The sequence below is a fragment of the Periophthalmus magnuspinnatus genome, chromosome 9 (assembly GCF_009829125.3).
Source record: "Periophthalmus magnuspinnatus isolate fPerMag1 chromosome 9, fPerMag1.2.pri, whole genome shotgun sequence".
Classification (NCBI taxonomy): Eukaryota; Metazoa; Chordata; class Actinopteri; order Gobiiformes; family Gobiidae; genus Periophthalmus; species Periophthalmus magnuspinnatus.
In genome coordinates this window covers 26,075,606-26,195,635 of record NC_047134.1, presented here as the reverse complement: position 1 = coordinate 26,195,635, position 120,030 = coordinate 26,075,606, and the positions used below count along the sequence as shown (strand labels likewise).

Below are 120,030 nucleotides of genomic sequence, written 5' to 3'. Positions count from 1 at the left end.
AACTATTAAAGAACAATCCACAGGAGGTCTGTAATAGTCACATGATTTGAGTTCTGGGCTCATTGTCTGCTTTGGGCCGCACTTCTAACAATATTACTCTTATCTAGCTGCTTCAGGTTATATAAGCACACCTTGATCATAGCAGAGTAAAGTTAAGGCATCAGATTGCAACACTAAATAGACAAGATAAGATAGAAGCGGTAACTAAAGTACACAATCAACTGACTATAAACCTCAGCATCCCAGTGAAATGTGTTTTTCCACTGAGTACTAAACTGTGTCCTGTCACAAGGAAAAAGAGGCAAAGCTAATCTGTAGTTTTGTTCTTTCAGGAGGTAACAGCGTCACAAGAAAACAACTGAAGAAAAGAAGTATGCCAGTATGTTTGTGCATTTAATTAAATGATTCCACCCTATTTAAAAGTGAGTGGAGTCCCATCCAAAAGGATACTCCAGTAATTAGAATGGCTTTATCGCTGCCCAATGTGAGCTTGGCAAATACTGATGAGCACAGGACGAATGCATGAATGGGCTCGGACATGGACTCAATCTGCCTTTTGTCTGCCAGGCCCGAGAAGACCCTTTCCCAATAACAACATTCCTGCCCATCTGTGACCTGTGTTCCCACTAGAGATCGACTGATATGGGTTTTTTCATGGCCAATGCCGATAGCGATTATTGAGAATATATAGGAAATTATATATTCTGTTGATATTTTATGGGCAGATATGTAGAACCAATTTTGATTATTTTCCCCAAATTATGCCATTTAAATTTACATTTAAATTTATATTTAAATTTGCCATTTAATTTTAACCGCAAATCTATAAGAGAGCTGGGTAGCCACATTTTGTGCAGTTATCTCTTTGTAATAAAGTGTTAGTATAAAGCTTTGTGTGTATTTTTAGCAAAATATTGACCTCTGCTGCAGTTTTAAGGCCAGCGATACACAAAAAAGTCCAAATATCGGCCAAACGATAAATTGGCCAATCGATATATCAGTCCATCTCTAGTACCTCACAAAAATGGCCAATAGTTGACCAGTTTTAGTCATTCACAAAAAAGTTCTCACTATGCAAAAATGTCCTATTTCCCTGTTGATTTGTTCCACTTAATGCGATACCACTTGTTGCGTTGCCTGTACAGTTGGATTAAAATGTCATGTTCAATTTGTATTTTAAACTGTGTAAAGCTTTAGAGATGTGTTTTTTTATTGCAACTAATTTAATTTATTTGCAAAGTATTCTGTTCATGAAAGAAAGAAACTTAGAAAGAGCCCGAGAACTCCTTACAGAATCCATTACATTATTTTTATTAAATCTATCTAGAAAAAAGTTCTATTTTTCTCATAATCTGAAGATATTTTGTTGCTCAAAGTAAAATTTTTGTAGTTGTAAAGAAAAATGCCACTCATTGCCTTAGCAACTGTGTCCATGGCTTGTATTATTCTTTAATGCTACTTTTTGGCACAACTGCAAACTATTAAAAACACTTGCTCTTTCACAAATAATGCTGTTGTGTTTTCATTTAACTAAACACTGATGTCCTCACACAAAAACAGGAAATGGCTAAACTTGTTTGAGTCAAATATTAGTGGGTGTCAGAATGATGAGAAATTAGGATCAACAATTTTAAACTAAATATTACATCTTTTAAATTAGGTAAATTCCTCAAAATGCCGCTTACAACGAAGCTCAAACCTATGAAAAGCTTTTACTGTTAACACTTCTAATGTTATTCTGAATTAAAATTGGACACGATGTACCATTATCCAATCAGAAAGCAGAATGAGCATCACATGACTTGAGTTGGGTTGCCTTTCCCTGATCTGAATCGTCACTACCTAAAAACCGTAGCATCTGTAGCCATGAAACACTTAATGAGTCATAGAAGTTATTAATTCAACCCTCTACAGCTCAAATCTTCAGAAAAGTGCAAAACATCACAAAACATTCCCGATTAGCACAAAGAAACAAAACTCATGATGAATATTGACCCCCAAAAATGATTGTTCTATCCATCATGTACTGAACGATAAGTTGATATGTTTGTGTTTTGTTTCATTCACATATGTTTGAGTAACCCTTTATTATTAGTCTGTCTACATCTCCAAAGCTCAAAACGCTCTGTTCCACCTTGTGATGTCATGAAGTAGTAGGTAGTAGTAGGTAGTTTTCAGGTTAACAGCTACTTTTTACCTTTCAATTCCAGGGCTGAAATTATCCAAATGATTCTACTGAAGGTGTATGGAGTTTTAAAGCACAGTGGAGCACTTCCTGTATCATCACATGACATCACAAGGTGGAACAGAGTGTTTTTTATATCAGAGAAGTCCTCAGCCTAAAAATGCAGGATTTGTGTGTTAAACATGTGAATGAAACAAAACACAACTCCAGGTCTATGTGTGATGAGGAAACAACATTATAACATAGATCAGAGAATAGTGTAATATGGGCCCTTTAAATACAGTAAGAGAGCAGGTTAGAGTAAATCAAATTTGTCATATTTGAACTTTGGTATTGATTAATTGCCCCGGCTATTAACACAAATGGACAATGCCCCAGTAAACGCATTCATCAGGGGCATGAGAGGGTTTTGGCTTGACTGTGCCCTGGCAGCTAATATCTGTGCCAGAGTGACTGCATTCCTCACATGGATAGAAGCTCACTGAGGAAAAAATGTGTGGGTTCACAGATGAGTCAACAACAAGGGAGACTGTTGTCTTCTAAGTACGATATTAAATACATTATAACCAATTTACACATGTTTAAACTTACCTAGAGTTGTGTTTTGTTTCATTCACATGTTTAACACACAAATCCTGCATTTTTAGGTTGTGTTCTTCTCTCAAACTGAAGACACTCTGGTCCACCTTGTGATGTCATGTGGTAATACAGGAAGTGCTCCACCGTGTTTTTAAATTCCACACATCTTCACTACAATCATTTGGATGATTTCAGCTCTGAACTTGCCAATTTTGACTAAACTAAAGGTAAAATGTAGCTGTTAAATTGAACAGGACATCACAAGGTGGAACGGAGCGTTTTGAACTTTGGAGATGTAGATAGACTAATAATAAAGTGTTACTCAAACACGTGTGAATGAAACAAAACACAACTCCAGGTATATTTTTTAAGGAGGTAACAACAGTATACCACAAGTTAAAGCTCACACGAGTCCATTTTGTGTATATAAACTGCAACAATAACCTACAGTAGTACTTCTCAAACTGCTTCTGGAGACACATGGCCTTTCTGTGGGTTTCAAAATGCTAAAAATTCAAGACTGTTGCCAAAGCGATTAACAATTTAAAATCAAATATTATATATGGAAGGGAAAAAAGTCCTCATACTGTAGGATAAATCAGGAAGCTGAAAGCCAATAATGTGACATCTATTTTCATTATTCCTCATCAGTGGTGTAACAAGTATTTAAATCAGTTAGTTAAGTAAAGGTACAGAAACTGGAGCAAAAAATCTACTTAAGTATTAAAGTACCCGTTAAAAAATGTACTTAAAGACTAAAAAGTAAAACTGTTTCACACAGATTTTGAGATATAATGAAGCTTCAAATGTAGTGATTTTGATAAAGATTTGTGCTGAATTTTGTTCAACAGAAACAGTTAAACCTCTTTTTTTTCTAGCTGTTTTTATTTGTGTATTTGTGTTTGCTCAAATTATGAATGTGTTAAAAATAAACCCCTCAACCTTTTCAACAGGTCTCAAAATACAATAAAAAATACTTTAATTTTCAGTCCAGTTCAAAAAATGTAGTGGAGTAGAAAGTACAGATATCTGCGCTCCAATGTAGTGAAGTAAAAGTAAAAATTATCCACTGTAAAAAGTACTTAAGTAAAGTACAGACACCTAAAACACTACTTTCCTACTTTTACTTAGTTTTATTCCACCATTATTCCTCACACTAGTTCAGCCATGGTTTAGTCCCATTTTAGACCAGTTCTCAGCCTGATTTAGTCCTGTTTTAGTTTTGGTTTAGATCAGGTGGTAGTCAGACAGCCAAATCCTTTGTTATTTGGTGTGAAAAGTTTGAGAGCTACGGGACTGGTGTACCAATGGCTGACCTCTGCCGACTGTTACAAAGATCAGTTACTCAAACAGCCAATGTGCGTCACAAGATCTGTTTGTCCACGTTAGCTAGGTGACCTGAGCTGGGTTTTCTTATACAAATTACGCACAACTTTTGACTATGCCCCATTTTGAGTTGGTAGTCTTCAACATACAACTGTGTATTAAACTGTGGACTAATCTGGTGTTATTATTATTACAAAATCAGCTTCTCTTTTTTTCCTTGTCACGTTTATAGCTGTTATTTACGGCTCATCCAGATCTTTATCTTCCTGATTATTACTAGAGATCAGTGCTGGAATGTAACAGAGTAAGACTAATAAAGTATTGTACTTAAGTATAGATTTTAGGTACCTGTACTTTACTTAAGTACATTTTAAAGTGGTTACTTTTAACTTTTACTTCACTACATCTGAGAGCAGGTATCTGTACATTCTACTCCACTACATGTTTTTTTAACAGGACTGAAAAGTAAAAGTTTGAATCTGCAGAAAAGGCTGAAGAATTATTTTAATTTTCTTTTTTTTAATCAAGATCATAGTATGAGCAAACAAAAAAAAACTATTGATTCAATTGTTTCTGTTGAACGAAATTCAGCACAAATCTTTATCAAAATCACTACATTTGAAGCTTTATTTTATCTCAAAATCTGCATAGAATACTTTTTTTTTTTTTCTCCAGTATTGGTACTTTTAAGTAACAAAAGTACTTCTTCCACCACTGCTAGAGATGGATTTTGTTCTGAGAGGACAATCTTTGCACTTTCACATCTGGTGGGTGGGTTGAGTGTCATCTGTGGGAGCTGGAATCAGACGGCCAACCTGTGGGTCAGCGGATCTCACCGCTTTCCCAAAGATGTTTATGTCGAGAGCGGGAGTCGAACCAGCAACCTTTTGGATCACTGGACACTCTACCAACCTATTTCTTTATTCACAATCCTTATTATTACAATTAATTTACCTGTCCAGTCAGAACCCCACGCTGTGACAAAACCTCACAAAGACGAGTGGGTCTGAAGTCGTATCCTGTCTCCCTGATTCCAAAAGGAGTGATTGACAGGTGGATTAACCAATCAGAGAGACAGAAAAAGAAAACATCACAGGGGACTGAGAAACTGCATGGATTTCTGCAGAGTTAAAAAGTATAGGCAGACACTGGGGGTGAGGAGAGTTAAGTGTCTTGCCCACGGACAGGTAATGAATATTGATCATTTATATTGATTGATAACTGATTAATTTTCTTATTTTGTAGTACCTCGTATTTGAAAGCCATTTTAGCTCCATTTAAACATATAAGAACTTCAATACCCAAAAAATACCCAAATACTAATTAGTACTAAAAAAGCCTGAATATTTTAAGGGATGTAGAAGATAACTGTAAGCTTCTGAGAGACCTGGATGTGAATGATGTTACAGAGAGTTTATGGTCAAGTAATTTCCTTATTTATATGAAGAATAACATCTGCCTGATTATAGGTGCGAATTAGCTCCAGTGTGACAGGCTGGTTCAATGCATCTGTCCTCTTTGTGTTAATGTACGGCATGCACTGAAGTGATGGAATTTAATGAAGTACAAGTAGTACTTAAGTATACATTTGAGGTATCTGTACTTTACTTAGGTACATTTTACAGTGGATACTTTTTACTTTTACTTCACTACATTTGAGAGCAGTATCTGTACTTTCTACTCCACTATATTTTTAAACAGGACTGAAAAGTAAAAACATTTTTTTATTATTGTTTGAGACCTGCTGAAAAGTCTGAGGGTTTATTTTTAACATAAACAAAATACACAAATAAAAACAGCTAAAAAAAAAACAAACCTGACTGATTCAGCACACATCTTTATCAAAATCACTACATTTGAAGCCTTAGAAGATCTCAAAACCTACCTGGGTGAAGAACTTATACTTTTTACACTTTAAGTACATTTTTAAAAGGTACTTAAATATTTTTACTTAAGCTGATTTTTTCATGTGATACTTTTAATTTTACTTGAGTATTTTTTGCTCCGTATCTGTACTTTTACTTAAGTAACACATTTGAGTACTTCTTCCACCAGTGATGCACGGTCTCTGTCTCATTATATAAATACACTAAATTAATACTAGTACTGAACCTAGATACACAACTGAACAAGTATTGAAAAAAATACATTAACTTAGATGGATATTGTTTTAAAGTAGTATAAGACAACATAAAGAAACTACTATTATTATTTTATACTAAAAGTAATCAAATATGTGTGAACTGTGTATGAAGTCTCCGTAGTATCAAGTAGGCTACTGAGTCATTTCCTTGGTATTGAAATCACACATGTGAAATTTAGTTTGAGATAGATGATGCATAGGTTGGCTGATATATCACAGTGATATTTGGACCTTTTTAGCATATGGGCTATCGGCTTTAAATTTACAGCACAAACCGATATTTTGTTTCGGTCAATTTTCTGCCTGGAACAAACACACAAAGCTTTTAACATTTTAACACAAAGACATAACTGCACTAAACAGTGCTGACTACAGAAGTCCCTTAAAGGTTTGTGGTAAAAAAAAAAAAAAAAAAAAAGTGGGACAGTTTGTGGTTAACTTAAATTACATAATTAAAATATCAGCCCCAAAATATCGGCTGAGCTTATCGGCCAGGTTGCTATGTATTCTAAACAAGTGGCATCGGTATCAGTCATGAAAAAACCCATATCGGTCAAGCTCTAGTTTTCAGTATCGTAACACTTCACTTCATTTAGTACTGGGAGTCAGAAGTGAGCAGCCTGCAACCAACCAACAAAATCTATCTACATTTTTCTGAGATTTGATCACGTGCTCTACTGTCTGTTTATATTTAGTTTATGGGGGAACTAAAGCGATGTGTTGCCTCTGTCAGTTCTCAGCCAGTCCCTTCTAGATTCTGATTGAATCCAGAAGGTGAAAGTCCTTTGTCTTGACTTGAGACAATTCAACCACAGATGCTAACTTGTCTCATCATTCAGAACAAAATATATAACTTCTTTTACCTGAGATAAATTTGGAGATGAGTTTGGTGTTCTGGTGCTCAGTTCAGCCATGTTTGTTTTGACACGAACAGAACATGCGCCTCTCTGATTGACTCCTGCCAATCACTTCTATGAAATCGGGGATACAGCATACGGCTCCAGACCCACTTTTCTTTGTAAGGTTTTGTCACAGCGTGGGGTTCTAACTGGACAGGTAAAGGATTTTGAAAATAGATAATACAAATTTGAAATAAACCAGTTTGTCCACGGATCCAAAGGTTGACAGTTCGTATCCCGCTCTTGACGTAAACATCACTGGTTGTGCGGTCAGATCCACTGACCCACAGGTTGGCGACGCAATTCCATCTCCCACAGATGAATGCTGTCGTTGTGTCTTTGGGCATAATACTTAACCCAACCACCAGATGGCCCCAGTGAGTATATACACTGGTGTATGAATGTGTGTGTGGGTGAGTGGTTCCTTGCTGTAGGGTGCTTTGAGTACCTTGAAGGTGGAAAAGAGCTATATAAAAATTTATTCAAAAAGACTATTCAAAAGTCAAAAAATAAATGTGATATTAAGTTGATTTGATTCAAATTCACTTAATTGCACGGCTCGACTGACACTACAAAATGCCAAACAACTATTGCTACATTTGCTAAGTTCATTAAGTGGTAGCAATAATGGACTCAGACTTGAACTTCAACAGCCACATTAAATCAATAAAATCTGGAGCTTTTTACTATCTAAAAAGCATTGGAAAAAATCAAATGTTTACTGTCAAAACCAGACTTGGAGAGACTTATCCATGCATTTGTCTCCAGTAGGTTAGACTACTGTAACGTCCTGCTCACTGGCCTCTCCAAACGAGCGTTAAGACAGCTGCAGTACATCCAGGACACTGCTGCTCAGGTCCTGACTAGAACCAGGATGTACGAGCACATACGTCCTGTGCTCAGGTCTCCGCACTGGCTCCTGTGGCTCTGAAAATAGACTTTAAAGCAGCTCTGTTTATGTAAAATTCTCTCCATGTCTTTGTGGTGCCCAGAGTCAGGACTAAACGTGGATTAAACCAGGACAAACCAGGACTAAACATGGGGAATCAGCATTTCAGTTTTATGCAGCTAAAACCTGGAACAGTCTTGCTGAAGATGTGGGACAGACCTCTACTTTGACTATGTTTAAATCTAGACTCAAATGGTTCTGTTTAGCTGTGCATATGACTGAAAGGTTTTTTTTATTCTGCACTCTTCTCTTTTAATGTTCACTTAATGATGATTATTTATGTTTAGATTTGTTATTTTGTGATTTTAATGTCTTTCTTATTGTGTAAACCACTTTGAATTACTTTGTGTACCAAATGTGTTATACAGACAAACTTGCCTCATGTAGCATTCAGACAATGTCATTTCCCAACACATTGATTTGGCCTTTACTGGATTCTGCTTCAGTCCAAGATAAAGAGGAGCTTGGCAGGCTGCTGTTTGTCTGTTGGTTTGATATCATATATGCTCTGTGATGTGCAGCACAAAGTATACAGTTAGTTTTCTATAAAAGACTGATCTAAAATTGGAGGTGGAAGTGCGCATCTGTGTTTTTAAACTCCACACACCTTCATTAGAATCATTTGGATAATTTCAGCCCTGTACTTGCCAATCTCTCCTGAACTAAACGTAAAAGGAGCTGTTAACTTGAAAACTACCACTACATGACATCACAAGGTGGAATAGAGCATTTTGAGTCAGTTTTTGTGTAATATATACGACGTTTAAACCTCTCTATCTTCATGGAGTAGCAGTTTGCCCACAAGCCTTTGAACTGAAATGAACTCACTCACTGCATAAACCCATTTTATTTATCAAGATTTAATTAAGCAATAAAACACCAGTAATTAAATACATTCTAGATATGTTTAATGCAATACTGTGAAACATTACAGACAAAGCAATAACACCTCAGTGTAGACAAGCAGATGGAACATCACCAAGAAAGTTGCGTAATCACCAACTTCCAGTACTCTGTCTGCCTTTCCACAACTGCATTTACCACAGTAGTCAGGTCTTCTGTAAAGTACCAGATAGAGTAGTGCTGATAAAATACCCATAATTTTCAGACGTTCGTGGGATTTTCTTTGTTGAAGCCGAGTTGTGTTTGAAAGATCAAAGTGGAGTCTGGGCCAGTGTCAGTGTTGATAAGGCCGTCTTTAAAGAAGTGGAAGAACTTTGATAGGTACTTATCATGGCGGCCTCAGCGTGTTGATAGTAAAGTACTTTCTTAAGGGAAATGACAGATATGTAATGTTGATTTATTGCGCAAGAATAAATGTGGGCTTAAACGTGTACTGTGTAACTTTTAAGGTGAGGGTCTGTCACCTGCTTGTCTCCATGGAGATCGTATCGTATTTGTTCCGTAGTATGACAAGTTTATTTGTATAGTGCAATTCGTACGCAAAGTAATTCAAAGTACTTTACAGAATAAGAAAGACATTAAAATCACAATACAAGTCATATACACAGCTAAACAGAACAGTTTGAGCCTGTATTTAAACATTGTCAAAGTAGAGGCCTGTCTCACATCTTCAGGAAGACTGTTCAAGGTTTTAGCTGCATAAAACTGAAACGTTGATTCCCCATGTAGATCCCAGGAAAAACATCAGACATCTCAGGCCAGAAAAGTGCAAGACTAGGAACAGCAAACATACTGCGCAGAACCGTCAAGCTCCCAGGCCTCTGGTTGAGGACCCGAGCGTGGAAAAAGTGATGAGAGACCACCTGCGGAGGATGAGGACGAGACTTTTTACAGTATGGCATTAATTAAACCTATATCTATCTCCAAGGAGAGAAGCAGTGGAAGCTGCAGGGCCAGCATAAAGCTAAACAGTGGGTACACACAAGCCAAGGTACATGTCAGATCTGTGGAGATGCAAGCCCGCTCACAGTGAGAAAGCATGTTTTTCCAAGATATTTTTGAGCAAGAAAAACACCTATACTGAAATAAATGTGTTATATTTAATGCCACACTATGGAAAATTTCAGGCAATGCAATAACATCTCCATGGAGACAAGCGGAAAACCTCTCACCAGAAAACATACAGAGTGTGCACAGAGCTTATTTTTGCTGTTCCTTGGTTGGTTGGCAGGCCCATATGTTGTGCATGAAGCAGGCTTGTGGGTGGAGTGTCTTGGCAGGCAAACAGTAATAACAGTATGTGCTCAGACAAGATGTGAAATGTCTCCCTGGTGTTTTTCGATGAATAGTTACACAAAAAAAAAGCAATAAAAATGCAATAGAACATTAATTCAATTACAGTCACTTTAAAGGCCCTGTACCTGATTTTGTATCATGCCCCAGTACAGAGATAATGTATAAGCAGCTCTTGAGGTCAACATAAGTGTGCTGTTTGCTGTCTGCATCTTATTAGAAAGTATTTTACTGATACTTTGCAGCGACATCAAGCTGGGGATATTCTACATGTATGTCTATGGCGGAATGTTCAGCAGTTTCCAGTGGTCACACAAGGCACACATTAGCAAACACTGCCAAACAAAACACATTTTCATTTTGAGAGAGGCTTGTTTAACAGCACAGATCAGCTCACCTGTTGTAGTTCAGGTTAAGTCAGTTCTTTATGGTCAGATTGTGTTAAAACAAAACTCAGATTAAAGCCTCAGACAGAGCATGCCTAGAGTTAGCATCACACCCCCAGGGTATGTTGATGGCATCAGCTGCAAAGTATCAATTGTCCAATAATCTAACCAGCAAGTGCATAATAGCATGCTAGCTGTTGTTAGCTTTACTGTCACAGGAAAACTCTGCTCTGGTCACTGAGAGTTGTGGAAAGCGTTTATAAACTCATCACTGTGAATAATTACGATGCTCGGATCGTATGACCTAAGAGAGGAATAACTGGACAACTGCAAACTGTTAAAACTAGTTCTCCTTTTTACACTTGAAGAGTAAAAATCTGCCTTTTAAACATGAAAAAACATGTCTTGAGGTGGAATTTTTGTTCATTCACAGCTGGGCAGAGTTTTTGGTTTTCCTTCACAATTTACCACCATTTGACAGTTTTATTCCAACAATTCATCTGATGCCAGCATCCAAGGTCAGAAGGAAACAGAAAGTATAGATCCACTTAAGGGAAATGTGTTGATGACTAGAAGTGAGAAATCTCCAAAGTGGTCACCTGATAAAGAGTATAGCAATAAATCAGAATCAAAAGCAAACAAAGGTTTCTAAAATGAATTATTTACAATTAAAATATGTTGCTATCCATTAGTTTCAGAATGAAATTGGGACCATTGCCATAGCAACAAAAAATCTAATAAAAAAAGAATGAACTACAGTCCACAAAAGGCCTGTCCCAAGAGGAGGAATATCACACAATCACATGACATAAACAATTATTCAAAATTATTATCATTGTTATTATTATTATGTTTATGATTTGAAAGAGCTAAAAATTGCCACAAAATTCAGTCTTTGTGAAAGCTGTAGGTGCCCCGTCAGTCCCTGTCAGTCCCTGTCAGTCCCTGTCAGCTGAACACAAGCAGTTTCTGATTACATTGCACTCTACGAGAAAAATCCTTTCTGGGCAGGAGGGATTTACAATTTTTTGTTGTAGTACCAATGAATGGCCCCTAATCCAACTCGTGACAGCTCTACCCTATACCCTATCCAGTTATTTTAATAGATCCATGCTCTGTGCACAGCAGCACGCTGGATAGCTCAGTGCAATGGATCTAATAAAATAACTGGATAGGGTATAGAGTAGAGAATCACAAACTGCTCGTGTTCAGCTGACAGGGACAGACAGGGACTGACAGGGACAGACAGGGACTGACAGGGACAGACAGGGACTGACAGGGACAGACAGGGACAGACAGGGCACCTACAGCTTTCACAAAGGTTGAATTTTGTGGCGACATTTAGCCCTTTCCGATCATGAACATAATAATAATGATCATTTTTCCCTTTTTCATATCATACACTGTTTTATACTTTTTAATTGTTAGCTTCAGCTACGCTCTATGTCCGGTCACGTGGTACGACATGAACGAGCAAATGTGAGCAATGTGAACAAGCCCAAGTGTCATGAATGAGCCACAGGTTTAGAGCATGGTTCAGAAGCTCCTGGAAGCATAAACATTATCATTTATCATTTATCATTTGTAATTTATTTATTATTCCCTTGTCTCCTCCGTGGCCACTTCACTCGCTCTCATCATGCAGGGTCTCATGGGGGGTAGCTCAACTGCGAATGCTCCATGGGCAGGACGGATGTACCTAGTCGCTAAAGGCTAAACTCGTGACATGCTCCATTGAGCACGGCCCATTGACTTCAGTTTAGACCCCGGTGCTTGGTTTCAGAGCTAACAGTCACTTGTATTAAAATTGTAGAAATATTAAAGAAACAACCTATTCAAATTCAAATGAATTAAAGTAAAGACTACCCAATTATTTTTACATGTAAAATGCTTCAGATTGTGGTGTTTTTATAGATACTGTCTATGGTCTTATGTCTCCAAATTAGCTTTAGCGTTAGTATTGAGACACAAACATCTCTCTTTCTAAACACAGAATTGTCCTCCGGTGAAGTATTCATTTTATTTGTGTAGTATTTAACATGTTGTCAGTGACATCCACCTGCAGCTCCCAGTCCACTGCCTCATCTTTAAATATTTATACATTTTAGCACGACTCAGCAAAACCCTCATAGATGCACAATTGGACAGGACGTAAAGCAAGGCAAGTTTATTTGTATAGCACAATTTGTACACAAAGTAAATGCTTTGTGTGCAGAATAAAAATCTTTCAGTCATATGCACAGATAAACAGAACAGTTTTGAGCCTGGATTTAAATATTGTCAAAGTAGAGGCCTGTCTCACATCTTGAGGAAGACTGTTCCAGGTTTTAGCTGCATAAAACTGAAATGCTGATTTTCAATGTTTAGTCCTGACTCTGGGCACCAGCAGGAGGCCGGTCCCCGAAGTCCTCAGAGTGAGAGATGTTTCATATGGCTCCAACATGTGGGAGATGTACTTTGGTGCTGGGCCATGCAGAGACTTGTACACAAGCAGAGCTTACATTCTCTGACTTGAGCAGGACTTATGTGCTCGTACTTCCTGGTTCTAGTCAGGACCTGAGCAGCAGTGTTCTGGATGTACTGCAGATGTATTAAGGTTCGTTTGGAGAGGCCAGTGAGCAGACCGTTACAGTAGTCTAACCTACTGGATACAAATGCATGGATAAGTCTCTTCAAGTCAGATTTTGACAGTATACCGGTACCTTTGATTTTTGCAATGTTTTTTTTTTTTTTTTTTTTTTGATTTCTAGCCTGATTTGAAGGTTTTAGAGAGAGACTGGAGGTGACTGCTCACACTTACTCTACGGTCAAATATGATGACTTCAGTCTTGTCTGAGTTTAGCTGGAGAAAGTTGTTTTGCATCCACACATATTCACCTGCTGCACTGAGACATAGATCAGTGTGTCATCTGCATATTTGTGGTAGGACACATTATTGCGGCGTATTAACTGGCCTAACAGCAGCATGTAGAGATTGAACAACAGGGGTCCCAGGATTGACCCCTGGGGCACCCCACAGGTCAGGGACATTTTATTTGAGACATATTTTTCAATTTCAACAAAGTACTCACTGTCTTTTAGAAAGGAATTGAACCAGTTTAGTGCCGTACCAGAGATGCCAGTCTTCTAGTCTCTGTAAGAGGATCCTATGATCTACAGCGTCAAAGGCAGCACTCAGGCCTAACAGGATCAAGACTGAGACTTTGCCTGCATCAGTGTTCAGGCGGATGTCATTTGTCACCTTGAAAGAGCAGTCTCAGTGCTGTGGTGGGGTCTAAAACCTGACTGGAAAACATCAAAGGAGTTGTTCATTAGGAGAAAGTTAATAAGCTGTTGATAAACAACTTTTTCCAGGACTTTGCTAAAAATGGCAGATTTGAGATGGGTCGGTAATTGTTCAGTATTGTGGCATCACTGCTTTTCTTTAGGAGAGGCTTAATAACCACAGTTTTCAAAGCTCTTGGGAATATTTCAGATTGAAGTGACATGTTAACTATGCAAGCGAGTGGTGACAGCAAACTGTTGAGCACAGAATTTACAGACGGCAAATTTTGTGGGTAACACATCGAGGCAGCATGTAGATGAACTCAGACTGGTGACAATCTCTTGGACCGTTTTGTCAGTTGCAGGTGCAACATGAGTCTAAGTGTCTAGGTGGCTGAGGGGTACTATTTGTGTTGTGGAACTGATGGCATTTTTACTGCCTTGAACCTTGTCAATAAAGAACACTGCAAACTCATTGCACTTAGATGTGGAAATTAATTCTAACTTCTGTTAATCTGTTTGCTGTTGCAAACAGGACACAAGAGTTGTTACTGGAACATTAAGTAATATCTAAAAAATATCTTTCCCTTGTTCTACTCAAACTGTGGTTGTACATCTACTCAAACTGTGGTTGTACATCTTTTCTCTGTAGATCTTGAACCTCTGTAAATAATGAACCTGGAGTTTTGACATGCGCCATTCCCGCTTGGCCCTCCCTTTTCTGTGCCCTGACCAAATCATCATTCCTCCATGGTGCTTTCTACTTATTTCTGTGTCTCCTTTGAACAACTGCAGGACCAGCCGCTGGTTTGGGAATAACAGAACAGGTCAAAAAAGACACAGAAAATATCAGACAGAGCAACGTCCACCACACTGACATTTGAAATATTTACTCCTTTTGTGATGAGCAGGTCCAGAGTGTGTCCGCTGTTGTGGGTGAGCTCGCTGACATGCTGAGTCAAACCAAAGGTTTCAAGAACAGAACTGAGCTCTTTAGCGTTTCTGTCAAACACATTATCCACATGTACATTAAAATCACCTGTAATGACTAAACCATCAAAGTCTGTGCATACGACTGAAAGCATCTCAGTAAAATCATCAATAAAACTCAGACAGTTCAAGCTGTGTTTGTTTACGACTAAGTAGAGTATGAAGGGTGATTGTTTTAGCTTTATTTTAAAGGAAACATACTCAAAAGATGAAAACACCCTAAATGACAACCTGTGAGTGACAAAATTATCTCTAAACACACCTTCATAGTGGTTGCCGAGCGCTGTTGTGAACAGAGCCAATTGCAACAACAGCCGCTAACATCCTGGTATCGTCTAGGTCTATATAGTTCGCATTTCCCACACTTAAATCTGAAAGTAGATTTGATTATATCATCTACCTTAGTGGCCCTTTTGGCTTTCACACTTGTTTGGAACATTCTTTACAGAGAACACAAGCACTATAATTGTTTTGTTCAGGCTCAACCCACAAAATCTTTAGTCTGTTGCTCTGGATCAAATACAGGTGAAGCTTCTGCGGTATTGGACCAGCATGGATCTATCTTAGCTGCTTTATTTCATAGTGAAAGTATTAAAGTACCTGTTTAAAAATGTAAAAGTAAAAAGTAAAAGTATTTCATGCAGATTTTGAGATCTAATAAAGCTTCAGGTGTGGTTATTTTGATAAAGATTTATGCTGAATTTTGTTCAGCACAAACAACTGAATATTTTTATTTTATTATTATTTGCTGTTTTTATTGTGTATTTTTATTTGTGTATTTTTGTTTTGAAACTATTAAAGTGTTAAAATAAACTCCTCAGTCTTATTGCTTAACTTGTATGTCTGTCTGACTTTAAATAAATAATTTAAAAAACACCTTTATTTTGTAAAATTTGCACACTGTCTCTGCATTTGACCGAGAATTCTGTTATATCCTGTCATATGTTGTCAAAATGAAACAAACGCAATCGTCATCTAAGGTGCAAAGTGAAGGCAGTCTGTGGTCACATCCTAAGACTGTAACGGTTAAGGTGATTCAGCAAAACATTTATCACTTCAAAATGCAACCCTAACCCACACCCTGACCCCAAATGCACTGTGTTCAAATATAAAACAGTCTTATAAAAACTAATACAAAATACTGACTTCAGTGAAACGATCAACTTGTATTTTTGAACAATTTTCATAGTGAGTCCTGTTCATGAAACAATCCTTGGATGCCTTTAGAAATTGCAACCCCCTCCCCTCCAGTTTTAAAACTAAAACACAATAGAAAAACAGCTGTTGAGACCAAACTTTAGCAATTTTTCTCAATATAAATCAAACCTGCTAATACAGATTAATGTCTGGTTGGGTCTTGCGCCAATGTGGCGTTTATGTTTTAATTACCAACATTTCATAGTTACAGCTCTTATACCCGAGTTTGAGCACGTAATGAACCGTGAATGTAGTAGTTTACAAGGTGGAAGGTGTAAACTTGTGATAATAATAAACCATCCACCAGAAACACAAAAAGAGCGAGCGCCTGTGTTGCAGCTTTTATTTGTGGGTTTCAGAATGATTAGGCCTTCAGATGCAGTGGTGGAAGTCCTATGTTTTGTTACTTTAGTAAAGGTATCAAAGTACTTGTTTTAAAATGTGCTTAAAGAGAATTTTGAGCAGATTTTGAGGTCTAATAAAGCTTCAAATGTAGTGATTTTGATAAAGATTTGAGCTGAATTTTGATCAACAGAAACAACTGAATCAATCATTTTTTTCTAGCTGGTTTTACTTGTATATTTTTGTTTGCTGACACTACAAATGTGTTAAAAATAAACCCATCAGTCTTGTTATTAATGTGTCTCGGACCTACAATGTTGTATTTAAAAATGCTTAACTTGTATGTCTGTCTGGCTTTAAGTAAATAAATAAATAAAACAAAAAAAACTTTATTTTGTAAAATTTGCACACACTGTCTGTGCATTTGACAGAGAAAGGAAGAATGCCAATAATTCTATGTTGAGAAGCCACAAGCCATGTGTGAAATAGTCATAATGAAACAAATGCAATCATCAGCTATGGTGCAAATGTCAAAGTGAGGGCAGTCTGTGGTCACATCCTAAGACTGTAACGATGAAGCTGGTTCAGCAAACCATTTATTTATCACTTCAAAATGCAACTCTACCACTCTACCACTTTCTTCACATATAAAACAGTCTTACAAAAACTAATACAAAATATTGACTTCAGTTAAACAATCAACTTGTATTTCTGAACAATTTTTGTATTCCTGTTTATGAAACAATCCTTGGATGCCTTAGAAAAAAATAAAATTAAAAAAATTAGTGTGTGCAATAAAACTAAAACACGATAGAAAAACTGGTTTCTCAACAGCTGTTGAGACCAAAATTTTGTCATTTTTCTCAATATAAATCAAACCTGTTAATACAATTTTAACACTAGCCAATTTTGTCTGGTTGAGTGTTGCCCCAATGTCGCTTTTTACTTTAATTACCAACACTTCACAGATAGTTACAGCTCTTATACCTGAGTTTGAGCACATAATGAACAGTGCAGTATCATGAATAGTACTAGTTTACGAGGTGCAGTGAACCTGGAGGGTGTACACTTGTTAGTAAACCATTCATAGGAAACACAGACCTGCACCTGTGTTGCAAGTTTTATCTGTGGGTTTCAGATTGTTCAGGGCTTCAGATGCAGTGGTGGAATAAGTGCTACACTTTGTGACTTAAGTAAAAATAGCAGAGATATCACATGAAAAGATCGACTTAAGTAACAGTATCAAAGTACTTGTTTTAAAATGTGCTTAAAGAGAAAAAAGTATTTCACGCAGATTTTGAGATCTAATAAAGCTTCAAATGTAATGATTTTGATAAAGATTTGTGCTGAATTTTGTTCAACAGAAACAACTGAATCGATCATTTTTTTCTAGCTGGTTTTACTTGTATATTTTTGTATGCTCAAATAATGAACGTATTAAAAATAAACCCTCAGCCTTTTCAGCCTATTGGTGTCATCTACATGAAACATTGTGAAAAGTTTCATTGTATAAAAATGTGACCATTTACCATTGTACTGAGCTTTTCCACCTTCAAGGCACTCAAAACGCTTTACATCAAGAAACCACTCACCCATTCACACATATTCATAAACCAGTGAACGCAGGCACTGGGGGCGAGGTGGGTTAAGTGTTTTGCCCAAGGACACAACAAAAGCATTCATCTGTGGGAGCTGGATTCGCACTGCCAAAATATAGTTTTAGCTTCATGTAGATCAAATTTTGTGGAAAACTGCCTCAATATATCTAAAATTTAAAATCATTCTAAAAAAAAAAAACATTTTCAAAATCAGTCAATACATTTATGAATGAATCTTATCAGAAAAGTGTACTGAAAGACTGTGCTCCCATTCCCCTTAGAGAAGTGATCTGATTCAGAATGTCTGCCACATCATTGTCACTGCTCACTGACCCTTCTGACCTCAAGCGACCTTTGAACCCCAGACTGACCCCGTCCTCCTTCCTTGACCCCGACGACCTCACAGACTCGGCTCTCTCGCTGATGACCTCACTGATACTGGACTTTGACGACAACTGGCCGCTGCCATGGGAACTGTCGCTGTACCTATGGGAACTGTTGCTATGGTGGGATTTACTGTGCGGGGAGTGACTTCGTTGGGTCTGGTAGGTTTTTCGCAAGTCCTCGAAAGATTTTTGACTGTAAATACTTTGCTCTGAGCCAAATGTATGAATAAGCTTTGAGTTTCGGTCCATGTTTGCTTCTCCGCTCGCTCCAGGCACTTCAGGTGATCTTGGAGCCTGCGTAAAAGTCACATTCAGCGGTTTATCTCCACAAAAGGAAGCCAGGGAGGATGAAGATGATTTGGTTGGCATGACGACAGCCTGGACAGTGGGTAGAGGAGACACGGCCTGCAAAACCAATTAGAAACATGATCACTATTGTATACCAGGTGGCAGTGTTAAAATATCTAAACTTGTATGTAATACTAATATCCTGGTGATAAACATTTATACTCATGCTTGCTCCTGTTTTTAATGTTTTAAATGGACCTATGCAATTTTTTCTTTTGTTTGGTTTTGTTTTTGTTTGTATTGCTCTGTATTTGAAGAGGGCAATGATGAAAAGACAGTCTGAGTGCTCTCATTTGGGCTCTCCCTGTATAAGTAAAAATTAAAACAAAAAATGTCATTCTTCCAGACGGGGAAAAGAGCATAGACTGTATAAAGAAGTTGACTAAGACCACGAATATCATAGCAACCAAAGAGCCAATTCGGAACAAGGCTGTTGAAGGTAACACCCCTTCCTGCCTGGACCGCTGGTTTAGCAGGGAACGCCACCAGAAGCATCCCTGTGAAAAGAACGTGCCTGATTTGTCTGTTATTAATGTTCATATCTTGATTCACGGTCAAAATAGTGGCATAAAAACACCAGGTTCGTGTAGAGCGGCTTAATACGAACCTTACAAGACCAAAATGACAAGGCTCACTGCAGTAATTACAGCGGGAGGGGTGACAATTTTTTAGTGTAGAAGGAGCCGGAATCATGCCCATGATCACTTCCTATTTGGAAAGCACCAGCTGGCATGTTAGATATGTCCATTTATATGTATAGTCTATGGGCAAGAGCCAGCTTTCCCTGTAGATAACATTGTACTTTGTCATAAAATATCTCAAGTGTAAATGCACAAATGTTTTACCTGATGATTTCTATGAGTGACTGGACCCATTAACTTCTGTTAATCTGCATTTTAACAATAGTTATTCTGACTGCCCCCTTTCTGTATAAAATATTATTGGCATATGGAATGTTTTGATGTCATTGGAAACACAGCAATAATGGAAAAAACTGTCAAAAGGGTACAAAATTATACATAACAGCATTGTATTGCTCAATTACAATCAGATCATGATACCTGGAAATCAAACAAAGGCATTCTGGAGAAATCTCAGCAAATTTCTGATGAATTGCAAAAGTATGATCTGATTTTTGTTATCAGTAGATTTCAAAAATGGATCATTTACTTCAATATCGCCTCACCCATAAACGAAGCCGAATAGAAATATTGACATCTAAAGGATTACTCAAAACTGAAATCAAAAACAACATATACAACTGAACCAGCACCAAAACAAATCAAGGGGCAACTAATACAGAAACAGAAAGTTGAAGTCACCTGGCTGGGAATGACTGAGGCCTCAGAACACACTGTTCATTTTAGCATTTCACAGAAGCCAGTCAAGTTTACCATAATCAAATGGAAAAAGTGTTACCTAAGTACTCTCTGATTTACAGTGTAATTAATGGTTGTTTTACATTATACTTTATATGTATTACAGAGTCTGAGAACTGCAAGTAACAAAGTAGCAAAGATGGATGGAAAGATGCCAACAGTACTTCTCAAATGCAGGGTAAAAAAAAATTAACTGGACAAAAAGCTGTATGTAAGAGGTTTCGCTGCTCATACAAGCCGCTTCTTCAGTTCACTTCTTTTACTATGGATCAAACCTGGACGACCGAGGGATTGCACAGACTTCTCAAATGCAGATTAACCATTTAAACAAAGTCTAAGCACTGCAGTACAGTGACAAATGGGATGATAGTAGCTCGGGGTGGAATGAGACACAAGATTGGATCCACGAGATTTTAGCATAATTTGTAACTCGGTTCATGATTTCGGCCTCAACATTTATGATTTATGTTATGTCATATTTTTGCCATCATTGTAACACTGACCTACAACTCGTAACTTGCCAGCACTTAACCCTTTTTTAAAAACTGTAAAAACATGGGGGAAAAATCTTACAGCATAATTTTTCTCATGTGTGCGCAACCTTGTGGCAGTTTTTGTCCTAAGAGATCTTGTGGTGTGAGATCTTGGGGTGCAAGATCTTGGGGTACGAGATCTTGGGGTACGAGATCTTGGGGTACGAGATCTTGGGGTACGAGATCTTGTCCCATCCCTAGTAGAGCCAATCCAGAGAGACTCTACTAAGATCTGATTTTTGTTATCAGCAGATTTCAAAAACTGATCATTTACTTCAATATCACCCCATCCCTAAATGAAGCCGATATAAATATTGATACCTAAAGAATTAAAAATGAAACCAAAAACACAACAGCAAAGTAAACAACATATACAACTGAACCAGCATCAAAATAAATCAAGGGGCAACTAATACAGAAACAGAAAGCTGAAGTTCCCCGGTGGGAGTCACTGAGCCACCTTCCTTCTCAGAAAACCTTTTGGGTACAAGATCTTGTCCCCACAAGCAGAGCCTCTACTATTTTCTGATTTTTGTTATCAGATTTCAGATTCTAGTAGCATATTTATCTTATTTTATTTGCAGTTTTCAATGCAAATAGACACTTTTTCAGTCTTTATATGTTTACCTTGACTGTGGGATCCATCTCTGTTTGCATGACTCCAAACCGGTTTACTTGTTGATTCTGAGACGGCGGCGGTCCGATAGTCGAGGAGAGCTGTGGTTTTCCAATCGGCTGAAAATCAGATTTTTCAAGGCCAGCCATTGAGACAAGTTGGCCTAGGCTTGAACGAGACAAAAGAGACAAAAGTCAGTATCATGTTTTTGATCACCACTAGGTCTGTCACGATAACACATTTTTAAGCACGATATATCACTACAGCAATAAACGATAATACTGAAGCTACTTTATTCCACTTACACAAAAGCAATACAGTGAAGCATTTTAAAGACAGTATCATTTAAAGGCATCAAACAAATAGCAGATTGAGCCAATAATTAGCCATCAAAGTCAAATCTTTTCGTATTACAACTAAAATAGCAAACATCTCCACATTAGTGCAAAGAAATTGTACACATGATAAATATTGAGCCCCAAATATATTTTGTTCCAGCTTTCATGTATTGAAAGATAAGTCGATATAGTATTTATGGTGACAGGTCTAATCATCAATAATGTATTCTAAAAGTACTTATGTAACATCATTCTATAGGCTAATAATTAATACAGATGTGGGTCAGCTAAAATTAATATTATTAAAATATAGCAAATTCATGAGTCTAAACCATAGACTGTATAGACTGGACTAAGGGAGTGTGACATCACCCTTAGCGTTCGGTTCCAGTCAAATCAAGCTGATCGAGGCTAGCGTTTATAGCGGCAAATTTGGAGCCACATGCCGTATTTGGAACTCCAACTGCCAGTGTCATAGCAACCAAAGAGCCAATCAGGAGTGAGGCTGTTGAAGGTAACACCCCTTCCTGCCCACATCACTGGTTTAAAAGGGAGGGGGGCACTTAACAATGCTGTCAATCAAACCTGTTGCTAACACTAGCAGGAGTGGCCTCGGAGAAAGTTATTAACTGTTATTAATGTTCAAAAAAATTAAAATACCAACATCATGTAGAAGGGGTCAATACAAACATTTTAAGACCAAAATGATGAAGCTCACTGCAGCAGTTACAGAGAGATTGGCGACAGTTTTTCAACGTAAACTGAATTGGAGCCAGAGTCGATGAAGCTGGAAGTATTCCCATGATCACTTCCTATCTGGAACGCGATGGCTAGCGCATTAGCTATTTATATATACAGTCTATGGTCTAGTCACTAATAGCAAAATTAAGGAAATAACTTTTGTGAATTTACCTTTTTAATACTTTGTAGCAAATGTACTCAAAATCAATGAGAATATCTGGTGTTTGTCCTCATTTGGCAGTATGATGCCATTACATTCTAGCATCTGAAAATCACCAATTCACCCATGGCCTCAAATGGATGATAATGGTTGTATTGTTTTACATAATAGATCTTGCAATAGACACCTCGTCTTCAAGAATGAAGATGAGGTGTGAAAACTATTGAAGCTCACATCTCGTCTTCATTACAAGAATTAAGACCACATCCACTGCCACACCGCAATGTGTTACTGAGAAAGTCAAATTTGGATTGTTCATTATCTGATGTTTAAATAGGAATGCAGAAAAATGTATTTGAGGAGTTCTGCATGTTTATAAATTAAGAGACTTATAATTAGAGAGAAGAGGGTTGACATCAGGAAATATGGCAGTCCTCATAGTCAGTTTATTTGTGCTCCAAAAATGTGATCATTATCAGATTATTGAACTGTAATGCAAACTAAACAGTTATATCTGCTGTGAGTAATGAGATTTCTGAAAAAAGGTAAACAAGACCAAAATGAGTTACTTTAAAATACACTGTCTTCGATATTCTAGTTACTCTAAAAAATGTATTAACTGACACTGTCATAACACAACACAGATTTCTTTTGTGAATGTAAACATACACCAAAGAGATTTCATTTAAGTGCTATCTGATTAAACTAGTTATATGATTTTACTTTTTTTTTTTACTTTATATTTATGCTTTTAAGTTTCACAAATATACATAAAGGAAATCATAATCTATGGGGTTCTACAAAAAAACAAAACACCATGTTATATATTGGAGTGAGTTTTGTAAATAGATTTGTCCATTGCTTCTCAAATTTACCAGCTTTCAATCTCAAATAGCAAGTCATTTTTTCCATCGCATACATTTTCTCTATTATATCTATCCATTGGTTCAATTTCAAAGGGTCACTCCTCAGCCAATTCCTTGTTATAATCTTCCTATCAGCAAACATTGTCAATTTAAACAAACAGAAGTCCTCAGTTCAAATATCGTTTTCATCCAGCAAACCCATGTACATAACAAAAGTCAGGTATTTTATAACCAAACACCTCTTCCATTACTGTTACAATATTTTCCCAAAAAGATCTAGTTATCTGACTTCTACTGGTGTAAATGTACCCAGTGTGGTGTTTTATTTGTCTAAATGATGCATAGTACAGTGTGTTGTTTTTCTTGGGTGTACAGTGATATAAACCTGTGGCGATCAGAAAGGTCTTGTAATGATATGAAAAACATCCAATGACATTTAAATCTATGAACTGTCAACTAAATAAAATGATTGACAGTATTATTCTGCAAAACTGAAAGTATGCTTGAAAGGACACTTGTTCCGAGTTTAAAATGACTCACATCATGTCACATCACATCAAATGTGTGTTCAGGGGCCACGAAATACTGAAACAGAAAGCTTGGGCCGTTTTGTGACAGCCTGACTGTGCCAAATGTCTCTGAGTGAGGTAGAATTTACAGTAACTCACCCAGCGTCCTTAAGGAGGTCTAAAAAAGCATGGAACTTTTTAAATGAGTTTTCTATACTCTCCAGCACTGCCTCATCTTCCAGGGCACTGAAAGCTGCAGGAGCCGACACAGAGTTGGCGAGGGTCTCAGACAGGGAGAGGTTAGCAGTGCGGAGACGTGCGTTCTCCAGCTCAAACTGAAAGGACATAAGGTAAACCGTGTGAGAAGTCGTCAAACTCATAGCTCTTTTGCATGTGGCAGTGATTAGTGCCTATAGCCTATTGGGCCCTACAAGAAACACTGTATCATCCCCATAGAGAAATTTGGGAAGAAAAAAAAACTGTCCTCTGCATTTGACCTATCGTTCAATGCTGGTGTTGCGACCTGTCAGGAGTAGTGGGCTACCCACCCAGATAGAGGAGGAGAACATTATTTTTACAATGCCAAGTAGTGAAAAGGGGCATCGCACTAGAAAAACATGCAAACCCCACACAGACCGTACCAACCTGGAGCATGATTCAAATCTACAACTTTCTTACTCTGAGGTGATAGACAAGTGCTAGCTATCCAGTCACAGTCTATGTAGATCTGTACTATGAAGTGGACTTTTTAATTACAGGTCTTATATGACACAAAAATGAATCTTATGCGCTTTAAGCCATGTTAGAATGTTGTTACCCAATTAAAAACTAATCTGGAGCTGTGGTTTGTTTCATTTCATGTTTGAGTATTCCTTTATTATTAATAAATTAATCTGTCTACATCTCCAAAGCTCAAAATGCTCTTGTGGTGTCATATAGTGGTAGTTTTCAAGTGAACAGTTACCTTTTACCTTTAGTTCAGCATAGATTGGTAATTCCAGGGAAATTATCCAAATGATTCTAGTGAAGGTGTATGTAGTTTAAAAACACAGTGGAGCACCTGTATTACCACATGACATCACAAGGAGAAGAACTCAGCCTAAATATGCAGGGTTTGTGTGTTAAACATGTGTGAATGAAGCAAAACACAACTCCAGGTCTGTTTGTGATGAGTAAACAATATTATAATATTATATAGATCAGAAAATAGGGTAATATGGGCCCTTTAAATCCTGTGAAATATTATATGAAGTAAAACTGTTGAACGTTATTAAAATAATTATACAAATGACACTGTGACCTGGACTACTTCGAAAATTGAGAATCTATGGGAATTTCTCACACACAGCCTTTACAGTGAAGTGTAAAATACCATGTGGTAGTTCAAACGTTGAAGGCAGCACTGAGATACTTGCATGTGTATAGTACCTCCTTGAGTCTGCTCTCAGCTCTGAGTCTGGCCCTGCGCTCCTCCGACAGCATCAAACGGCATTCTCTTAGCTCCATCTGCAGGTAGACAGCTAAATTACAACATTAATTACAAAAATAACCAATGTGCTGTATTGTGAAGGGACTGACCTGTAAACGTCCAAACTGTCGCTCTGTGATCTTGTCTCGTTTTGCTGATGAAGATGGTTTCTCCTCTAACTCCACCACGACTTCATCCTCTTCATCATCATCTCCCTCTGAATCAGTTTCTACGGTAATCTTTACAGTCGCAGCACCCTAAGAGACACAGATTAAGGAAATTACTTTAGAAGAATGTGTTAGTTATTCAGCAACAGATTACATAAAAATAATAATGGCCAATTTAATGTAATGTTATGTATTTTAAAATGATTACAGGAAGAAAAGTGTGATGTGAAATGTGGCAGATTTTGTTTGTTTAGAATAGTGTGTAGTGTACATTGTGTGACTGTATTAAGATTGGGACTACATGATTTTAAGAGCAACGAAAACTACAAAAATCTTAGAAAATGTTTAACAGGAGTCATTAAACGGAAATTCTCAACTTTTGAAATAACATGCCAAAGGTTAAGGTTAAGATACACTTTATTGTCCTCGTAGGGAACTTCGCACTCTGCATTTGACCCATCAGTAGGTGACGCAGTGTATTGATGGGATAAGCCAAAGTGTCCGGAGGACACCCAATCAGACACAGAGAGAACATGCAAACTCCACACAGAAAGGCCTGGGTGACCTGGAATACTTTCTGTGAAGCGTGAGTGCTAGCTATTCAGCCACCGAATTTTAAGTTCTTATAAATGCTATGTCCATTTTTTATTTAGCCTTAATACTAAAGGTTTTGTATAAGTTTTGTATAGAAAAATTTAAGCAGCAGATGATACAATAAACTAACCTGAAAACTTTGATCCACCGCAGTAGCTCCAGGAGGTAAACCTCTGCAAGAGACAAACAAATGAATGTCTCACAGTCTCCTAACTGTTAAAGAGACGTGCCCATCAATAAAACCAAGAACTATTCATTCAGTGAGTGGTGGATGAAGTACTCAATTTTGTTACTTAAGCAGAAGTACAGATATAGAGGTAAAAAGTTACTCAAGTAAAAGTATAACATGAATAAATCTACTTAAGTAAAAGTATTTAAGTACCCATTTAAAATGTATTTTAAGAGTAAAAAGTAAAGGTATTTCACAAGTGTTGTTCATTTGTTGAAGCGTTAAATGTAGTGATATTGATTAAAAATGATTCATACTTTGGTCAACCATTGCAATACGAATCAAGTTATTAATTATTTATTTAAATTAATTTTGTGTATTTATTTTTGTTTCCTCAAAGCCGAAGCCTGAACTCAAAAACATTAGTCAGGATGTTACCATGAACATAATAAAAAAAATGAAAAGTGCTTTTTACTTTCCATTCTAGTTAAAAAAAAAAAAAAATGTAGAGGAGTAGAAAGTACAGATACCTGCTCTCAAATGAAGTGAAGTAAAAGTAAAAAGCATTGACTGTAAAATGTGCAGATACCAAAAGATTCTACTTAAGTACAGTACTTTACTACTTTTACTTCATTACCTTCCACCACTGTGATTCAGTGAATGTTTTGTGCTGACCTCTGACGTCCAGCGCGCGCCGCAGTTCTCCAGGGGATACAACGTGACCGAGAACATGGCTTTTGGTGCAACGCTCTAGAACTTCCAACTGTGAAGGAGTTTGATTTCCGTCCCACTGTAAAATGTAAAAAAAAAACAAAAAAAGAGAAAAAAAACAAAAAAAAACAAGTTACTTGTAGGAATGGGACGATAAACAATAATATCGTTTATCGTGATAAAAAGGGTCTACATTAACGATTCCTGGCACTTTTTGTATAGTCGTGATAATCGCCAACAAAGATAATTGCCATTGTGTCACTAGAATGTGCAGAAAAAAACTACTCCTTGATGATCTCCTCTGGATCACTGTAGTTTTCACCTATAACAAAGTACTACTTTAATAGTTGTTTACATATGGAAACTATTCATAATATTAAAATTGTAATTATTCATATCCAGAACATTTTTAAACTGTCAGTAAGAATAGTTATCGCGATATAATCATTAATCGCAATTATTTTGTCCCTGATTATCGTGACACCAAATTTCAATATTGTCCCATGTCTAGTTACTTGTCAGCTGCTTTCAAATTTTATCAATGAACACTATCTCAATTGAATTCATTAGTGCATGGTACTATTTGAGAAGAATTATTTCTGTATAGACAGATCAAAGTCTGTATGTATAAATGGACGTAGCTAACCTGCTAGCCCCTGTGTTCCAAATAGGAAATGATCATGGCCGTGCTTCAGGCGCCAAATCACTTCACACGGAAAAATTGCCACTCCTCTCTCTGTAACTGCTACAGTGAGTTTTGTCATTTTGGTCTTAAAATGTTCGTATTAACCCATGCTACACAATCTTGGTAATTTTTATTTTGCTATTGTTTCCGTAAATCAAGATATGAACATTAATAACAAATGAATCAGGCGCCTTCTTTCCCTGAGATAACTCTCACTAGCATTAGCAACAAGTTTAATTGACAGCATTGCTAAGCGCCCACTCCATGCTTAACCAGCGGTGAGTTGGGCAATACATTCAGAGCTTAGATGGCATTCGGAATTCCAGATATGGAACTCAGCTCAAAATTTGCCGCTCTAACTGCAAGCCTCGGTGAGCTTCATTTGACTGGAACCTAGCAACATCACAGTCCCTTAGTCCACTTCCTTATAAGTCTATAAGACAGATTCAAAATACACAATAATAACATACCATTTCTTAACGTAGATTTTCCTCTATATGAAGCAGGGAAGGCTCGTCTTTTAAGAGCTGCATTCCTCTGAGGCTCAGTGACTGCAGGTTTGATCCAGTTGTACTGAATTTAAAGAAGATAAATGGTGTTTCACATGATACACCAAATCACATGTGGAAATTATAAAAGAAAAAATATTACCTCTGGCGATTCTCCCTCCGCATTCATTAGCACTTTTTCCAAAATAGTTTTAATAAGAACTTTGTCTATAATGAAAACACATGTTAAATATCAGCTTAAGGTCTACTTTAATCACAAGACTATATGTGATATGTGTTATGCTACTCACCAATTAAAGGGTTACAACGAATATCAAGAACAGATAATGTGGTGTTAGTTTTCAAAGCTTCAAGAAGTCGTCGAGCACCTTCATTAGAAAGACCACACCTCTGCAGATCAACAGCTGAGAAGGCACAAGAAGCACATAACAAACATTTACTACTGTGTATAATTCCCTAACAGAATGGATGAGTTAAAAATCACAATCACAAATCAAAGAAATAGATTAAAATGTCCTTTACTCAAGTAAAAGTATCACATTAAAATATCTACTTCAGTAAAAGTATTTAAGTACCCATTTAAAAATGTACTTTAAGAGTAAAAAGTATTTCACACAAGTCTTGTTCATTTCTTAAAGTGTTAAATGTAGAGATATTGACTAAAATTATACATATTTCACTCAACAAAAACAATATGAATAATTTTCTTACATTTTTTCATAAACTTTATGCATTTCATTTTTGTTTGCTCAAACCCGAAGCTTGAACTCAAAAACTTCAGTCAGGATGTTACCACGAACATGGTAAAAATAAACCCTCTGGTGGACACTGCCTTATATCTGCCTGAAGGGAGGAGCTAACTACACTGAAACTAACACACTTGTTTGTTTACAGTTTTCGTTTGTGAGCTACGTCTATTGAACTGTGCCCGAGTCATATTTACTATGGTTCATACCTGGGCGACCGAGGGATTAAACAGACATATCTTTGTAGGAATAAGTCTATGGGATAACATTTGAGATGTAAATGGTTGAATAATTTCTATGACATATTATAGGTACTAAAACTAACTATTAAACTGTAAAATAATGCTGTTCATTTATTGTTGGCCACATTTTATTCATTATTTAGTAAAAAGGTTTACTGATATCATCCTACCTTTAGGGTTATTTTGTCAGAGGTAAAAGTAGTTTCGATATTATACATAGACTGTATATACAAGTTGACTTAGCTAACCTGACATATGCTCCTGCTGTTTTTATTTTGCTATTGTGTCCATAACTCAACATATGGACATTAATACAATCAGGCACCTTCTTTCCCCCGAGATCGCTCCTGCTAGAGTTAGCAACAGGTTTGATTGACAGCGTTAAATACCCACACCAGTGGTTTGGCAGAAGGCGGGCTCTTAGCAACAATGTCAATCAAACCTGAAGGGCATTACCTTCAAAAGCTTCGCTCCAGATTGGCTCTTTGGTTGCTATGATACTCACGGTCAGAATTACAAATATGAAACTCTGCTCCAACTTTGCTGCTAACCTTGATGACCTTCATTTGACTGGAGTCAAACGCTATGGGTGATGTCTCACTCCTTTATACAGTCTATGATATTATTATGTATCGTGGTATTTTCTTTACTAAAATGTTTTATTGTGACCCAAATATTGTCACAATCACACAATCATGCAGCTCCATGAAGGTCAGAAGAGAAAACATGCAAACAAACCTTTAACCCACAGATCCTCAGACAGTTCATTTGCCAGGGCAGCAGCTCCTCTGTCTCCAATCAAAGTATTACAGTTCAGAGTTACACGTCTGAGACCAGTCATCCTCTCAAAATGTGGCTGCCGATATCGCAGAAACTCGGCCCATGCGGTACCATGTCGCTGCATTCCTTGATGCTGGAAAAAAGGCCTTTTAAAAATCCTAGATAGATCTATGTAGTCTGGGTATATCAGTGTTATAATGTTTCCTCATCAAAAACATACCTGGAGTTGTGCTTTGTTTCATTTACACATGTTTAACGCACAAATCCTGCATATTTAGACTGAGATCTTTGTTCAAACAAAACACACGTGAGGTTGCATGTGATGTTATACAGTAATACAAGAAGTGATTCACTGTGTTGTTAAAACTCTGTACACTTTCACTAGAGTAATTTGGATAATTTCAGCCTTATAATTGCCAATCTCTACTATACTAAAGATAAAAGGTAGCTGTTAAGGTTTATGACATCACAAGGTGGAACAGAGCATTTTGAGCTTTGGCAGACTAATAATAAAATAAAACTCAGACATGTGTGAATGAAAAAAAAACACAACTCCAGGTATGTTTTTGAGGAGCTAACAGAATTATAAACATAGCTCAAAGCTCACAAGATACATTTTTGCACATTATAAGACCATTAAATATTAGATACAAGGGATATAAGAGAATAGACTTGAAACCTTGATGATGTTAGCCATGTGCTCTGCCCCTCTCCATGTCAGATTGCATCCTGTGAAATCCACTGTCCTGATGCTTGTAGAATATTTAACACTTTGGCAAATGACTGTAAAATTAGGAAATATTCATATTTTAAAAATTAAAACCAAATAATTATTTTTATGACCATAAACACATGCACATACTCTCAAGTCCTTCATCAGAAATGGGGCAGTTAGCCAAAGAAAGGTTCTCCAGGGAAACACTTTTTGCTAATCCCTGGAAACAAGAGAGAAAAAGTGTAAAATTGTATGTAATAGCATAACAGCATAAAAAAAAACAAAAAAACATTGTGAATTTATGAATTACCTTTGTCAACACAATAAGATCTCTATCTCTCAGGGGTAACCCGCGGAGCTGCAGAGTTTTGAGGTTGGGAGAGACAGTGAGAGTGTCCCTTAAGGCTTTGGACAACTTAAATGTCATGTCCTTTGAGCGAATGGCTGGAATCTTTTTCTTCAAACTAGACTTATAGAATCTCCTATCTGGGGATAAATATCATCGAGTTTGTATATTATACTGTTGATGCACAAACTAAGTATATATAAATGTGACAAAATAAAAAGACAATTCCAATTCTGTCAACTGGACAGATCTAAATCAAAACAAAGAAAAAAATAGGACTAGCCGATATGCCGGTAGGTGTGAGAAGACCCATTATGCAAAATATGACTCAGGCACAGTTCACATTTAATGTAGTTCAACAGACCTAACCAACAAACAGAAACTGTGAACAAACAGATGTGTTAGTTTAAGTGTAGTTAGCTCCTCCCTTCAGACAGGGCAGTATAAGGCAGTGTCCAGCAATCTGACCAGAAGAAGTGGCTTGGATGAGCAGTGAAACGTCTGACTCTCCATCTCAAAAACTTTTTATCCAGTTGACAAAATTGAATTTGAAACTGACTGAATTCTAATGTTTGTAATACCTGCATCTCCAGAGCCCTGACTTTGAAAGGTGCTGCTAATTCCAATATGATGTAGCTGTTTATTTATAGCGATAGAATCCAGAATTGGAGGCCAGTCTGAAAGTTTGATTCTGTCTCCATCAAAGTCCAGCATCCCTTTGTCCAGATTCATGGTTACAGCAGGAAGAGGAACTGATTCTTGTCGTGCACTGGCAAAGTCATAGTAGGCCAGAAAATCATGGGCTCCTCTTCGTCGAATCTGAGCGCTGTTGTGAACCATATTTGACCTAAGAGACACAAGGAGTAACATGTGAACAAACAAGGCAAAGCAAGTGTATTTATATAGCAGAATTGGTACACCGAGTAATTCAAAGTGCTTTACAGAATAAGAAAGACACTACAATTGCAATACAAACACATAAAAAGATAAATAATCAAAACATTAACATTACATGAGAAGAGTGCAGAGTAAAAACCTTTCAGTCATATGCACACCTAAACAGAATTTACACACTGTCAAAGTAGAAGCCTGTCTCACATCTTCAGGAAGACTGTTCCAGGTCTTAGCTGCATAAAACTGAAACTCTGATTCTCCATGTTTAGTCCTAACTCTGGGCACCAGCAGGAGGCCGGTCACCAAGGTCCTTAGAGTGCAAGATGGTTCATATGGTACTAACACGTTGGAGTACTCTGGTGCTAGGCCATGGAGAGACTGGTACAAGAACAGAGCTGCTTTAAAGTCTATTCTTGCAGCCACGGGAAGCCTATGCAGAGACCTAAGCACAAAACTTATGTGCTTTTTCTTCTTGGTTCTAGTCAGGACCCGAGCAGCAGGTTCTGGATGTACTGCAGATATCATCAATCATTTGGAGAGGCCAGTGAGCAGGACATTACAGTAGTCTAAACTACTAGACACAAATGCATGGATAAGTCTCTCCAAGTCTGTTTTGACAGTATACCTTTGATTTTTGCAATGTTTTTAGATAGTGAAAAGCTGCAGATAATACTGATTTGATGTGGCTGTTAAAGTTCAAGTCTGTGTCCATTACTGCGCCTAAATTTCTAGCCTGATTTTAAGGCTTTAGCGAGAGAGATACTGGAGGTGACTGCTGACATAACACCAGAGTTCATCCACAAAAGACAGATTTTGTTATGTAGGGGAATTCTGCTTTGAGATAGCTTTCTTTTGACATCTCTACGTTATTAAAATATCTCAGAAGCATCCCACATAGTAATAAAATGTAGAAAATTAGTAGACTTGTAAGTTACTAGAAATAATAATATGAATCTACAATACTCATAACAAACATAACACAATGTAATCATATCGGTTGTTTGATATGCATGGGAACTAATTTTACACTTACAATTAACCATTGCTTTGGGTGACCAGGCATCCCTATTAACCCTGGGGAGTCCCAGTTTTGAGCCCTGTTTACCCTGTCCCAGCAGATTTATCCAAAACCATTGATTCGTCCCAGTTTTACCCAAAAAATGTCCCAGGTGTCCCTATTTTTGACCAATTTGATACCTGCCAACAGTCAAGAGGGGAATATATTGTCATTAGTTTAGCCAAAATACAGACAAATGTGATTGAAAATTATCATAAGGCGACCAAAATGCACCAACATAAATCCCCCAGATTATACTGTTGTTATAAATGTGCTATATAAATAAACTTGATATACTGACTTACAAGTAAGTCGAGAATGGAAAATGTCACGCGCTCTTTTTACGATTTTATGTGTCCCAGTTTTTAACTTTTAAATATCCGGTCACCCTACCATTGCTGCAACATTTAGACATTTTTCCAAACATAATTTACTTAAAATAGGCATTATAGATTTCAGTATATTGCAGTAGACGTACAGTTGCGATATTTTTGGCGATTAGCCCATAACAAGCAGCGTCTGTTTGGTGTTTGTAGCGGATCAGGCTAACTACACTCCTAGCAACGGCAGTAATTTACAAACTACAGGACGTCAAGTTGTCAACGGGTTTATTGTTTTAAACATAATCATAAAAACATACCTTTGCATTACGTCAAAGGTCGAGATTTTCCGTCGTTTTTAATAAATCTGGATTACTTTCCCCCGTGTCCAGTTTGTTTACGCGCTCCAAAACCAAAACTGCCGCTGTTACGTCTGGAGTCACATGACAACGTGAGCGCCATCTCGCGGCCCGGGTGAAAAGTGGTCACATTCTGGACCAACATGTTGAGACATTATGTAATTTTGTACAAGAACACTTTTACTTGTCCATGAGCATAACGCTAGGACGGCTTTAGAATAATCAAAACAAATAAATAAAATTTGAATAGATAAAATATAATAATAATAATAATAATAATAATAATAATAATAATAATAATAATAATAATAATAATAATAATAATAATAATAATAATAATAATAATAATAATAATAACACAAACGTCAACTAAACATTTTATAAAAAATAATTGATAATTATAACTTTAAAACACAATCGTAAAAACAGCTGCTGGTACAGTGACAGTGCCTGCATATTTTAGTAGTGTGACAGCAGTGCTTTAGTTTAGTTTTTTTTTCTTCATCTTTTATTTAATTTTATTAGTATATATACTTTTGGTTTGTCTGATTTGGGTTTTTTTTCTTACAAAATTCTCTTCTTTCATAAAATAACGTGTCAAGCTCAAATGACAAAAGAAAGAAAGGAAATAAAGTAAAACGTAATTATCTGCCAAGTCATCAAACTGTTTGTCTTCCACTGTGGTGATGGACCCCATTCCTTAAGCTTACACAGCTCTTAGGGTGTCCTTGTTTTCACAGTGTCATTTATATACTGGCTTACATAGATAAACAGACATGTATGTGTACAATATACGCGTGTGTATGTAGTATGGAAGAAGCTTGAGTGTGTAAATGTGCATGTGTATATGCTACATGTGTGTATGTATGTATGTGGCTGATATAACGTTGACCATTGTATAAAAAAATTAATTGATTTGAATTGAATTGAGAAGAAGTAATTAAATACCAGCGCAAAAAATACTCAAGTAAAAGTAAACGTATCACACGAAAAAAACTACTAAGTAAAAGCATTAAAGTGCTCGTTTAATATGTACTTAAAGTAAATAATAAAAGTATTTCACGCAGATTTTGAGTGGCTATAATGAAGATTTGTGCTGAATTTTGTTCAACAGAAACACATGAGTAAATTTATGTATTTATTTATTATTTTTGCTAAAAATAAATAAATAAATAAATAAATAAATAAATAAATAAATAAAAAATACTTCCACTTTTCGGCCCAGTTCAAAAATGTAGTACAGATACTTGCTCTCAAATGTAGTGGAATAAAATGTATGTATTTAAATAAAGCACAGATACATAAAATTTGACTTAAGTACAGTACAGGACTTTACAGTGCTTTTACTTCATTAAATTCCACTACTGTATGACAATGTGTAGTGATAGGGATAAGACAATGCACAGTCTCCACCAGTCTTGGCATGTTCCATTCAGTGCCGTATCCACATACATATTAATATACTGAAATCACTCATTATTCAAGTGGCAAACATGTTAAAACCAGCCTAATCTTACCGACGTCCTATAAGCGTATGTATTCTCTAAACCGTGGAAATTGAGATAACATCGACACATCTAATGATTAAAATGATTAATGATTAAAAGTGACATCTTAATTTTCTCCATTCTGCAGATTAAAAAAATATCAAAACCCTCTTTTAAACTCAATTAAAGCGTAAAATAGCCTAAAGCAGGGGTCACCAACACTGTGCCCACGGGCGCCATGTCGCCCCCAAGCCCCACATGAGTCGCCCGCAGACCGGTTCTAAAAATAGCACAACTCACTAATGAGCGGCATCTAAAATTTAACTTTATTCTGTTGCTTTTTATTTTAATCACCCTTGCATTTATATAGATTTAAAAATGACAATATCTTAAACATATGTTCATTATACGTGAAGTTTAGATAAGTTAAGGTGAACTTTGACCTACTCACTTCAAAGGTCAGTATTGTGCGCGTGACAAAACCAGTGCTCCGCTCGTGAGCGCTGTGAGGATGCGCTGAAAGCAGTTTCTTACTCCAAAACATGGTAGAAAATAAAGAGATCACTTTCACAACGATTTAAGACTGTAAAAGAAATCTGCGTGTATCTCATCTGCGGAGCGACTGTGGTGACGGCAAAGCGGCACAATGTGGAGGGACACGTCACTACCTCTCACAAAACTCCACACTAACTCCCCACGGGGACGCACACTCCCCACGGGGGCGCGCACTATGGGCAGAACAAGCCCAGAGCTAAACGCAGCTTTGGGTAAACAACAGGCTTTTTTTACGACACCGGTGAAAAAGTCACACAACGCAACCGAGATTTATTTAAAAATATGTAAGCTTATTTTTCTTTAACATTACATAATTGATAACTTTATGAAACATGGTGCAATGTATATTATTTATGTTTTGTTAAAAAGGTTTGTCAATGGATAGTGAAAATGGGACACTTTTCCTATGAGATGTAGTGATGCAAGTGTCATCTGGAAATTTTACAATTACTAAGATTAGTAAAGTTAAAGTGCTGAATACTGATATCTGTTTCCCTCCTTGCTCATTGTTGACAATTATTTTGAGAAATTATTAACGTGATCAGTGTCTTGCAACGGGATCAGTGTGTTCACATAGATGATTATCATTTATCATTATTAATAATGTATAACTAAAGGCAAACTGAGCAAATGTGTTATTTCAGAAGAGCGGATCAAACTGGTCGCCCTTCGTACGACTCAGTGCCCATAAAGTAGCTCTCAGGTTAAAAAAGGTTGGTGACCCCTGGCCTAAAGCAACAAGATGAGTCAAATACCGTTGTCCAGTCGTATGCTCGGATCTGACCAACGCCCTGTCCCGTGTGATACAGCGTTCCCATTGGTCCGAACAGGTGTCAATCAAATCCCTCGCGCTCCAGTTCCAGTAAGCCCCGCCTTCTAGGGATTCATTGGGAATGGTGTAACCTCTTAGTGCACAGGCGAAGAGCTGAACAGGGGCTTTAGAAGACAACACGACTGAAAAACAGCAGCGAGGGATAAAAAAAAAACACGACAAGGAGGCGAACGACCTTTACTATCTCCCATCTAAAGAGGTAAGATCTGAATAATCCATATATTTTCCGCGTAAAATCCAGTGCGTCGTTAGAATAGCAACGTTTCCCAAATTGTCAATGGCTTGCGTGCGTGCGTGGGAGGCTGAGTGTTCCTAAATATATTGAATTTTCTGTCAGTTTGTGCTTAAAATTTATATTTTGAAATGCGATGAGTCATCTCCTTCGTCACTGGATTGATATAGTTAAATAATACGCCAGATATCGGTCTCGCTGTGTGTGTTGTTCTTTTGCTAATGCTAATCAAGTGTACACAGCTAGAAATCAGACATAACTGTTTGGCAATTAGGCTTCCGTACATCAGGCCATTGTGCCAAATGTGGCTATTTTTATTCATTTTGACCCATTCCCACACGCATTCATTCACCAGTGTACGCAGACACTGGAGGGGCAAGGTGGGTTTAGTGTCATGCCCAAGGACACAACAACAGGACTTATCTGTGGGAGCTGGAATCGCACCGCCAACCTGTGGGTCACTGGGTTTGACTGCTTTGCCAATTATGTTTATGTCTAGAACGGGATTTGAACCGCCAACCTTCAGATCAGTGGATAAAAAAACAAAAACTGTCCCATTTGATTGTCTATCTGGATATGCATCTCATTATCGTTATTTATAGTGAAACTAGCCATGATCATATGGATAGTTTATGTTGTATATCTATATAATGTGAAAATACCAGCACTGGTTTAAATATAAGGGCCATTAATTTGTCCAAAGCACATCCAAAATCGTTAGGGCGTGTGTGTGTTTTTAGGTGTGTACTTCTTAAGAACATGACATATTTAGTGGACTTGGCTTTTGTCATAGTATTCTGCTTTGTCTTTGAATTTGTCATACAGAACTGCATAAATTAAGGATTCAGAACCTTTTCAGGCTAGGACTATAGCTGTGAGGACTTTTTCTTTTCTAATGGAGAACATTTTGTTATTGTTCTGTTCTATGATGAGATTTGAGCTGTAGAAGGTAGAATAAATAACAAATTGTACTCAGAGTTTCATTCTGCTATGTATTAGGACTAGGACACACACAGTCACAAAATGACTCTACAACAGCCCCTGACCCCCAATATGGAAAAAAGTTTATTATGGCACCAGTAATAACAAGTGGCAAAACGTGTTCAGAATATCTCAGTTTTTTGTTCAACTTTGATACAGGAACATTTGATACAAGATCTCATTATTGTATAAGTCTAAGGACTGGCTGCACCTGAACTGAGATGGGAAAAGGAGCTTTTGGCTGTTTTGCTTCTTAAAAATGGAATATATTTCAAGGACAAGCAAACTGGATACTTTGGTGCCACTAATGTACTTTAATGATCTGGTGATGAACATTTATAATCACACCTGCTCCTGTTTTTAATGTTTTAAATGGACCTGTGTACTTATTTGTTTTTTTGCTTGTATATTTCTGTGTTTGAACAGGGCACCCATGAAAAGGGGACTCTGAAAGTTCTCACTGGGCTCCCTGTAAAAATAAAGATAAAAAATAAATGTAATTACAGAGATCGATCGATATGTTTTTTCATGGTCAATGCCGATACAGATTGTTTAGAATCCAGAGAAATCCACAGTCGATATTCTCTACAGATATTTGTGGGTTTATATGCAGGGCCAATTTAGATTATTTCCCCCTAAGTATTTAATAAAATTTTATTACATATTCACCCACAACCCTGTTTCATTACAAATTGGATAAGAGAGCAGTGTAGTCACATTTTGTACAGTGTCCTCTGGATAGTTAAACGTTCAAATGAAGCTCTATACATGTTTTTAGGCAGTTGGTGAGCCCAAATGAAATCTCACCCTCTGGTGAAGATAAGGCCGATATCCAATACGCTAGAAAGTGTAAATATCGGCCCAATATATCGACCAACGGTCATATCAGTCTATCTCTGGGTATTTGGATTTGAGTTTGATTTGACCTAATCTCATTGTTAGTTTTAATTAAAATATATTAAATGCAATGCCATACTTTAAAAACAGATGTTTTCAAATCGTCTTGTGACCTTCATCTTCTCGCAGTCCTCCATTTTGGGACTTGAGGCCACTGCCCTAAATTCATTTATCCTTACTAAGGTGTTTGTTTTTAGTGTTGTCACATGCTAAAATTTCAAACAATTTTTTTTTTTTTTTTTTTGCAAAATGCTTGATGATAATAATTAATAATTTGTTTTCCACACGAAATAAGTGCTGTTTCTGTAATATTATCATGTGGCCTTGTGCTAGTTCTGATGCAGATCAAGATTTTGGAAAGGTTCAACTTGGTATTAGTTATGTAATTTCTATTAGTTGATATCAGCTCAAATTATCGAGTTTTGTTCGATTTATATGAAAGTACTTAATTTTGTTACTTAAGAACCGTACTTTACTACTTGTACTTTGTTACCTTCCACCACTGTATCTGTGTATCGGCGTCCCTGTTTCTTTTACAATTATGAGTGTAACTGTTTGTCTTAGACACACTTGTTCCTTTTTTATAGCTGGCAATTCCAATCCCTTTTGTCCCTGAAGATATAAATCCAGATCAGAATAATTTTTCCACAAGCTGGTTGACGTATTGTTTACTTTGGCATATTAGGGAACTATTTTTGCCACTTCCTTTAACCAGTTCATTTGGATTCATACATGAAGAGAGGAAGGAAGGAAACACAAGCAACAGCCTATTTGAACTCTGAAATTCTTCTCTCTTAGAACTGAAGTCCACTCCTAGCTGAGGTCATTCTCTCACACACACACACACAAGCAGGAACACACACACGCACACACACGTGTATACGCACGTGCATACACACACAAGCAGGAACACACACACAAATTTGTTCACGTTTAACATAGTTTGGCTGCATCCGGTTGACTTTTGGGTCACACTAAAGGTCAAATCTAATAAGCTCCAAATGTAGCTCGTATTTTAAAATGTCACCCACACAGCGGTGGCATAGAGGAGCCAGTGTATGCTTGTTTTAGACTTCCTTCAATGTTGACGGATAAATGACAGTGTTACTATGGCTTAAACCGGAAACAAGTCGTCTCAAGAACTGGCCTTGACAATTCCCAAAGGCTGCCGTGAAAAGTACAAAAGTGTTTTATAAGGACTATGAAGGTACATCAAGCTAGTTATGGAAAAAGCATTGTATAAATAAGAAATATTGAAATTTGGTGTAAGGATTATCATGGACAAAGTAATTGCGATTAACGATTATATCATGATAGTTATTAAAGTTGCTGACAGTTTAAACATGTTCTGGATATGAATAATGTACATTTTAATACTAAGAAGAGGTTCTGGGTCTAATAATAATAATAATAATAATAATAAATACAATAATTAAAAAAAACAAAACAATGCTTTAATATTAAGTTCCATATTTAAATAGCTGTTCAACATGCAATGTATTTTTATTAATTTTTTTGTACTGTTCACTATGAACCAGATATTCTGTACTGTTAATAAAGATTGAATTGAATTGAACAATGATCTAGAAGAGACCATCTACAATGAGATTTGAGCTGTAGAAGTTTGAATTATGTTGCATTCCGTTATGTATTATTGTAGCTCATATTTTTAACAATATTGTACATTTAGAAAACTTTTTGGGGATATTTTTGGTTTATGTTTTGGTTTCAGTAGTATTGTTTATCTTCTATATTTACTTCATCAATATATCGCAGTTCAAAATGTATTATCAAGACATGCCTTGAATTGTGGTGTTATGGTTTAAGGCGTTGCACATATGCGGTTGTTGCCACCTCCGCATTGGTTTTCTTCCTAGCCATGACTCACTATGTTACATTCATAGAAAACTCAGAGAAACTCACTGAATTCAGATCAATTCGAAGTTCAAACTGCAACACCTTAATTGTAGTTCCTGGGTTCACATGCATTCTGATAAAGCCGTTTAAAGGCCCCATATTAGTCTATATTCTGATCTGTGTTATACATAATTGGCTAAAACCTCACACAGTAAATTTTATATACCGGTAATATAGGACCTTTTAAATTTGACTAGGCTAATTATCCTGTAATTGCACATGGTAGTTGCCAAAAAAAGTCTTGGGGCCTGAAAAATCTAACCAAAAAAAGACCCTACTGTCAAGCCAGAAGTAAGCCTATAATATATTATTATATGCGATAAATATTGATGATCTCATTTGTTTGAATTATATAGATGAAAACTTAATAATGTTTTATACAGTGTTTTTTGGGGTCAATCTTTGTCATGTGTACATTTTCTTTGCGCTACTGGGAAATTTAGGTTACTTTTTTGGCTATATGATAAGATTAAAGCCATAAAAGGTTGAATGAAAAACTTCTTTTTGACGCATTACAGATAACTTCTAAAGTGTTTCATTCTGCTGTTTATTTATTGCAGCTCATGATTTTTAACGGTATTGTAGATTTAGATCTTGGGTTGTTGTGTCAGTGGCATAAATTCATTTCAGTATTATCATTTATCGTCTATTGACCTTATTCGGCCTCGCCCACTTTTACCTCTAAACACTCCACGTTTGAGCAGTATATCGAAGTTCAAAATGTGTTATGGAGACGGGCCTAAGTGCAGACTCAAAAGTAGAAAGTAGTTCACCATTTTCAGCTGATTTTTTTCCACATGGTCGCCTGTGAAATCCATTAGGCCCTGTACCAAAGAATGCAACAGTTCATTTGGATTATGATATAAACTCCAATATTTTACCATTACCTAATACATTTTGCCATTACAGAGCATTTCACAACATTTCAAAAAACATTAGTAACAAATATAACAATTTACTCCCTTTATAGACTTATTTTGACCATGTTTTGATTAGCATTGCTCAACTATGTTCTCGTGCATTTTCCAGCCTTGTCTCATGCTCTGGACTTCCTCTGTTGAATGACCCCATTGAGATTTGGAGAAAGCTGAAGCAAAGTCCAGTGTGGAAAGTGCATCCCTCGTTACGAGTCACTACGGCCCATTTTAAAATAGGCCTGTGGCTCCTGTGAGTCCGAAACCATGCTTTAAGTTTGTCTAAATCCTTTCTTTGGTTAAAAATGCTGAGTTTGAATGTGTTTTGGTCAAGGAGTTAGGGCAAAGTTAAAAAATGTTGTGTAGATAAAGGAGTATTGCATAACTTCAGATGAGTCTTACTTTCACTATGAGAATGAGACATTTCTAGATTTTAGACCATGACGAGATGTGCCTTGAGTAGCGTTTCTATTTCTGTAAGGGACCAACCATTGATGCGTTTTCATTAAATTAATTTGGATCATTTGTGTTCATTTCTGAAGAAAGCAGCTGACAACTTTGGATAACACTATTTTAAAGGGCCCATATTACTATTTTCTGATCTAGGTTATAATGTTGTTTCCTCATCAAAAACATACCCAGAGATGTGTTTTGTTTCATTCACACAAACCATGTTTAACACACAAACCCTGCACATTGAGTTCTTCTCTCAAACAGAAAATGCTCTGTACCACCTTGTGATGTCATGTGGTAATACAGACACCTTCACTAGAATCAGTTCAGTCCTGGAACTGCCAATCTCTACTGAACTAATGGTAAAAGGTAACTGAAAACTTGAAAACTACCGCTTCATGACATCACAAGGTGGAATGAAATATTTTGAGCTTTGGAGATGTAGACTAGCTAACAATGCAGGATTTGACTCAAACATGTGTGAATAAAAAAAAAACAACTCCAGGTATGTTTTTGAGTAGGCAACAACATTATAACACAGCTTAACGCTCACAAGAGTCAATTTTGTCTTTTTAAACTGAATTCATTCAAGTGCAAAGCTAAACCTTGTTATCCAAATGTTTAATCCAACTTTATGAAATTTGTTCCATTTCCCAAACTTGTTATCTGCATTTCCCTGACACATTTGCAGTCCATATTAACTCTAAAGGTGTTCTCATTTCTAGTCCTGTCTATTTGCAGAAAGACAAAACCCATGGAGCTAAGTATTGAGCATACAGCAGTATTGATTTGTGTGTTCGCGTGCGCATTTAAAGCTATCAGTTTCTTGGTTATGCTTCCCAGAACTCAAGGCTGTTTTTCCCGCTCTCCATTAAGTGCACTGCGTTTTTTTTTCGTCTTTTTTTTTTTTTTCAGGGTTCACATGGTTAAAGGACACTAGCTTAAGTATAGTGCTCTAATTGAAAGTCTTGCCTGAGTTCCGGGCACACTAAAGTATATGTGTGCCTTCATTGCTGCTTTCATGCGGTGTTCAAACTATTTTGGCGCCCCCAGTGTGTAAAGGCCCGTTTCCACACAGCTGTATTTATGTTGCGCCATGCCTCGGAATTTCAATGGAAAGTGATGCAGCTCCAAGGTCAAGAGCACAAAGAAACCACTCTCTGTTCTGGCATAGTAAGCAGTCAAACTAGTCATGTGACCTTCGTGAACGAGCCGGCTCTTTTCAGCGGTTCCTTCGCGTGAACGATTGGAACTGGATCTTGTTTTTTTTTTTTAAAGAACCAAATCTATTTCTTTCCGATTTTTACAATGATTTACACTGAAGCAGTAGTGTATGAAGTGCTCACTTTTACTTGAGTAAGTTTTTACCTCTGTATCTGTACTTTTACTTGATCACATGACAAAATCTACTGAAGCAAACATATTTAAGTACCCTTGATTTACAGGCACAATAACAAAATAAAAATACCATGATCATGTAGAGCTTGTTAATACGAACATTCTAAGACCAAAATGAAAAGTCCGACAGCAGCAGTTACAGAGAGAGGGGCCACAGTTTTCCATTGTAAAGTGAAATAGAGCCAGAGTCGATAGAGCCCATGATCACTTCCTATTTGGAACATGTCGGCTAGCGTGTTAGCTGTGTGCAGTTATATGCAGTCTTTGGCATAGACCCAGGCACTTTTCCCCACCCTCTACTCTTATTGATCAGCTTCAGTAAGTATCTTAGTGAGTGACAGGTGCATCTTCAGAGCAATATAAAGATAATAAGTTTCCATGAATGAATGATAAAATCGAACAAATGATAAAATCGAAATCCACCCTTACCACCACTAGCCCTGTCACAATAACATTTGAAGTACAATACATTGCTGCAGAAAAATATCTCGATAACCAATCGAAACCAATTTCTACCACTGACTATATTGATAAAAATATGAGGAATTCATAAAGTGAACAATTAAACAGTACAGTAGTTGGTTCTAGTATCTGTAAAGTGTCATAGATGAGAATTATTTTTCAAACTACTGCTCAAATGGGCTTAATACTACTCCAAAAAAAAAAAAAAAAATCCCTGCTAGTGCAAAGAAAAGGTACAAACAATCTTCACTGAGCCAGAAAAAGTATTGTTTGTTCTATTAAATATTGAAAAAGAAGTTGATATAGTAATTATTGTGACAGGCCTGACCACCACTCCACGTTCATGTTTGTGGAGAGAGGTGCCCGAGACCGTAAGATGCCTCTTTTTCCAATGTTTGTTTTTAGCGATTTAACCACTTGTGTTTTGAATAAATGCAACATTCATAGCCAACATTTATTGCCATCTGTGGAACATTCCAAGCAAAGTAATAACGTTTCCATGGTAGCAAGATGGTGGCAAACCTGACTCCAGATATAAAGATAGTAGTAGTAGTTGTAGTTGTTTCTCATTAACACAATAGACCAGTGGTGTCCAAACTTTTTTCACCGAGGGCCGAATACTGAAACATATTTGAAGCAGAGGGCCACAAACCAGTGTCAATACAGCAAGTCAAAAGGTGCATTTAAAACAAGTTTGACAGAGCCATTGTACCGTAAATAAGACTTGGAAGATTATTTTTAGGTCTGTGTCACAGTGCAATGCGATGTTGTTCAGGTTATAGAGGTAAAATCTCTTCAGTTTGTAGTAAAAAATACTTCCTGATCAATTGGGCCAATTTAGGAGGAGGCGCGAGGGCCAAGAAAAATTGATCTGAGGGCCACGTTTGGCCCCGGGGCCGTAGTTTGGACAGCCCTGCAATAGACCATGGCGACCCCCCCATAGTGTAAAAAGAGCATGGACTAGATATTGGTATAACAAAATCTCACTTTGACCTCACTGCACTGTTCTAAAAGACTGCCTAAAGCTTCTATGTCATGTAAAAATGACTCTTGTGAGCTTTAAGTCATGTTATTGTGATGTTACCTCCTCATAAAATAGATGTCTGAGTAACCCTTTCAAGTCCATTGCTGAAATTGTCCAAATGATTCTAGTGAAGGTGTATGCAGTTAAAAAAGCACACAGTGTTCCTGTATTACCACATGACATCACAAGGTGGAACAGTGTTTTCTATTTTAAAGACTAACTCAACCACATGTTTGGGTGTTAAACATGTGAATGAAACAAATCACAACTCCCGGTATAACACAGATCAGAAAATAGCCCTTTAAATATGAAATACAGACAATAAGTGACATCCAACTCCACAAATTGTATGAAATGAAATTATCTATAAAGAAACTATTAAAATTGATGATGACATGACTAAGAGGGTTTGGGCTGAAGTCAAATGTCCTTGTGATGCCTAACCCAACTGAACAATAACACATAGAATTTCAAGAAAAGCTAGCAACAGCAAACACAGTCCTGCATCATTGGACTTATTGTTGACCTTATTCAGCCCCGACCACTTTTCCCTCTAAATGCCTCTTTGTGGTGACACTTCCAGTTAAGCTGTAAGCCCATTCATTTCAATGGAGAATTTGGGAAAAGTTTTTTGCTGCTAAAATCTGATATAAAGTAGTTTGATTAGTGTAAAATGTTCTGTGTTGATGTGAGCAACATGTCAAGACTGCACCGATTGTCTGGGAGGCTTTAAAACATCTCTGTAGTCGCCTATAGAACTTATTTACTATCAAGATCAACAGCCCCATGCAAAATAATACAACCCATATGTCATTGTTAATTTGAAAACTTCATGATATCACAAAGCGAAACAGAGCGTTTGAGCTTTGGAGATAGTAGTAAACAGACTAAAAATGAATAACCTGAATGATGATGGCGGCGCCCACGGTAACTTAAGGAATAAGGTGAATAGGGATTTAAAAAACTGAATGCATGGATCATTCCAGATTTAGTTTTCAAAAAAATCTGTTTTTCTTAAAGTCTTCTAATAGACCTTTTAAATTTCTCATCCAGGTTGTTCCATATACTAACCCCTCAAACAGAAACACAATAACTGTATAAATAACAGTTAAAACCTCTGATTCAGATGTAAGGCTTTAGAATCAATAGTTCTATGTAGTTGGTTTGATCCTTTCCTGATCCTGGCCTTGGCTAAGCCTCATTTCCCACTCAGGTTGCAACACTATGGGCATCCAGCCTGGAGTCTTCCAGCAGAAGCACAAGTAAACATTTATACAGTTAAACGGATCGAACGTGTATTGTCCTATGTAATACATCAAAATGAATAATTACTTCTGTCATTCAAACCAGTCTTTTATAGTCATTTAATAAGCTAATGGTTTCCACAGCAATGCCACATAAATCGAGAAGATCAGGTTCGCCGACTTAATACTCAACTCCAACCGGTTTGTTTGCTCAATTACATTTTGAGTATTGAGACATGACTCGTTAAGGAGGTGGGTGTGATGGCCCATTCCCATAAACGAACCTGGAGGGTGGTGTGGGGCAGTTTGTTTAGTCATAAGTGCCTTTATGAGCGTGGCACTTGTACGAACTTGTTGGACTCACCACAAGAAAAACAAATCCAAAACGGTTTATTTGCACAGAGATATGAAGGGTTTCTGCGTTTGTGCATGCAGATCATCAGTGTGGCAAAATCTAGTTCTTGTCACAACACTGAGTCTCTATTTCAACACAAAGGAAAAAGCTTAATACTACAGATTTCAAGACCATAATGACATGGGGAAATAATTTTTATTTTAACAATATAGTCATTTTGAACAAAAATATTCACATGAGAGTAAAAGACTAAGGACCAGCCGCACCAAAACTGAGATAGGAAAAAAGACTTTTGGCTGTTTTGCTTCCCAAAAATGGAATACATTTCAAGGTCAAGGTAAACTGGATACTTTGGTGCCACAATCGCTATTTCGTAATCTGGTAACAAACTTTTATACATGCCTGCATCTGTTTTTAATGTTTTAAATGTACTTGTATACTTATTTATTTTGTTTGATTATTGTTTGTATTGTATTTGAACAGGGCTGTCATGAAAAAGAGAGTCTCTGTGGTCCCTCATAGACTGTATATATAAATGGACATAGCTATTCTGCTAGCTGCCAAATAGGAAGTGAGCGTGAGTGCACCTCCAGCTCCGTCGACTCCGCTCTACGTGATCCTGGTGTTTTTGGTCCTGCTAGCATTAGCAACAGGTTTGATTGACAGCATTGCTAAGCTTCCGCTCCTGGCTAAACCAGAGGAGCGTGCGGGAAGGGGCGTTAGTTTTAGCAGCCTGGCGCTGGATTGGCACTTTGGTTTTGCTATGATACTCGCGGTCTGAATTCAGCTCCAAATTTGCCATATATATATATATATATATATATATATATATATATATATATATATATATATTTTTTTTTTTTTTTTCTCTCTTCTTTTTTGTAAACTCTGGTCTGTATTTTGAGCATAAATCCGATTGGTCACTGCATCATCCCTGCTCCAGCACACTTGTTTACAGAGGATTTCTTCACAGGACGCTGTGGCTTTTCTCTTTTCTAAAATTGGCTGTTGTTTGTGAGCACTTGATTGGCTCTTGCGTTGGCTGTAAATGAATGGAATGGTATCAGACTTTTTGTTTTTCAAGTCTAGATAATGAAACTCCAAGGCCTGCCACAACACGTCCTTAAGAACCTGTTTATCACCAGCAAAAAAAAGTATAGCATTGGGTCAGTGTTGCTGTTGCATTTTGAGCCTTTGTGCATCAGAACGGCTTTCTCTAGTGATAAACTTTCACAACACAATTTAGACAGGATATCGGACTAGGCCTATCACAAACTTGTATATCATATGTACTTTTTCTTTCCAGTACTGGGATATTTTTGGTTATCTTTGGCTATATGATCAGATTTAAGCTGTAAAAGGTTGAATTAATGACTTGACTCATTACAGATGCAAAGTACTTAAGTTTCATTCTGCTGTTTATTCATGGCAGCTCGTGATTTTTTTTTTTTTTTTTTTTTTTTTCTTACAATATTTACAATATATACATTTAGAATAGTTTTGTGGTTTACATTGTATTGTGTTTATTATGTCATTGGGGTAAATTAGTTGCTGTATTTTTATTTATCATCTATATTTACACTGAAAATATATAAAACTTTAAAGTCTGTTATCATGATATTCTAAAACCGATCTAACAAAAAATAATGTTTTGGCACTGAGACTCTGTGTCCTTTGTATACTATGGTGGTGAGAGGTTGTGCAATAAGCCTCAAGGTTTGCCAAGTAGCGCTACTAAAAAAACATTTTAGACAGGACTTTTGTTTGCAGAATGAAGGATGTGTTTGCCTTATATTCTATGCTTCTATGCACTTGCAGGACCCATTCATGTTTGTATCTGTTTAGAGCACGACTCCATTTCTGAAGGCACTGCTGCAGTTACTTTTATATTAACCATATCGATTCGCAAGGGAAATTACTTGTATATTTCTCTGCCATCTCTGCTTTTACTAATATTTTTTTCTCTTTTCCCACAGGGCGTCAGTTTGACCGGCCTCTTACAATGCCTCTTCTGATGTTGGAGTAAAAAAGAAGCATTGGAATCAACAAATTATGACGCTAAACGCAATGCAGCTCTTAAAGTTCACTTGGCTTCTCATTGTTTTCATGAGCCTTTCCTCTTGGGCAAAAGATGGTAAGAATCCGATTATATGTTTTCTGCTTTGGGAAAGTGGAAAACAAAAATATTTCTAACTTTACTTAACTTTTCAGTCATTCCCATACCCCAGCAAGTGAGTCTGTCTGAAAACTTGAAAACTCAGCAAGTCTCCATTTCCTGGGTTGGAGGTGAAGCAACGACCTTTGACCTCCTGATTCTACGAACTGAACTCAATGATACAGTTTTCTATGTGAGGGCATGTCTGGCTGTTGTCTCAGCTACTTTATGTCCCTGTCTCTTCCTTTACCTTCTGATTTGCTTCGTATCAACAGGAAACTGTCACTGTAGCTGCAGAGGCCAGTGGTCAATCCAAGTTCCTTTGGACATCGGCCGAGCCCCTGGAGTGCACCTCACTGTCCTTCAGGGTCCGGTCCAGAAGTGGTCAGCTGACCAGTGATTGGAGCAGTACACAGATACTTCAGGGTAAGACTTACACAAAACCAACAAATCAATTCCGGGTTTACGAAAGATTAACTTTTATAATATTAAATGCAGACAATCCCTCAGTTGTCCAAGTATGATCCATAGTAAAAGAAAAATTCAAATCTGTCAACTGGACAGAAAGTTGTAGGAGTGAAGATGTTTTGCTGCTCATCCAAGCCGCTTCTTCATTTCCGGGGGTCAATCAGGGCACTGCTTCCGGGTTTACGAAAGACAACTGAAGAAGCGGTTTGGATGAGCAGCAAAACGTCTTCCTTCCTAAAACTTTTGGTCCAGTTGACAGATTTGAATTTTTCTTTTACTATTTCAGGGGAAATGACAACATATTTTGTAATTTAAAAGAAAAACAGGAGATGCTCCAAGTTTAAGTTTGGTTTGTATGTATTAATGACACAAAAGGTTGATTATTGTTATTATTACCATGGGTATCTATAGTATCCATGTTGTGTATGTGTGCGTTTTAGTGATTCTGTTAGTCTGTCATTACTAAACACTAATGAAACAGTGTCTTTTATTTTCAGGAAATGATAGTCCCACCGATGAGAGAATGCAGGCTTATCCCCAGGACAAGACTGTGCCTGCAGGGTCCAACATTACCTTCTGTTGTATAATCGGAGAGGGCAAGTCATTTGACAGTTTCCACTTTATCTCAGAATCGATTAATGTGACTCGTCTGAGCAGACGTACCTATGCTGCCACTGTCTACAACCTAAAGCCCTCCCGCTCCTATGGACACAACGCCTACTGCAAAGGAAAGACTGAGGCTGAACTCTATGGGGCTGTGATCTTTGTTGGATGTAAGATGATGACATTTATTAAAACCTATATTTATAAAGATCAAACATCATAATTTGATTTATAATGTTTTATTTCTCAGATCCTCCCCTTTTCACTGACTTTATTTGTGAAACTCATGATTTGACTTCTGCTGTTTGTCACTGGACTGAGCCACGAAAAACACAGCTGCTTGGCAGACGGCAAACTCGCTACTCCATCAATGGGAGGTATGGAGCTTAACACTAGCGAGATATTAATATACATACATTGTAAACACTAGGAACTAAAATGAACAAACCAAAAACGTTTGGAATACTTTTTAAACATAAATATTTGTTATTGCAGAAACTGTTCAGTGGTCCACTTGGAGCAGAACCGAAAGCAGTGTAGCTTCCCACGTTGGGAGGAAAACTGGAAACTGTTGGGCTGGAACCCTCTGGGAGAATACAGTCTGACCGACATAGCTGATGTCCGCTCCAGAGGTACAGGTTCCATCTCTCACATCAATACTGTTTGTTTTAGAGACACTTTTAACTTCTATTATCTCTGCCCAGTTGTCCCACTGCCACCAGAAGAACTCAGCACTGTGGCCAATGCTCGTAATGCAACGGTGACATGGCAGTGGAAACTCAATCACTATGTTTCGCTCCCTCTTGTTTGTCAAGTGGAGCTCATGTCCAGCGATGACAAAACGAAGGTGAGGTGACAGGGCCTGTGAGCATGTTGACAGACGTTTCAATAACTAAGTCAACCCGTTTGTTTGTTAACCCGTTTGCAGCTGTTCTAGTGTCCATAATGAGTGACCTTTTACATTTATAACGCAGAGATAAATTACTTGCCCTTTATATTGTACAGACATTAAAGGTCCTATATTACACAAAGCCATGTTATAATGTTGTTATATCCTCAAAAACATACCTGGAGTTGTGCTTTGTTGCTCTGTGTATACAGTGGTAGTTTTCAAGTTAACACCTACCTTTTATCTTTAGTTTAGTAGAGACTGGCAATTTCAGGACTGAAATGATCCGAATGATTCTAGTGAAGATGTATGGAGTTTGAAAACACAGTGGAGCTCTTCCTGTATTCCCACATGACACCATAAGGTGGAACAGAGTGTTTTCAGTTTGAGGGAAGAACACAGCCTAACTATGCAGGGTTTGTGTGAAACATGTGGGAATGAAATAAAACACAACTCCAGATATGTTTGTGATGAGGAAACAGTGTTATAACGTAGATCAGAAAACAGTGTAATATGGGCCCTCTTAAAAGCCATCCACACATCCATACATAGTCACTATTGTGTCTCTTTAGCGTACCTTCTCTGGTGTTGGTTTGCGGTCTGCTACTCTCTTGGACTTGTATCCTTATGAAGAGTACAGCGTTAAAGTCCGCTGTGGAGCTCAGCAGAATTTCTGGAGGTGGGGAAACTGGAGCAAAACCATTTCCTTCCAAACTGATAGTGAAAGTAAGTGTGTGTTATAGCTTTTCCATTTTACTTCTTTTTTTTACACATAAAATTGGATTTGTTCTTGTAATATTATTCTCTTATAATTTTGTTTCTGTATAGTTCCAAGTGCTCCTGATGTGTGGATGTGGATGAACGGTGACACCACTGGACAGATATTATGGAAGGTAATTGTTCATAATATTTTTTCCTCGATAGACACATTGATATGACGTTAGAATGGGCAGCAGTAGCTCAGTTGGTGGAGTGTTTATCTCGACCTGTAACTTGGCCAGGTGGTGCCACTTGCTTGTATCCATAGAAAAAGCTCATTTTTATGCTACACTGTTGAACATCCCAGGCAAAACAATAATCAGAATTGGGTTTATTCATCCATAAGGGGAAATTATTTTCATTAGACATGAAGCTGACCAGCGGAATAATAGAGTTATCAAACAATAAAGTTTAAATACATTTTTACATATCAGTAGCTTAAAGAAATTAGTACAATAGGTTTTGATCAACTAAATCCCCAGTGAAAATAAAATAAGCCTGCATTTTAACTTAAATTATAAAAATATAGTACCTTCGTAGCATATTTACATTTCAGTAATCTCAGTTTTACAGCAGTGAAGTAAGAAGAGAATATTGCAAAAAGTTGTACAGAGACTTCTACAGCACAGATTCCACAGATTGATGGAATCGAATTTCCTGTGTATCTCAGTGAAACAGCATGGAAACATTTCCATGGAGATGAGCTCTTGGCAGATGCTCCACAAAGGTTACACAGTGTACCTTTTAAATAGTATTGAATTAACAAAAACGTACTAAACATACTTGTGTACAAACTGAGCTACTGTCGCCCCATTTAATAGTAGAGTGTTTGTCCACTGATCTGTGGTTCGAATCCCGCCCTTGACATAAACATCATTGGTTGAGCGGTCAAATCCACAGACCCACACAGATTAATACTGTTGTTGTGTCCTTGAGCAAGGCACTTAACCCACCTCTCCCCAGTGTCTGCGTACACTCATGTATGAATCTGTGTGAACGGGTGAGTGGTTCCTTGATGTAAAGCCTTTGTATGTGACCATTTACCATTTAAATATTTGAAAATCTTTATACACAATATATACACACAAAATAAGAAATGATTAACGAGATTTTAAACTGTGTCATATTTCTAAATTACTGTAATTTGTTTGCACAGCCATATGAACCAAGAAAGAGCCATGGTCCCATCGTCAGTTATGAGGTGACTCTGTGGAGCCCTGATGACATCACCCGGCACACACAAATCGTTTCCCCGGAGACGTTTGCGATGCCCGTCAACCTCTCGGGCATTAGCATCAACAACACCAAAGTGATCGCAAGTGTTGTCGCCAAGAATCCAGCTGGGCTCTCACCACCTGAAAGTTTAGGCCTGCCTCTCCATGTGAACGGTATGGAAAACAAGAATAAAGATTTAGGCAAAAAGCGAATGGTTTTGTTCATGTTGTATAATTTTATTGTTTCATAATTTCAAATGGAGGACAGGGGCTTATGGGAGATTCACTGTTTCTACAAGAAATATCCAAACGTATGGTCCACAAATGTTCACCTTATTATTTTATTTTGTTTTAATAATGATGACGATAATCATAATAATAATATTATCATTATTATCTTTTTTTTTTTTTTTTTTTACTTTTACTTTTACTAAAATTGATCGTTGACACATAGTCACACACCTATAGATTAGATTACAGATGACCATTTCCTCAGGTTTATCTCTCTTCAGTTTTAGAATTCAAGTAAATCTTTATTATATTTTAAGGAATTGGCTCCACAAGCTTGCCATAATAATCTTATGTCTTAAAATCCTTTAACTGACAACAATCACATCTAAATAAGCTTAATCGACTGTTGCTGACAGGCTCAACAAGCCTCGCTTCAGATTGGCTCTTTGATACTCTCGGTCAGAATTCCAAGTATGGAACTCTGCTCCAAATTCACCCCTATAACTGTAGCCTCCATGAGCTTCATTTGACTGGAACCGAACGCTATGGGTGACATCACACTCTCCCAGTCCATTTTATTTATACAGTCTATGCCATAAACCAGGTCAACCTGATCTGCAGTCAGTTAAACAGTTTAAAATGGAGCTGAAGAGATTCTGTGGTGGAATTTACTGTCGGGATTCTTCAAGTTTGCAATCTCACATGAACCCAACCAATTGATTTCTGCTAAATAACATTAAACATCTTTGTTGTTACAGATCTGGATTCAGAGGCTATCACCAAAGTAGATTTCAGAGAGGGGGCGTTTCCTCTGTCCTGGCAGAGCGATGCCAACAGTAGCTGTGGTTACATTGTGGAGTGGTATGAGGCCTCGTGCCAGCGTGACTGCCCTGTAGAGTGGATCAAAGTGGGAGAAGAAATCACCAATGTGTCCATCAAATCAGGTAAGATCTATGTAATGTCTCATAGAACATTATAGAATAGTTATTATATGATTTATGTTTTTAAAAGTCCCATATTACTCGAAAAGGACTTTAACATACTTGGAGTTGTGTTTTGTTTCATTCACACATATTTGAGTAACTGAGTTTATTATTAGTCTGTCTACATCTCCAAAGCTCAAAATGCTCTGTTCCATCTTGTGGTGTCATGAAGCCGTAGTTTTCAAGTTAACAGCTCCTTTTACCTTTAGTTCAGTGGAGGTTGACAATAGGGCTGAAATCATCCAAATGTTGTATGCAGTTTAAAAACATAGTGGAGCACTTCCTTTATTATCACATGACATCACAAGGTAGAACACAGTGTTTTCTATTTAAGAGAAGAACTCAGCCTAAATGTGCAGGGTTTGTGTGTTAAACATGTGTGAATGAAACAAAACACAACTCCAGGTCTGTTTATGATGAGGAAACAACATTATAACACAGATTAGAAAATACTGTAATAAGACAGTGGTTCTCAAACTTTTCACACCTCATAAGTACCACAAACAGAAATATTTGGCATTCCTAGTACCACCAGATCTAAACCAGGTCTAAGACGGTGCTCAGTAGGTCTCAGTTAAGGTTAAAGTAGGATTAAATTTTTGATACATTAGTTCTAAACAAAAAGGGTCAAATCTGGATTAAACTGACCAAATATTTGAAATGCAGACATTTCAAATATTTAAATTTGAATTTAGAGTAATAGCTCACGCACCTTCACAACCCCCCCCCCCATTTCAAAATGAATGCTATGTGATGAGATTACTGTAGCAAAGTCTTGTATATATCTATATTAATTTTGTAATATTTTGCTTTTACTCAGTTTATCACTGTATGTTATTGTATGTGATTTTTAATGGTGTCAATAACAAATTTTGAAGTACAGAGATATACAGCAATAAAAGATAACTACACTACTTTATGCCACTGATACAAAAATGACAATGCAAGATAATCCTTGTAAACCACTTTTAAATGGATAGTATCATGGCATGTGGCATACTCTGCAACATGTAAATAACAAAATGAAGCAATAATTGGCCACAATTGAAACACAAAGTAATTGAAAGTGCTTTACAGAATAAGAGACTTTAAAATCACAATACAAACAAATCAAAACATAAATAATCATCATAGCATTAACATTAAAAGAGAAGAATGCAGATTAAAATGGCACTAACATGCGGGAGACATTGGAAATATATTGTTCCAGCTTTCATATATTGAACGATAAGTCTGTATAGTAATTATCAGGCCTATAAACAATAATGTTCTGTCTGTGCTCTCAGATGCCTTCGAGCCAGGCGTGAGATACTACTTCTCCCTTTACAGCTGCTCATCAGAAGCCCCAGAGTTACTAAAGCGATGGGAAGGATACACACGGGAGCTGGGTAAGTTGATTACAGTATCAGAAAACCAACAAATAATTCTCCATGATTTTCTTCAATGCTAATTTTGATTGGTTCTTGTACAGCTCCTTCCAGTTCTGTGCAGCTGTCAACCGAACAACAGGACTCGGATATTCTAATCTCATGGAGCGAAATCCCGTCAACCCACCGAAGAGGTTTTCTCCTTGGATACAATGTTTATTTGAATAATGGCTCCCAACTCACAAAACTTGGTAAATGTCCATTTTAATCTCTTTCGTATTTGCAGAAAATCAATTGGCTTTTTGTTTCTAAACCTAAATTATTTCCAATTCTCTTCTTTCATCCTACAGCCTCATTATCAACCCAGGAAAACAGTTATACAGTAAAAGGCTTTCCTCTAGGCTCCTATAAGTTTACTGTGAAGGCATTTACTTCAGCGGGGGAGGACACTGGAGGGACGGCTTCAATCACACTAGAATCATCTGGTACATTAATATAATGGAAGTTAATGTTGGTACATATTATTCTATGGATTTTCTAACTTGTTTTGTTTGGATTTATATTATAGCTGATTGGCTGATTTTTGAAATTCTGGCAACCCTGGGAGTCACAGCGTTAGCCCTGATAATTGTAACGTTTGTCTGCTACAAGAAAAGGAAATGGTATTGTGTCTTTTTTTATATTGTTTGACTAGAAATGTTCTATTAAATTACTGATTGAAATTGTATTTTCTCAGGGTAAAAAGTGCATTTTATCCAGCTATACCAGAGCCCAAAGTGCCCAGTGATTGGTCCACGCCACACGTAAGTTTTGGGTTCTTTTTGTAGCTAATTTTGTAAACTAAAAATCTTTTAAGCAGTGGTTCTCAAAGTCTTCACACCAGGAACTACCACCAGGTCTAAACTAGGTCTAAAATGGAACTACACAATTATTATAGCCTATATACCTAAGATGTATACTTAAGCACAGTACTTTACTACTTTTACTTTGTCTTTATGCAGGGGTGCAATGTAACAAACAGATAAGTAGTATTGTTTTTTATGTGCCTTACAGGGGACACTGGATGTAAAACCTTCTCCACATAGTATGGTTCATATTGTGGAAAAACCTGAGTGGGACTCCAGTAAAGAGGTTCTTGTGGTTATACCCGAAGAAGACGAGGATGATGAAGGCCAGGGCATCCGAGATGAACCAGTCGACACAGATGAGCCGACATCATTACGCTATTACAACCAAGTGGTAGACGAACGACCTATAAGACCGCGTTACCCAGACTCCTCTGCTTCCTCTGCATCATCAATGGATTCTGGCCGCACGGACGTGACTTACACTGGTATTCAGACGTCTGGATCTTCTTTGGTCTTCCAGTCCGATTCACAAAGCTCCTCCGACCAGCCCCTAGTTGTCCCGGAGAGCTGTGGGGGGGCAGATGGAGGTTACAGGCCTCAAATGCAGCTTCCACCTGAAAATGACAATGCTAGCTTAGCTCAATCTCATTCATTACCAGAGTCACAAGCTTGCAGATCAGGTGGGTACAGACCTCAAAACAACTGGCAGCTGGACTCTCCCGATGAAGCGGATGAGCGTCGTAGTCTCGCCCCCTCTTTGGGATCTCCTACTTCTATTGCCTCCACTCAGTTCCTCCTTCCTGATCAATCTTCAGATGAACTAGCAGAGGAGAAGCACCAGTCCTCTGCAGCAACTTGGCTCACTAACTTGTTGTCTACCACAAAGCCATGATTTTGTAATTTTTTTCTCTCCCTCTCTGTCTCCCTCCCTGTTTTGGGCTAGAGGAGAACACAGGGTTTCTGACACCCACCTCCCTTTACCAACATGCAGTTCCAACAACAGGTCCCACTAATGTAGCTCATTAAGATTGCACTTCGAAGGATATAAACAAATGTGTTATTTCAGTGAAAACACTACAATGAGTTTTATGGCAGAAATTCAATTGTATTAAGGTCCCTGTTATATTTTTATGATGTATCTTCTGTGTTTTGTTGTCACTACATCTCTTACCACTTGTAAACTGACTGGAAATGAGAGAAACTGTATCCAAAATATGTAGGATTGACAAAAGGGAGTGCAAGTAGGGTAAATCCTTTGCCGTTTCACCTTTTATGTTTAATTCTGTGTATTTTTAAGATGACATAAGCTACTGAATGATACATTGGCTTGTAAAATGAGTCTTGGTTACTGCAGTCAAGTGGTGCTCAATTGTGTCTGGAATAGAGTGACGAACCCAGCGCCCAATGTTGAATAAGCTACAACTCAAATGTTTTGTTTTGTAATTTTGTCTTCCGTCATATTTTATTTTTTTATAATTATATTTTTGTGTTCTTTCAAATTCAGGCCAGTGTTCAATTCTGATATGCACTTTGTCTAGTATTACCCCACAATACACTGAAAATCTGTCTAATTTGCCTTATGCAATATGCTTCCAGTTACTTCCAGTTCTATGGCTTCCTCTTAAAAGCTTCTGAAAATAAAACGTTATATAGATTGTTAAAGTGATAAGAGAGAGAATAAGCATTATGAATGTTGTATATTTTACAGATGTTGACCATTTTGGTGTTAATCAAAATCTGTGCAATTACGTATCAGCCCCATAGACTATATATAAATGGACATGGCTAACGCGCTAGCCGCCGCATTCCAAATAGGAAGTGATCATAGAAAACTGTTGCCCCTCCCTCTGTAATTACTTCTGTCAGGCTCGTCATTTTGGTCTTAAAACATTCATATTAACCCGCTCTAAGTGATCTTGGTATTTTTATTTTGCTTTTGTGTCCCTAAATCAAGATATGAACATTAATAAGAGACAAATTAGCTGCCTTCTTTCCCCGAGGTCACTCCCGCTAGTGTTGGCAACAGGTTTGATTGACAGAATTGCTAACTACAGTAGGGGACATTACCTTCCACAGTTTTGCTCCAGATTGACTCTTTGGTTGCTGTGATACTCGTGGTCAGAAATCCAAATACGAACCTGGCCTCAAATTTGCCCCTATAACTGCTAGCCTCGCTGAGCTTCTTTTAATTGGAGCCAAACGTTATGGGTGACTTGGTTCACTTCTTTATACAGTCTATGGTCAGCCCCCTATTTACCTTCTTTAATATTTAGATTCCAGTTGCACCAATCATTTCTGTTATGTTCAGATATTTCAAACAATTTATATGAGTCATCACCAAGTTGTCATAGTGAACAGGTCTAACTGATTCAAATAATAATTTTCTATTGGTTTTGGGAAGACTCTTGCCAGCGAAGAAGCTTTAAACTACTGTGATGTTAAAGGTGACGACAGTAACACTATAGCTGCACTGGTAACTGACTGGCAGGGACACAGCGTTGACTACTGAAACAATGCATCTCCTTTTTGGTCAAATGGTTCCTATAACGCTGATCTTATGAAAAAGACAAATGCAATGTAAATTACTGGCTCGTTAATCATTTAAAGATGTACTATGTAACATTTCTGGTGGGATCAATTGCTCAAACATACCTGAAAGCATGCAGTTTTAACCATGAGTGGGGCTCGCCTCTCCACAGATCTGACTTCTAACTTGGCCCGGTAGCTCCACCTGCTTCTCTTCATGGAGGTAGATGTTTACTGGCATACTGTGGAACATTCTAACCAAAGTTGTAACATCCCATTGAAGAGAAGTAGGTGGCACATTATTTTCCATCAGAAAAGTTACATACAGGAGCTTTAAATGAGGAGTTTGAGTGATGGCAGTGGATTGGTTGGGTTTATGGGGATTAGTAGTTACAGATATGTTTTTCTTCAATCCCTTGTCTTGGAGATTTCTATATGAACGCTGTGTGTTACATTATGCTTTTATGTTGATTTGGATCAACCCTTTTTGTTTTTGCCAAGTCTTTGTCTATGAACTGTTCAGGCAATTTAAAGTTTACCCAATGCATTTAACTTGTAATCCACTATGTATAAATATCAGCACTAACATTGTAAAAATAAGTGGATCGAATTGTCACGTAGATCAAGATACTCTAAATGTAAATGGTCTTTATAAAAATTTGTGAGATGTACTAGAGTTATGATAAAGGATGGGACGATAATTTATGTAATCATGAGAATCGCCAACAAAGATGATCGCCATTATATCACCTAAATGTGCAGAAAAAAGCTATTTAACCACAGGGGAGTCAACAGGGCGCAGGGGCAAAGGGTCCATTATCCCAGGCCCCAGGGTCTTTGTGAGTCTTCTTGACCCGGGCCCCCAAATTTCTGTTGAGGGCCCTGCTTATCCATACTGTTCTCTTAGTAGATTGTGATTAGTGAAAACAAGTACAAAGTACAATTACATAAAAGTTGTTTAAACATGGAACTTATTAACATTAAAATATAATTATTCATGTGGATAACATTTTTAAACTGCCAGCAACTTTGATTGTTATTGTGATATAATCGTTAATCGCAATTATTTTCGCTATGATAATTGCAACACAAAATTTCAGTATCGTCCCATGCAGAGTTATGATATTGGAAAGTTAAAACTATGCTCTTGTCACAGCTGTATTACATTGCTGCATTATGTATTTGATAAGGCCAGAGTATCAATCAATCACAACACAAGTTAATAAAAATAATGTCTTTTTCTGTAAATGCAACCACCTTCTGAGCCACTTAGCATACTTAGCTTAGCATACTTTTCCTCTGACCTCTTTGGTATTTTTTGCTGATCTGCTGCATGCACTGTTAGGAAACATTAGAGGCTTTAACACTGCGTTTACCATATTGTTTATACTTCACAGCTTTAAGCACTAACTCTGGACAACTGTGCATGATGATGTGAATTGTATGTGACATGCCGGAAGAAAGCTTTAAATTGCTACCTGTTACTGCAATAAAGATATTTCTCTGAACATTATTCGGAGGCAATTCATTATTTTTAATATGGATTTTAACATTTTTATTATAAGAGAAAAAAATAAATATGGGTGACAGTAGCTCAGTTGGTAGAGTGTTTGTCCAATGATCCAAAGGCGGGCAGTTCAAATCCTGCTCTCAACATAAAAAAACAAATGGTAGAGCAGTCAGACCCACTGACCCACATGTTGGGTCAGCTCCCACAAATGAATGCTGCCATTGTGTCCTTATGCAAGACACTTAACCCACCTTTCCCCCATTGTCTGCGTGTGAATGGGTGAGTGTGTTCTTGATGTAAAGTGTTTGGGTGCCTTAAAGGTGGAAAATCGCTATATTAGTGGTTTTCAGATTCTAGTCCAGACCTGGGCAAACTAAGGCCCAAGGGCCACACACAGCCCTTTGGGCTTATTAATCCGGCCCGCCGAACGTGACCAAATTATATTTAAGGTAGGTATTTTAGGTAAGGGTAAACCTTATTCAAAGTTTTTCTGCTGTGTTTGTTTAACTGAAATTTAATAAATTAATTATTAATTTAATTAATATATTTGGAAAACAATGAGTCTTGCATATTCATCTTGCATATACATGTAATATATACATATATATATCCTAAAATTTTAGAACCCATTGTGGCCCGTGTGTCAAAAGGTTTGCCCACTCCTGGTCCAGAATGTGATGATGTCATACTCCCGGGGGGCAAGAGACAGTTGTCCCTATTGATTACATTGTACTTGACCATGAAATATCCAAAAGGCAAATGCACAAATGTTGAATATAATTATTTCTAACAGTGACTTAAGCCATGAACTCTCTATATTACAACAAAAAACAGCATTTGAACAATATTTTAGTTGCCCCCCATCTGTATCAAATACTACAGGACTATAGAATATTGAGATGTCATCTGAAACCCAGTGATAAAAATGTGGCCCTTTACCATTGACCATAGAGTGCCTGGTTTAGTCTAAGCTAAAGTCCTAATGGTATAAGTGGCCTTAGAAAACTGTTTCACACAACTATATCCAACAAGATGGTCTGCAGAGTAGCTTATTTGTTTAGAAACAAATTATGTTTTGCTCTGCTTTGGGTTATAGATTTATTCAAACTTCCTTATTCATGGTTTAGTCCAATTTTATACCTGCTTTAGACTCATTCTACACCATGTTTAGCCCAATCCTGGACCTGACGTTGATACTTGGCAGTGACCTCATGCTGGGATGTTCTGCATGTATTTTCTATGGAAGAATGTTCATTTATTACCATTGAGACACAATGTGCACAATGGCAAACGCAGCCAGAGAAGTTTTAAGATTTAAAATCCAAATTTAAATAACATTTTCAAGAGCCAGTGATCAAAACAAGTGTTCATGGTTCTGTTTAGGTCTCTTATTTTCAATGAAAAGGTAAGAGTGAAAAAATGTTGGCTAATACCATCTAGCTTAGCTTGTGATTTGTTTAAAAGCTCGGATAAACTCTCCTGTTGTAGTTCCAAGTCAGTTCTTTCTGATCAGATTGTGTTAAAACAAAGCTCAGATTAAAGTATAACGTGAGTAATAGAGTTTAAGACATATTAGAGCCTACAATTAGTATCACACCTGCAGGGAATGTTGATAACATCTGCTGCAAAGTATCAGCAGTCCAGGTTAACATTTGGCTTAGACTAAATAGATTTCACACATAGCCTAATATAAAAAATATGCTTACAGTGATTCATCTTTATCATGTTCTACCTTTTTAAGAGTCATGACGTAAGGTTTATTTTTATTTTGCTCATTAGCTAAAGAGGTTGCTGCAAGAGTTTCTAAGAATAGCTGTTCCCTGTTGACCTTGTGTAATATAACAACGCCCCTGGTCAGTGAACACCTCACGTTCCCCTGTGCGTCCTCACGTTCCCCTGTGCGTCTGTCTGCGCCACGGTCACCATAGCAACGAGCAGCATCGCGTGAGCTTCTGTGGCGGCAGCAACCCAGCAACAAATACAACAACAGGTTTTCTAATGCGAATTATTTTTCTAAGAAGATGACGGACATATTATGCAGGTGGCTGAACGAGGAACTGCGATTATCTCAAGTTGTTGGTAAGTAAAGTAAAGGGTAGTCGATGTGTTGGTGTTCAGTGCTATTTACCCATAGCCTTGCAAAGTAAGGCTAACTTTACTGTAACTAGCTAGCTTAACTAGTGAAAGAGACAACTGAAAGTGTTCTGAGTGTTGTAGTAGTAACGACAGATGCTTAGTCCGGGTTCAGAATGTTTACAGTTTCACATAAAGACAAATCACAAACTGCTGTGAATGTGAGGTGGTCCAACCAATTTCTTAACAAAAAAGTACAATAATACTATCTTACCTTGGCAAGACCAAAACAAACTCACAGGATCACAGGTACACAAATACAACAAATACAAAATAACTTATTTGGTGGAATTCGATAATATGTACTGAGTGAAAAATTATGATTTTTAAATTAACCTGTTACATTTATACAATCTTTTTCTTCTTGGACTATATATTTGCACCACAAATGTTGCATTTTGATACTGTTTCATATTTATAGTATTTTTTTGGGTATCTTCACAGAGCCAAAAACCTTCGCTAAGGCATTCTCCACTGGCTATCTATTTGGTGAAATCCTACATAAATATCAACTGCAAAGTGATTTTCATATGTTCATGAAAAAAGAGTGAGTTCTGTTCTCCCAAACCTTAAAAGACTTGTGCCAAATTCCGTCCCTTGCATATTATGACTATTATTACATTTTGTTTCAGGAGATCAATATCAACATTGAACAACTTCACTCGCCTTGAACCGTCTCTCCATGTGCTGGGAATATCATTCAGTACAACCACTGCCCGAGAACTGATGCAGGAGAAACAAGGGGTGGCTATACACCTTGTTCAACAGCTTTATATTTCTCTGCAAAGGAAGAAGAAAGCAGACATTAGTGGAGCAGAGCTGAAACCTGTGCAAGCTGCTGCTGCCACCGGTCTGCGCAAAAAAGATCATGACATCCACCATGACGTAAGAAAAAATATGTGTTGTATTGTGAGGTTGAGATTGTTGTAATTTTGGGTGACAGTAGCTCAGTGGGTAGTGTTCGAATCTCGCTGACATTAAAAAAGATCCACTGACCCACAGGCTGGTGGTGTGATTCCTGCTCCCACAGATGAATACTGTTGTTGTGTCCTTGGGCAAGACACTTAACCCACCCCGCCTCCAGTGTCTGTGTACACTGGTGTATGACTGTGTGTGTGAATGGTTGAGTGGTTTGTTGATGTAAAGCTCTTGGAGTGTGCTATACTGTATAAAAATGTGACCTTTGATCAGCTAGTTAAAAATATCTGAAATGTCATCATAACTAAATATATCTTTTTTTAACTAGCGTGATGTACAGGAGAACCTTCAAAAAAGCCCAAAACTTTATGAGGATAAATTCCATCACATGGGCAGATCTGTTCAGCAAAAGAAAGCATTAATAAGGGAAGAGGAGAAGTCAAAGAGGAATTCTGACTTGGTAATGATATAAACTGACTTTTTAAATCAGTACAATGTTATTTATGTTTTGTCTATGTTGAAGATTTCCATTGTTCAAGCACCAAAACCACCTCCACATTTGCCACTTAATCGTGAGAAGCAACAGCAACGGCAAAAGAAGCTAGCACAGGTCTGTCTCTCAAATCTAACTGTTTGCATTTGTTTGTGTCAGGTGAACACGTGTAATATAATATCTAGCAGGTTTCTACAAATGTTATTATACTTATTTTAAAGGACCCATATTTTCTGATCTATGATATAATGTTGTTTCTTCGTCACAAACATACCTTGAGTTGTGTTTTATTTCATTCACACATGTTTAACTCACAAACCCTGCATATTTAGAGTTCTTCTCTTAAACAAAAAACACTGTCCACCTTGTGATGCGGTAATACAGGAAGTGCGCCACTGTGTTTTTAAACTCCATACACCATCACTAGAATCATTTGGATGATTTCAGCCCTGGAATTGCCCATCTCTACTCAACAAAAGTTAAAAAGGTAGCTGTTAACTTAAAAAATTACCACTTCATAACGTCACAAGGTGGAACAGAGCATTTTGAGCTTTGGAGATGTAGACAGACTAATAATGCAGGGTGGCTTAAACATGTGTGAATGAAACAAAACAAAACTACAGGTATGTTTATGAGGAGTTAACAACATCATAGCATGGCTTAAACTTCACAAGAGTCAATTTTGCATAGTATAGGACCTTTAAACACTATATGGCTCATTGTTCTGTCTCTGCAGGATGTCCAGAATGAAATTGCTCAATTTGAAAATAACAGAGGAAAGCTGACTTCTTTTTTAAGGTTTGGCATTATCTTTGTGCTTTGTACTCTTTTATTTACAAATGCAAAAAAACATATTTATATATTGTTATGGAACATTGTGTTTGTGTGTTGTTATTTTGTAGACATTCAGATGAATGTGGTCCATTTACCAAGGGACCAAGAGTTGTGTCTAAACCGGTGCCAAACAGTGTGTACATAGAGCAGATTCGACAGAGATTAAAAGAAGCCACACATGATCACGAGCAAAGGGACAAAAGGGTTGACAGATTTCTTGTTGAGCAAGAAAAAGCACGTGAAGCTGAGCAGGTAATGACTTAAAGGGCCCATATTACACTATTTTCTGTTATAATGTTGTTTGCTCATCAAAAACATACCTGGAGTTGTATTTTATTTCATTCACACTCTAAATATTAAGGTATTTGTGTGTGAAAAATGTGACTACTTCTCTCAAACAGAAAACACTCTGTTATGTGGTAATACAGGAAGGGCTCCACTGTGTTTTTTTGTTTTTGTTTTTTTTGAAACTCCACAGACCTTCAGTAGAATCATTTGGATAATTATTTTTTTTGACTATCTAATAAACAAAAGATGAAAGGTAGTTGTTAACTTGAAAACTACCGCTTTGTGGCATCACAAGGTGGAAAAAAGCATTTTCAGCTTTGGAGATGTAGATAGACTAATAAATAATAAAGGGTTACTCAAACATGTGTGAATGAAACAAAACACAACTCCAGGTATGTTTTTGAGGAGGTAAGAACATTATAACATGGTTTAAAGCTCCCAAGCTCAATTGTGTGCATTATAAGACCTTTAAATGCAATATGCGAAACTGCGTTCTTTCTTATACTAAACCAATATATTATTTTCTAATACATTTTTAACTGTACAGTATGCAAAACATGAAGAGTATCTGCTGAAGCGGTTCACACGTCAAACAAAGCAGGAGCAGCGTCTCGCAGCACAACTCCACCAGATCAGAAAGCAGAAAGACGTCATCACCAATAATCGTTTGTTCAGAGAGGAGCAGATCCTGCAGAGGAGAGAGAAGGACTCCCAAGAAGCAGTGAAGAGGGAGGCGGTGAGCTAGACTGACAGTGAAGACGAGCACTCCTCTTTGTTTCAATCTGTCTTGTATCTGTCAGAATGTAATTGATGTGTAGGTGAACAGTAGATGTGTTTATCAGTCATAGCCAAGGACAGAGACAAAATCAGTGTTAACTCCTGTGTATAAGGTCCAGATTGTGGTATTGTTGGTGGAGTATAGGTTCCACTGTTTGCCGCCAACAACAAAAAGCCCTTTATTATTTATTCTGTAATTTGTACAATAAATAACATATTTCCGATCTTTCATCTTCTTTTCTCTATAAACTGAAATCAATGAAGTTATTTAATTCTCTCTGGGCATTCTCTCTCTATTTTATTCTCTCATTAAAATCTGTGCTAGGTATTAGCTGAACAGGAAAAGATGGCCCGTGCAGAGGAGATCAGAGGGGACCTTGACTTTTGTAAAAGGCTTGCTGCTGATCGAGCTCAGATCATGCACGAGAAGCATTCAGAGAGCTGCAAGGAAATAGTGGAACAGATAGTGGATTTGGCTACGAAGGTTGGAGAGTACCGACTCCTTTATGGGAAGTATGTAACAGTACACAGCATTGTCAAATGTAATTATCATCTATATTTATATATGTTCCCCTTGCAAGGACATTTAAACTGGGAAATGATTATGACTAGGGTGGTCTGCCTGGGTATGTCATTAAATAACTGGACATTTTTACTGAGATAGTGACACTCAAACCTTTGATCATGTGGCATAAATACAGTACAGGGTTTCCAAAGCCAAAATTTTGATTTAAATGTTTTGTTTTGGCTTTGTTTTTTTCTTCTAATGTCTTTGGCACATGTTCAGTTCAGTCCCGGGGAAACAAATAAAAGAATGGAAGGAAGTGCTGTTCAGTGGCCTGCCTCTGTATGGGCCTTCAGATGTGGGGGAGTGCTCCGACGACACAGACCCTGTAGAGCTTCAGAAGCAGGACATACTCAACAACCTGGACTATGATGAATACATTGTGAGTTGAGCATGACTGCAGTGAACTAAAGTGAATTAAGACTTTATTGTGCTTTCATTACAGCATGAGATATGAAGGTTTTGCTTATTAATGGTTTTGTCAGAACATGACAGATGGATGGGCGTGGCCTAAAGAAGCAGGGGGCACCAAGTCCCCTCTGACCAACAACCACATTCTTGGACATGTGGTCGCACGACTTAGGAACCTGGTCCATCCACCATGTGAAAAACCAACTGAATCCCTATTCCCATACTTTAGCCTCAAGGCCTGTGTTCTGGGCAAGTTGTGCTCTGGAAAGACCTCTTGTCTGGCCAAGATTGCTCAGGGTATGCAAAAACAGAAACATGCTTTATAATTTTTATACTTAAACTAATCACTTTTGCTTACAATGTCTCATTTTTACATCAGCCCATGGCGTCCATGTACTATCAGTTCAAAAACTGATTGACGAGGCATTAACTGCATATAAAACTAGAGAGACGGTATGTAAAATACAAAAGACATATGTAAATGCAATTAGCTAAAACTTGTATTAGATTTTGTTCTAGAAAAATTCCTCAACCAAATTGAAAACCAACCATTTCTGTTTGTTACAGGCCACAGAGCAGGAGCTGTCAGACAGTGAGAAAGAGCCCACAGGAGACAGTAAGAATGAGCACGATTTACAAATACAAAAGCCTTGAGGTAACGTGAATACATTATTTTTTGGATTACTTTTTTACTAGTTGAGGAATTGCCACACGACACAGGCAGAATCAAGGTGTGTATTAGTCATGAATTCATTTCTAATTACTGCCTGATTATACAGAATGCCTTTTGTTTGTTTACCAGCTTTTCACAAAGACTTTGTATGGACAAGAAGCAGAAAAAGCAATGATGGAAGGAAACAGTTTGCCCTTTGAGTTGCTGGTAAAGATTGTAATAGGAGCCATACAGTAAGTATTCTCTTTTTAAGTGTACAGAATAGAAAGATGTATTTCATTTTTAAATCTACAATTAACAAACTTGTGTTTATTTTTAAACAGAAATATTCCAGCCAATTCAGGTTGGATTTTGGACGGCTTTCCTTTAAACATTGAACAGGCGCATTTGCTAGAGAAGGCCCTCGGTGGGAGTGTCGAGGAGGAGCAGTACGTTGTTACAGACAGTCAGATGAACCTCGCTGTAGATCCAGACCCACCTAAACCCCCCCCACCACGACCTCCAGCTCTAGACCTGGCTCTGCTCCTAGATGTCTCAGATGAAAGCGCCGTCAGCTATGAAGTAAACCTAGCACGTATGGATATTTTCACAATCTGCTCACAATATCAAGTTTTTGTTTGTGAAGTATTGTCAAAAAACCCCATCACAATTAAAAAAAAACTATTGGGGGTTTTCAGATCCTAGAATGTTATGATGTCATACTCCCAGATGGGGGGGGGGCAAGAGACAGTTTTTCCTATTAATTATCTTGTACTTTGCCATGAAATATCCAAAAGGTAAATGTGCAAATGTTCAACCTGATAATTTCTATTAGTGACTAGATCCAAGGACTCACTGTATTACAAGAAAAATCTGAATCTCGCCAATATTCATTTTAGTTGCCCCCCATCTGTAGTAAGCATAATTGGCCTATAACTGTGTTAACCTTTCTGTCTGGCACAGATGCAGCTTCTACAGACTCCACCCCTGATTACTTATACACAGCACAGATGCCATACAGGTAGCAGTCAAAATAACACATTTTTATTTTGTTTTTCCTATGCATAGCCCATAATCTGTGCATCTTTTTCTCTCAAGGATTACAGATTTTAAGGAAACTTGGCCAAAACTTGAAGAATGGTTTGGGACAAAACAGAAGATTTTGATTCGTGTTGATGCTAATATTGATGAAGAGGAGCTTTTTAATCAAGTAGAGTCAGTTCTTCAGCAGGTGACAAGACCCCTCCCAGAAGGTAACTTTTGGCTTTGTTAGATCCATGCATGCATCGGTTCATAGTTGTTGTTGTTGTTTATATATATTTGAAAATCATCTACATAACCTACACATATATCAAGAATTCTAGATATTTTTCCATTTTCTACCTTCTTTTATTTATTGTTTTTCGCAGTTGTTGCCTTTACTCCTGATGAGGCTGTTGTGTCAGATGAAGAGACAGATGAAGAGACAAAGGGCTTTTCTAGAGCACATTCTTTGGACCAAACCTCAAATCAAGAATTAACTGTGAACCCGAAATCTACGGAGTCCAGTAAAAGTCTTGACACAGAAAAGGAAGGAAATGGAAATATTCAGATGAGCAAGGACAATTTGGAAGGTATTCAAGATTTTAGCTACAGTTTATGATGAAATGTGTTAATCCAATCCAGTTTATTTGTATACCACAATTTAAAAACAAGACCGTTCCCAAAGCGCTCCTATATAATAATAGCACATAATAATAGCAAAGTAAAACAAAAGTACAGAAAACATTTAGCACTAAAATAAAATGAATAAAAGACACAGAAGGCCACAAAACTCACACAATAGTAAAAGCCAGTGAATAAATGTGTGCAAAGTGTTCCAGAGCTTAGGACTGGCCACAGAGATGTCCCTGTCCCCTCTCATTTTAAGTCTTGTCTTAGGCACCACGAGCTGGACCTGGCCCTGTTACTGTATGTGTTAGGTTCATATACTGAGAGCAGCAGTCAACAAGGAGGTTTAGTGCATATGACCTGTTAAATAGTGCGCACAGGTTAATTAGATGGCAGAACATCTATTTGTGTTGCTGCTAAATTTACCACATTTGGCCCAAGTAACATTTTATTGGAAGAAGAAGAATGACAAATTTTGAACTAAAATACACAATGCACAAATATAGTATAGAATATTTTTTGTGTTGTAATATTGAATAGCCTATATTGACAAAAATATCAACCTGGGACTGTTGCCATAGTGAACCCATTCATTAAAGCTGTTTTGATTTGAAACTATAGAACTGTTGCCTGGTTACGAGACCTGTCTGTCTTCTGTGTCATGACACCGCTAATCCTGCAGAGGGCGCACTCAGCACGGTCTGTTTGGTTTGTTTTAGCTAGAGTCGCACTTTCTCTTTTATTTATATGGTTAGCTCGTACTTTAAACTGTAATAATACTAGAGACATGTTTTGCCACAAAGCTAAAGCCTAATTTGCCTCAAGTTACTACAGTGAGGTTGAAAAAGAGCGTCCCGTTACTCTGCGCGGGACGAGTATAAACTTTCCCCGAGTCACCCAGTAATGAAGATTAAAGCACGTACGTGTCTCTGGGCAAGTCTGTGGTTGGCCAGGATCGTTTGTTTTTTGCCAGAACTTAAAGCATTGTGCGGTGCAACGATTTTTAGCTGTGTTTTTCTGGAGGATTTTGTATTTTTGAAGTGAACGAATAGGTGGTTTTCAGATTATAAATGTGATGATGTCACTCCTTCTGATGGGTTTCCCTATAGATAACATTATGCTCATGAAATATCTAACAAGTAAATGCACAAATGTTGAAGCTGATCATTTCTATGAGTGACTGGACCCATTAACTCTTTTGTATAACGGCACAAATCTGCGTTTTAACAGTATTTATTCTAACTGCCCCCATCTGTATTAAATATTATTGTCCTATGGAATGTTGTGATATTATCTGAAAACCCAGCAATTAACACTTCAAAATGCCCATTAAAAAATAAGGTGATGGAAACGCAACTACGAAATTTTGAAATAATTGTAAGGAACAGTTTTGTGTGTTTGTTCATGATTGTGTTTTTTATTCATTCTTGTACTTGTTGGAGTAACTGTTAATCTGATAATCTTAATAATGTAAGTTTTTTTTCTGTTGCCATTTTTCAGTTTGTCAGTTAATTTGTAAACTCATATATTTTTATAGAGTCCTCAAGATTGGCCTCATGCACCAACGAAAGCAGCTCAACTTATTTTGATAAACCATTGCCACCTGTAAGTCAATGCTTGCAAACTATTTTAATACTTAAGTTTTTGTTGTCAAATGTCTGTTTTGGTACATCTTAAACAATAGGGAATCCCGGAGGCTCTCCTTCTCTATTGGAAGAATGTGTGTGAAATGTATGTGAACAACGTAAAGGCAGTGTTACAGGAGCTGTGCCTAGAAAAAACATTGATAAACCAGCATTTTTTCAACATCAAGTAAGATCTCGTCACATCTGATCTGGTAAATGTATAGTCTCTGTTTTTCGTTGAGATTATCGTCTTTGCAGAGAGGAGTTTAAACATTATTTGGGTCGACCTGACTTAAGACAAGAAGCTGTTTCTCAGTGGCAAAAGGATTTCAACAGAGTGGCTGAAGATATGAGAGATGATGAGGAGACCAAAGCAGAGCTGCATCTCAGGCTTCATGTAACTGGATTCAAAACAATAACGTTGCTTATCCATCTCACACTGGAAGAATTGAAATGATTCAGTTTTTTCTTATTATTTTTCAGGAACTTTGTGACCATTTGAGGAACATTTCTGAAAAACGGAAAGAAGAGAATGAGCAGGAGAGGGCTGCCATAACGGGGGATGGATGGTTGTCAGATCACACTGCTCTGGTGGTTAACTACCACTCCATACTTATGCAGGTTACACCACATAAGTTTTATTACTTTGTTTATCATGGCTCTTATCCATGACTTGAGGTTTTTGTTTTGCACATCCTGATTGTTTTACTGTTGTGTTTAAAAAATACATGTTATTTCAGGTGGAATTAGACCGGTTTCGGGACACATTTTGTCTTCTTAAAAGATATTATTTCATTGGAACAAACAAGCCAGTGCCGGAACTGACATCAAACCTAACCCCAATCTCTTTACTGGACACCTCCAGCATAAACACTTTGGAGACGCAATCCCAACATAGTGAACACGACCAGGTAGGATATCAAGTGCAAAAATAGCAGTCTTTCTTCATATAAGGCCAACAGTATTTTTTGTGAAGGAAATATTTTAAAGGTCCTATATTACACAAAGCTCTCTTGTGAGCTTTAAATCATGTTATAATGCTGTTACCTCATCAAAAACATACCTGGAGTTGTGTTTTGTTTCATTCACACATGCCTGAGTAACCCTGGTTTATTAGTCTGTCTACATCTCCAAAGCTCAAAATGCTCTTATAATATAAATCAGGAAACGGTGTAATATGATATACATATGTGTTTTCAAGCTCCAAAAGAAACTTGTAGATGTTTATGAAGAAGCCATCACAGTTGTTAACAGTCTGGTAAGTATTAGAGGAAAATCAGCATTCGCACATTGTTTGTCTGTTATTTAAAAATGTCTCTGCATGTTTATTATGTAATTGTAGTTGCCTGCCGCAGCCCAGCAGAGGGAGGTAGAGACAAAGCTGACTGACAAAGCACCTGAGAAGCCCCCAGGTGCAGACAAAAGCAGCAAAAAAGCTCAGTCTGCTAAGAAAAAGAAAGGTATGAAAGGCTTGTTGAGAGTCCCTTGAGGAACTTGTGGAATCAGCTAGAACAACATACAAGAATGAATGTATATTATGTTTAAGTAAATGTATATGTATAGATCATTTCAACATTAATTTGTCTCTTTCAATTTGTAAGGCGCTCTGTCTCCACTACCAGCACCAAGTCCTAAACCTCCTGAAGTCATACCCACAGACAACACAATGGCAGAATATGCTGCAGCTCTGAGTCACGAGGGTATGAACTGTTGCACTTGTATATTGTTCAAATTTAAAAGGAGATTCCTGGGTTAATGTTAGATTTGATGTTATTTGTGTGCATGGGTTCTCCAGAGGAATCTGCAAAGGTGCGGTTCGCCCAAGTGAAGGGCCATGGATTGAACTTGGTCAATTTTATTCAACAGAACGCAGAGGAGGATTTCTGCTGTATGGAAACGTGGCTAAACGAGCATTTTCAAAATGAAATGAAAAGGTCAGTTTTTATTACAACATTACGATAATTATTGTTGTTGTTTAAACAGAACGATTCATTGACATTTCTTTAAATGTGCTACAGCATTGAGCAGCTCGCAGAAGTGGTGTGTCACCACATAGAGTCTGGAGCTAAACTCCTAAATGAGCTGGTTTTGGTGAGTGAAATATAGATTCCAGGTTTATGTAGATTTTAGCCATGACATAAAATTATATTTGAAAATGTTTTTCTTCAACAGGATCATACTAATTTCTGTCTAAATGGAGACTACCGCATGGTGGCTTTGTCGCCTCTTCCTTCTCATCCACCATCTTTTGAAAAACCTTCACAGACCACCCTGTCTATTATTCAGCTTGAATCTCTCTGTCAGCAGTTCAGACTTGTGGCTCCTAATGGTAAGTATGGACAGTAGGTTACTGATAATGAAATGAAAATACTAAACTTGACAAGTTCTGAAAATCACAAACAGTTTATTCATCACTTGATCAAGTCAGTAGCACAATTTTTGTAGTTATTAAGGTGATAGGTGGGTTTGTATGAGCTGGTAGGTGGGATAATCCATTTTACAGAGATGATCTTGATAGGAGAGCCTCTCAGGACTGACTGCTCTTCTTGAGACATGGAGTCTTATGGATTAAAGGCAATCAGAAATATAAAAAATGTTCAAATAGTGACCCTAATTCTGTTATATTCCATGTGTTATAATGCATCCTTTTTTATTGTTGGCATTTAGGACTCCTGTCTTCTTTTGAGTTTTTGACTTTTCTCAAAGATGTAACGTCTGCACACAAGGGTAAAAACACCCTGCCTGAAACCTGGGTCATGATGACAGAAGGACAGGTAATGTAAACAATATTTAGTAAACAATAGGGACATAAAGTGCTATATAGGACTGTATACAGCAGTAATTATAATTATAAATGTCATATAAAACAATGAAGACATCAGTATGCAAAATGTAAATACACAATAACTATATAAGTTGAGAATAAGAAATAGAAAACTAAATATTATTTGAGCTGCATGTTACTTACTGCTCAAACAGATAGTAACACACAATTTCTTTTGCCCAGCTGATGGAGATAGTGATTTCTCTTAAAGATAAACATGACCTTGTGGACTGGCGGAGGTTCATGCTCGGCTGTGCCCTGCCGTGGCCGTCGCCCTCGGTAACACAACTGTTGGACGCCTTGAGAGAATTAAAGGCCACAGATACAGAAACCAAAGGGTATATCAGCGAGCAACAGTTTCTACAGGTTGGTATTTTGTAATTAAGTCGTATAAGAAACTACAAGTTACCACACCAATCTTTTCTGATATACTGTATGAAATTCTCCTGAAATGTTGTCAAATTATTTTATATGGAATAAAATTTCATTCTTTCTTTTAATTCGGTGTGATATAAAACAATGCATTTATCCATTTTGTTTTTCTCATTATCAGACCAAAATGTGGTTTCCTAAAGAGACTGTCCAGGAGACTCCAGACGACCCCTCTAAGCCACTACCTTATAACCGCTCCTTTAATCTGTTCAAGGTATGTGTTTGGTAACTGCAATTTCACAAATTTTCTGACATATGAAAATACATTTTGCATCAAGATGTGACTATGAAAGTAACAAATTAGCAGTAGCATCAAATTCTGGGCCCTAGGTAAAAATCATCTTATGAAAAAATGCATATTACAAAGTTTGTGAGGTGCCCTCCCTGCACTGAGCCCTGGGTAAACAGTACACTTTACCGCCCCAGTGTGACACCCCTGACATTTGCTCTAATGGAGGTTATTATGGGGAAGACAGTATGCATTTTCACACATTCAAATGTATTTTTTAATTCAAGAAAGGGTGTTATTTAAAGGTTGCAAAAAAACTTGATGTCTTAAACATGAGAAGTTTATTAACCATGTTCACCAAGTTAACAGACAGCACCATACAATATCATTGGATATTCAAGTTTGATTATGCTTTTAGACAAGGTTTTAATTTCATGAGTAGTGAGAACTTGGCTATAGTTAGGACAATACATTGTAGTTCAAATATGTTAAACTGATCAGTGTTTAAATAAATAAATAGACTCCACCATAGTCTAACCTAAGATGCTGTATGCTTGTAATAATGTCATAAACACCCAGAAGTCAAGTATATTTAACCTGTAATTAGCGCTTCTTATACTTCACACAATGACTCAACGCTGCTGACAAAGTGTATAAATGAAGGATCAATTATATAAATTGTCTTACATTCATTACTGTAGAATGAGTTTACTTTGCCTTTTACAGTTCTTCTTCCGGGTGTTTGCTGACCACTCCTCCAGTCCACCACGTCTTGACTACACTTCCATGCTCCTGTACTTTTCTGCTGATCCAAACCCCAAACAGGGCTTTGTCAGAGCACTCAGTGTGGTAGTAGGAGAGCATCTTAAACAGCCATCATCAACACAACTTGTCAAGGTACAAAAATATACGTAATTTTAAGTATAGCAATTGCTAAAAATAATTACAAATATAGTGAAATGGGAAAATAGCAACAACAAGTAATTGTAATTTAAATTCTAAAAGACATATGCGCTCCTTTTGCCCTTATAAAACTTGAGCCGCAAAACATAAATTAACGAAAGGCAAGTTTATTTGTAGAGTGCCTTGTAATTCATTTATTGACACTTTGCAGTGACATCATGCTGGGGGTGTACTGCATGTATTTCTGTGGTGGAATGTTCAGGAGTTACAATGGTGACACAATGCACACATTACATACACTGCCAAAAAGGTTTTGAGATTGTCTGAAAACTCAAGATAGAGTTTGATATTCAACAGGTAGCTGTTATCTTGAAAACCACCACTACATGACATCACAAAGTGGAACAGAGCATTTCGAGCTTTGAAGATGTAGACAGACTAATAATAAAGGGTTATGCAAACATATGAATGAAACAAAACACAACTGCAGGTATGTTTTTGAGGAGGTTATGACATTATAACATAGCTTGAAGCTCACAAGAGTCAATTTTGTGTTACCAGTATGTAGGACCTTTAAAGTCTAACAAAGTGTTAGACAGAGCAGTACATACAATTAGAATCACAACCCCAAGGAAAGTTGATGATATCAGCTGCAAAGTATCAATAGTAGCACTTCTGATTAGCCTTTGACTTAATAATTATAATATAATAATACACTAATTGTTCAGTTTTGATCCCAGTTGAGTTCATTTCTATTCACCGAACAGCCCTGTATATACTGTACTTCTATAAGAGTGTGAAAGCTTGTATGATAATCTGTGTATGAATTTCCTCTGTTTCAGTCCATGCCCAGTTTAGATGAAGTTCCAGAGTTCAGTCCCACAGATCTGGGGACAGATTACAGCCTCTCTGAAAGGCCTTCATCAAACACACTATTGGGAAACCAGAAAGTGTCTATACAAGCTCTTCTCACAGTCATGGGCCACAGCACCATCATCACAGACAGCCAGACTGAGTACACAAAGGTATATCAACAATAATGCTTCATTTAATACTTGAAATACTACACAGTAACAGAGGCATCATAAGTAGTCAGCAGGACCAGGTTTTAAGCTCAAGACTTTTAAACTGGAGTTGAAACATCTTACACAAACTTCACTCATCCACATGGATAATTACTTTATACAGTAACTCACAGATTATAATATGAGAATAATTCTTCCAAGCAATACAATGTGTCAAGGGGTATAGATATTAAGATTTGCATATGTGAATAAAAAAAAAACAAAATACGCTAGATACAAGAGGTGGAGTCAGGAAATACAAAGCAAAGATGAAAATTGTAGCTTTGAAATACAGTGATGGAACGTAGCAAAGTAATGTACACATTTTAGGAATCTGTATTTTACTTAGGTGGATACTTTTCACTTTTACTTCACTACATTTAAGAGCAGGTACTTTTTACTCCACTACATTTTTTGAACTGGACGGAAAAGTAAAAGTACGTTTTATTATTGTTTGAGACCTGCTGAAAAGTCTGTGGGATATTTTTTAACATGTTCATAGTTTATGCAAACAAAAATATAGACATGAAAACTCCTACAATAAAAAGATCAGTTCAGTTGTTTCTACTGAACAAAATTCAGCACAAATCAAAATCCCTACATTTGAAGCTTTATTAGATCTCAAAATCTTTAAGTACATTTTTAAACAGGTACTTTAATACTTTTACTTAAGTACTGGTAGATTTTTTCATGTGATACTTCTACTTTTACTTGAGTATTTTTTTGCTCCAATATCTGTACTTTTACTTAAGTTCCACCGCTGTTAAAATGACTAAAGATTTTTACAGGTTGTAGAGTTGCTTTGTGTGTGATATAAATATAGTCTTACATCCTTCACTGCCTGACCACTTTAGAAATCTCTGTTACTGTGCACTGCTCCTGGGTAAATGAAAGATCAACAAAAAACATATTTATTTATTTATTTATTTATTAGCAGTTGGTCAGTGTGTATAAGGAACTGGGCTATGGTCTGGAGGAGTCGATCCATTTCTCTGCCCTCTCCACACATTCATTCATACAACACCTAATGGAGACATCCACACAGCACCAGCTCGTGGTAAGTTTTTATGTTTATAGTTTTGTGAGTCTCCACGTTTATAATGTTTTAACCATAGACTGTATATATAAATGGACGTAGCTAACCTGCTAGCCGCCCCATTCCAAATAGGAAGTCATCATGAGCACGCTTCTGGCTCCATCGACCCGGGTGCCAATTCACTTTACATTGAAAAATTGTCACTCCTCCCTGTGTAACTGCTGCAGTGAGCCTCATCATTTTGGTGAGTGAGCCTTGTCAGATGTTTGTCCATAAATCAAGATATGAACATTAATAACAGATGAATCAGGCACCTTGTTTCCCTAAGGTCACGCCCGCTAGCTTAGCAACAGGTTTGATTGACAGTGTTGCTAAGCACCCGCTTCCTGCTTAAACCAGTGGTGTGGGCGGGACAGGTTGTTACCTTCATTAACCTCACTCTGGATTGGCTCTTTGGTTGCTATGATATTCGTGGTCGAAATTCCAAATATGAAACTTGGCTCCAGATTCACCCCTATAACTGCTCTAGCATTGAGGAGTTTCATTTGACTGAAGCCGAACGCTATGGGTGACGTCACACTCCTTTAGTCCACTTCTTTATACAGTCTATGGCCCTAACATGTATCCTCATTTTTATCTATTTATTTTAACCTGTGTCCTCATTGTTCTCCCCCCTCCTTTCTCTTTCACTCTGTTTTGGTTCAACGCTCAGAACATTTATCAGCTGCTAAACAATGGTGGAGGTGGCTAGATATCAAAATAAATAAATCCATATATTTTAAACACAATATAATATGTCTTCCTGGATTACACATTAAAATAAATAGTTAAACTTCACTGCGCCTATCTCCCCGATTGAATTAATTAATAACGAGTGCTGCCAACGAATTTACAGTGTGGATTCTTTGATAAATCATGTATTGAAACCTCTCTATAATTAAAATGACCACAGTAACAACTTGTGCTATAGATTTGAGTCGCCAGTTTTGGCAGATACACTCCAGTAGTTTTTCTGACTGACTTGCTTTTTCTAATGACCTCTCTGACACCGAGGCTCTGGTCACCGCCACAAAGAGGGCATTGTCCAGGATAACCTACATGTCAAGCCTGACTTCCCCGCAACGGCCAGCCAGAGAACTTCTAACCCCATCGGCGCCTTTGAGATGTCTGCCAAACACGCCACTCTGACACTGATAAGGAAAAAATAATTAACAAACAAAAACACCTGCTTATAACTGAAGATATACATTTTTTTACTGAAAATCGGTGGGTTTTAGAATGATGAAAAAGTTGGACCGTTGCCATAGGAATTAGTAAATTAAAATGTATCTTTTAAATGGTGAACAGTTCCAATCACAAGAAGCTGAAACTCATGAATAAAGTGTAGTGCTAGTTGAGATATTTTTAAGTTTTATTTTATGGTGTAAGGTGAAATCATTCTAATAGGTGATAAATTATATGTGTGTTTGAAAAAAACAAACAAAATTATAATATCTAGGAATTCAAATTTAAATAACAAATGTATAAAGTGAAGATAATTCCAATCTTGAGGCAATTAGATAAAAAATAAATAAATAAAATACAAATATAATCAGATAGATACAAAACATGTGATGATTTTTGTTAATTAATTTGTTATGGATTTCTGTTGTTCTTTGAGGCCCCCACAGGCCCCTCCCCATACACCCCAACTCTCTCTTTCCCTCCCTCTCAGTCCAGTGCTTCTGTCTGGCATCACAGAGTCAACGCATGAGCCCAAAAAATAAAGAACACAAGCCATCTTTGGATTTATGCTTTTGGTGGATTTCAGTTTTTGTATTTACTGCTTCTGGGTTGTTTAAATTAATAGAAATAGATTACGGATTTTGAAATATTACTTACTTACAAGAGAAGTTTTACGTGTTCAGGAAATACTTTTTGTTCGATATAATGGGGATTGTATTTTGGACAATTGCACTGGCTCTTCAGGGAATGCAGTGTGCTAAGATCTTAACTGTCTGTCTAATTGGTGAGTAAAGTTCATATGTTTTATACGTCCGCATCATGTGACAGATTAATCCCGATCGGTTTTGTTTTTCTCATCACAATAGGAGGAAGTCACTATTTATTGTTAGACGAGATCTCACATAATCTTCAACAAAATGGCCACAGTGTGAGAATGCTCCTTCAGCTGGGTACTCCACTTCTTACAGGTAAGACTAAGCTCATTGTCTCACTACATATTTCTTTGTGATTGTATAACCCATTGACTAAGCAGTGATGGATGAGGTACTCAGTTTTGTTACTTAAGTACAGATTCAGAGGTAAAAAGTTGCTCAAGTAAAAGTATTACATGAAAAAATCTACTTAAGTAAAAGCATTTAAGTAGCCGTTTAAAAATGTACTTTAAGAGTAAAAAGTAAAAGTATTTCACACAGACTTTGATAAAGTGTTGTTAATTTGTTAATGTGTTAATGATATTGTTGAAAATTATACACATTTCATATTTTTTCTCATGAATTTTGTGTATTTATTTTTGTTTGCTCAAAGCCGAAGCTTGAACCCGAAACCTTTAGTCAGGATGTTACAATGAACATGGTAAAAATAACCTGTCAAATCATTTGAAAAGTACTTTTTACTTTTTAGTCCAGTTAAAAAATGTAATGGAGGAGAAAGTACAGACACCTGCTCTCAAATGTAGTGAAGTAAAAGTAAAAAGTACCCGCTTTAAAATTTACTGAAGTAAATTACAGATACCTAAAAATTCTACTTAAGTACAGTATTTTACTACTTTTACTTTGTTACCTTTCACCACTGTGACTAAGTAAGGACACATGTTTTGCAGGCTTTTCCTACACGAGTCGTCTGCACAGTTATGAGACAAGCACTTGGTCTTTGGGAGAAAAGTATATACAAGAATACAACGGCCAGTTCCAGGAGCAGCAGACACAGTTCTTATTGGGAAGGTATGAGAACTTACTCAACTTTGCAAGCTTGACATGAACTGTTTTTATCAATGGCCATTGGGAATTGTCTTTTCAAAAGCTAACAGAATAGTTGTACTTGTTTTAGTGCCTAATTTGTAGTACACATCTGTCTGAATTGCAATCCAGTCATGTTAAATTGTCAATAATCAGCTTGGGTATTTTTAATAGAGAGGTGTATAGCCAGTTTCGCTTAAAAAGTCTTTTAGAGCAGAGTTCACCCTTTGGAGGAATAAACTGAACACTTTTGGGTTAAATGACAATGATTAAAAGTCTGTTTTATTTATGTTCATACAATTAATGTTGAAAGCTTTTTATGAGAAAAAGTAATTGAAAATGTATCAAATGGAAATTGGAATTGACATATTTTTATTTATTTATTTATTTATATATTTATTTGACAGGGACAATGCAATCTGACATAGTTACAAAATGAACATTTTATGCCTGGACAGGTTCAAAATGTAACTAAACATATGGCTTAAATTACTTTAGAATAAGTCGGGGTTACGAGGAATATAATCATACAGTTCAAGTTGCCATATTTGGACTGAATGAAAATGAACCAGCATTTGGCTAATTGGTTATTTTTAAAGCCAGCCCAGTTCTTACAGAAAAATACAACCCGGTAATTGGTCCCATTTTTATATAACGCCACCTTCAATGCACTCAAAGCACTTTACAGGAACCACTCACCCATTCACACACACATTCATACAAAAGTGTACACAGACACTGGGGGCGAGGTGGGTAAAGTGTCTTGCCAAAGGACACAACAACAGCATTGATCTGTGAAAGCTGTCTGTAGATCTAACCTCTCTATCAATGATGTTTACATTGAGAGCAGAATTCGAACCACCAACCTTCAGATCACTGGACAGCATCAGCAACAAACTAACTATTATGATTATTTCCACTCTCAGGGACAACTTCAACGGCTTTTTAAAGTTCATGGGCCATTTATCGTATCAGTGTGGCAGACTTCTTGAAGACGAAAAGATGATGTCATTTCTGCAGATTGAACATTATGACATCGCTGTTCTCGACGCATTAAATCCCTGCTCGTTCATTCTGGCACGTAAACTCGGTATGTCATTCTTTAAAGCAGCACTGCGCAACTTTTTTGGTGTAGGGTTCCACCACATTGCTTGTCACCATTGAGATGTCACTGCTTTAACTTGAATTTTCCACATATGGTATGAACATATGTATCTCTACCAGTCTCACAGTGAGAATTTGTGTTATTCAAGGTGTTTTAGAGCAATAAAAACATCTGTAGTTAAATAAAGACAAGATAGTGAGGCTTGATACCATACTGTGGAACATTCCAGGCGAAGCAATAATATCTCCTTTTAATGTGACATATTTACTGCAGGTATTCGGTACATTGCGTTCTATCCTGGGGCTTTAAATGGCCCACTGTCCATTGGCCTCCCCAGCCCGATCTCTTATGTACCAGTCTTCAACTCTGAGCTGACGGACCGCATGAACCTATGGGGTCGAATGAAGAATCTGTTTTATTCTCTCCTCACACCAGTAGGTAAGAGATCTGAATGTTTACATGCTTAAAAACAACACTATGTAACTTTTCTGATGGTGTTGCTATACACTTTCCCTGGAATGTTCCACAGTGTGTCATTAAACTTAATCATGTCGTTGGAGACAAGCAGGTGATGCATCTGCTTGGCCAAATTTCAAGTCAGATCTGTGGAGATATGATCCTGCTCAATATACAAACGCATTTCTTTTTAAGTTATTTTGAGCGATAAAACCAGTTGTAATTGAATAAATGCAAGATTAATGCTCTCCTGTGGAACATTCAGGGCATTCAGTGGAAGACTCCCCACCAGAAAAGTTACATAGTACAAACTGAATGTAAAAACTACACTCTGGTTCTGTATCTTAGTATTTTTGTTTTGGGGTTTTGTTTTTTTTTGTTCTTTTTCACAGGTCAGGCTCTTATTTGGTCCAGGTTCAGTGAAGTTGCTGAACAGCACCTTGAACAGTCTCTTAGTGGATTGGATGAGTTACACCAAGGAGCAGAACTATGGGCGTTTAACACTGACTTCTCCCTAGAGTTTCCTCAGCCTCTAATGCCCTTCACTGTCCTGGTGGGAGGAGTGCTCAATAAACCCGCTAAGCCACTACAACAGGTGCTATGATCTTATGTCAATAGGATGCGCTCACTTTCTAGAATGTTATTTTATTGTTATTGTTGATGTTATAATTTCAGATGGAGAGCAGGGGTTAATAACTGTATGAGACACTTACTGCTTATTAATGTTGTTTCCTCATCACAAACATACCCGGAGTTGTGTTTTGGTCCATTCACACATGTTTAACACACAAACCCTGCATATTTAGGCTGTATTCTTCTCTCAAACTCAGAATACTCTGTTGTACCTTGTGATGTCATGTGGTAATACAGGAAGTGCTCCACTGTGTTTTCCCTCCATACACTTTCATTAGAATCATTTGGATGATTTCAGCCCTGGAGTTGCTGGAGTAAAAGGAAGCTGCTAACTTGAAAATTACTGCTTGATGACATCACAATGTGGAACAGAGCATTTTGAGCTTTTGAGATGTAGACAAACTAATAATGCAGGATTATTCAAACATGTGACTGAAACAAACACAACTCCAGGTATGTTTATGATGAGGTAACAACATTATAACTTGGTTTAAAGCTCACAAGAACTACAGTTTACATAATATAGGACCTTTAAGTCTTTTCAACTGACAGCAATCGCAACTTTTGTTCTATTTTGCTGCCAGAGAAGATGTTAAACTTTGTGCCAGTTTTTGTTTTATGTGGATAAGCCCAAAGATATTAACCATAAACCAGTTCAACAAATCTGACATCTTAAACAGCAAGACTCAGCCATAGTATTAGGCCTGTCCTCTTGCTCAGTTTTAAAATCTAGGATGAACTAGAATGAACCAGACCTATTCTGTATTTCAAATTATTAAAGTCTTACAAATTATCATCAACCAGGACCTTGATTTATGGATTACGACCCTTAAAGAGCCGTGTTTCGTTGTGGTGACACTGGGGTCAATGGTGTCTTCTGTCTCTGTGGACTCACTGATCACAGAGCTGGTGGCCGGCTTCTCCAGCATTCCTCAAGGCGTTATCTGGAGGTACAATTACATTTTAAATACTGGCATAATAGCATTGATGTAAATATAATACAAGATATGCTGAAAATTAATATGTGAACTCTTCAACTCCTTGTAGGTATGACACCAAGCTATGGCCGTCTCACATAGAGATACCTCCCAATGTCAAGATTGTGGATTGGCTTCCTTTGAATGACTTACTTGGTACGTGTCAAATTATCCGTGGGTTTGACCACATAGACTGTATAAAGAAGTGAACTAAGTGAGTGTGACATCACACATAGCGTTTGGCTCCAGTCAAATGAACCTCATCGAGGCTAGTGGTTATAGGGACCAATTTGGGGCTGAGTTCTATATTTGGAATTCTGACCGAGAGTATTATAGCAACCAAAAAGCCAATCTGGAGCGAAGCTGTTGAAGGTAACACTCCATCCTGCTCGCACCACTGTTTTAGCAGGGGGCGGGCGCTGAGCAACGCTGTCAGTCAAATCTGTTGCTGACGATAGTGGAGCAACCTTGGGGAAAGAACACACCTGATTTGTCTGTTATTAATGTTTATATCTTGATTTACGGACATCAGCCGTTACAGCGAGAGGGGCGACAGTTTTCTAATGTAAAGTGAATTGGAGACAGAAGCGTGCCTCACTTCCTATTTGCAACGCAACAGCTAGAAGGTTAGCCATGTCCATTTATATATACAGTCTGTGCCATAGCAATCCAAAATGAAATATTATATATTTTGAATAGGCAAAAGTCCTAAAAATGTCACCTACGTATGCTTGGGTTTCAGCTTCTTGTCATAGGGAACATTATGACTTTTCACTCTTTCAAGAGATAAGATACTATGTTTTAAGTTGTTATGGCTACGGTCCTATTTTTTCATCATTTTGAAACCCCTGGATAAACAGGAAGTTGAATTACCATGAGTACGAGTCATGCTGTCCCACTTCAGTTACACTCAATGGCTGGACTTCATAGTAATTTTATATTTGTTTTTAAGGCCATCCCAAAGTCTGTCTCTTCATTACTCACGGGGGTCAGAACAGTTTGCTCCAGGCAGTGTATCACGCGGTCCCCATCCTGGGAATTCCTCTGTTTGGAGATCAGTTTGATAATGTGGTGAAGGCAGAAGCGAAGGGGCTGGGACTCATCCTTAAACCTACACAAATCACACGAGGTCGTCTCAGCTCTACAATTCAAACTCTCATACAAGACAACAGGTGTGTGGATAAGCTTTATACAGTACCGTAGACACACAACTTGATATGAAAGTGAAGATGCTTTTTGGGTGTAAGTAGATACATAATACATAGATCATTATTTTACATTTTGTTCATTATAATCTTATTTTACCATAGCAAACAGCAGATGTTTTTACTGTTGAAAAATAGATATGTGGCATTTTTAATAAATGCAAGTACAGAGATGTGGGCGGAGATAGGGGTTAGGCGGAGATAAGGGGTAGGTGAAAACTGAAATTTTCTAAGCACACAAGCCTTGAATACATGCATGCGTGAATTAATCGAAATACTAAATAAAACTTTGAGTAAGCTAATGGTAAGAGAACGCCGTTAGCTCATTAAAGTTTACACAATTTGTCCTCTTTAATCTCCTGTAGATACAAGTCGTCTGCCTTATCTCTGAGCATGCTCCATAAGTCCCACCCTGTTCCCGCGGCTCAGAGGTTTGTGCTGTGGGTGGATCACGTCCTGCAGAGTAGAGCCGGACTGCATTTAAAACCTGTGGCTCTGGTTCAGCCCTGGTACCAAAGGAACCTGTTGGACATCTTGATACTGCTGACCGTAGTACTTTTACTTTTTCTAACTCTCTGCTGGAGTTTATGTAGAGAAAGGCACTTAAAGAATAAACCCAAAAGTCAATAGATATGAGCTATTCTGTTTATCTTGACTGAAACAGAAACAGATTACCGTTAGTAAGATTTTAATTTTAAATTCTATAAATATAACCTGTGTCCCCAGATATGAGGTAGCCATGTTCTAAATAAAATATAGCTCTGACTGATAACACTTGTAATGTTCATTTACTCTTAATTGCAAAAACTTTGGACAAGTTGTTTATGTTACAATAAGGTGTTTTGGTTCTCAAGACGATTATCCAAACAGAAAGCAGAATGAGCTCACATATGTCTCTCATTTGGGGTGCCAGATTCAGTGCTAAAATCCAGCTGCTCTGAACCTAAAAAGACTCTCTGGTCTGAATGGTCAGTACCTAACCCCCGGCACCTGCAGCCAATCATTATTCAGTGCTAATGCAGCCTCTGCAGCTTAGTAGTTGAATTCTGGAGGTTCTTTCACATGAGGTATCACTTGTCCATATACTGACAATGAGAAAATCATGTGCCCTCTATCTGCAGGTTAAGGTTCAGTTATGATAGTAATACCTTTTTTTTTTTTTTTTTTTTATCTTAAGCATACATAGAGTTTCTTTAAACACCAATGTCATCTTTCTGAGCTGTTCTGATAAGCAGTGTTATGAAGCCCCGTTGAACTCTGGGTTGTTGCGCTGTAGCGCCACAATGTCCAACACCTCCATGCCACTTTGACCCGTTTGTGCGACTCAATGGGTTCACATGCACTCTGCTTCTTCAACGATCAATATGATTTTGTACAAACCCAAGATGTACATAAGGGCCTTGACAAAGTGTATCCTCATTTTAGACAATGCAAAACAACCAGATCCATATTTAGACTTCAGCACCTGCAATCTAGCGCCCGCCCCCCTCAGTGGTCTCCATGGAGCCCTCTCTCTCCCTAAACAAGGCACATGGCAGTGTTCACGGTCAGTGCCCCGGGGACGACAGCGGATCGGGGTTGAACTGCCCCCTCCCACTCCTTACATCTGTGTTGGGGGCTGGCTGGGAGGAAAATATAGATTAGCAAGGAAATAATGACCAATTAGCAAGGCTTGTTCTTTGCCCATTCAGCCGTCCTCCACTCCCCTCAATGTTTAATCTGTCTGTTTGTCTGGCAGTTGCAGGTGCCAGTAAGTCTTCCTCCAACTCGCACGCAATCCAGAGTGGTCAGAACAAAGAAAAACAAAGCAAAAGAACTGATGTAAGGGCAGTTTTCCAGTTAGCTAGTCTGATGAAAGAAATATTACTTTAATTAGTGGAACTTTAAGGGGCCTATACTATGCACATTTTTGATCTATGTTATAAAGTTGTTTACTCATCACAAACATACCTGGAGTTGTGTTTTGTTTCATTCACACACACTTAAAACACAAACCCTGCATATTTAGGCTGTTTGTTCTCTCAAACTGAAAACACTCAGTTCCACCTTGTGATATCATCATGTGGTAATACAGGAAGTGCTCCACTGTCTTTTTAAACTCCATACACCTTCACCAGAATCATTTGAATGATTTCAGCCCTGGAATTGTCGATCTCTACTGAAATAAAGGTAAGAGTTAGATGTTAACTTGAAAACTACCACTGTATGACATCACAAGGTGGAACAGAGCATTTTGATTTTTGAAGATGTAGACTGACTAAGAATAAAAGATTAATCAAACATGTGAATTAAACAAAACACAACTCTAGGTATGTTTTCGAGGAGGTTAAAACATTCTAACACACTTTAAAGGCCGCAAGAGTCGATTTTGCGCAATATAGCATCTTTAAAAGGCCTGTATTACACAAATGTCTGATCTATTCAATTCAATTCATTTATTTTTGTAACGCCCAAAATCACAACAACAGTTGTCTCGAAGGGCGTTCATGTTTTGGTTGATGGGGGAAACCGGAGTACCCGGAGGAAACCCATCCAGACACGGGGAGAAACATGAAAAACTCCACACAGAAAGGCCTGGTGACCCGGGGATCGAACCAACCTTCTTGCTGTGAGACATGAGTGATGGCACTCAGTCACCGTGCCGCCAAGACACAAAAAACAAAACAACAGGAAGAATCAGACACAACAGGAAAAATCAGACACAACAGGAAAATCAGACACAACAGGAAAAATCAGACACAACAGGAAAAATCAGACACAACAGGAAAAATCAGACAACATAAGAAATCGGCCAGGCGAGGGGGAGGAAGACCAGACGAGGAGGAGGAGAGCCGGGCGAGGAGGAGGAGAGTCAGGCAAGGAGGAGGTCCAACTGTCATCGGGGCATCTGAAAGAGATACACTCCACAGGGGGAGTGGGACAGGGGACAACATGTGAATAGCATTGCTGATGAGAAAATAGGGCAAAGTAGAGGATAGTGCTCAGGTTGCCATACTTCCCCCAGCTAGTTACTCCTACTGCAGCTTATCTTATCCCGGGTTTTAATAACCCTAACTCCCTCACTAAGTAACCTGGTCATACGCTATACCGAAGAGGAAGGTTTTAAGCCTGGTCTTAAATACAGAGACTGTGGGGGCCTGTTTAACATCAGCAGGGAGTTGATTCCATAGCACAGGAGCTTGGTAACTGAATGTGCTACAGTGTTGTTTACTTATCACTAACATACGTGGAGTTGTGTTTTCTTTCATTTGCAAATGTTTAATATACAAATCTTACATATTTAGGCTGTGAAAACCCTTCTAACTTGTAATACAGGAAGCACTTCACTGTGTTTTTAAACCCTATACACATCCACCAGACTCACGTCAATAATTTGTAGCCTTGGATATGCCTAATTTTGCTACAACTATTTTCTAAGCCTCACTGAAACGTCTTCGCTTCTCTGGGCACCAGGAGAATTACAGATTTTCTGTGGCAATCTCAACTAAACAATTATTAGAAATATTTTTTTTAGAAAGGGCAACAATTTATGGTTATTCTAGTATATTGCAGGTTATAGCTGTTCAATTTAGGCAAAAATTGCTGTTAACTTTAAAACTAACACATGTGTGAATAAAACAGCACAATGTCGGGTATGTTTTTGATGATGTAACATTATAACATGTCATAAAGCTCGCAGGAGTCAATTTTGCGTTATACAGGACCTTTAAAAATAAACAGTTTAACTCATGTATCTAAATACGTTAAAACACAATGAAATCATAGTAATAATCTTGATTAGAGTAGGTCTCTTGATTTAAACCAGGGGTGTTCATTACGTCGATCGCGAAGGCATTTTGGGTAGATCACGTCCCGTCATCCATCCAGTCACATGACTAATATACAGGACAACAGTCAGATTACACCTGACCCTGGTCACATCATGGACGCTGCACACGCATAAACAAGCGCGAGTTAGTTTAACCCTATAGCGTTGGATCCTATCGTCGCTGATAGAGCGGGTTGCGGACTTTCCAGCAGCGTAACTCCGCGCCTAGTCGCGCTCTCATGTAAATTCAAAAGTCTCAAAGCGGAGACATGGGGCTATCTAAATATTTTACTGTCATTACGGTAATCTGCCTCTGTTGTCCCTCGAAGGTGATGAATGAGAGCGCGGGGGCTGCAGGGATTTTCCCAGTCATTTATTCGATGCGTAAAAGAAAAAAAAAATACGGATGGATGTGTAAAATAGAAGTAGTTGTGTGAAAAAATGCAGTAAATTCTGATACTTCGTTTAACATGATTTTTATGGCTATAAAAAAAGACAAAACCGTAATCAACATGATTAGCTGTTATCGCTTTCAAACGAAAAATGCAATTTTACTCCTGGCTGGTTTTCAGAAGCTACTGCCCGAACTATGCATCCCTCACTGATTCCATTCAGTGCAAGTCAGAGCAGTAATCATCATTCAAGTATTATGTAATTATGTAAGAAGTTCAATTGTGTTGTGCAGTATTATCTCATGTACATCAAAATGCACTGTACATGTAAGAATTCATAATACATTTACAAATAAATATATGTTTAACATTTTTGTATTAGGTGGGAGATCTTTCAGACACGATCATTTTAAAAGTAGCTCACAAACTGAAAAAGTCTGAGCACCCCTGATTTAAATTCACCTAATAAGTTAGTAATACTTTGGCCTTATAACTTTGAACGTAGGTCTAGACTGAGTTTACTGATGACGCAGTTTACTTTTAGGTTGTGTTCTTATGCATAATACCCGTCATTTTACTCGAGCCATTATAATGCCACATGTCCAGTGCTATTCCCCCTGTGGTTTCTAGAGGACGCAGTTTTCATTTATGGCTGAGTGGACTGGATTTTCCCATAGACCGGGGGAGACTGGCCAACATGCACATAGTAATAAGAGGAGTGTAAATTGTTTGCTACTCAAATCTTTTCTGGTTAATGTAGACTCACTATAGAGCCTTTAGTTGTATTTGTATTTTTAGGTGATATTAAAATGTTGCATTGTTGTGGTGTCTATTACTAAAAACTGACTAACGAGAAAATGCTAGAGTAAATCTCTGTCCTCTTGAGGATCTCTGGTCGTCCTTTTATTGGTGGAGAAAGACGTGTGGGCGTGTCCAGGCGTCAATGTTTATGTAGCCCGCTGCCCGTGCCATCGCACCAAGGACTCTGCAATGTGATTTCCACACAGATTTGCGCTCGTTTGATTCCAGCTGTTCTTTTGTAGCGGATGTGCACCAGTTGTGGATATGGGGACACATTAGCAGGTAAAACACGGACGAAAACGAGGAAAAGGCCGAAATGGCAGGCGCCTTTGGCTTCAAAGGCTGCCAGAAAATTCGAGGTCCGCAGATCCGAAATCTGCTGGAGGCGAAGAACTTCTTCCTGTTCGACTGTGACGGGGTGATATGGCACGGGGAGAAGGCGATCACCGGCGCGGCCAAGGTGGTCAATTCTCTCATACGAAACGGGAAAAATGTGGTGTTCGTCACCAACAACTGCACCAGGCCCCGGGAGAATTACATGCACAAGTTCTCCCGGCTGGGCTTCCACGAGGTGATGCTGGAGCAGATCTTCAGCTCGTCCTACTGCTCCGCGCTGTACCTGAGAGACGTGGTGAAGGTCCGGGGACAGGTGTTTGTGATCGGCTGTGAGGGGCTGCGGAGGGAGCTGCAGGAGGAGGGCATCCCCTGTGTGGAGGAGGCGGACGAGCCGGAGGCCACCATCTACAACTGCGCTTTGGCCCCGGACGTGAAGGCGGTGCTGGTGGGACATGACGATAAACTGACTTTTCTGAAACTGGCTAAAGCCTCGTGCTATCTGAGGGACCCCGAGTGCCTGTTCCTGGCCACTGACAACGACCCGTGGCATCCTCTCAGCGGCGGAAGGATACTGCCAGGTATTTATTATCCTACAGTGTTATTAGGCTGCACGTGAAGCAAACACGACACCTTATAGGCTGCTGCGGTCACTGCCGGCGAACTACTTTAAGTGTCAGACATTAAATTAGTACACCTCAGTTAGCTAATTGGCCCTAACACTGTTTAATAACACGCAGACACCTATTTCTCAGTGGCTTTATCATTATCCAACCTTTTTATGCAAGAAATAATTGGTCTGCAGTCAAGTCTGTGTAAGCCTGTTCAAAATAACGCATTAGCTGTTTGTAAAACCTGTGCTAGCCTTGGTACCTGATGTGTCCATCTCCCCGAGGATCCCTTAAAACTGCACAACGCACTGCTACAACTTGTTTAATACACATACATCAAGGCTACAAACTGAAATGGCTCACCTGTGAATCTGAAAAGTATTTTAAATGTCTGTAAGTGTCTCTAATATAAGTTATTTATGTCTTATTCTATGTCTACATTGTACCTTTAAATCAGTGGACCGTGTGTTTACCCGTTGCTATGGTGATAGCCGCAGAGCAGTGATATAAAGTGTGATCTAACTGTTGCGGACTACTTGTGCGTTATGCAGTATTGACGCATGGCTGTGGTATAATTGCACTTATTGTATAACACGTTGTAGGGACTATAATCTATATACACCATCACTTTATAGAGACTTACCTCCCTCATGGGAACAAAAATCAGGTCCCCATGACATATGTTTTTAGATCAACAACACAATTATAAGGTAAGATATGAGTTAAATGGGTTAAGGTTAGGTTTTAAGGCAAGGCAAGTTTATTTGTATAGCACAATTCCTACACAAAGTCATTCAAAGTGCTTTACAGTATAAGAAAGATGTTAAAATCACAATACAACAAATCAAAACATAAATAATCACAAATAATCATCATAAAATGGACATTAAAAGAGAAGAGTGCAGAATAAAAATCTTTCAGTCACATGCACAGCTATACAGGAGCGTTTTGAGGCCTAAGGTCAGGCAAGCAGTGACTATGGTTAAAGTTAGTGCAAGTCTCTCCAGAAATCTCTCCAATAAGCATGAAAACCTAAAGTGTGTGTATTTCCATTCAGCTTGTATGTCATTTTTCTCTTCATAGGTTCTGGGTCCCTCACTGCTGCTATCGAGGTTGCTTCAGGCCGCAAAGCCACCGTCATCGGTAAACCCAGCCGCTTCATGTTTGAGTGCATCTCCAGCCAGTTCAGCGGTGTGGACCCGGCCCAGTGCCTGATGGTGGGGGACCGGCTTGAAACGGACATGCTCTTTGGGTCCAACTGCGGTCTGGACACCATGCTAACGCTAACCGGGATCTCACAGATGGAGGACGCTCATGAGTACAGCAAAAGTGAGCTGTCCACAAACCACAGCCTGGTGCCGGACTATGTGGTTGACACTATTGCTGATTTCTTACCTGCATTTGAAGATGTAGAGGAGAAGGAGGAGGAGAAGGAGGAGGAGGAGAGCAACTGAGCAACTTCAGTGTAGCCTGTCACGATAATTACATATTGTTCAGTATTTGATAGATTGATCTACAGCTGCATAATTTGGGAAAAAATATCTCATTGTGATTATTCAAACACGCGTTGCAATTCATGTTTTAATAATAGGGCTCTGTTAAAAGTGCACATTTTAAAAGCATCCAGAAGAATTGACAAAAAGACTGACATATGAGCTGACAACTAATACAAAAATCACATTTCAGAACATGTTTGTACAGATCTAAACTACAGGATTGGCTGTTTCATGCAAAATAAGACCGGATATTTAGTTTGTTTAATTTTGTGGAGGAAATTATGGTACTTGAAAAACTGCACCTTTTGTGATTTGCCAGTTGCGTCAATTCAAACTGCAATTAATCTTGCAGCAGGTCAAAATAGGTACTTACTCTTTGCTCTAGTGCAGGGGTCTCCAACCTGTAGCTCGCCAAGGGATTTCTGAATTATACGTATTGTGCTGAATAAGTAAAATTTGATGAATTACATTGCAATTGTATCATTTTGATACCTGATATTTTGCACTAACCTCTCTGTTTTGTAAAGCTCACGGGAGAAAAAAGGTTGATGACCCTTGCTCTAGTGGAAAGGTTTTTTTATTAATTTATTTTTTTGCAATACAATGAGATTTGAGCTGTAGAAGGTTGAATGAATAACTTTATCTGTAATGAGTCGAAGATAGTCATTCTGTATACCTAAAGTGTCAGACTAAAGTGTTTCTGCTTTTCATCACAGTATTGCACATTCTGAATCGTTTACTGGGGGGATAGTACTGATTAATGATGTCAGTAGTATACATAGTCTCAATATTATCATTTATTGTCTATATATGAACGTCAATGTTAGGAAGTGTCTGGGGTGAGGGAAGTCTGGGAGTCCCTGCTTCAACTGCTTTGGAAGATGGATGAATATTAAACTGCCCATATTATGGTATTTTCTGATCTATGTAATACTGTTGTTTCCTTATCAAAATCATACCTGGAGTTGTGTTTCATGTGTCATTTACGTGTTTAATGCACAAACTCGACATATTCTCTCAAAAACAGAAAACACTCTGTTCCACCTTGTGATGTCATGTGGTAATACAGGAAGTGCTCCACTGTGTTTTTATAAACTCCATGCACCTTCACTAGGATCACTTAAATGATTTCAACCCTTAAATTGCAATCTTTACTGAACAAAAGTTGAAAGGTAGCTGTTAATTTGAAAACTATCACTTCATGACATCACAAGGTGGACCAGAGCATTTTGAGCTTTGGAGATGTAAACGGACTAATAATAAACAGTTACTTAATCATGTGTGACTGAAACAAAACACAACTCTAGGAAAGTTTTTGATGAGGTAACAACATTATAACATGGCTTAAACGTCACAAGAGACAATATATCTTACTTCAAAATGTGTTATAGTGACAGGCTTACTCCCGTGCACATACTGCTTCTAATTACTTTATGTGCTATGGTGAGCTTAAGCAGACACAGCCTACTGTAAATTATTCTAAATAACAAGGCATCGCCTTTGCTGTGACCAACACTGAAGTAGGTCAGATTCTCCTTGATTATAGCCTAATGCGTACCTCAATGTTTCTCTAGTGTTGTGCCCATTTGTGACCTGACAGTCCTTGCTGTGTTTATAGAAATATATTGCACTTTCTCGTTCATGCGGTTTGTAGATCGTGTTTGAAAAGGCGTTACAAGAACACTCAGAAGTATTTTTGTAAAGTCAGGAGTTGTTCTAATGCAGTGGTTCTCAATATTTTCACCTAGACTAGATCTACATAGTCTACAACGGGACTTTATCAGGCTGTTTCTAAATAGGACTGAACCATGCATAAAGTAGTTATAAATGACACAGACAGCCGGAAATTGGGAATAAACTTGCTTACAATTTATACATATACAAGATTTACAGAAGAGTCATTGGCTCTTTTTACATGCTCACCGAAATCTGATTTGAAATGACGTGCACACTACAAAAAATAGATAATTTTGCTGTTTACATTTCCTTTTAATATGACTCCAGAAATCTGTTAATAATCAGATTTTGACTGCATGTAACCCATAGACTGTATATATAAATGGACATGGATAACCTGCTGCTGCCATGTTCCAAATAGGAAGTGATCATGGGCGCACTACAAACTCTGGCTCCGATTCACTTTCTATTGAAAAGCTGTGACCCCTCTCTCTGTAACTGCTGCTGTCAGGCTCGCCATTTTGGTCTTAAAATGTTCGTATTAACCCGCTCTACATGATCCTGGTGTTTTTATTTCACTATTTTATCTGTAAATCAATATATGAACATTAATAATAGGCTAATCACGCACCTTCTTTCCCCGAGGTCACTCCTGCAGCGTTAGCAACAGGTTTGATTACAGCGTTGCTAAGTGGCCGCTTTATGCTAAAACAACGGTGTGGGCGGGAAGGGGCGTTACCTTCAACAGCCTCACTCCGGATTGGCCCTTTAGTTGCTATGATACTTGCTGTCGGAATTCGAAATACGGAACTTGCCTCCCATTTTGCCCCTGTAACTGCTAGCCTCGATGAGCGTTATAGTTACATCCACTTCTTTATACAGTCTGTGATGTAACTGCAGCCAGTGTACCACCAAAAGAAGCTCACAAACCACCATTTGAGAACCACTGTTATAATGGTATTCCTGCAATTTGGGTTAATCCAGTCTTACTATGAGATTTTTTAAAAAGTCTAAAAATGACAATCTGCCAGTAGAAAAAAGTTTTTTTTCTGCCCTTTCTATCATGTGCCAACAAGGAGGATGAACTACACATGTATTATCTGGAAAATAAAACGATTATCATAATGAGCATGACTGTAATGATTAAAATATGAAATGTAATCTGAACTTGCTGCCAAACTCTGCAATTTTACTGATGACACTGTGAATGCCCTTGTATGCGTTTTCTGTATTTAAAAAAATAAATATTTACAACACACAAACTGCATGTAAGTCTTTATTTTAAATTCATTTGTTCACAATTGTCATATTTATTCATACACCCTTTAGCATAATTTAAAAGTTCTATTAAGCCTGTATTACAATAATTCACTTCCTATTATTTATGAAACACTTGAGTAAAATGTGCGTAGAGTAGCAAGATGGTGGGAAATAGATCTGACATATGAATGAAGTAGTTCTCAGTGAATGTAGATAAGTGGTTTGACCTGATTTTTAAAAGGTCCTATATTACACAAAATTGATGCTGTTACTTCCTCAAAAACATACCTGGAGTTGTGTTTTTTTTCATTCACACGTTTGAGTAATTCTGCATTAATAGTCTACCTACATCTCCTAAACTCAAAATGCTCTGCTCCACCTTGTGATGTCATATAGTTGTAGTTTTCAAGTTAACAGCTCCCCTTTACCTTTAGTTCAGTAGAGATGGGAAATTCCAGGGCCAAAATCATCCAAATTATTCTGTGAAGTTTAAAAACACAGTGGAGCACTTCCTGTATTAGTTCGTGACATCACAAGGTGGAATAGAGTGTTTTCAGTTTGAGAGAAGAACTCAGTCTAAATATGCATGTAGTGTGTTAAACATGTGAATGAAACAAAAAAAAAAAACTCCAGATATGTTTGTGATGAGGAAACCTAACATAGATCAGAAAATAGAGTAATATGGGCCCTTTAACAATGCAGATATGATCTTTATTTTCAATTTACAACTTGCGATATCTACAAAAATAAACATATGTACATTTGAACAGCAAGAAGTAATACTTTATTCTAAATTATGTATCATATGGCATTGGTGCTGAGGAACAGAAAGGGAGAGACTGATCCACAGATAAGGACTTTGGTTGTAATGATTGAATCCCTACACATCACTCTGGACCACCACGCTGCAAAAGAGGAAAAATACATGTTTGAGAAAAAAATACATCACAATCGCAATCAAACAGAAATAGCAACTGTATTTGTTGCAGCTAGGCCAGCCACAATATTAACTTAAAACTGGAAAATCTCTGGTTATTTCTGGCTATATAACAAGATTTGAGCTGTAGAAGGTTGAATTAATAACTTCTATGACTCATTATAGATGCAAAATAAGTAGTAAAGTGTTTCATTCTAAAGTCTATTTATTGCAAGCTCATGATTTTTTGACAATATTGTAGATTTATTATAGTTTTTGTGGTTTAAATTGTGTTGTGTTTGTTGTGTCAATGGCACAAATGACTTTCAATATTATCGTTCATCGGCTATATTTAATTCAGCAATATATCACACTTTAAAATTTGTTGTTGTGACAGGTCTAGTTGCGTGACATCACAAAAACTGCAATTAATTTCATCTGCAAACAACAAATTATCGTGTCTTCATGAAATGTATGGGATTCTTGTATTAACTTAGCTCTCAGATTTGTGTGATTTTAATGTCTTTCTTATTCTGTAAAGCACTGTGAATTACCTTGTGTACGAATTGTGCTATACAAATAAACTTGCCTTGCCTTGCCTCTCTCAAATGATAATGAGTGCCTATGACTCATTTTACTGAAACACACTTAGGATCATTATATTTAAGATTTTGCTTAAAAAAGTAGAATTCTTTTCCCAGTTTGGCCATTTTTTAGGTTTAAAATGTTACTTCCTGGTTGGAAATCATGACATCACAGTAGGGAATTCCATAACTGTTACCCTAGCAACCACGATGTTCACTGGGCCAAAACTCCTAATGTACAAAGGAAACGTTTATTTTGTTGAAATCATCTTTAAAGTTTCAGAAATATGTGTCTCTTGTGACTCTTTTTTTTTTCCAAATTTAAAAACAAACAAAGAGAAAAAAACAACTGGGCCAAACTTTTGGACAGAATTCTCCCAGTGTGATGTGTCATTAATACTTAACTCTCTAAAATAGAGCGCTACTTCCTGTAATTTTCAAAATATTTTCCAACTTTTATTCACAAAAGTCTTCTTGATTGGAGTAAAAGTATAATTTATATTTACAATAGGTTTGATCCTATCAACTTAAGTCAAAATTGGAGAATCAATATCCTGATTTGAAAACAATGTCTATTCTAAGTGCTGCAACAATTAACTGGAGAAATTGTTACTCATCATCAAATAAAATAATTGTACTTGTATTTTAATAATTGGACACCACAGACTCTAAAACACATTATCCCAAAATATATTTACATCTAAGACGGTAGCATTCTGAAATTAAAATGTCTAAGGAGATGAAACCATTTAAGATTTTCACTTTGTTAGTGATATTCTCTATGGAGCTCAACAGCGATGGCCCGTGGTTCCAAAAGTAAATTTCTCATTCATTTTCCCCACAGACTTTCAGAAAAAAAAAAAAATTACAAAACTGAAACTTTGAAACTTTATAAATCACTAATTTATTAAAGTATTTTGCAGAATCTTGTATTTTAAATGTGCTTTTTGGACTTAAAACGATCACGTTATGGATATTCAGTAGCACGTAGCTGGTTAGCCTCCACAATGTGTTTGAAATTTTATTTGGTTAAAAATGTATTTTGAAAAATCCAATGTACTGTTATATAATAATTAAATAATCATTTGAATCGTTTTGAATCTTATTAGGGGCTTGAATGACTATGCTGAGTAGGGCTCAGGCACAGTGCATGCTTAGGGTAGCACAATAGACCTAGCCTACAAACAGAAACTGTAAATAACAGGTGTTTTCCGTTTCAGTGTAGTTAGCTCTTCCCTTCAGACAGACATAAGGCAGTGTCCACCAGCAATCTGACCAGAACTGAAGAAGCGCTTGAATGAGCAGCCAAATGTCTTCACTCCTACGTTTTGTCCAGTTGACAGATTCTATATTTTCTTTTGCTATGGATCAGACCTGGACGACTGAGGGATTACACGGATATAATTGTTGCCATCTTACTAAGCCCAACACTTTTCATAAGATCACAATTAGATTTTTGCCCAAATTTTGAGCAGCCCTTTCCCATTTTTTTCACTTTCACATTTACAGGAAAAAGACACTCAAATAATTACAAAACAAAAAACTGATACCTGAATAAAGTCCATTTCATCGGCTGAGAGCGGTCTTCGGCGATACCGCGCAGGTAGGAGTTGAACAGAGGCAAGAGTGTCGGGCGTGCCAGGGATCGGGGTGAAAGGTGAAAGTGGTCGTGAAAACTGAGAAGGAGCAGCAGCTGAAGGAGCACTGGGAGCGTTGTGTTGTTGAAGGTTAACTGCAAGGGTTTTTAGAGCTTCTTGGACTGGTGAAAAACAGAAAAGTAGGACATTGGTTAGATAGATGCTGCAATGCACAGTGAAATCTACAAATTTCTGTTAAAGCTATAGGGGCACTTGATACACACTGCTTATAATTCTAAATTTTACTCCTTGTAGTCAAAGCCCTCCACAACCTTGGGCCTCCATCTCTCTAAGCGCTTCCACATTGCCATACCCACTAGCTCCCTCCGCTCCTCCTCTCTCCAACCCTGTGTTCTCTCTGTTCTCCCTTTTCCTCCTCCTCCCACTTCTCCTCTTCCCACTCCTCCTCCCACTTCTCCTCCTCCATTCCCTTTCCAAAGAAAGTGCCTGATTGGTCAGGCTAAATTACAGCCCTAGTTTTCCATCAATGAGAAACCCATAGATCGTTTTCTTTATGATGGTGTTTTGTAGCCTGCTGTCCAAGGTGCACAGGGCAGATTATAGATTATGCATATAGACTCACCATTAGGGATGTCACTAGATTACACTTTTGAGTAACAATTACTATGAGGAAAATTATTGTGATTTTCTGATTATTCACATGAATTCACATCAATGTTGACAAACAAAAAAAAGGATAAGATTTATTTCATGTGCTGTAGCCTCATTTATGCAATTTATGGGTTTATAATTACATTAATATATTAAGCCTCCTCATAATATACACTTAGTTGTTGTATTGTTTGAACATTAAACAAAAAAAACCCCTGCAAAATAAGGACTTCTATAACTTCTGAAATTGAGTGTTGTGTGCTTTAAGCCATGTTATAATGTTAATGTTGCCTCCTCAAAAACGAACCTGGAGTTGTGTTTGTTTCATTCACCCCTTTGCGTAATCCTTTATTATTAATCTGCTTATATCTTCAAATGATCTATCCCATCATATCATGCAGTGGGCAATTTTCAAGTTAATAGCTCCTTTTACCTTTGTTCAATAGAGATTGGCAATTCCAGATCTGAAATGATCCAAATTATTCTAGTGAAGGTGTATGGGGTTGAAAAACATAGTGGAGCACTTCTTGTATTACCATATGACATCACGGGGTGGAACATAGTGTTTTTAATTTGAGAGAAGATCTCAGTCTAAATATGCAGGGTTTGTGTATGTTTGTAATGAGGAAGCAACATTATAACATCAATCAGAAAACAGCCCAGAATGGGCCATTTAATGGAAACATGTTGTGACTTGTTTCTGCAAGCAACATGAAGGCAAAACAAACCATGGAGCTAAAGTGATTGACCCTGATAATCATGCTAATTAGTAAACTGATTAATCTTGACATCCCTACTCACCATTGGGCTTTGGGTTGCCATGTCTGTTGGGGAATTTGATCAGTGGAGCGTGTGGCCTCACAACCTAGACAAAAAAACAAAAAAAACAAACACATTTCAAAATTATGTATTCACTTAATCTGTCAGCTGCTCATAGTAGAGTATACAACCTACAGTGTGACAATCTACCAACAATAATAAATACATTTGCTGAAATACTTGGGGAAAAGTAAATCGTTTGACCTACAAGTTGTTCTTTACTACATAATTTCAGATATATTGCTTCATATATTTGATGTGTTCTGTATGTATATAAAAACAGAAAGTAGGAAATATAAAGAAAAAAAAATACTATTGCATGAGATGCTGTGTCCAAACTTTTGACTGGTAGTGTATATTTATTAACAGTCATGTAAAACTACCATTGTCAGGCCAGGACCCCTCTAAAAACTCGTGACCCCCACTGCAAAATAAAGTAGTAATACGGGTTTTTATACAGATCTTGTTCTGACCCATGGCTTGAAATACGTGGGGGGAAACCAAATCGTTTGACCTACAATTCTGTGCACTTATTTATGTGTTATAAGACTATAAGCTCTTGTTTACTGAAAGATGAAAACGCATGGAGGCATCTGGAGAGTTAAAATTAACCACTATGGGCATGACAGCTGCAAACAATAAGGAAATGCAAGACGAAGCCTGGCACAAGTCTCTGCTATGTAAACTTAGTCATATTTACTAACTGTCATTCGTTTATGTTGCGTTAACCTGGAAATCTGAACGTGAATTTCAAGTGTGGAAGATGAACAAGGACATCAACAAGGGTAAAACCGTCTTTGATACACTTACCCGCAATGGAAATACTCATTAAAGGGCGTAAATAGCAGAATAACACAACTTAACGTACAATATAAAATAAATGTGTGTTAAAAGCCTTATTAAACATGCAAATAGTGAATCCTCTTTACCTGTATCACTCGAGCGGTGGGAGCTGCCATTTTGGAGCTGACTTTGCCTCCCATGATGACCTCACGGGTTCACTTCCGCTCACAATATGCCTGTTCTCACAAAACACCACAAGAGAGCGCTGTTGTATAATATAAACCACAATATACATTCAGGATTTGGTCCAGACACTATGGGATGCAGGTGAAAATGCTGCAGTAGTGATATAGATTACAATGGATGCTAAAGCTACATGAATGGGAAACGTTTTGTAGCGATGAGAAGCAAATAATGCAACGGTTTTGTTAGCTTATAAACAGGGTCTTGACCTCGTGTAGCATTCAAAAACATCCCAGATGAACGTTGAATACGTCCTGTCACTCACAAAAGTGTTATTTTTAAGCTGTTTTACCGCGACACTGCTGGACATTATAATTTAGCTCTTTAACTTATTTGTCATGAAGGGCATACAACAGTTAGCAAGTTTAGTAGGCAAAGACAAATCAGTAAAACAGACACACGCCAAGTATAATGCTAATAAAACGCCACATATGAGAGAATATATGTGATTAGATAATGAGTTTAGTTTAGTATTTTATCCGTGAACATAAAATAACATTGTCCAATGTCAAACCATAAGGAAAAGGAGTCGATAGCCTACCCACCTTATCCTTATTTCACTCCCTGCATCATCTGTATCAGGAAGAAAAAAACCGGATAGTCAGTCACGTGACATGTTATTGACCAATGAGAGTAGAGGACGAGTAGCACAGATTGTGTATAGGAGAAGATACATCACTTGTATGGTTCGTATTAGGCTATTGATGCAGACGAGTTTCTTGCCAGGCAGATAATATGGTGGGAGAATATAAAATAGCCTAAATAAAACAATGAAATAAAATATATAGAACCAATGTTGATTAAAAAATAAAATTATAACAACTAAAAACAGCTAAAAAACGACTTATTCAGTTGTTTCTAGGGAATAAAATTCAGCACAAATCTTTATCAAAATCACTACATTTGTAGCTTCAGTGGACCTCAAAATCTGGGTGAAATACTTATTACTCTTTAAGTACACTCTTAAACATGTATTTTAATACTTTTACTCACTCATGTGATACTTTTACTTGTGCTTGAGTATTTTATTTTATTTATTTTATTTTATTTTAAATGTATTTATTTTTTTGCTCCAGTATATGTACTTTTACTTAAATAACAAAATTGAGTACTTATTCCACCACTGGTCTAAACAGGTTAATGGCAAAAATAACTTAAACTAGCTACTTTAACTGTGTCACATGATTTTTTTGAGCAAAGTAAAGAAAGACCTTCCAAAAAACAAAAAAACAACACTAATACTCAAATATCCAATTCTTTTATTAAACAAACTGGTCCAGATTCATTGAAAACAGATAGGTCCCGATGATTTTACTTGGGCTGGCTGTAAAGGTGTTACTACATCTTTGCATAAACAATGAAACGGTGCAGATGTGAAGCCGGCCGCTGCTTGTCACTGGAAGTCATATGTACACTTGCTGTAAACAGGTTTGAAAGGAGCTGGTGGTGTCTCTTCTTATTGAGAGGGATAAGACTTTTTTTTTTTAGCACTTTGATCGATTGAAAAGCTGCTTGAGTTGGTCCTGAGATGTAGCCTCTTTCTGCTGCATGAGATCGGCGTCGCCCTTGGTAACGCCCCAGCCATCGGGGGAGGACATAGAGGGGCAGAGGGGGCGGCCAGACGCTGGCTTCAGGTTCTCCCAGTAATCACGACGGGCTCTGAAACAGGAATATAAATGGTTTATAGTTTATATTCACATCCTCATAGCCACCCTTTGCTTTGTTGAGAACAGGTACGCCGCCTGCCCAAATTTGTATTTAGTTTGTCAGGATTCCTTTCTTTAGCCAATAATATCTGGAGGACACAGTGTATGATTCTAGATATGCCATCTGCTTGAGTGAGAGGTGACCCTGGTAGAGTTATAATATCATAAATTGGTATTTAGTTGTAGCTCTGTTGTGTATTTGCAGAAAACCAGAAGGATGGGAGAGAATGTCAGGGATGAAGGGAAGTCACCATGCCCTAGTTGTTGTCTTGTTTTGATTTTTAATGTCATCTATCTGCAATGATGGGAAGAATACTTTAAAAATGTAATAGTAGAAGATACAGGACAGCAGTATTTACAAAATACCGAATACCCAAATAAAACTTTATTTTGTAACTTATTCTGTTACATGGGCCAATCGGAGTACTGCATTCTGAATACTTGGAATAGGTTCACATTGAGTTGTATTCTGCAATAGTATAGAAGATAGTTTAGAAAAGATGACATATCATTACAAACCTCTTTATTATTATTAATGCACTGTTTGTTATGTATTCATTTATGTCAGAACTGAAGAAGTGGCTTGAATGAGCAGCGAAACGTCCTCACGCCTACAACTTTTTGTCCAGTTGACAGATTTGAATTTTTCTTTTACCATGGATCATACCTGGATGACTGCGGGATTACACAGACCTTTAATTTGAGAAGAAAAAAATCTCACAAACACCATGCAGGTCAAGCCAAAACTGCCTGATTAAGAACCGTCATGTATTCCTTTTAATTTATGATAATATGTGTATTCTGAATATGACCAAATGAAAGAGTAACTGTCAGGAGTGTAGCAAGAAATTCTGGGATCTAGGTAAAAATCATCTTGGGGGCCCTACACTTCATGTTGTCTTATGAAAAATGCACATTACAGACTTTGTGAGGGGCCCCTTCCTGCACTGGGCCCTGAGTAAACAGTTCCCCCCTTACCCCAGTTCAACACCCCTGGTAACTCTACCTGAATGCAGTTACTCAAAATGAGTATTCTAAATGTGCAAGTTTGGTTCATGTATTCAGTTACTTCCCAACACCGTCTACATAAACATTTTGTCCTATAACTTATTCCTCACACTACACAGTTTAACTTCAGGTAGAGTCTTCATACTGACCTCGCTCTGACCCATGGCTTGGTGTGCATCTCCAGACCAGCGCCCCAGTTTCCGTGTTTCTCTGAGCCAGTGGGCAGGAACCCCTTCTCTGGTGCCAGCTCCTCCGCCACTGCCCTGATGTGGTAGGGCTCAAACCCGCAGCAGCCTCCAATGAAGCGGATACCTGCGTTGTAGGCCTCCCTGGCGTATTTGTGCATGTCCCAACGGGTCAGGATCCTGGGCTCAAGACCTGACAAAATGAATATTTGAGTTAATATTATGTTTGCATGTGCGTTTTAGCTTGAACTATTCACTTTTATTTCAATTAAGACCTACAATATAAAGTGAATTTCCCCACAGTGCAGTCAGTAATGTTCTATATGATCTCGCATGCTTTGAATGAATAGTAATACTTGCACGTACACCACATCAAAATAAGGACTAAACTGAGACTTAACAAGGAAATAAACCTGGACTAGACCAACACTAATCCAGGACTAGAACATGACACGGTCTACATCAGGATTAAACTGAGCCCAAACCAGGACCAAATCTGGACAAGCGTGAACACACCCTACACTAGTTAGAACAATTTATGTTTTTGTGTGGATTATCATATCATCAGTAGTGAATATGGAATAAACTGAGACTAAACTCGGACTTAAAATAGGACTGGCCAAACATGAACCCACCCCATAATAGTAAATGGTAAGTGGTCATATATTTATGTAAGACTTTTCCACCTTAAAAGAACTCAAATTGCACCGCAAACTTGTGGGTCAGTGGATCTGACCGTTCAACCAATGATGTTAATGTCGAGAGCAGGGTTCAAACCGTCAACCTTAGGATCAGAGATGGAAAAATTGAAAAACTGTGCAAACTTTTATGTTATTACCGAAGGGGAATTCTGGCAGATCAATGAACCCTTGGCAGTTGCAGTCTGGAGTGTGATAGGCCAGAGGCTGCACCATGTAGTGAGCCTTGAGTCCAGCCTTCTCCACTGCGGCCTTCATCATCTTCACAGCCTCCACACAGGTCAGGGGGTCAAAGTGGCAGTTCACTCCCACGATCTGAGCACCTAGAGAGAAAGAGAGGAAAGAGAGATTATATAAGTGGACTGTTTAAGATTAGTCACAGTTTAACACTACACACATCTCTGGAAATGGTTTTAAAGAACAGGCATATGTCAAACTGGCAGAGTGGTGGATGAAGTACTCAATTTTGTTACTAAAGTACAGATGCAACGGTACGAAGTTACTCAAGTAAAAGTATCACATGAAAAAAATCTACTTAAGTAAAAGTATTTAAGTACCTTTTTAGTGCGTTACCAGATTATTAAATTGCAATCGCGCCACCAACGTATCCAGTTTTGCTTTTCCTTAGAGTGTATTCCACTTTTGTGAAGCCAAACAGCTAAAAGCCTCTTTCCTGTCTCAGTTTTGGTGCGGCTCATCCTTAGACTTATGCATTCATGTGATTCATGTTTCGGTATCAATGATCAACAAGTGGGTGAGGCGTTCTGGCAGTTTTTGAAGTAGTCCCTTATAGATACATTTCATACAGAGCTGTTCTCTTCTGATTGGTCTGGACCCGCCACTGACTAAAGCAATAAGTTAATCGGTAAACTCAAAATGGAGGATATTCCACCAATAAAGGAGGAGTGTAATTGCTACTTCACCTGTATTTTTACCATTTTTACTTTTAATTTGAATCCAAAAAGGTACCTCCTTGCCCAAGACTAGACTGAAATCTCTTCTCCCTGGCATTTAATACTATCTAGACAGGATAGCTTGATGTTTTTATCGTTCTTTTCCTATGTATCATGCTATCTGGATGTTTGTTTTTTGTTAACTTTTTATGTACAGCACTTCGGTCAGCTGAAGATGCTTTTAAATGTGCTATACAAATAAACTTGAACGTCAAAACAAAATATTCTCTCAATTTCCTTTTTTGCATGGTCAAAGTCCTCAGCAATTTTGAGCATTATGGTTGATGCAGACGCTGATTTAATGTTTCTTTAAATAAAAACAAAGGTAGATATTGTACGACACCCACCAGCCTTCACCAGCCTCACAGCGCAGTCTCCAGGGGATACGCCGTGCATGTCACCCTGGGGTCCGATACACAGAGATGCTGCCACAGGTTTACCAGTCTCCTTCAGCACCTCCACAGCCCACACGGCCTCCTCCACGTGCTCAAAGTACTGCAAGAAAAAAGCAGCAAAAGGTTTTTCTTCTAAGGGACACCTGTTTCTATGTCTCTATGCTCATACTGAAATGTTCCACAGTATGGCATTAAAGGGTCCATATTACACTATTGTCTGATCCTCATCACAAACACTCCTGGAGTTGTTTTATTCACACATGTTTAACACACAAATCCTGCATATTCTTCTCTCAACCTGAAAACACTCTTGGTGTTGTCTCCAAGGAGATAGATATGTTTAATGCTGGAGTGTGAAACATTCCAGCCAAGTGATAACATCTCCATGGAGCAGATATTAGTCCCCACAGTGTGATAAATACACATGCACATGTTAGGTTTACAAGCTTTATGTGTACATTACATTACTTTACTCAACTTTACTCTACTTTCTAGTTTATTTACTCTACAATTTACTCTAGCACTACTGTACTCTACTTCACACTACTTTACTTTACTCTTCTCTACTTTTTCTGTACTGTGCTGAAATTTACTCTACTTTACGTTACACTACTTTACTCTACTTTAAGCTACTGTACTCTACTTTAAGCTACTGTACTTAACTCTACTTTACTATACTGTACTTTACTCTACTTTACTTTACACTACTTTACTCTCCTTTAAGCTACTGTACTTTACTTTACTTTACTATACTTTAATCTTCTCTACTTTACCCTACTCTACTCTGCTCTACTTTACTATACTGTGCATTACATTCTCTTTGATGTTGCCTGAAATAAAAAGGTAAAATTCTGAGCATCTTTACCTCAGCGATCAGGAAGTCCACATTCTTCTTGATGAAAACGTCCAGCTGTTTTTTGAAAATGGCTTTCACTTCGGTCTCGCTCTTGCAGCTCAGGTAGGACGGGGTCTGGCACACTCCTCCGGCCACCAGAGCATCGCCCTCATTGGCCACTTCACGAGCCAAATCGCATGCAGCCTCATTGATCTGAGCTCCCTGTTGTAATTAGGACAAACACATGCATACTTTCATTATTCTATACTATACATTATACTATTGTGTCAGGCTTTTTGAATAGTACATCTGACTCACGGTGAAAGTGAGCTTGTTGCCTCTGTTCTCCAGTTTGTCATCACTGGCGTAGAAAGTGAAGGTCTGCATCACGTTAGCTCCGGCCCTCAAAAACTCCCTGTGCAGCTGCCTCACTGGAAACACACACAAAGATCCGAATATCAGCTGCGATACAGAAAAATGTGCTGAATCAGATATCGGCTCCCAAATATTGATTCATCTGATATCCTGGTTGGACTTTTAAAGTGATATAAATAGACTATTTACTGGTCATAGTTAGCCCAGAAAGTCTGAGATTGTTTGAACTTTTATTTAAGTTGTTACTTGAGAGTTAAATACCTTATTTACTCTACTTCATTTTACTTAACTTTACTTTACTCTGCTTCACTTTACTTTACTTTACTCTACTTGTTTCTTTTTTTATTCAGCTTTACTTTAATCTAGTCTGCTTTACTTTATTCTACTTAACTCTACTTTACTCTAGTCTACGTTACTTTATTCTGCTTTACTTTACTCTACTCTGCTCTACTTTTTTCTACTTTACTCAACTTTTCTCTAGTCTGCTCTATTTATTCTGCTTTACTTTACTCTACTCTGATTTACTCTACTTTACTTTACTCTACTTTGCTCTACTTTACTTTACTCTAAAGCAAAGACTCAACTTTGCTTTACTTTATTCTGTTTTACTTTATTTTGCTCTGCTTTACTACTCTACCTTGCTTTGCTTTACTCTACTTTACTTAACTCTAATTTACTTTATTCTGCTTCACTTTACTTTACTTTATTCTACTTTACTTTACGTTCCTGTACTATACTTTACTTTACTGGTCTATACCCAAAACCTAAATGACGAAAACACACAGGAAATTCCCATATTTCATAGACTGCATGTTTCATAGACTTGTGTGTGGCTTGGAATCACAGGCAAATATTTGATTTTTAAAAAGGTAAATTGTCTGACAGTCTGTGCAGTGCCAGCAGTGAACAAACAGGCCTCCACAGTGAGCACAGTGAGCAGTTAGAACAAAGCCCCTAGAATGAATTCTTACAAATGGGACCATAGTGTCGCCAGTGATTCTGTTGTGATTTAAATGCCTCACCAGCTTCGGGGTGCTCAGCGGCGGCCTCGGGGGTCCAGGGTCCGGCCTTCACGTAGCCTCTCTTCTCCAGGGCAAACACGAAGCCTCCATCTCCAATCACAATCTCCCCCGCGTCAAGACGCTCCAAGATTCCCTGCAGAGAGAAGCAAAGATAAGAACATGCAGAATTTTACAAGCTTTTGAAAAATATCACATCACAATTTCAAATACAGTTTTTAGTAATATATTTAGTTGCATTTTAACACAGTAGTGGAGAAGAAAGTACAGAAAGAAAGTACCTGCTCTCAAATGTAGTAAAGTAAAAGTAAAAAAGTATTCAATTTAAAATGTACTTAAGTAAAGTACAGATCCCTAAAAAAAATTAACTTAAGTACAGTACTTTACTACTTTTAATTCATTATTTTCCACCACTGTTGCCTATGCACATGTAAGTACTGCACTCTTCACCCTATGCAAGTCTTAAGTCACATGCTTCAAGCCTTTGAAAAATTATTTACAAAAATTAAAATGACAAAAAAGCAATACAGTTTTTGCTTCTTTCCCAAAGTTTTAAAGATATCTTTTCTAAGTTTTAAAAGAGTGTTCTTTTGTAATAATTTAGATTCATTTTCACAGACATACGTGGTGTGAGGGAAATCTGACCTCTCATGCCAGCTGTGCAGCACATGCTATAGAGAGTATAGAGCACTTATAGGATTTTAAAAGCATAAATCATTTGAAAACTATGCCTCAGTTAGAAAAGAATTTTGGACAAATTACTGTTTTATCAACTCCCTTGTAAAAAATAAATAAATAAATAAATAAAAAAAGTCCAATTTGTGTACATATTATATAGTTTTATAATGCAAGTGTTATCCAAAAGTGTGAAAGCATGTCAACTCAAAAGTAGCACCAAGATGTCAGTGAGGTTTACTTGCAAAACTACTCATTTGTTTTTGGACACGTACCTTTGCTGGTGCCATGTTCTTGCAGCTGTGTGGACCTCCTGACGGCTTAGACTTTGAGTGGACATTGCCGGAGCGCTCGGGTCCACTATAAATCCTTCAGAAGTAGGGGAGGGGTCAAAGTAGCACTCTTTCTGATTGGCAAGAGCCCAGTTACACAACCTCTGCGCTGTTTACTCCCTCTCCTCCCCTCTTTCAGTGAATGGGAGTATTGTGAGCCTTACAAGTTTGGTCCAGATACATTGGGGGGTGTTTTTCAATGTGTTCATCCATTTCTGTCCAATTGAGGGGCCCTGTTGCTGTTTAAGTCCAAATACACCCCCAATCTGAAAAAAATAACTAACTAAATAAAGTTTGTGTTAAAGCTGTCACCTACTTGTCTCTACATATGGGCCTGTTTGGTGATTACAATATAAACTTATTGTTTAATATATGGAAGCTAGAAGAGTATATTGTGAGCCTCATTATTTATCATGAGGGGTTTTCTTTACAAAAGTGGGTATTTTTGGGTATTTTTGTTGTAATCTATATAGATATTATTGTTTTGCCTGGAATGTTCCGCAGTATGGGTTTAAACCTATCTATGTTGCACTTATTCATATATATGATTGCTTAAAAATACATTGAAAAACATGCATTCTTTTTATGAGCGAAGTGGCCTCTCCAGAGAATTGGCTTATAACACGGCCTGATGGTGTCATTGTTTGTGACCATGGAGATACATAGATTTAATGCCATACTATGGAATATTCCAGGCCAAACAATAACATCTGGCTTAATTTACATTGAAAAACATGTATTCTTTTTATGAGCGGAGTCACCTCTCAAGAGAATTGGCTAAACTAGGACTAAACTAGGACTAAACCTGATGGCGTCATTGTTTGTGTCCATGGAGATACATAAGTTTGCCATACTGTGGAATATTCCAGGCCAAACAATAACATACATATAGCTTTGAACCTATCTATCTTGTACATGGTGTGATGGCGTCACTGCTTGCGTCCATGGAGATGCATAAGTTTAACTCCATGTGAAATATACCAGGTAAAACAATAACATCTCCATGGAGACAAGTAGGTTGTGGAGAAACGTTACATAGTGTCACTTTAAAGAAAACACACTGACAAAGCATAGTCACCATTGCTGGTTTATTTTTTGATTTTTGCAACAGTAACATTGTTTTTCAGTTCACTGTAACAAGTGCTCTCGCGTTTACAACTGAGCTAGAAAAGACTCCAGGTGCCCTAGTTGACCTATACAAGTTCTTGCTGTTGTCTTGTACTATAATTTATGGCTTTATTGTTTTATATATGTCTTTTTCACGCAGCAGACTTGGCCTTCTTCTGTCTCTCCAGGACGTGTTGCATCTCTTGAGCTGTGGTGGCCTCTCGGTGCTGTAGTAGCTCAGTGTGGCCCTTGGTTACGCCCCAGCCTTCGGGACTGGACAGGGAGGGGCATTTGGGGCGCCCGGAGGCAGGGTGGATGTTCTCCCAGTAGTCCCTACGAGCCCTGGAAATAACAAAAAGTAGGAATTGTGTTAAATTGTTAAACTTAAACTAAACCAGGACAGATGTGAACTATTCCAACAGATAATTGATAGTATGGTTGTAGTATGATGTCTGTGTAGACCCTCAGTCGTCCTGGTCTGACCCATAGCAAACAACAAAGTTAAATCTGTCAACTGGACAAATCTTGTAGGAGTGAAGACGTTTCGCTGCTCATCCAAGCCGTTTCTTCAGTACACTGTATACTGAAGAAGGGGCTTGGATGAGCAGCGAAACGTCTTCACTCCTACAAGATTTGTCCAGTTGACAGATTTAACTTTGTTGTTTGCTATGGTTGTAGCAGTTAAGTTTGGAGTAAACCAGGATTAAACTAGACCTAGAACATGACCAAATGAGGTCTAGATCAGGACTAAACCAGGACTAAACCAGGATGAGTGAGAACTAGGATTGGATTGGGTTTCAGTTAGATGACTTTTTCTTGTAACTGGCTCAATTTTGACGACTTTTCTTTGACAATACAAAACATGTACTATTTGGTATTGAACTGTTACAGCTGCAGTACCCAATTATTGAGTATTTAAATCTATCTAACTGTTCCTGGCTCTCACAAACCCACTGGGACGTCACTACAATTCCAGTGGTGGAGGAAGTACTCAATTTTGTTACTTGTACATATACCTGCTCTCAAATGTAGTGAAGTAAAAGTAAAAACTACCCACACAGATTCCTAAAATTTGTACTTAAGTAAAGTACTTTATTATGTTCCACCACTCTACAACTCACATACATGAAGCTTTAGAACAGATTTTTGTAGATTATTATTATTATTATTATTATTATTATTATTATTATTATTATTATTATTATTATTATTATACTCATTTACAAAAATAAGAACACATCTAAGTACTTTAGTAAAAACATTCTCTTGATTTGTACTATAGCTCTACAAACAAGATAACTGTTTTTTAAGAATAGCTGACTGGATGTACGTCATTTAAGCCAGTTACATTTTACATCTGAGTTAGCTAACCTATGCTGTTGTACTTTAAAGTTAATTATCTCCTGCCTTAACTGAATATTTAAATATTGATTCACTTTAGATTTAACACCAGAGGTCAATTTTGATTCAATCGTCTCAACTGATCCTGGATTAGGACTGGAGCAAGGAATAATGATGAAATGTATCCTTTATGTTTTAATGATCAGGACAAAGGTGCAAAAAGCAGCGAAAATACTGTTTTCAAATGGCTGATTCAGAGGGCCCAAATGTTGATAGAGGCTTGTGGTCATACACTGTACAGACTACACTCAAAATGGAACTAAACTATGAAACCGGAACTAAACCTGGACTACACATGGACTAAGCCAGGTCAAAAACAGGACCAAACCAAGTCTACATCAGGACTACACTGGGATAACACCAGGACCAAATTAGAATAAGTATGAATTAGGTCTACAGTGAGTCAGTGGAATAATAGGAATTGTGACTAAACTAATAATCAGTTATTAGGGCTACTATAGTTATCCACACTATAAAAAGACTGCAACATGCCTTTTTGTTAAGAAAATAGATTTTAACAAACAGATGGCAGCTTTAATAAACAAGAAAGAAACAAGTAAGATAGATTTTGTGATTTATACTATACTAACGGTAGACTATAGACTGGGATATTTTGGCTTAAACCAGCTCTAGTTTGTGTTCTGCAACCTGCACAGGCTATTTTCTTTCATGTACAAATTAATTAATCTTACAAAAGAAAAGATGATTTGTACCAGATTTAGCTATTGCTACATTTTTTATATGGGGTGCAATTCAAAATGTTATTGATAATGATTAAATGTCTGTACTCTATGGGTCCTTTTTATTTGCCATGAAATATTCAAAAGGTAAATTCACAAATGTTGAATCTGATCATTTCTAGAATTGACTAAAGCCTCAAACTTACTATACTACATCAAGAATTTTCATTTTAACAATATTAATTTTAGTTACTCCCATCTGTATTAAATAATATTAGCCTGTAGAATGGTGTGATGTCATGTGAAATCCAGCAATACTAGCTAAACAGTATATCTTATGTGAAGCACTTTGGTCAGCTGAAGTTGTTTTAAATGAGCTATAGAAATAAACCTGAATTGAATTTAAAATATTAATCATTATATTCCTCACCTTGCTCTGACCCATGGCTTAGTGTGCATCTCCAGAGCAGCTCCCCAGAGTCCATGTTTGTCGGAGGCTTGAGGCAGGAACCCCCTCTCTGGTGCCAGCTCCTCCGCCACTGCTCTGATGTGGTAGGGCTCAAACCCACAGCAGCCTCCAATGAAGCGGATACCTGCGTTGTAGGCCTCCCTGGCGTATTTGTGCATGTCCCAACGGGTCAGGATCCTGGGCTCAAGAGCTAAAACAAGAAGGATATCAGAAGATTGTAAATTATACGTATATAACTCTCAAAATGCATGGTGGTTTATGGGTAATATCTTCATAATTACTAGGCCTATCCATTTACTACAAACACCACACTGCTGTCTGCCAGTCACAAGATTAAGTTCATCAATAGTCTCCTGTTAACATTCAAATTAATTGATATAAAGATTACCCAAATATTTGTATAAGTAGAATACTTCAGTTTGTGGCATTGTTTTAATATTAACTATGCCTCAAAATTAGCATTAGCATTAGCATTGATACATAGACTGTATAAACCGTAGACTGTATAAAAAAGTGTGGCGTCACTCATAGCATTCAACTCCAGTTAAATGAAGCTCATCGAGGCTAGCGGTTATAGGGGTGAATTTTGAGCAAAGTTCCATATTAGGAATTCCGAGTGCAAGTATCATAGCAACCAAAGAACTAATCCGGAGCGAAGCCCGCACTGCTGGTTTAGCATGGAGTGGGTGCTGTCAATCAAACCTGTTGCTAACGCTAGTGGGAGCGACCTTGGGGAAAGAAGGTGCCTGATTTGTCTATTATTAATGTTTATACTTTGATTCACAGCCAAAATAGCAAAATAAAAACACCAGGATCCTGTAGAGCAAGTTAATGTGAACATTTTAAGGCCAAAATGATGAGACTCTCTGCAGCACTTACAGAGAAAGACATAACTAGCACATTAGCTATGTCCATTTATATATACAGTCTAATTATTCATTTTCTTTGTGTAGTTTTTAACGTGTTGTCAATGACATCCATCCACAGTTCTCTGTTCACTGTTTGATCTTTAAATATTTATTCACTGTAGAGTGGAAACCTCATAGAACTACAACTGGACAGAAAGTAGTGATGCTAACTCCCCCTGTGGAGTGTAACTCTTTCAGATGCCCCGATGACAGCTGGACCCTCTCCTCCTCCCCGCCTGGCCCTCCTGGCCCTCCTCCACCCGCCTCCCTCTCCTCCTCGCCTGGCCCTCCTCCACCCCCTCCCTCCTCCTCGTCTGGCCAATTTTTCTTGTTTTGTCTGATTTTCCTGTTTGTTTTTGTGTGTAGGCAGCACGGTGGCTGAGTGGCAACACTCATGCCTCACAGCAAGAAGGTTTGGTTCGATCCCCGGGTCGCCCAGGCCTTTCTGTGTGGAGTTTTGCATGTTTCTCCCCTTGTCTGGATGGGTTTCCTCCGGGTACTCCCATCAACCAAAACATGAACGCCCTTCGAGACAACTGTTGTTGTGATTTTGGGCATTACAAAAATAAAATGAATTGAATTGAACAGTGAGGTTGCTGTTGTGTTCAGAGCCTATTTATAGTTAGAATCCCTTATAAAAATATGAATTTGTTAAATAAGATAGATTTTGTATTTGTATGTTTCTTTAAATACCTATGAATTACCTATAGAGTTATACAGGCCCCTGCCCTCCATCTGAAATTATGATGTCAAATTTGAGCATGTTGTGAACCTATGATAATGTTTTGTTGAAACTGAGTCACACATATACCTAAATACCTTCTCAACTTATAAACATTTTTCAGAGCGGGATGTAATCCTATGTTTCCAAGGACACAAAACCATCACAAAAGGGGTCTCACCAAAGGGGAATTCTGGCAGATCAATGAACCCTTGGCAGTTGCAGTCTGGAGTGTGATAGGCCAGAGGCTGCACCATGTAGTGAGCCTTGAGTCCAGCCTTCTCCACTGCGGCCTTCATCATCTTCACAGCCTCCACACAGGTCAGGGGGTCAAAGTGGCAGTTCACTCCCACGATCTGAGCACCTGGAAATTAAGACATCCTATCATCATCCTATTCATTTATATTAGAGGGGGCCCATGTGAGGCTTTTTGCCCTGGGCCCTGAAATTTCTGTCGACGGGCCTGGTGTTCCCATTGAGGGCCAAAATGACAAAAGTAGAGCAACTAATAAACTTCTCATGTCATAATAATAATAACAGCCCTATAAGATGAACTACTAGAATTAAGTACTTCACTGCTGTAGTCACCATAGAAACAATCACATTTACCATGTTTTTCTTTTTTCCCATTTCCAATTCAAGACGAATTATTCTACTCAATGTTTCTAACCAATTCTGTTCATATTTTCAAATAAGATTTCACTTTACTTTCACCACCTCACCACTAACATCTCCATGGAGACAAACAGGTGGCAGACCGTCCACCACAAAAGTTACACTGTGAACCTTTAACTTGAGATGGAAATTACTCACTTTAACCTGGCACCAACATCCAATTGTAGGATGTTTTGTGTGTGAGTATTTTTACTTTGTCCCAAATAACTAAATAAATTCTGTTCAGTTTCTGCAAATGAAAAGTCCCATACCAGCCTTGACGAGTCTGACAGCGCACTCTCCAGGAGGGACCCCGTGCATGTCTCCCTGGGGTCCAATACACATAGACGCAGCCACAGGTTTACCACTCATCTTCAGCACCTGCACAGCCCACTCAGCCTCCTCCACGTGCTCAAAGTACTGCAAAAACAATATATATATATACCTTTTTTTTGACTGGTCAGTGGAGAGTATCTGCTGCCTGCTTGTGTCTACAGGCATGTTTTGCAAAATTCCACTATATGGCATTAAGCTATCTCTATAGAGACAAACAGGTGACCCGAGACGAAGTTACAGGTCAGATCTGTAAAGAGGCAAGTCCGCTCACAGCAAGAATGTATGTTTTTCAAGGTAATTGTTAGTAATACACAGTAGGCTAACTGATTAAATGCAGCATAGATAAATTTAATGCCACACTGTTGAATTTTCCAGGCAAAGTAATAATATCTCCATGGAAACAACAACAAATCTTGAGCTGTGAACAGATAATTTAGCTTGACCAAGGTTAAATGTTGAAACCAGTCAGAAATACCTTGAAACAAACTAAAAAATGTAGCCAAATAAATAAATAAAAAAACTACTAAACTTGTTCATGACTCAAATCAAGATGAAGTGATTTTAAGTCATGTTGGTACCACAGACTGTATAAGGAAGTGGACTAAGTGAGTGTGACATCACCCATAACTCCAGTCAAATGAAGCTCATTGATGCCAGCGGTTATAGAGGCAAAATTGGAGCAAAGTTGCATATTAGGAATTTCGACAGAGAGTGTCATAGCAACCAAAAAGCCAACGCTGTCAATCAAACCTGTTGCTAACACTAGCAGGAGCGACCTCAGGGAAAGAAGGCGCCTTGTCTGTTACTAATGCGGACACAATAGTGGAATACAAATACCAGGATCATGTAGAGTGGGTTAATACAAACATTTTAAGACCAAAATGACAAGCCTGACATCAGCAATTACAGAGAGAAAGGCGTGAGTTTTCCAATGTAAAGTGAATTGGAGCCAGAGTCTATGGACCCGGAAGCACATGAACACTTCCTATTTTGAACACAGCGGCCAGCAGGTTAGCTATGTTGATTTATAAACAGTCTATGGTTGGTACATGACACAAACTGTACCTCAGCGATCAGGAAGTCCACATTCTTCTTGATAAAAACGTCCAGTTGTTTTTTGAAAATGGCTTTCACTTCAGTCTCGCTCTTGCAGCTCAGGTACGACGGGGTCTGGCACACTCCACCGGCCATCAGCGCATCGCCTTCATTGGCTACTTCACGAGCCAAATCACACGCAGCTTCATTCACTTGTGCACCCTGTTGATAATAATATATTTTTAATAGGAGGAGACTATGATGTCCTGTATAGTCTAATTTTGTCCTCATAGTCTGAACAATACATTGCTATGATCCTGATCTATGATGGTTTTGGTTACTGTAGTAAACAAACAAAAGTAACTAGTAAAAGTATTTCATCTTCGATAGGCCTGCCATGGTAACAAATTTTGAAGCACAACTTATTGCCATAGAAAAATATGATCTATACTTTGAAAATACCAAATTTTGTGCATTATTTAATGTTTTGTCCTTTCAGTTACTTAAAATCTTAAATCAGTTATGCCAAAAAAGTTACTTGTACAGTTACACTTGTGTACTTGAGTAGTCATTTCCTCAAACTAGCTTAAAAGACTTTGCTGGACCCCTACTTATATATCTGTATTTTAGTAATAGTATATAAAGTGAAAGTACTTTGACTTGAATAAAATTGTTGGCTACTCTACCCACCTCTCAGGGGCGGTGCCAGTGGGGGGCTTGAGGGGGCACTATCCATAGCCCCCCCATAGCTCCCCCAAACATTTTTGCCCAACTTTCATAGCACATCCAATCTGGACTAAAAATGTTGTTCAAAATGAGACTCCAATTAAAAAAAAAAAATTACATATTCACTTATAAATCACTGCATTTAAACAGCAGAGCAAAGATTGTATGGGGTTGGGGGCTCTATTGTTAAAAGGCTCTAAATGAACATGTTAAGTGAGCACCCACATTGAACACCTTAGCACCCCCTTAGCTCTTCCAACCAAGCAAGTCTGGTGGTACCTTTGTAGAAAACATCAGTACCTACTCATTATTTTCATTATAACTCAATGGCTCGACTACTCACAGTGATTTTGAGGGTCTGTCCTCTGTTCTCCAGTTTGTCATCACTGGCGTAGAAAGTGAAAGCTTGCATAACATTGGAACCAGCCCGGAGGAACTCTCTGTGCAGCTGTCTCACTAAAATACACAAAGAAAAAAAACGTTTCACTTTCGGCACTGGGTTAAATCATTGGCTTCAACTATTTCAGCAGTTCTATATAGACACATGGATAGAACTGAAGTGGGGACTTTGGTTGACCCGTTTGATGAATTAAAGACATACCAGGGGACATAACCATTTTTCTGTGAAACGCTATCAACTGGTTTACAATTTTCCCCATAAAATTCATTATGTAAGAATTTTTAGGTATGTTTAGGTTCAGATTTATAATGGAAGAAGTTGAAAATCAAGAGAAGTTCAAGAGTAATTTCATATGATTTTTTCTGTAATGACACAACGCTTTCATCAGAAAAGCTACCTAGAGTACCTTTGAATACCATTATACTAAATTAATTAATTTGATCTAGCAGTAGAGTTTTTAAATCTCACTGAATAGAATAAATGTGATTTTAACCCACCAGCTTCTGGGTGTGTGACGGCGGCCTCGGGGGTCCAGGGTCCGGCCTTCACGTAGCCCCTCTTCTCCAGGGCAAACACGAAGCCCCCATCCCCAATCACCACCTCGTTCGCATTCAGGCGCTCAAGAATACCCTGATGAGCAAGAAGGGAGTCAAATGTATAATTATTAGATATTCAATGTAGCTGTTTCACTTAAACTTTCAGATAAAGAGAACTTCTGGGTACAGCCCTCTCTCCACAGTCAGGACTCCCACCAAAACTGTACTCACACTTTTCCCATTTTGGTTTTGTTACATTCTGGTTTAGCCCTGATGTGGCCTTGGTTTTGGTCCTGTTCTAGTCCAGTTTTAATTTTGGATATAGTCCAAATTTTAATGTTGGACTAGTGCAAGTGTAAAGAGTGCACTGGCTTATGACGGCTTGAAACAACACTGACATGCATACACTAATAATCAGTAACATAAATATAGCTTATGCGTGCTTCTGTGTGCAGAACTAATGCTCATTGTTATAAAGTCAAGGCCTAAAACTACTTAAATATACTACAAATACTACAAACATTTCTAATTAGAATAAACGATCTAGTACTTACAGTAGGTTTGACATTTGGAAAACATATAATGCAAATATGCAATAAGGGAATTTTAAAATATAAACTGCTTAACTAATATAAAGAATCAAATGCATTTCAGAACATGTTTGCAGGGGTCCAAACTGCACAGATAACACATTTTATACATAATATCACACAGAGATACTACATTTTGGGCATGTGATTCTTGTATTAGTCACTGGTGGAGCGTACCAAGTAAAAGTAGTAAAGTACTGTACTCAAGTAGAATTTTTAGGTATCTGTACTTTATTTAAGTACATTTTAAAGTGGATACTTTCCACTTTTACTTCACTACGTTTGAAAGCAGTATCTGTACTTTCTACTCTACTATATTTTTTAACTGGACTGAAAAGTAGAAAGCTCTTTTCATATGATTTGAGGAGTTATTTTTACCATGTTCGTGGTAACATCCTGACTGAAGTTTTTGAGTTCAAGCTTCGGCTTTAAGCAAACAAAAATAAATACACAAAATTCACACAAAAACATTAAGAAAAGGATTCGTATTGCAACTGCTGACCAAAATATGTATTGTTTTAATCAATATCACTACATTTAACACTAACAAATTCACAACACTTATGTGAAATACTTTTACTGGGTTCTTTAATACTTATTTTTTCATGTGATACTCTAACTTTTACTTGAGTAACTTGTTACATCTATCTCTGAGTACTTCATCCACCACTGGTTTTAGTTTCTCAGTTCATTCAGCCCTTGCGATTTGCCAATAGTAACCATTCAAATTGTGATTTTGATTAGAGATAAATACATATTTTTACATTGCATTATTCCCATAGTCTTTCTTTACCTTCTTTGGCATCTCTTCTTCTGATTTGCAGTTGCAGCACTTGTCACAGTGAACCTGCCTTTGGGCCTGGACAGGACCTGAATGACTTTGTGAGCTGTTTTATACCACTACAAAAAATGGGTGGATTTCAATTCTGTGCCAGATCTAAGCTTCATATTTGTTTTGGCTTTGTGTAACTCGTCTGGTCCACTACTCACGTAAGGTTGGCACGGGTTCAGGTAAAGCAAGGACATGGTTTTTTCTAGATCCCTGTATGTTTAATAATTATATTAGCACTTCAAGGTAATTGGGTCACTGGTTGAAGTATTAACTCACACCTCAGTTTTGTGTCATGTGTGCGCTGTGATAGCAGTCAGACGTGTAGAAATGACCTAAATGGCTGTGTGCATATTTCTAGTATATCACTCCCTCAGTCCCAGACGCTGGCCGGTCTCTGGTTGGGTGTAGCGAGTGTGTTGACCTTCGGCGCAGCAGTGTGCAGCTTTGTAGAGACTGGGTCTATCCAGTTTAAGGGAGATGGTGACAGATCTGTGCTATTTATCAACAGAGTCAAAGTCCAGACAGCAATCTGGAGCTCACAGCAAAAATCCAACTGTCTTATTTAAAATGGTAAGCTAAGGTTAAAGCAGCACTATGTAACATTTTTGATGTAGAGTCCGCCACCTACTTGTTTTGTTATTGGTTTGTCTGAAATGTGCCACAGTGCGCCAACTGATGTCATCAACTGTTTGTCTCCTTGGAAATGGATAATCTCATACTGTGGGATATTCCAAGCCAAGCGGTAACATCTCCATGGAGACAAGCACGTGGTGGACGCTCCGGCACAAACGTTTCATGGTGCAGCTTTAACATTAACATGATAAGCACATGCCCATAGAGTTTATGTGTAGGGCTATCGGCATAAATAGCTGTAATGTTTCAAGTGTCACTAAAGTCCTGACTCAGGGGCCCATGGTAAAGGAGAGCCCACATACCACGTGCAGATGGACCACAAGTGTCCACTGGAATGAACTGGAATGTGATTGCATTTTGTCAAGCGTGACCTTTGACCTTTGATATCACAAAAAACGTAACTAATGCAACATGAATCATGAGAAAAGACACAACTAAACTACAGGTTTTGTTAGATTTGTGCAGTTACACTACCAGTCAGAAGTTTGGACACACCAGCTCATTCATGTTTTTTATTCTTTATTTGAGAGGGTGTGTCTAAACTTTTGACTGGTAGTGTATGTTAACTACTGTTATGTCACTTTTTTGGTGGTGGGACCATCAGTGCTTGTCTCCATGGGGATGTTATTGCCTAGAATGTTCCACACTCTGGCATTAAAACTTGTATCTTCACAGAGACACAT

At 37.8% G+C, this 120,030-nt stretch overlaps 9 protein-coding genes across 10 annotated transcripts in view; 5 read left to right on the top strand and 4 right to left on the bottom strand.

The window, feature by feature from the left end:
- The window catches only part of cdo1 (cysteine dioxygenase, type I), a 4,076-nt gene extending 2,572 nt beyond the window's left edge, over nucleotides 1-1,504 (top strand). The window contains exon 5 of the mRNA XM_033973011.2: nucleotides 333-1,504. Coding sequence (XP_033828902.1) covers nucleotides 333-362 — 30 coding nt within the window. The 3' untranslated portion in view covers nucleotides 363-1,504. The remainder of the gene's footprint in view (nucleotides 1-332) is intronic.
- A 15,327-nt stretch (nucleotides 1,505-16,831) lies between these two features.
- cep78 (centrosomal protein 78) lies at nucleotides 16,832-33,784 on the bottom strand. The gene is made up of 16 exons (XM_033972584.2): nucleotides 33,654-33,784; nucleotides 31,644-31,909; nucleotides 31,027-31,202; nucleotides 30,864-30,936; nucleotides 30,681-30,784; nucleotides 29,960-30,134; nucleotides 28,524-28,637; nucleotides 28,376-28,440; nucleotides 28,195-28,297; nucleotides 27,004-27,118; nucleotides 26,290-26,332; nucleotides 25,509-25,655; nucleotides 25,359-25,436; nucleotides 24,090-24,265; nucleotides 21,328-21,484; nucleotides 16,832-18,845 (listed from the first exon to the last, which is right to left on the bottom strand). The coding sequence occupies exons 1-16, from the start codon at nucleotides 33,659-33,661 to the stop codon at nucleotides 18,294-18,296; spliced, it is 2,352 nt and encodes a 783-aa protein (XP_033828475.1). The 5' UTR covers nucleotides 33,662-33,784; the 3' UTR covers nucleotides 16,832-18,293.
- Nucleotides 33,785-36,613: 2,829 nt separating this feature from the next.
- On the top strand, nucleotides 36,614-59,998 carry lifra (LIF receptor subunit alpha a). Its single transcript, XM_033972288.2, has 18 exons — nucleotides 36,614-36,765; nucleotides 48,420-48,577; nucleotides 48,655-48,791; nucleotides 48,874-49,024; nucleotides 49,564-49,839; nucleotides 49,920-50,046; nucleotides 50,165-50,301; nucleotides 50,374-50,516; nucleotides 51,131-51,284; nucleotides 51,387-51,451; nucleotides 52,474-52,705; nucleotides 53,521-53,706; nucleotides 55,032-55,133; nucleotides 55,217-55,363; nucleotides 55,463-55,597; nucleotides 55,681-55,774; nucleotides 55,849-55,915; nucleotides 56,166-59,998. The coding sequence occupies exons 2-18, from the start codon at nucleotides 48,496-48,498 to the stop codon at nucleotides 56,850-56,852; spliced, it is 2,922 nt and encodes a 973-aa protein (XP_033828179.1). The 5' UTR covers nucleotides 36,614-36,765; nucleotides 48,420-48,495; the 3' UTR covers nucleotides 56,853-59,998.
- Nucleotides 59,999-62,017: 2,019 nt separating this feature from the next.
- Nucleotides 62,018-77,718, top strand: LOC117376175 (sperm flagellar protein 2). Its single transcript, XM_055224239.1, has 37 exons — nucleotides 62,018-62,075; nucleotides 62,574-62,676; nucleotides 62,762-63,014; nucleotides 63,388-63,507; nucleotides 63,571-63,657; nucleotides 64,277-64,338; nucleotides 64,443-64,626; nucleotides 65,210-65,398; nucleotides 65,765-65,952; nucleotides 66,227-66,386; nucleotides 66,490-66,712; nucleotides 66,795-66,868; nucleotides 66,983-67,031; nucleotides 67,112-67,146; nucleotides 67,218-67,321; nucleotides 67,412-67,662; nucleotides 68,031-68,088; nucleotides 68,166-68,320; nucleotides 68,477-68,680; nucleotides 70,255-70,322; nucleotides 70,402-70,529; nucleotides 70,601-70,739; nucleotides 70,826-70,963; nucleotides 71,083-71,253; nucleotides 71,544-71,604; nucleotides 71,698-71,802; nucleotides 71,944-72,042; nucleotides 72,138-72,276; nucleotides 72,361-72,433; nucleotides 72,515-72,671; nucleotides 73,010-73,116; nucleotides 73,350-73,532; nucleotides 73,720-73,812; nucleotides 74,554-74,724; nucleotides 75,573-75,755; nucleotides 76,729-76,851; nucleotides 77,543-77,718. Exons 1-37 carry the CDS (start codon nucleotides 62,018-62,020, stop codon nucleotides 77,579-77,581), a joined length of 4,734 nt encoding a protein of 1,577 aa, XP_055080214.1. The 3' UTR covers nucleotides 77,582-77,718.
- Nucleotides 77,719-78,778: 1,060 nt separating this feature from the next.
- On the top strand, nucleotides 78,779-84,796 carry LOC117376174 (UDP-glucuronosyltransferase 3A1-like). The gene is made up of 10 exons (XM_033972582.2): nucleotides 78,779-78,838; nucleotides 78,921-79,022; nucleotides 79,655-79,775; nucleotides 80,717-80,880; nucleotides 81,169-81,333; nucleotides 81,744-81,946; nucleotides 82,789-82,934; nucleotides 83,032-83,117; nucleotides 83,914-84,133; nucleotides 84,532-84,796. The coding sequence occupies exons 1-10, from the start codon at nucleotides 78,802-78,804 to the stop codon at nucleotides 84,794-84,796; spliced, it is 1,509 nt and encodes a 502-aa protein (XP_033828473.2). The 5' UTR covers nucleotides 78,779-78,801.
- A 4,495-nt stretch (nucleotides 84,797-89,291) lies between these two features.
- On the top strand, nucleotides 89,292-94,282 carry pdxp (pyridoxal (pyridoxine, vitamin B6) phosphatase). Its single transcript, XM_033972581.2, has 2 exons — nucleotides 89,292-90,081; nucleotides 91,195-94,282. Exons 1-2 carry the CDS (start codon nucleotides 89,484-89,486, stop codon nucleotides 91,563-91,565), a joined length of 969 nt encoding a protein of 322 aa, XP_033828472.1. The 5' UTR covers nucleotides 89,292-89,483; the 3' UTR covers nucleotides 91,566-94,282.
- A 1,023-nt stretch (nucleotides 94,283-95,305) lies between these two features.
- mrps36 (mitochondrial ribosomal protein S36) lies at nucleotides 95,306-100,732 on the bottom strand. Of its 2 annotated transcripts, XM_033972855.2 has the most exons (5): nucleotides 100,684-100,732; nucleotides 100,042-100,131; nucleotides 99,095-99,158; nucleotides 97,595-97,803; nucleotides 95,306-95,449 (listed from the first exon to the last, which is right to left on the bottom strand). In XM_033972855.2, exons 2-5 carry the CDS (start codon nucleotides 100,093-100,095, stop codon nucleotides 95,432-95,434), a joined length of 345 nt encoding a protein of 114 aa, XP_033828746.1. In that variant the 5' UTR covers nucleotides 100,096-100,131; nucleotides 100,684-100,732; the 3' UTR covers nucleotides 95,306-95,431. The 2 variants fall into 2 exon arrangements, with proteins under 2 accessions (XP_033828746.1, XP_055080367.1); XM_055224392.1 differs by lacking the exon at nucleotides 100,684-100,732 and having other exon boundaries at nucleotides 100,042-100,160.
- A 648-nt stretch (nucleotides 100,733-101,380) lies between these two features.
- LOC117375630 (betaine--homocysteine S-methyltransferase 1) lies at nucleotides 101,381-108,334 on the bottom strand. Its single transcript, XM_033971930.2, has 8 exons — nucleotides 108,263-108,334; nucleotides 107,316-107,448; nucleotides 106,237-106,349; nucleotides 105,949-106,140; nucleotides 105,036-105,183; nucleotides 103,876-104,058; nucleotides 103,002-103,230; nucleotides 101,381-101,797 (listed from the first exon to the last, which is right to left on the bottom strand). Exons 1-8 carry the CDS (start codon nucleotides 108,275-108,277, stop codon nucleotides 101,623-101,625), a joined length of 1,188 nt encoding a protein of 395 aa, XP_033827821.1. The 5' UTR covers nucleotides 108,278-108,334; the 3' UTR covers nucleotides 101,381-101,622.
- A 1,220-nt stretch (nucleotides 108,335-109,554) lies between these two features.
- On the bottom strand, nucleotides 109,555-118,775 carry LOC117375629 (betaine--homocysteine S-methyltransferase 1-like). Its single transcript, XM_033971929.2, has 8 exons — nucleotides 118,676-118,775; nucleotides 117,254-117,386; nucleotides 116,700-116,812; nucleotides 115,661-115,852; nucleotides 114,532-114,679; nucleotides 113,787-113,969; nucleotides 111,938-112,166; nucleotides 109,555-109,768 (listed from the first exon to the last, which is right to left on the bottom strand). The coding sequence occupies exons 1-8, from the start codon at nucleotides 118,685-118,687 to the stop codon at nucleotides 109,579-109,581; spliced, it is 1,200 nt and encodes a 399-aa protein (XP_033827820.1). The 5' UTR covers nucleotides 118,688-118,775; the 3' UTR covers nucleotides 109,555-109,578.
- Between the last annotated feature and the right edge of the window lie 1,255 nt (nucleotides 118,776-120,030).

Bases quoted from the DNA above. Each gene is read 5' to 3' on its own strand.
- cep78 (XM_033972584.2), bottom strand. The intron at 30,785-30,863 runs GTATGTGCATGT...CTAATTTTACAG, and splicing joins TTCTGATGAAGGACTTGAGA to TCATTTGCCAAAGTGTTAAA. The intron at 25,437-25,508 runs GTCAGTCCCTTC...GTCTACCTGCAG, and splicing joins GACAGTTTGGACGTTTACAG to ATGGAGCTAAGAGAATGCCG.
- lifra (XM_033972288.2), top strand. From the start codon at position 48,496: ATGACGCTAAACGCAATGCAGCTCTTAAAGTTCACTTGGCTTCTCATT. The intron at 55,364-55,462 runs GTAAATGTCCAT...TTCATCCTACAG, and splicing joins CTCCCAACTCACAAAACTTG to CCTCATTATCAACCCAGGAA. The intron at 55,775-55,848 runs GTATTGTGTCTT...GTATTTTCTCAG, and splicing joins TGCTACAAGAAAAGGAAATG to GGTAAAAAGTGCATTTTATC.
- LOC117376175 (XM_055224239.1), top strand. From the start codon at position 62,018: ATGACGGACATATTATGCAGGTGGCTGAACGAGGAACTGCGATTATCT. The intron at 63,015-63,387 runs GTAAGAAAAAAT...CGTGATGTACAG, and splicing joins ATCATGACATCCACCATGAC to GAGAACCTTCAAAAAAGCCC. The intron at 66,387-66,489 runs GTGAGTTGAGCA...TGGTTTTGTCAG, and splicing joins TGGACTATGATGAATACATT to AACATGACAGATGGATGGGC.
- LOC117376174 (XM_033972582.2), top strand. From the start codon at position 78,802: ATGCAGTGTGCTAAGATCTTAACTGTCTGTCTAATTG. The intron at 80,881-81,168 runs GTATGTCATTCT...TATTTACTGCAG, and splicing joins CATTCTGGCACGTAAACTCG to GTATTCGGTACATTGCGTTC. The intron at 81,947-82,788 runs GTGCTATGATCT...ATCATCAACCAG, and splicing joins CCGCTAAGCCACTACAACAG to GACCTTGATTTATGGATTAC.
- pdxp (XM_033972581.2), top strand. From the start codon at position 89,484: ATGGCAGGCGCCTTTGGCTTCAAAGGCTGCCAGAAAATTCGAGGTCCG. The intron at 90,082-91,194 runs GTATTTATTATC...TTCTCTTCATAG, and splicing joins CGGCGGAAGGATACTGCCAG to GTTCTGGGTCCCTCACTGCT.
- mrps36 (XM_033972855.2), bottom strand. From the start codon at position 100,095: ATGGGAGGCAAAGTCAGCTCCAAAATGGCAGCTCCCACCGCTCGAGTG. The intron at 99,159-100,041 runs GTAAAGAGGATT...TTTTTTGTCTAG, and splicing joins CCACCGCTCGAGTGATACAG to GTTGTGAGGCCACACGCTCC. The intron at 97,804-99,094 runs GTGAGTAGGGAT...GTTTTTCACCAG, and splicing joins TGGCAACCCAAAGCCCAATG to TCCAAGAAGCTCTAAAAACC.
- LOC117375630 (XM_033971930.2), bottom strand. The intron at 106,350-107,315 runs GTGAGGCATTTA...GTGTGTTTCCAG, and splicing joins CGCTGAGCACCCCGAAGCTG to TGAGGCAGCTGCACAGGGAG. The intron at 105,184-105,948 runs GTAAAGATGCTC...TTTTTCTTGCAG, and splicing joins TGGACTTCCTGATCGCTGAG to TACTTTGAGCACGTGGAGGA.
- LOC117375629 (XM_033971929.2), bottom strand. The intron at 114,680-115,660 runs GTACAGTTTGTG...TTGTTTTTGCAG, and splicing joins TGGACTTCCTGATCGCTGAG to TACTTTGAGCACGTGGAGGA. The intron at 113,970-114,531 runs GTATGGGACTTT...CTTAATTTCCAG, and splicing joins TGTCAGACTCGTCAAGGCTG to GTGCTCAGATCGTGGGAGTG.